The sequence below is a fragment of the Sapajus apella genome, unplaced genomic scaffold (assembly GCF_009761245.1).
Source record: "Sapajus apella isolate SASKATOON/1434 unplaced genomic scaffold, GSC_monkey_1.0 scaffold102, whole genome shotgun sequence".
Lineage (NCBI taxonomy): Eukaryota > Metazoa > Chordata > Mammalia > Primates > Cebidae > Sapajus > Sapajus apella.
Genome location: NW_022437042.1, coordinates 456,033 through 600,211, shown reverse-complemented (window position 1 = coordinate 600,211; position 144,179 = coordinate 456,033). Strand labels below are relative to the sequence as shown.

The 144,179-nt window shown below is 35.8% G+C and overlaps 1 protein-coding gene, 1 long non-coding RNA gene and 1 pseudogene across 2 annotated transcripts; 1 reads left to right on the top strand and 2 right to left on the bottom strand.

Moving 5' to 3' along the window:
- Nucleotides 1–2,154: 2,154 nt before the first annotated feature.
- Nucleotides 2,155–21,296, bottom strand: LOC116536587. The gene is made up of 3 exons (XR_004262716.1): nt 21,106–21,296; nt 9,784–9,933; nt 2,155–4,019 (listed from the first exon to the last, which is right to left on the bottom strand). It is a non-coding gene; the product is annotated as an uncharacterized LOC116536587 (long non-coding RNA).
- Nucleotides 21,297–48,561: 27,265 nt separating this feature from the next.
- Nucleotides 48,562–49,961, top strand: CT83 (cancer/testis antigen 83). Its single transcript, XM_032258311.1, has 2 exons — nt 48,562–48,791; nt 49,605–49,961. The coding sequence occupies exons 1-2, from the start codon at nt 48,717–48,719 to the stop codon at nt 49,902–49,904; spliced, it is 375 nt and encodes a 124-aa protein (XP_032114202.1). The 5' UTR covers nt 48,562–48,716; the 3' UTR covers nt 49,905–49,961.
- Nucleotides 49,962–52,312: 2,351 nt separating this feature from the next.
- On the bottom strand, nt 52,313–126,653 carry LOC116536571 (annotated as a pseudogene).
- Nucleotides 126,654–144,179: the final 17,526 nt, after the last annotated feature.

Here is a 144,179-nt window from a genome sequence, read left to right as displayed (position 1 = left end):
AAAAAACAAAACAAAACCTGCTTCTTTCAGAAGTTTAGCAAAATAGACAAGCTTCTATCAAGATTCAGCCTCTTAAGAACAAATGGCATTTCTTATTTGTGATACTGTTGTTGACGTTTTCCATTGATCTATGCCTAGAAAACTTAGTACAGGTTTTGAAATATATTGTTTCTTGATTAATGCTTGTTAATACATGTTGTATTAGATGTGATGAAGCAACATCTACATGGATGGGAAACAGGATGAAGTGGAAGCAAACTAACACCTATCTGAGAACCAAGACCTCCACAAAAGTCTAATATTGGCTGTGTGTATTAGTCAAGGTTTTCTAGAGGGACAGGACTAATAGAATAGACGTATATATTAAAGGGAGTTTATTAAGGAGTATTGACTCACATGATCACATGGTGAAGTCCCACAATAGGCCACCTACAAGCTGAAGAGAAGGGAGCCAGTACAGGTCTCAAAACCTTGAAAAGTAGAGAAGCCGAAAGTGCAGCCTTCAGTCTGCGGACAAAGGCCTGAGAGCCCCTGACAAACCACTGGTGTAAGCCTAAGTCCAAAAGCTGAAGAACTTGAAGTCCAGGGTTTGAGGGCAGGAAGCATGCAGCATGGGAGAAAGATGGAGGCCAGGAGACTTAGATAGTCTAGTCCTTTCATGTTCCTCTGCCTGTGTTTTGTCCTAGCCATGCTGGTGGCTGATTAAATGGTGCCCACCCAGATTGAGGGTTGGTCTGCCTCTCCCAGTCCACTGATTCAAATGGTAATCTCCTTTGGCAACACTCTCACAGACACACCCAGGAACAATATTTTGCATCCTTCAATTTAATCAAGTTCACACTCAAGAATAACCATCACACTGTAGTGTAGGGAAAGTAACTCATCTTCTTTATTTTGAAACTTTAAAATAGAAAATAGAAAGTCTTGAATTTGCTCACATCTCTTCTGGCTGTGAGAATCTAAATTTGTAGTTTTCTTATTTATAAATTGTACCTTTATTGATTCTTTTTTCTACTTGTTCTGCATCTCTCCCCACTAAACTACATTGAGTAACATTTTCTGTTTCACTTCCAATGTATACCTAAGATCTAACACTGATTAGTGCTTGATAAATGTTTGTTGGCTTACTGAATACACATTATAAGGGAACACATTTAAGACAGACATTGAAGAGAGCCTGATAGATCATGAGCAGTCAAACACACATATACATGATTTGGGTGAAAAGACCAGAGGAAGTTTCAGTTTCAGGAAGCATCAGAATAGAGGTGTTAGCTAAAACTGTGAGGAAAATAAGTTATTAAAGAAAACAAAATGTGGATCTCTAATTTACTTTAATTGTATAAAATTTTCTACTTAAAAAGTAGTGCAGAGTCATTGTATAGAATTTGGAAAATAGGAAAATGTACAATTGGAAAAACAACAGTTTTAAAATATGTTTGAAAATGCTTTCAATTCTCTGAAAACTCTAGTTTCAACAACAAGTTATATCAATTGTCTGTTCTGTGTAAGGCTGTGTGTGGGTGGTTGGTAAAGTATTGGAAGTTGTTATTAAGCAAGCAAGAAATGTGCCCCTGCCCTAAAAAGCTTGCAATTAAATTGAAAGGACAACACAAGCCCATGGAATAATAAAGACTAATTTTAAAGTACCATATGATTAAGGGCACAAATGCATACATAAAATTAAAACTTTAATGTTCTGCTGAGAGTCAGAAGTATAAATCTGCACTAAGTGTGGGCTGGAGAGTGGAGTTAGTCAAGTTTCACAAAAGAAGTAAATTTTTGCAACATGATGGGTGGTGTGGATGACATATAGTAAAGTAGAGAAACAGAGAAATATGAGGGCAAGAATACATGTTGTTTGAAAACAGTTGAAGGCTTCCTTTGCTTTGTAGTTTCACAGAATCAGCTCTCATATAGTGCAATGGCCTGGGAGCAATATAACCTGGGGTCTAGTTTCATTATTGTCACTGATTCAGTGTGGGCTCTTAGAGAATGTGCTTCAAGCTCTCTATCTTAGAAGGACTAGAATTTCTTCTAGCTCTGATATTAAAGGCAATATACAGAAAATCTGTGATTTAAATGCATCAGTCACCCATTTTGCCTTCTTTAACTTTCATACAAAGCCTGCAATTAATGGAGAATGCAGGTTGATTTGAGAGAAAGAGCATTTATTTAAACAAAAATATTACTTTTCCAACTATAATAATTTTTACGGAATTTAGAATATTTTAAATCTGAGGTAAATCCAAAGGCAGATTTGCATAATGATTGATATAAAAGCTATGTCACTTCCCACTCGACTATTCAGCTTGCACCCAGAATGAAACAAGGCTCTGAAACACGAATTTATGTAATGCGAAACTTTCCCCAAGAAGTAACAAACTGCATAGTTAAGTACTTGTTGCCAGGGATATGTTCAGTGTTTTATAAGTACTCCGCAATTTTGAGAACCCAAAGCAATTTGCCTCCTGTGGCAAAATCCTTCTCACTGACTAGTGTATACTGCTTCTGAAAGCAAAAAAAATCCTCCAGTTTTATGGTCAGTATCTTTTCCCTTTTCCTCCTGATATTTCTAACTGTTTTAAATTTCATTGCTTTACTTCCTTCCCTTCTTCACTTCTCTCTTTCTCCCCTCCTTCTCTTTTTCTGAATACCTCTCATTTTTCATATGTAAAGCAGCTTTATTCTCTCTATGCTCCAATTACACATTAAGGTTAAGTTTACCTTTATAACCTCTGTTGACAAGGTTTTTATGAGAATGTACATTGAGACACTTGAAGTTTTCCTTGTCAGCTTGAATTCAAGGAAAAAGAACTAAAGGTGTGTTTAGGTTGCATAATAAAAAGAACAATAAAAATTCATGTCAACATTTCAGTGAAAAGAACCATGAAAGTGAGACTACAGAATATTGTTTATTAATACACCAGTTTAGTAAAAATCTAAAATCTGTCAGCTAGAGCAGCAGAAAATATCGTCTCGTTTAGTATTTGGAGTAAACTTCATTGAGTCAATTAATTCTTGCACTTCATTCTGGAAATGCAGGAGTTTGACTTTTGACAAGTCTTTTTCTATTCTGCAGTTATGAAACACATCCCCCTTATGTTGTTTCAGAAATAAATTTGGTATGAGATGTCACAGTGGATATCTCTTGAACTTTGACTCTCCTCTCTCCTTATCACTTTTTCTTTCTTTCATACAGCCCCAAACTTCAGTCTGTGGCATCCATACCAATCAAAACACATTTTTTCTTTTTTATATTGAGAGCTGCCTAGAGATGGTATTACCAATGACAGCATTTTTAACGCTTTCGAGAACAATAAGATTCTTAAGAACCGAAGTAGGGGCATTCGTTTTCTTATTTACCATCAGTTAATTTCAACAAAATTATCACCTAATGTAAGGCTGAAAAAACTGAACATACAGTAATTACAAAGTCCTGTTATTTTCTCCAGGATGGTTTTTAAGATTGACAAATCATATACACCAACTAAAACAACCATCAAAACAACATTGAATGCCCAATAAATTTCTAAGTATTTGAACGTTTTTCTTTCTTGAGATTTACTGACTCTAGATTTATCACCACTGGATTCTATTGGGTTAAGTAGGTAGTTCTGGTTATTTAAAGCACTTGTTTGTTCTCCTAGTATAGACAGGGTAGTTGTAACACATTAATTCATTTATATATTTTGATCATTTTAGATGTACCTGTAGATACTGTATCCATCATAGGGCGAATAATTATTCTTTCTGTGATAGCTTTGGATTATGTGTGTTAAGTTCAAAGCAGAAAATGCCAGACACGTCTTCCTCCTTGCTAGCCCTTCTTTATAAATACAGAACACTTAGATCAATCAGTTTGTTGAGCTTTTATGCTCCGTGCTCTGAAGTGTTCTTCACAAAACAAAACAAAATTCAGAAGGAAGGCCCTTGCATGGTCTTTGCAAGGATCCAAAGCAAAGTCTCAAAAGTTGTTTTTGTCTTTGGCCTGTTCTCTTGGAGTTGACCCATGAAATCTGGAACATGCATTCATTATACTTATAAATTATCTACAGTATTAGAGAAATTTTTAACATTTAATCATTCTTTCAGGAATAATTACTAAACCTCAAGATTGAGCAAGCTTGTTATTACGCTATTGGTTAAAAATGCAGCTTCTATCTTCAAAGTATTCATTGGGTTCTAGTTTTTAATCTATTAGCCATGTTCAGAAGAGTCACAGTTGAGGCTCTAAAGCTGAAATAACAATGCATGAATGAATTTCTGTTCCCTTTTTCTGTTTCTTATAACATAAACTTTGAGTAGACAAAAATAAGGCTTCCTCCAAATAGCTGTAATATATAAAGCCAGACTCATTTGGGCATTCTCCTTAACATAGAAACAGTTTTATCTCCAGAGAAAGTTTATGAAGCATTATTTTTGAGGTAAAACTGGAAAAACATACAAAAGAATCTTTATTCTTACTGGCATTGCCTTATGTCAGGTACTCATTACTTCAAACTGGTACTAGTTTAATATCTCTTAATTGGTCTTATCCTCTTAAATCAATTATTTACCTACAGAGGGATTTGTTTAAAATATAAATTATATTAATTATTATAATTCCTCTGAGCCACAAAAATGTGGATTGCTAAACATAGTAATTCACATTTGATTCTAAAGACAGCATTTATTTATGTATTATTTTACCTCTACTAAATATTTTCAGTTATTTTTAATTGACAAATAATAATTGTATATATTCATTGGATACACCATGATGTTTTGATATATGTAATAGTGATTGGATTAGGGTAATTACCATTGATAAATAAAAATTAAATTCTAAGCCCCCTCCACTCCTCATCTGTTGGCCAAGGGGATGCCAGGGAAAAATTGAAAACTGAGTGCTTGCCATAATGGAATGGGAGGTCAGACAGGTCTCGTTATACGCCCTACCCCCCATAATTACCATTGACTTTTTTCCTAAGGGTTAAACAGAAAGCAGCCCTTTTATAAAACTAGCTGCACTGCTGATTTCAACCAAACACCTGATGCTGGTCCTTCCTGTTGTGGCTTTGACAAAACAACTGACAGCATTCCTTCCTGATAAGAGATTACCAATCATGGAGAGGTTCTTCTGTCTACAGATAAGGTGCGCTAAGGGGATATTGAGTCCCCTGCTTCACCTTCTGAAGTCAGAGGACTGAAAACTCTAACTTTGGGTCATGCTAACACAGCCATTTTTTGAACATGATTCCCATGGAGAAAAGTGAAGCTCAATTAGACATACGTATGTTTTTTCTTTTATGGCTCCTTCTATATTGAATATATATATATATATGTATATTTATATTTATAACAAATATATATTATATTATATTTATTATATATGTATATGTGTGTATATATACATATATATATATATATATAGCCGGCTCTTTTAGCATAAATCTCTGTCTTATTCTTCCCACCCTCAAAGCGTCTGTTTCCAAATTCTGGCCAGAGGCTATGCTTCGCAGCCTGTTGGAATGGCCACCCTGCAGGCTGAAACCCTTTAAGAGAAAAAATGTTACCCTTTCCAAATTTATGAAACTTTCATTCTTCAGTTGACACCATATCCAGTATCTTAAACATTTATTATTTATTTCTGTTGGAAACTTTCATTATCCTCCTTCTAGCTATTTGAAACTATACATTATTAACTATAGTTATTAACTACAGTGCTATAGAATGCTAGAACTTACTGCTCTTATCTAGCTGTAATTTTGTATCCTATAACAAATATTTCTTTATCCCTCCTTGCCTTTTTTCTTTCCCAGCCTCTAGTATCCTCTGTGCTGCTTTTTACATCTATAAGGTCAGATTTTTTTTTAGCTTTCACACATGAATGAGAATATCCAGTGTTTAGCTTTCTGTGCCTGACTTCTTTCACTTAACCTATCCTCCAGTTTTATCCATGTTGTCACAAATAAGAGGATTACATTACTTATGGCCGAATAGCATTCCATTGTAAATATATACTCCATTTTTTATACATTCTTCTGTTAATGAACACTTAGGTTGATTCCATAGCTTGGGTATTGTGAATACTGCTACAAATAAACATGGAGTGCAGATGAACCTTCAATATAATGATTTTTTTCTCCTTCGGATACATGCCCAGTACTGAGATTGCAAATAGTTATATTTTATGGTAGTTATATTTATGGTAGTTATATTTTATTTTTTTAAAGAACTTAATTTCTTCATAGTGACTGTACTAGTTTATATTCCCACCAACAGTGTATGAATTCCTTTTTCTCTGGATTCTTATCACCATTTCCTAATTTTGTCTTATTGATGATAGTCATCTTAACTAAGTGAAATGATATGCAATTATGGTTTTGATTTGCATTTCCTTGATGATTAGTGAGGCTGAGCATTTTTTTCATATATTTGTTACCATTTGTATGCCTGCTTTGAGAAATGTCTGGTCAGATCATTTCTTCATTTTTAATAAGGTATTTTCTTGTTGTTGCTGTTCACATGTTTGAGTTCCTTGTAAATTCTAGGTATTAATCCTCTATCAGATGAGTAGTTTGCAAATATTTTTTTCCATCCTGTAGGTTGCCATTTCATTCTGTTGATTGTTTACTTTGCTGCGCAGATATTTTTGATTTGTTTTGCTCTATATATTTTTGCTTTAGTTGCCTCCATTTTAAAGGTCTTATTCACAATTTTTCCACATGCCAATTTCCTGAAGCATTTTTCTTTATGTTTTGTTCTTAAGCAAGATTTATTGAAGAGATAATCCTTTCTTCAATGAATGTCCTTGGCACTTTCATCAAAAATCAGTTGGTGTTGGAAAAACTGGTTAACCATGTGCAGAAAGCTGAAACTGGACCCCTTCCTGACACCTTATACAAAAATTAACTTCAGAGAGATTAAAGATTTAAACAGATGACCTAACACCATAAAAACCCTAGAAGAAAACATAGGCCATACCATTCAGGACATAGGCATAGGCAAGGATTTCATGACTAAAACACGAAAAGCAATGGCAACAAAAGCCAAAATAGGCAAATGGGATCTAATTAAACTTAAAAGCTTCTGCACAGCAAAAGAAACAATCATTAGAGTGAACTGGCAACCAACAGAATGGGAAAAAAATTTTGTAAGCTACCCATTTGACAAAGGGTTAATACCCAGAATCTACAAAGAATGAAAACAAATATACAAGAAAAGAGCAACCCCATCAAAAAGTGTGCAAAGGATGTGAACAGACACTTTTCAAAAGAAGACATTTATGTGGCCAACAAACATGAAAAAATGCTCACCATCACTAGTCATTAGAGAAATGCAAATCAAAACCACATTCAGATACCATCTCACGCCAGTTAGAATGGTGATCATTAAAAAAATCTGGAGACAACAGGTGCTGGAGAGGATGTGGAGAAATAGGAAGACTTTTACACTGTTGGTGGGAGTGTAATCTAGTTCAATCATTGTGGAAGACAGTGTGGTGATTCTTCAAGGATCTAGAAATAGAAATACCATTTGACTCAGCAATCTCATTACTGGGTATATACCCAAACGATTATAAATTGTTCTATTATAAAGACACATGCACACGCATGTTCACTGCAGCACTGTTTACAATAGCAAAGACCTGGAACCAACCCAAATGCCCATCAAGGATAGACTAGATAAAGAAAATGTGGCACATATACACCATGTAATACTATGCAGACATAAAAAAGGATGAGTTCATGTCCTTTGCAGGGACGTGGATGAATCTGGAAACCATCATTCTCAGCAAACAGACAGAAGAACAGAAAACCAAACACCACATGTTCTCACTCATAAGTGGGTGTTGAACAATGAGAACACATGGACACAGACAGGGAACATCACACACTGGGGTCTGTTGAGGGAGCTAGGGGAGCGATAGCAGGGGGTGAGAAGGTTCAGGATGCATAACATTAGGAGAAATACCTAATGTAGGTGAAGGGGGTATGGAGGCAGCAAACCATCATGGCATGTGTATACAAATGTAGCAGTCCTGCAAGGTCTGCACATGTACCCTACAACTTAAAGTATAATAAAAAAAAAATCAGTTAGCTGTAGATATGTGATTTAATTTCTATGTTATCTACTCTGCTCCATTACCATATGTGTTTCTTTTTATGCTAGTATTATGCTGTTTTGGTTACTACAGCTTTGTAGTATATTTTGAACTCTTATAATGTGATATCTCCAGCTTTGTTCTTTTTGCTCAGAATTACATTGGCTATTTTTTGTGGTTCCAACATATTTTAGAATTTTCTTTTCTAATTTTGTGAGGAAACTTATTGGTATTTTGATAAAGATTGCATTGGATCTGTGAATTCCTTTAGGTAATATTGTCATTTTAACAGCAATTCTTCTAATCCACAAACATGAGATGTTTTTCTATTTGTTTTGTATCCTCTTCAATTTCTTGAAACAGCGTTTTGTAGTTTTCCTTTAAAAAGTCTTTTACCTTTTTGATTACATTTATTACTAGGTATTTTTGTTGCTATTATAAAAGGCATTGCCTTCTTGATTTCTTTTTCAGCTAGACTCTTGTTTGTGTATGGAAAGCTACTAATTTTTGTTTATTAATTTTATCCTACAACTTTTCTGAATTCATTTAGCAGTTCTAACTGGGGTTTTTTTGTTTGTTTGTTTGTTTTTTTGATAGACTCTTGTTTTTCTAGATATAAGATGATGAAATCTGCCAACAGGGACAATTTGACTTCTTCTTTCCAATTTGGATGTGCTTTATTTCTTTCTCTTGCCTAATTGCTCTGGCAAATTTCATAATTGAGTAACCCAATTTGCCTTTTAAATATCTAATCTTTAACTAGAGCCCTCCATACACAAAGGCTCCAGACACATTGCCCCCAATGTTACCAACCAAGCAATATATGTTCTGATGGCCATGCCTTCATTTGTGTCTCCTTGAACCTTTTGAAATAAATTCGCTATCTAACAAAATTTATTTTTATTTATGCCACTTACTTTAGCTCTGCCTTTATTAAACTCACACTGATTCTCTCAGTTGAAATTAATTAATTTTGTGTTAAGTACACTATAACACTTTACTTGAACTCTTTTTTTTAATGTTAATTTTTTTATTGCATTTTAGGTTTTGGGGTACACGTGAAGAACATGCAAGATTGTTGCATAGGTACACATATGGCAGTGTGATTTGCTGCCTTCCTCCTTGAACTCTTATTATAACATGCTGTTTATTTCAGAATGAGCAGGTTGAGGAAGCATCTTATATCTTGAGTGAATTTAAGTAGTTCATGTCTTTCTAAGGATTGGACTATTTCTTCCAATTTATTTAATTTGTTGGCATGTAGTATTTCTAAAAATTCTTTTTTTATTTTTGTATTTTTGTAAGATTAGATTACTACCATTAGTCCCCTATTCATCTGATTTCAGTAGTTTAGTAGTCAACCAGTCTAACTAAAGGTTGAGGTAAACACTTAAATATTCTTTTGTCTTCATATACGTATGATTAGTAATGTCTAGCATATATACTAACTTAAAATGACAACTCTAATAATGTATGTGCAGTCTACAAAATTTGCCATTCATCAATACTGCATATAAAAATATCAGACTTTAAAAAGACTGAATTTAAAACCTTTTGATATTATCACAGCAATTTACAACATTAAATTTGTCAGTGAATGAACAAAAACAGCTATTAGAGTAAAATTAATAATTTCAATGTTTGCAAAAATTTGAAAAGTAGTAAGAAAGGGTTTAATAAAAAATATAACTTACTTATGCAAATCAGTTTTCTCTCATTGATGGTGATTATTAATGATTTGAACAGAGCATAGTAAATCATCTTAAGTAGAAGTATATGTGATCACTTCGAGCATAAAATATGGGGCTATAACCAGCATAGACCAGTCTACCCAACTAGAACATCTATAAAAACCAAAAGGAAGGAAAGGAAACTGAGGCATTCAGGAATTGAGTGGGCAACATCACAGAGAAGAAGAAAATCAATCAGATATTGCTTCCCTTTCCAGCCACTTTTCTCTGATGTCATTTGCCAATTTACCACTCTGGGCTTGTAGGTCAAAAAAATAAATATGGTTTACAGCTTGTAACTATCTCACTTCACTATAGAAACAAACTTCGTAGTTCAAGATTATTAAGACTGTCAGGACTGGAGAGGTCAAGATAATAGAGAATAGAGAAACACAGAAAGAAAAGCACAGTATTCTGTATGCAATTTTGCAATATTCCCTCAAAGAAGTTTCTGGTTCCTAAGCTACAAATAATTAAAACCAGAAAAGAAACTAGTCAGAAAACAGCTTTAAAAAGAAAAAAAATGTAAAGTATACAACATTAGGCAATTTCATGAATTGGAAAGAGAAAATCTCAAATTCATGGCAACCATGGAAGAAAGACCCTTGCAAATGCCACAAGCCTTAGTCTTGTGAAATGGCTATGTTCTAAGAATAAGATCAAATTCAAAATGGACCAGGATAACCTGTATTAAGGCAATTTTCATTACTGCCTTTCTTCTAAAATAAAATAAAATCCTTTTTAGAATAGGTTAATACCATCTGAAATTTTTACTATATTTATATACAAAATGCGGTATTAAAAATATATCAAGCATGCTAGGAACAGAACAAAATGATCAAATTACAGGAATAAAACAGATAATGGGAACAAATGCATAGTTGGCATAGATATTGCATTTAGCAGTAGTGGGATTTAAAATAACTATCATTTTAAAATTAAAGAAAATTAATAAAAAGAATTTCACTAGAAAATTAGATAAAATTCAAGTGAATAAATTGTAACTTTTGTAATTGAAAAATGGAATATGAAATTAACTCATATATGCTCTTCTCAGTAGATTAGACAGAGTAGAAGCCAAGATTTTTAACTACAATAATGAAACTAAAGTACAGAGATAAATTATCAAGACAAATGTATATAAAAATTATGACAAAGTAGGTTTAACTTAGAAATGCAAAGTCAATTTAACATTTGATAATCAATCTGTAATTTACCATATTAGATAAATAAAGATGAAAAATATATTTTTTCTCAACATATGCAGAAAAAGCATTTTTAAAAATCAATATCAACTCATAATAAAATTATAAGAAAACTAAGCATAGTAGGTAAACTCCTCAAAGAGAAAGAGCACCCATGAAAAATCTACAAATAGCATCACACTTAATGGTGTGTTAGTGAATACTTCCCCTGTAATGTCAACAATACAAGGACTCTCCTCCCACCATTTTTATTAATCATATATGGTAGGTCATAGCCAGTGAAATACTCCAAAAAATGAAATAAAATTAAAAATAAATAAAAGACAATAATAACAAAAAACATATGACATAAGTGTTAACATAGAAAATCCCAAATAATTTTTTTAAAAACTAAAAAACTAATATGTTAATTTATTAAAATTAAAGGAAAATTGAAACATTTTTATATTTGCTTAGCAACTATTAAAAATAAAATTTAAGCTTTAAGACTTATTATAGTATCCTAGAAACAAGCGAAATAATTAGGAATAATTTTATTAAAGGATTTGAAAAACTTTTTTTTCTTTTTTTGAAACAGTCTTGCTCCGTCGCCAGGCACCAGGCTGGAGTGCAGTGGTACAATCTTGGCTCACTGAAGCCTCTGCCTCCCAGGTTCAAGCAATTCCCCTGTCTCAGCCTCCTGAGTAGCTGGGACTACAGGCACGCACCACCACGCTCAGCTAATTTTTGTATTTTTAGTAGAGATGGGGTTTCACCATGTTGGCCAGGATGGTCTCGATCTCTTGACCTCGTGATCTGCTCGCCTCGGCCTCCCAAGTGCTGGGATTACAGGCATGAGCCACCGCTCCTGGCCAAGACTTCTATTTTTATTAGTATTATACTTTAAGTTCTAGGGTACATGTGCAGGTCTTGCAGAATTTTTACATAGATACACACATGCCATAGTGGTTTGCTACCTACCTCCCCCTATCACCTACATTAGGTATTTTTCACAATGTTATCCCTCCCCCAGCTCCCCAGCCCCCAACATACCCCAGTGTGTGATGTTCCCTGTCTGTGTCCATGTCTCCTCATTGTTCAACACCCACTTATAAGTGAGAACATGTGGTGTTTGGTTTTCTGTTCTTCTGTCTGTTTGCTGAGAATGATGGTTTCCAGATTCACCCATGTCCCTGCAAAGGACATGAACTCATCCTTTTTAATGTCTGCATAGTATTACATGGTGCATATGTGCCACATGTTCTTTATCTAGTCTATCCTTGATGGGCATTTGGGTTGATTCCAGGTCTTTGCTATTGTAAACAGTGCTGCAGTGAACATGCGTGTGCATGTGTCTTTATAATAGAACAATTTATAATCGTTTGGGTATATACCCAGTAATGGGATTGCTGAGTCAAATGGTATTTCTATTTCTAGATCCTTGAAGAATCACCACACTGTCTTCCACAATGGTTGAACTAGATTACACTCCCACCAACAGTGTAAAAGTCTTCCTATTTCTCCACATCCTCTCCAGCACCTGTTGTCTCCAGACTTTTTAATGATCACCATTCTAACTGGCATGAGATGGTATCTGAATGTGGTTTTGATTTGCATTTCTCTAATGACTAGTGATGATAAGCATTTTTTCATGTTTGTTGGCTGCATAAATGTCTATGAGGGCTAACCCAGCACGGAGGAAGGCCTGAAACCTGAGGTGGCTTGCATCTGTCTGACACTGGGACTGGTCTGGAACTTGAGGTCACTGTGGTTGACTTCGTGATGGGGTGGGCCCAGAGCTGAGTCTATCATACAGGTTTAAAACTTGAAATCTGTTTAATAGGGGTTTCAAACGGAGCAGGCCTGATTGAGGTTCAAGGCAAAATTCAGTGTTCACTTCTCTCTCCTTCCTCCAAGTGGAAGGTATTGTTGTCCATGCTGTGCTTTCTGGATTAGAGAAGGGATGACACTGGTAATGTGAAACTGTCCTTCTTGCCTTCTTGAATGCATCGTTGTGTGTGCATGTGTCTTACACCCAGAGACTTTATAACCTAGTTTTCTTAGCTCTTGTGAAGGTGGTTTTACTTGTAGATAATTATTCAAATTGATGTTTCTATAGGAGAGCAACAGCTAGAGAGTCCAATTGCACCATCCTGCTGCTGTGCATTCTTCAAATATTCTATTATTCCACTTTCTCCTCTCCTTCAGATAATCCACCTCCACATGTATTAAGTAGTTTGAAGGTTTCTTATTTTTTACAGCATAGTTATATTCTACTTATTTTATCTTCGTGTGCTTCATTTCAAATAGTTTCCATTGTAACACTTACATTCACTAATTATGTATTCTGAAATGACATTTTAATCTCTAGGAATTCTTTTTGGGTCTATGTCTATCTTTCATTTAGGAAGGTAATATTTTAAATTTGTTCTCTCGCTTATTGAGAATATGGAATACTGTAATACAATTATTTTAGTGTCTTCGCATACTAAATTTATAATGTGTAAACTCTGGATACCTTATGATTGATTAATGTTTCTTATCATTATGTTATTATGTCCCCTATGTTTTCATGTGTGTTAATTTTGTTTTGGATAACAAACATTGTAAATTTTATCTTGCTGAGTGATGGATATATTTTCATTTCTAAAAATATTCTTGAGCTTCGTTGTGGAACATATTTAAGTTACATTGAAAAAATTTGATGCCTTGGGGTATTACATTTAACTTTATTAGATGATACCAATTCTGTGTTTAATCTAGCATTAAATATTCCCACTACTAAAGTTTAAAATAAAAAAAAAATTCCAATACTTCTACTTATTTCCCAGAATTATAAGATTATTCACTTTGAATGGTGAGAATACGTTTTATGCCCTGCCTTGTGTAAACTCTGAGGAATTTTTCATCTAATTCTTTTGTGTGGTTCTTTTCTTAGCCTCACATAAACACCTCACACATATGCACTGGTCAGCACTCAGCTAAATCAGTTAAATATGAGAGAGAATTTCTCTGCAGATGTCCAGAGTTCTCTCCGTGCAGCTTTCTATTTTCCACAATATTGGCCTTTGATATCTAGCTGATTTGACCTCTCCAGTCTCCCAGCTCTATCTCTTCAATTCAAAAATACTTCTCTATTCCACCTGAGTCCCACCATCCTATGCTGTGGCTTGAAAAGTTAGTCTGGGTACTACTAGGGCAATATTAGGGAACATATCATTTCTTCCCTGCTTCTTCGGGATCACTGTTCTTTATTGTCCAAGGTCCGGTATTTGTGAGACTAATTATATTATAGTTTTTGTGTGTGGTTTGTTTGTTACTTCAGGTGGAAGATTAATGATTGAAGGAATTCTTATATGTGCCCACATATTCTGCATGTTTATTGCTCTATATTATGTTATGTAGTTTTACATTTAAATCTGTTATGATTTTCTTTAATCTGAAAAACTTCCCTTTACATTTTTTTGTAATGCAGGATGACTTACACTGTGTTATCTCAGCCTAGTTTATGCAATTGGTTTCTTTAAAAACATTTGTCTTAACAAAATAATATTTTTGCTGGTATTGAATTCTAGACTAGTAATTTTTTTTCTATTTCTTTCAGAACTTACACTGAAAATTTCACTGTGTTTGGCATGTATTTTGTTTCTGATTATACATCTGCAATTATTTAAAAGCATTTTTCTTTTTATGTATTGTGCATCTTTTCTTTGCTTAATTAAATGATTTTACCTTTATTACTGGCTTTCAGCTATTTGATCATGAAATAATTTGATGTTTTTTATTTGTCCTACTTGAGATTTGCTGAGATTATTGAATCTGTGTTTATACTTTTGATCAAACTTGAAATTTTCAACTATGATTTTTTAGTAGTTTTTATGCCCTTCCCTATTTTTAATATTTCAGTCATACATATATTAGCCAGCTTGATGTTATTTAGGATTCCCTGATGGTTTGCTTACTTTAATTGATTGTTTTCCTTTGCTGTAGTTCATTTGAGATGGTTTATATTTCTGTGTCTGAATATGGTCTTTATTTTTTATTATTTAACTTTCACTTTTTTCTCCTACAGTACATTTTTCATTCTAAATAGTATATTGTTCGGTTCTAGAAGATCTGTGTGGTTCATTTTGTAACACTGATTTCTCTCCTCATTATATTTCTAGCCTTGGTTCTCCAATACATACACACACACACACATAGATATAGACAGACAGATTATGTAAAGATAGATACACAGATAAATTGCTATCTCTCTATATCTTTGTCTATATCTATCTCTAGTTATATATATTTATATCTGTTTATTGGTAAATACAGATAAACATATACATATAGATAGATTTCTAGCTATCAATCAATCTATCATCTATCTATGTAGAGTTATTACAAGGAATTGTTCATGCAATTGTGAAGGCTGAAAAGTTCAATACCTGCAGCTGGCAACCTAGAGTCTCAGGAGAGTCAATGGTAGTGTTCCAGTATGAGCCTAAGGGCCTGAGAACCAAGAGAGCTGATGGTTTAAGTTCCAGTCTGAATGTGAATGTGAAGGCAGGAGATAAATACCACAGCTCAAAGATGGGCAAGATTTTTTTTTATTATTTCTTAGTAGTCTTTTTTTCTAGTCAGGCCTTCAGTGGGTTGGATCAGGTCCATTCACATTGAGAAGGGCCATCTGCTTTACTCAATCTACCATTTCAAATATTAATCTCATTTACTCAGTCTACCATTTCAAATTTTAATCTCATTCAGAAAAACCTTCACAGAGTCACCCAGAAATACTGTTTAACTAAATATCTGGGTACCCCATGGCCTACTCAAGTTAAGTTGTCATATAAAACTAACCAACCCACATGTTTTTATTTAATTCCTGGGGCATATTTATAATAGCTATTTTAAAATATGTGTCTGAAAATTCTAACATATATCTAATTTCTGGGTCTGTTCCTATTTACTTGCATCTGCATTATAAGTTAAAATTTTCTGCTTCTTCAAATGTATATTAATAGCAGACTGAATGCTTCGACAGTGTGAAGTTTACCATTTACTATATTGGTAGTTGTTGTCTTGCTTTAGCCAGTGTTTTACTGTGTTCTGGGTGATATTCAATGAACTTTTAGATCAAATATATTTTAGAAGCCTATTTTTGGCTTTTTGGAATGGGTCTAGAGTGACATTGACCCTAGATCTAGTTTAGTCTTATCACTAAGGTGTGACTCTTACAGAATTTTCTACTTAATTATCTAGGTGCATAGCAATCCTCCATGATGGATGCTTAGAATTAAAACATCTCACATCTGTGGGAAAGCTCTGAGAATTGTTCATTTTAAAGCTACCTTATTTTTCTCTATTATAAATTTTCACCTTCCTCATGGGTGTCTTAGTATTCTACAACAGTCTCAAGGGTTCACCTATGAAAATTCCAAAGCTCTTTTTTAAAATAGCTCCCTCTTATTTACAAATTTGAAGGTTCTCAGCATTCTTACACACCAATAGCAATCACATCAAGTCAGTAAGATCCCTGTTTTTTGCTTGATTGTTCACTGTGTTGTGGTGGACTGAATGAGTTCTCCCAAAATTTATATGTTTAAGCCCTATCCTCCAATGTGATGATATTTGAGAGTGAATTCTCTGAGAGATAATTAAATCATGAGGCTAGAGCTCTAATGAATGGGATTAACGTCCATCATAAAGGAGAACCTAAAGAGCTCTCTTGCTGTTTTGTAGTCATGTAAAAATACAATGAGAAATCTGTAGTTTGCAACCTGGAAGAAAATGCTTAACAAAACCCCACCATGCTGTTTGGATCCCTGATCTCAGAATTTCAGCCTCCAAAATTGTTAGAAATCAATTTCTATTGTTTATAAGTCATTGCGTCTATGGTATAACGTTCTGACATCCCAAATTGACTAAGACAGAAACCAGATGGGTCAAAAGGGAAAATGTGTAGTTGGGAATGAGAAAGAAGTACATGTCAGTATCCCAGGTAAACACAAGCATGGAAATAGAATCAAGGTGAAAATAATAGAAAAGTTTCCAGAATTTTCACCAAGAATTGGAGCGTTTAGGATGTAATTAAGTTTAGATGGGATTATGAGGATGGAGCCCCCATATTGCATTAATGGACTTACAAGAAGAGGTAGAGACAATAGCCCTCTTTCTCTCCGTTAAGGACACACTGAGAAGGCAGCATCTTCAAGCCAAAAGGAGGACTTTCACCAAGAACCCAATCTGCTAACACCTTGATCTTAGACTCTGCAATCTCCAGAGCTGTGAGAAATAAGTATCTGTCATTTAAGTCAACTAGTTTATGCTATTTTGTTACAACAGTCCAAGCCGACTAAGATATCCTCTTTGGACTTTTGTGCCATAATGTGGCTCCAAGCATAAAGCCAAGGTTATTATAAAGCTCATCTCTTTTCTCTCTCTCTCTCTCTCTCTCTCTCTCTCTCTCCAGGATAACAGTCGTTTACTTTTTTGATGTCTAATGTTTGGTAACAATTTTAAATGCTTTTGTCCAGTTTTCTAGTTGTTTAGAAAGTACTAGTTCCAGATATTCTATAATAACCAGAAGATGAAAAAAAAAACCTAATTTAAAAATTATCTTTATAAATTATTTTATTTAAAATTAAGTTTTAAAATTTTGGATGTTGGTATATAGAAATAAAATTTATTTCTTCACATAACATCTATCTACCTTACTTTCCTAAAATAGTCATCAAAATTTACCTATAGTTACTTTTTTCAGTTTTCTACATAGACCATTTCATCATCTGTAAATAGTAAGTTTTCGTTTTATGATTTCAACAACTTGCAATATTTTTTTACTATTTCCTGCACTGCTAGAATCTCTGATCTGTGCTTGATAAGAGTACTGATAGTGAGCTATGCTGTCCTGTTTCTGATTTTCAAGCAATACTACCAACATTTCACCATCATGTCTGAGCTTTCATGAAAGATTTTTCTAAACACTCTGTTTAGATTGAGAAAATTTGCTTCTATTTCTTTGTATTTCTCAATTTTGAATGATATGGCTCCTCACATCACAAGGGGTCAGAAACAAGCTAAAGATAAATTGGTCAGAATGGAAAGACTCAGTTAAGAACTCCTAATTATACTTACGGTTTACCAATGCAGGAATGGTTCAAGAATAAATGGTTAAAAGTAGATGGGCCCAACAGCAGTGTTTTAAATTCATAAATGGGCTTGAATCTGATACTGAGTTTAGTTTCCAGCAGTTTGTTTTAAATACCTCAGCCTAGGTGGGAACTGTTTTCAGGAAGGAGGTGTAGCTAACTCCTACTAAGCATTCATTATTGGCTAAGACAGCAGTGCCCATGAGTTGTGATATCAAACATACTCTTCCTGTTAAATTGTCAGCTGGCCAAATTAAACTATTTTGACAATGTAAGAGATAGAGTTTGTTCACTATCCTATTAGAAAGCATTTGTTCTCCCAGATTCTATACTAGTAACTGAGAAACCATAGGATAATTCAACAAACATGGTCCCTGTCCTTACAGAGCTTGAACTCTAATGGCTTCATGGGAGTGTCTACGGTTTTCCTTTAGAGAAGTTTTATCTTCCTTTCTGTAATTTTCATCTTAATCAGCTACCCAGTTCTTTCATTATATACTGTCTGACTACCTGCCAGCTTAAATATAGGACTTTCTCTCTTTCTACTTGCTATGTACAAAATAAATATGTGAGATAATCTGTTTGCAGAGGTTCCCAAAATTCCTCTGTTTATGGATCTCTTCGTATGTCAGGAACATTGTGCACTTAGTATGTCACTTAGTATGTCAGGAACATTATGTACTTATTGTGCCCCAGGCCAAAATATTTCCAAGGATTACATTTATTAAGTAGTAATTTTCAAACAAATTAATAGTATTTATGACCTACCAACAGTGGCAACATGAAAAAATTGCAAAAAAATTATTTTATTGTCAAATAATCATAATTACTTACTAATGAGACATGTGCGCCTGAACAAGTTCTTAAATTTTTGGAACTAAATTGCAGATTACCATTTCTTGTTTCACAATGATTTTCACCTAATATTTTCCTTTTATTACATCAACTGCCAAAATTCAAGTTGATGTCACTGAAAATAATATAGCACAATTGAATGTTGAAACTATAAAATATTTTAAGCTAGTAGTCTATGTTGTGTCTGACAGATATCAAATATAATACTTTTCTGAAATTTCAAAATATTTCACAATACCCTGTGAGTTCTTTGCATCTTCCTGAGGCAACTTAGCGCACAATTTGGGAACTATATCCTGTTTGCCTTTTCTTATTCTCTGTGTTATGTGTACATCTTAATTTGGTGAACAAATTTGTTCAACATCCATCTGGGTAATGAGTGGCAATGACTTTATATATTACCATCCCTTAATAAAATTCTTGTTTTAAAGCAGCCTTACTAAATTTGTCCAAATTAGGAAACATGTATATTTCCCCGGCAGATGGTGACCCCGACATGATACTTCAGTGGTGGAGAGACAATTTTAAATGTGGAGGAAACATTTCTAAATTTCTTCATTCACACTAAATAGAAGATTATCTATTTCATTCTTCAGAAAACCCAATCATTTCAAGACTCCCATCAGCACTAGAGAATGTCCAATTACCTATAAGGATATGATGTGTCAGTTACTAGCTCTGTGTTCCTGGAAGTTACTTAACTTCCTTGTGCTTTACTTTTCTCATTTTTAACATGAAAAAGAAAATATCATTTATTTAATAATCTGGATAGCAAGATTAACATTTAGAACAATGTTTTTTACAGATTAATTGCTCAATAAGTGTTAATCATTATTATAGGTAGAAAGAATAGGGATCAGTGGCCTCCCAGAAATAAAAGACATGTGAATGAGTAGATCTATGTCCTCTCTGTCATTTATTTTGGTCAGTTACAAGGGTTATAGGACAATGGGGAAACTGTATCATTTTTAATTGTAATACAATGATCCCAGCAAGTGGCTCTAAATTTGTGGGTCATCCTGATTTTTCTGGCTTTATACAGTGACCAAATTTTTAACAATATCAATTAATTTGAGCCAAGGGGTCAGAACTGTAAGACATGAACACCAGGGCTTGAATATAAAGTATATTTGCTTTTGAATTTAAAAAGCGAAAGGGCTTATTAAAGACTAATACCATTCAGTTAAGTAAAGGTAGAGAAAAAGGTAAAAGTCCACTCATTTTTAAATCTTTGCAAAGGTTTTGATTGTAATTGCTCTATTTTTAGATCCTTGTCCCAGTTTACAGTAAGTAAACTAAAAATGCAAAGACAAAATAAAATAAAGAAACATTTAAACTTTAAAGTATTGAGTAATATAGTATTTCTATTTTATTATAGCCAAGAGTACAGAGAATCTTAAAAACTCCATGCATTGATACTGGTTTATTCAAAATATCACACTGCTCCAGACTACTAGTAATCTCCAGCTTCCGGGGTATTCCCCTTTGTTTTTAAATAATGTGCTTAAAATATAAGCAGTTGTGTCTTTTTCTCTAGGAGTCTCTAGAGAAGGCTTCACACCTCATGGAAAAAGAAAAAGACACTAGAAATAGAAGTTCTAAGAGAGAGTTTAATGAAGATTTTTTGTGGCTTTCCTGAGTAAATATTTAGTAAATTCATTTTGCTTTAAATAGATTCCATCTTATACAACTTGTTTTACACTTTTATGAATATACACAGTAATAACCATAGAACAAGACAATGGTTGAATAGGAGCAAAGTGAAGAGAAAAATAAATTAGGAATCAGATGTGTGGGAGAGAAACAACGAGTTAGGAAGGAGTAGGAAACCTGGGATAAAGTAAGTTAAACCGTCTTCAAAGCTTATTTGGAAATAAGTGGGATATAAATAAGAAAATAACACCAATTAAAGCTGGACACCAGGAGGAGGTCAGTTTAGCAACTGAGAGCTTGAAGCCTAAAAGAAGTTATTTTAATAAGTATTTTTGAGAAAGTGAAGAAAATTACTGCTCTGTTGTCAAGGGCTGACTCAGGCCTGACCTTGAGTACCTGTATTAGTCATGGTTCTCTAGAGAGACAGAACTAATGGAATATATAAAGTATTAACTTACACAATCACAAAGTTCCACAGTAGGCTGTCTGCAGACTGAGGAGCAAGAAGAGCCAGTCTGAGTTCCAAAACTGAAGAACTTGGAGTCTGAAATTTGAGGTCAAGAAGCATCCAGAATGAGAGAAACATGTAGGCTGGGAGGCTAGGCCAATCTCCTTCTTCAAATGTTTCTGCCTGCTTTATATTCAAGCTGGCAGCTGATTAGATTGTGCCCACCCAGATTCAGGGTATGTATGCCTTTCCTGGCCCACTGACTCAAATGTTAATCTTCTTTGGCAACATCCTCAAAGACACACCCAGGAACCATACTTTGTATCCTTCAATCCAATCAAGTTGACACTCAGTATTAACCATTGCAAGTTAATGGTTAATACTGGCAAGAATGGTTAAGAACTGGCTAGAAATAACTCGCTCTCATTATGGCCCTCTGGAACCTTGGCAGGAAGGGATATCTTGAACACTACAGACACTTAGGGTGGCAGGAACATCTGATTAGAGAAATGGTGGAGGCAGCAAGCCAGCTGATGTAGAGCCCAGAGAGTTTGGTGCAGGAGTATCTGTAGTGGATCATGACCTGGATTGGCCACCCTCCTAGGCTTGACTTGCTCCCATGAGGCTAAATTTAGCCCTAGGGAAATTGTCACATCTAAATACATCAGAAGTGGCTGGTCCAACTTTAGCACACCTTAACCCTGCTGGCCTCTTCTGTGACCCCATCATAGCCACGCCTGCTTACAGGGCAGTCTCAAGTGCCCTAAGGGCTCACAACAAAGATTCTACACTGGAGTACCATGCCTGAATGGTGGAATACTCCAGTTGAGGCAGTCCCTATAGCCATGTACAAGTCCACATACTTCCTCTCCACATTACAGCTTTTCCTTGGGCCCAGAACAACTCTTCACATCACTTAGTGGGTGCATGTCTGCTTTACCTGCTCCTCCAGCATGTGGGAGTGCAGTCTGCTCCCTCACCCTATGGACCACAAATGCAGAGCACAGAACCAGCAAGCCAGTGCCATGCCCCTGTGCCAACCCTGAACAAAGAACAGCAGATTCTCCCACACCCTGAGCAATCATTCCTGAGCAATCACTCCTGAAAGACCATTACCACCCAGGTCTGCATTACACTTGTACCCCAAACCCAAGACACCACCACCTATGGTGCAAAAGTGCACACAGTCACCAGCAGGGGCCTCCCCAATTTCCTACAGCAGTTTCATTTCTGCTGCTGTGGGGAAAACCTGCAGGGAGGCAGGCACCCTTGCATCCATTAGCACTATTCTGTAGCTGCTGCACCCCAGCTCACTCAGGGGAGGGGACTCCAAACCTTGAGGAACCAGGGAATCTTTCAATAGAATCTAACATCTCTTCATTATAAAAATCTTCAACAATCTAGACACCAAAGGAGCATATTTCAGAATAATAAAAGCTATGATGACAACCCACAGCCAATAGCATACTGAACAGACAAAACTGGAAGCATTTTTCTTAAAAACTGGAGGAAGATACAGTAATTCTCACTCACAGCACTTTTACTCAACATAGTACTGGCAGTCCTAGCCCATGCAATCAGGAAAAATAAAGAAATAAAATGAATCACAGTAGAAAGAGAAGCATAATTATTTATCTTCACTGACCATATTGTTTTATACCTAAGAAACACTAATGATCCTGCCAAAAGTCTTCTGAAACTGATAAATGACTGAGTAAACATTTAGAATACAAAAATCAATATATGAAAATGAGTAGAATTTCTATAAACACAAAGCATTTAAACTGAGAGGCAAATAAATAATGCAATTACATTTACAATAGCCACAAAAGGAATAAAATACCGAGAGACAGGTGTGATCAAAGAGGTAAAAGATCTCTACAGGAAGTACTATAAAACATGGTGGAAAGAAATTACAGATGACACACACACAAAAATAGACATTTCATGCTCATGGATTGGAAGAATCAGTATCATCAAAAAGCCTATAATGCCCAAAGCAATCTACAGATTGACTAGTATTTCTATCAAACTGCCAATGTCGTTCTTCACAGAATTAGAAAAAAAACAAAAAAAACTATTCTAAAATTAACATGGAACAAAAAAACAAACAAACAAACAAACAAAAAAATGAGTAGCCAAAGCAATGCTATGCAAAATTGGAAAGCTGAAGGCATCACATTACGTGATTTCAAACTATACTACAAGGCTACAGTAACCAAAACAGCATGATACTGGTATAAAAACAGATACATAGACCAATGAAACAAAATAAATAACCCTGAAACAAAGGCTGTACACCTACAAGTAACTGATCATCAACAAATTTAGCAAAAATAGGCAATGGGTAAAAGACTTTCTATTCAATAGGTGGTGCAATGATAACTGGCTAGCAACAGGCAGAAGAAAGAAATTTGGTCCATACATATAATCATGTTTAATAAAGATGAATTAAATATTTAAATATAAGAGCTAAAACTACTAAAATCTTAGTGGAAAACCTAAGCAATCACCTTTTGGAGACTGGCTTTTACAAAAAAACTTATTACTAAGTACTCAAGCAATTGCAACAAAAACAGTAATTGACAAGTGAGATCTAATCAAACTAAAGAGCTCCTGCACAGAAGGAGAAATTATCAATAGAACAGATAACACACACAATGAAAGAAAATACTTGCAAACTATTTAGTAGATAAAGGTCTATATGCAAATCTATAAGAAATCTAATCAAAACAGCAAGCCAAAAACAATTATCCACATTAAAAAGTGGGCAAAATACATGAATATACACTTCTTAAAAGCATAAATTGAAGTGGCCAGCTAACATGAAAAAATCCTCAACCTCACTAATGATCAGATAAATGCAAGTCAAAATCACAATGAGACTTTATCTCCCACCAGTCAGAATAGCTATTACTAAAAAGTCAAACAAATAACAGATGCTGGTGATGCCGTAAAAAAAAAAAGAAGACTTATACACTGTTTGTGCAAATGAAAATTATTTCAGCCACTGAGAAAAGCAGTCTGGAGATTTTTCAAATAACTGAAGATAGAACTACTACTTGAGCCAACAATCCCTTTACTTGGCATATACTCAAAATAAAATAAATTATTCTTCCAAAAAAAAAAAAGTTGCACTCACATCTTCATCACAGCACTATTCAAAATAGCAAAGAAATGTAGTCAACCTAGCTATTCCTCAATGGTGGATTGAATTTTAAAAATGTGGTGGATATAAACAGCCATAAAAATGAAAACATTTATTTTACAGCAAAATAGATGCAGCTGAAGGACATTTTCCAAAGTAAAATAACAGAGAAACAGAAAGCTAAGTGCCATATGGTCTAACTTATAAGTGAGAGCTAAATATTGGATACACATCAACATAAACATGGGAAAAATAGACACTGTGATCTACCAGAAAGGGAAGAAAGGAAGGGGCAAAGTTTGCAAAGCTACTCATTGGGTACCATACTCACCACCTGGATGATGTGTTAAATTATACCCCAACCCTTAGTATCACACAATATATGCATATAGAAAATCATCACATGTACCCCTGATATGGTTTGGCTCTGTGTCCTCACCCAAATCTCATCTAGAATTGCAATCCCCTGTGTTGAGTGAGGGACCTGGTAGGAGGTAATTAGATCATAAAGCAGCTTTCCCCATGCAGTTATCCTGATAATGCACGAGTTCTCACAAGATCTGATGGTTTAAAATTGTTTGGCAGTCTCCCTACCTCCTGTTACCATGTGAAGAAGGGTCCTGCATTCCCTTCACTTTATTCAATAATTGTAAATTTCCTGAGTTCTCCCCAGTCTTGAGAAACTGTGAGTCAATTAAATCTTTCTACTTCATTAATTACCCAACCTCAGGTAGTTCTTTATAACAATGTGATAATAAACTAATACTAAAAATTGGTACCAGCAGTGGGGTACTGCTATAAATATAACCTGAAAATGTGGAAGCAATTTGGAACTGGGTACTGGCAAGAGGTTGAAAGAGTTTTGAGGGCTCAGAAGAAGACAGGGAGATATGGAAATGTTTGAAACTTCCTGGAGACTTGCTACATAGTTTTGACTACAATGCTGAGAGTGATATTGACAGTGAAGTGCAGTCTGAGGTGGTCTCAGATGGATATGAGAAACTTCTTGGGAACTGAAGCGAAGGTTACTGTTATTATGTATTAGCAATGAGACTGGTGGCATTTTGTCCCTGCCCCAGAAATGTGTGGAACTCTGACCTTGAGAGAGGTTATTTAGGTTATCTTGTAGAAGAAATTTCTAAGCAACAAACCATACAAGATGTGACCTGCATTATTCTGAAAGCATTCAGTTTAATGTGTTCACAAAGAGACGGTTTGAAATTAGAACTATGTTTGAAAGAGAAGCAGAGTGTAAAAGTTTGAAAACTGTGCAGCCTGAAAGTGAGATAGAAAAGAAAAATCCATTTTCTGGAGAGAAATTTAAGCTATCAGCTGCAGAAATTTGCGTAAGTAAAGATAAGTCAAATGTTTGTATCCAAGATAATGGAGAAAATGTTTCTAGTGTATTTCAGAGATCTTTATAGCACCCTCTCCTGTCACAGGCCCAGGAACCCAGGAGGAAAAAAGCCTCGGTGGAGCCTTGGGACATAGTGCCCTGTATCCCAACCACTCTTGCTTCAGCTATGGCTGAAAAAGAGCAAGGTACAGCTCAGGCTATGGTTTTACAGGGTGCAAACTCCAAACCTTGGAGACTTCCACATGGTATTGGGCCTGCCAGTGAACAGAAGAGTTGAGTTTTGAGATCCTCCATCTAAACTTCAGATGATGTATGAAAATGCCTGGAAATTTAGGCAGAATTCTGCTGCAGGAATGGAGCCCTCCTTGGAGAACCTCTATTAGGGCAATGCAGAGGGGAAATGTGGAAATGAAGCCTGTACACAGAGTCCCCAGTGAGGCACTTCCTAGTGGAGCTTTGAGAAGAGATGACACCAAAATCATAGATCCGCTTACAACTTGCACCATGTACTTGAAGAAGATGCAGTCACTCAATACCAGTTGGTAAAAGTAGCTGCAGGGACTATACCCTGCAGAGCCACAGGGGCAGAGCTGCCCAAGTTCTTGGGAGCATACTCCTTGTGTCAACTTGCCCTGCATATGAGACATGAAGTAAAATAAGACCATTTTGGAGCTATGAAAGAAAAATATATTGGGCCTCCAAAATCACTAAGACATTTCAAGCTGAAAACTGCTTATGGCAAACCAGCCTTTCATTCTTTTCAAAGTTGTCCCTCTGCCTTGTAGCATAGCTTGAAGTCAGGTAGCATGATGCCTCCAGCTTTGTTCTTTTTGCTTAGGATATTCTTGACTATACGAGCTCTATTTTGGTTCCATATGAAATCTAAAGTAAATTTTTATAATTCTGCAAAGAAAGTCAATGGTAGCTTGATGGATAGCATTGAATATATAAATTATTTTGTGCAGTATGGCCATTTTCATGATATTGATTCTTCCTATGCCTGAGTATTAAATTTTTTTCCATTTGTTTGTGTTCTCTTTTATTTTCTTGAGCAGTCATTTGTAGTTCTCCTTGAAGAGGTTCTTCATGTCCTTTGTAAGTTGTATTCCTAGCTATTTTATTCTTGTTTTAGAAATTGTGAATGAAAGTTCAATCATGATTTGGCTTTCTGCTTGTCTATTGTTGGTGTGTAAAAATGCTTGTGATATTTAGACATTGATTTTGTAACCTAAGAGTCTGCTGAAGTTGCTTACCAGCTTAAGGAGTTTTTGGGCTGTGATGATGGAGTTTTCTAAATATAAAATAATGTCATCTTCAATGAGAGACAATTTGACTTTCTTTCTTCCTATTTCAATTCCCTTTATTACTTTTTCTTGCCTGATTGCCCTGGTTAGATCTTACAATACTATGTTGAGTAGGAGTGGCAAAAGAAATTATCCTTACCTTGTGTTGGTTTCCAAACGGAATGCTTCCAGGTTTTGTCCATTCTGTATGATATTGGCTATGAGTTTGTCATAAATAGCTCTTATTATGGTGAGATATGTTTCATCAATACCTAGTTTATTGAGAGCTTTTAGCATTAAGGGACGTTGAATTTTACTGAACACCTTTTCTGCATCTATTGAGATAATAATGTGGTTTTATTGTTGGTTCTGTTTATGTCATAGATTACAACCAAACCAGTATGGTACTGGTATCCAAACAGGTATATGGACCAATGAAACAATACAGAAGCCTAAGAAATATTACCACAAATCTACAACCATCTGGTCTTCAACAAACCTGACAAAAACAAGCAATGGAGAAATGATCTCCTATTCAATAAATGGTGCAGTAAACTGGATACCGATGGCAGAAAACTGAAACTGGACACCTACCTCACATCTTATACAAAAATTAACTCAAGATGAATTAAGATTTTAATGTAAAACCTAAAAAAAAAATCTCTAGAAGAAAACCTAGGCAATACCATTCAAAGCATAGGCATGGACAAAGACTTCATGGCTAAAATACCAAAAGCAATTGCAACAAAAGCCAAAATTGACAAATGGGATCAAATAAAACTAAAGAGCTTCTGCCCAGCAAAGAAAAACTCTCATCAGAGTGCATAGGCAACTTACAGAATGGGAGAAAAATTTTGCAATCTATCCATCTGAAAGAGAGCTGACATCCAGACTCTACAAGAAACTTAAACAAATTTACAAGAAAACAACAAATAATCCTTCGAAAATTGGACAAAGGATATGAACAGACACATCTCCAAAAAAGACATTTATGTGACCAACAACCATTGAAAAAAAGCTCATAATCACTAGTCATTAGATAAATGCAAATCAAAACCACAATGAGATACCATCACACACCAGTTAGAATGGTGATCATTAAATAGTCAGAAAACAAGAGATGCTGGAGAGGATGTGGAGAAATAGGAACGCTTTTACACTGTTGGTGGAAATGCCCATTAGATCAACCATTGTGCAAGACAAGATGGTGATTCCTTAAGGATCTAGAACCAGAAATACCATTTGACCCAGCAATCCCATCACTGAGTTTGTACCCAAAGGAATATAAATTATTCTACTATAAAGACACATGCATACGTATGTTTATTGCAGCACTATTTACAACAGCAAAACTTGTAACCCACCTAAATGCCAATCAATGATAGACTGGATAAATAAACTGGCATATATACACCATGGAATCCTATGCAGCCATAAAAAAGAACAAATTCATGTCATTCGCAGGGACATGGATGAAGCTGGAAACCATCATTCTCAGCAAACTAACATGGGAACAGAAAAACAAACACTGCATGTTCTCACTCATAAGTGGGAGTTGAACAATGAGAATGCATGGACACAGAAAGGTGAACATCACACACCGGGGCCTGTTGGGGGTTGGGAGACAAGAGGAGGGAGAGCATTAGGACAAATACTTAATGCATGCGGAGCTTAAAACCTAGGTGATGTGTTGACAGGAGCAGCCACCCACCATGGCACGTGTATACCTATGTAACAAACCTGCACGTTCTGCACGTATATCACAGAAATTAAACAGTTATTTAAAAAAAAAAAAAAGCAAAGTTATTCCTCTGCTCACTGAGAGAGAATGATATCTGATTGCCTCCTTTGTACAGGCTAATCAGAAATTTTTAAGAATGCAACCATTTGTTTCTCACCTATCTGTGACCTGTAAGCTCCCAGCGCACTTCAAGTCTTCCTGCCTTTGCTTCAAGTTGTCCGGCCTTTCCAGACTGAACCAATGTATTTGTTACACTTATTCATTAATGTCTTATGTCTCCCTAAAATGTATAAAACCAAGCTGTGCCCTGACAACCTTGGGGACATGTCATCAGGACTTCCTGAGGCTGTGTCACAGGCACGTCCTAAAACTTGGCAAAATAAGCTTACTAAATTAACTGAGACCGGTCTCAGATTTTCTGGGTTCACAGAGATTTAAAATTTACTGACTCTCTTACTGGGTTTCAGACTTGCATGGGACCTGTAGCCCCTTTGTTTTGACCAATTTTTCCAATTTGGAATTTACCCAATGCCTGTACCCCCATAGTATGTTGGAAGTAACTAACTTGTTTTTTATTTTATAAGCTCATAGGTGGAAGGAACTTGTCTCAGATGAGATTTTGGACTTGGACTTTTCAGTTAATGCTGGTATGAGTTAAGGCTTTGGGAGACAGTTGGAAAGGCATGATTTTGTTTTGAGATGTGAGAATGACATGAGATTTGGGAGGTGCCGGGGTGGAGAAATATGGTTTTGCTCTGTGTTCACATTCCAGTCTCATCTCAAATTGTAATCCCCATGTTTTGAGGGAGGTACCTGTTGGGAGGTGATTGGATCATGGGAGCAGTTTCTCCCATTCTGTCCCTGTGATAATGAGTGAGTTCTCACAAGATCTCATGGTTTAAAAGTGTTTGGCAGTCCCCCCCACAACCCCCTTGTAAAGAAGGTCCTTGCTTCCCCTTCACCTTCCATCATGATTGTAAGTTTCCTGAGGCCTTCCCAGCCACACAGAACTATGAGTCAATTAAACCTTTTTTCTTTATAAATTACCCAGTCTCAGGTAGCTCTTTGTAGTGGTGTAAAAGCAAACTACTGTATCGCCTTTATCTAAAATTAAAGTTCAAATTAAAAGAAAAAAATATTTTGTTTCTCTATACCTATCCTACAGGAAAAAATAAAATGTATGCCTAAGAAAAATTGACAAATATGTTTAGGGCAGCATTTATTGAACTGGAAAAAATGGAACCCATCTTTGTAACGAATAAAAATACAGACTATCAATATTGTGAAATAGTATGCAGTGGTTAAAAATAAGTAAGTTTCTATGCACAATATTGGTACATCTACAAGACATTTTATTAAGTGAGAAAAGCAAATTACAGTGATACAGTGTGATAACTGCTGTCTAATAAACACAATGAACAAAATTACCTGTCTTGTAAACAAAAAGTAAATACAGTATTATCAGCATTCTGAAGCCGCTCAAATTTTTATTTTATTTTTTTTTTTAGACAGAGTCTTGCTCCATTGCTCAGGCTGGAGTGCAGTGGTCTGGGTGCAACCTCACCTCACTGTAACTTCCACCTCCTGGGCTCAAGCAATTCCCCTGCCTTAGCCTCCCGAGTAGCTGTGACTACAGGTGCATGCCACCATGCCTGGCTAATTTTTGTATTTTTAGTAGAGATAGGGTTTCATCATTTTTTTTATAGATTGTACTTTAATTAATATAAAACAATCCTCTTTATAACATATAATATCTGTCCCTTGAAAGTTTACCATCATGTTTACCAGGATGGTCTTGAACTGTTGACTTCATCATCCATCTGCCTCGGCCTCCCAAAGTGCTGGGATGACAGATTAACCACCATGCCCAACCTAAAATTGTTTTTAAAAATTAATTTCTAAATATTGAAACATGATAAAAATGAGGTATCAAATTTTAAACATGCATGTAGTTACTAGTTATTCAAATACATTTTCAAAGTTTATAGAAGCCAAAATGACCTTGCAGAAGTCACTGTGAAAACCTGAAAACACTGAGCTACTTTATAAAGCCAATATCAAGGGTTGTTCTTAACTAAACCTAGCTTCCAAGTGACCTAAGACAGGTTCAAAGGAGTACCATACACTATCTAATTAAGTGAAACTACCAGTGGTACTTGGAAAAAAGTGATGTTTACTGCAAGCATGCTCCAGGCAAGAGTTAATGGAAGCAATATGGAGAACAACTATTATTTGCTGCCCACCTACTCTGTGCTAAACTCTCTTTGGTAGAGACTTCATGTATATAATTATGCAATATCTACAATATAATGTATATACATATATTCTATAACTTATAATTATTTATGCAATTATATACACATATAACAGTATATAGATATAGATAATTATAGATTATAATATATGAAATCTATATAATATTATATACATAATTACAGATTATATACCTATATAATGCAATATATAATTATATATAATTAATACATACATAATGTGATTTATTATATATTAATACATCTTGCAATATATATTAAATACATATATATCTTTATACATACATTTAAATTTTTATTGTAATATGTATAACATAAAACATGTCATTGTAATCACTTTTCAATATGTCATTGTGTGACATTAATTACATTAACACTGTTGTGTAACAATCACCACTAGCTGTTTCCAAAATTTTTTATCACTTGAAACAGAAATTTTATAACCATTAGTCAGTAATTCCAAATTTTCCCTTTCTCATTGCCACTAGCATCCTCTAATCTAACTGCTGTCTCTTTATTAATTGAGCATTCTATACATTTTGTGTTAAATAGTACATTATTTATCATTTTGCCTGGTTTATTTCATTTAGCATATAATATTTAAAAATTATACTTGCCATAGTACACACTGGAACTACATTTTAATATTCCATTGAAGTATGCCATATTTTGATTATCCATTTGACTTTTGATGGACACTTGTGTTGTTTCTACCTTTTAACTATTGTGAGTAGTGGTATACGGAAGATTGGTGCACAAGTATCTGTTTAATTTCCTGTTTTCATTTTTTTGGCTTTTTTTTTTTTTCAATTTAACTCAGTTTCAATTTTCAAATTCAATTTCAACTTTTCAAGTCCTAGGAGATATATTGCCGAGTCATATGACAATTTTATGTTTATTTTTTGTCTGCTGAACTATCAAACTAATTTCCACAGCAGTTGCGTAATTTTACATTTCCATCAACATTCCCACCTTGGCCCCCTAAAGTGCTGAAATTACAGGCATGAACCACTGTGCCATGTCCACTCTTTTCATTTCTGAAAAGAAGCTACTGGAATTTTATTGGGATTGTGTTGAATGTGTAGATTATTCTGGGTAGTATTGACATCTTAACAATTTTAAGCCTTTTTATTCATGAACATGAGATAAATTTTCATTTTCTGAAAGTCTTTTAAAATTTATTTTATAAACGTTTTGTAGTTTTTAGTTTACAAGCAGTGGGCTTCGTCCAGCTGCTGTGTAAACTTCCTTGCGGTTTTGTTTACACAGGTAAGGTTAGAACTGCCTCGGCAATGGTGGACGCCCTTCCCCTCACAGAGCTCAACTATCCCAGGTTGAGCTCAAACTGCTGTGCTGGGTGCAAAAGTCTCGAGCCAGAAGGTTTCAGTTTGCTGGTCTTTGTTGGTGTGGGATCCACTGAGCCAGTTCAGTTGGCTCCCTGCCTTCAGCTCCCCTTTTCTCAGGGTAATGGGCAGCTCTGTCTTGCACGCATTCCAGGTACCAGCCAAAACATCTACCTAGATTTGTGCTAGAAGCCTGTGGCGCCGGCTGAAAAGGCCACGCAGATTTGTGCTGGAAACCTGCAGCACTTGTTGGCCTGATGGGTATCTTCTGCTCTGTGGGGTGTAAAGACCATGGGAGAAGTGCAGTATCTAAACTGGAATGCTGGAGTGGCCAGAAATGTCCCTGAAGGCCTGCATTGTGTAGGAGGGGGGTCCTCTGGCCCCTTGCTCTTCCTGGCTGAGGCAACTCCCCACTCTGCCTCCATTTGCCCTCTTTGGACTACACCCACTTTCCAACCAGTCCCATTGAGATGAACCTGGTACCTCAGTTAGTTGGAAATGTGGAGATCACTTGCCTTCTGAGTCACTCTCACTGGGTCACTGATGATATAATCATATACCTAGAAACCCCTAAAAACTCTCCTAAAGACTGCTAGATTTGATAAACAAATTCAGAGAAGTCTCAGGTTAAATATCATTGTGCACAAATCAGCAGCACTATTATATACTAACAATAACGAAGCCAAGAACCAAATCAAGATCTTAATTCCTTTTACATCAGCTGCAAAATAAATAAAATACCTAGAAATATACTTGACCAAAGAAATAAACAAAAAAATAGTCTACCAGAAAAGCTGCCAAACATTGCTGCAAGAAATCATAGGTGAAACAAACAAATGAAAACACACCCCATGCTCATGGATTGGAGGAATCAGTATTATGAAAATAAAATAATTATGCTGCCCAAAGCAATCTATAGATTCAATGCAATTCCTAACAATGTGGAAACATCATTTTTCACAAAATTAGAAAAAAATCTGAAAATTTACATGGGACCCCCCCTCTCAAAAAAAGCCCAAATTGCTAAAGCAATCCTAAGCAAAAAGAACCAATCTGGATATATTACATTACCAGACTTCAAATTATACTACAAGGTTATAGTTAATGAAACAGCATGGTACTGACCTAAAAGTAAATACATAGACCAATGAAACAGAATAGAGAACTCAGAAATAAAGCCAAATATTTACAACTAACTGATCTTTGACAAATCACATAACAACATAAATTGGGTAAAGAACAACCTATGTCATAAATGTTGCTGGAAAAACTGAATAGCCACATGTAGAAAAATGAAGCTGGATTTCTATCTCTCACCGTGCACAAAAATAAACATAAAATGAATCAAAAGCCTTAAATCTAAGGCCCAAAACCATAAAAACTCCAGGAGATACCCGAGAAAAAATTTCTGGACACTGGCCTAGGCAAAGAATTCATGACTAAGACTCCAAAAGCAAATACGACAGAAATAAAAATAAAAATAAATGGGATCTAATTAAACTACAAACCTTCTATACACAAATAAATAAATAAATAGCCAGAGTAAACAGACAACCCACAGGATGGGAGCATATATTTGCAAACTACGTATCTGATAAAGGACTAATATCCAGAATCTACAAGAAACACAAATCAGCAGTAAAAATAGTAATCTTTTCAAAATGTGACAAATCTGAATAAACATTTATCAAAAGAAGATATACAAATGGCCCACGGGCATATGAAAAAAACTGCTCAACATCACTAATTATCAGGGAAATGAAAATTAAAATCACAATGAGATGCCACCTTACTCTTGCAAGAATGGCCACTATTAAAAAGTCAAAAATAATAAATGTTGGCATGGATGTGCTAAAAAGAATGATTTTACATTGCTGGTGGGAATGTAAATTAGCACATCTTCTATGAAACTAGTATGGAGATTCTTTAATGAACTGAAAGTATATGTACCATTCAATCCATTGATCTCAGTACTATCTACTCAAAGGAACATAAATTTTTTTGACATAATGATGTCAAAAAGACAACTGCATGTGTATATTTATTGCAGAGCAAATCACAACTGCAAAAATATAGAATCAGTCTAAGTGCCCATCGACCAATGAGTGAATTTAAAAAATAGTGCTATATGTACACCATAGAATATTACTCAAATGTAAGAAAGAATTAACTAATGTCTTTACAGCAACTTGGATGGAGCTGGAAGCTGATACTCTAAATGAAGTAATTCAGAAATGAAAAACCAAATACTATATATTCTATTCCCAGAAGTGGAAGCTAAGCTATGGGAATAGAAAGGCATACAGAGTGATATAATGGACCACAAAAACTCAGAGATGGTATGGTAGAGGAAGGGTGAGGAACAAAATACAATTGCATATTGGGTACAATATACAATACTTGAGTGCACTAAAATTACAGACTTTCCACTATAAAATTTATCCATGTAATGGAAAACCATTTGTAACCCCAAGAGCTATTGAAGTTTAAAATATATATTTAAAAGCAAATTAATATAGGTAGATATAGCTTGTTTAAAATGCAATTTTGTTGCTAAGGTCAGAAATTTTTGAAAGTGGCTTCCTATTCCTTTCAAATTGCAGTAAAACACCAAAACAACCTTTAGATTTTGAATCTGAAAATCTGTTATTGAGAGAAAGCACATATCATACCTAAGTTTAATTACCACAGAGATAAATATATTAGTAGATACAACTGAGAATAAGAAGGTGGAATTGAAATGGGGGTAAAAGGCAGAGAGATTAAGAGGACTGGAGAGACTGAGATGCCAAAAAAGACAAATAAACATACCAGAGCACCCAAGAAAAGTAAGAGTAGGAGAGAACAGTCATAAGGAAGTATGATTGGAATTTATATCATTGTTTCCAGCTAATTCCCTTTTGAAAGCAAAATGATTCACAAAGTTCTTATGTTTGGTTTTTGTTTGTTTGTTTAGTTTAACAAACAGGTAAGAAAATAAGGTTTATTTGGCACAAAAGGCATGCAGAATTGTTTTCTTCTTAAGTTGAACTTTACTGTCAAGAAAGAAGCAGCTCATACAGAGAATGGCAGTGCACAAACCTGCATAAAAGGAAACTTGATTGTCAAAAGTAGAAAGGATTTGATTCCACTGACTGTCAGAGAGGCAGGATGTGCGCTTTTTAAGTGAAAGTGAGGCCCTGACATGTTTGGTACAAGGGTAGCTAAAGAAAACAAACGTATTCATAAGAAAGATTTTGCCCCAAAACATGAAGAGTCAGCAGAAGAGAAGTCAGATTTTCTTTTTTTATTGTATTTTTCTCCTCTCCTAAGAATAACCTCTTCTCAGATAACCCATCTGCAAAATGTAATTTAAATAAATGGATCTGTCCTAAAATTACATGAATTCCAAAGAAAATAAACCATCTGAAACTTTTTTCCTATAATTCAACATCTGTTGTTTTTCTTTTCACTTTTTCTTGAACACAGGAAAAATTTTACTCTTGGGCTGCATGAAACATTTCATAACAATTTTTTATAGAAGGATTTTTAAATATTTGAATGATTATGCTATAAAATGAGAAATTCTAAATTAATTTGGGATAAAGCTAAAATGTATCACTTAATTCTTCCCATCTTTTTCTGGTAAATACCTTTGATCATCTTTGCCTTCACAATTCCATCTTTGCCTTCCACAATTCCTTCTGCCGTGTTCCAAAAATGTTTAACTTGACTACTGAAAGGTGGGTTTAAATGTATGGGCTTTGCATGATTATTAATCTTAATTTGAAATGTAAATTTAAGTTTGATATGGTAGCTGGGGCCAGGAGGTTGGGAAGGATGCTAGGAAGGAAAAAAGAATGGAATATATGCTGGTTATAATATTATCTTTATTATACTCAAGCAGAATAGAAATTAGCAATTGTCTCAAGAATTCCTACTGCATTCATTTAATGTACAACTTACATATGATATTTTAAAACATATATTGTTTGGTATTGTAGCTAATTGCATATTTGGCTAATCTCTTACTAGACTGTAAACTACAAGTGTATAAAAAGAAGAATTTTATACACTCTTCCTACAATATTATCTGGCACATAAACATAAAAGAAGCTTCACAAATGTCTGTTAAATGAGGAAAGAAAGGATGGAAGAAGGGAGGAAGAAAGGAAAGGAACAAAGGAGATAGGGAGATTATAAAAGGAATTGGCAGCTACACCTACATGGAGATAATAATAGAAACATAATATTGTTGTCCTCCACATAAAAGAATTAACTAAAGATGCATCTTTTTTTCCCTTAAACTTGTTTTGTCTTCTCCTTCTGCCTCATTTGCCTGTCAACAAACAAGCAAAAAGCAATCAAATAATGCAATGAATGGATAATGGTGAACCACAATTAAAAAAAAATCAGTAACATTTTGCTATGGAATTACTTTTGATATAGTAATTCTCAGCTTAACTTGCAGTTTCCCTACTGTCTTCTTCAGTCCATGTTGAACTCTTCCTATTTCGAAAGTGCTAATGCTTTATGCCATATATTTATACTTACTGCATAAACTTTGTATTTCATTTTATGCCACATGTTCTGTCTAGCTAAATATATTGAAAATTTTTGCAGATATTGGACAGAATAACATTCTTGTATTCCTTTATATCATCAAGTATGATACATTGCAGTACCAGTCATTCAGTAAATGTAATTTCTAAATTAAAATAAAATAATATATAGTGGGGTTTCTATTTATGATAAAAACAAGACTTCCCCCATTATTCTCATTTCTTTTACTACTAAAAAATCCTGGACAAAGCACAATAGTAAAGTATAGGAAGACTCTGTGGGAAAAGGATGTGCTGCTTGGAGACACTGATCTTGAGAAATGATATGGTTGTCAGTTCCTTGGCTTTCCTTATTGCCTCCCAAATACCAAGGACAAAGTCCTCTGAAATTTTCCAGTCTGGAACTACTATTTGGCATAGACAAAAGAAAAAAAGCTACAAGAAAAATCTATTTCTCCTACAAAAGAAACAGGAAGAAAACATAACCAAATAACAGAAAAGTTCTGGGAATTCTCACACTACTTCAGTCAAACACCAACAAAAATACCACATGCTACTTTCCTGTGGTTTCTGCAGTGCTGAATAAGCAGTAGTTGATTTTCCATTCTATCCCTGACTCCAGCATAAGTAGATAGCAACTTTCTAACTTTCCAACCAGTGGTGTCTGCAGGACCAAGTAGGGAGGTAAACTTACAACTGCCACCTGGCAGAAGACAGCAGTTCTCTAATTCCCAGACCAGAGTAATGTAAATGGGATTCAGAAGCAAACAAAACTTTACTCCCACTAGGCAACAGAGAGACTCAGCAAGGGGATGTGAAGTGGGGCAGTTGCCACTATGCTCCATTTCCTCTTCTCTCTCACATCAGCAGAGCTCAGAGGCAATCTGAGTCTCTAACCCACACATGGAATCAATAAGAGTGAACAAAACTGTTTGATCAGGGGCTACAAGGGATTCAAATTTATCTTAACCCTTTTCTCCATGTCAAATAGGCCCAATGGAAATCTGCACCTCTATATCCACCAGGTGTCAACCAAGCAGAATGAAATGATGTCAGGCAGGTCAGTTGAAACCCCACCCTATACTACCTCTGATTTCATCAGAGCCCACTGGTGAGCTAAGATTACACTCATATTCTATGGCAGTAAGACTGCACAAGTTGATGTTTCACTTTGCTAGGGAAATGTCAAATGTGGTTGAATGGGTAGCTGAATTTTCACCTTAATCATTTTCAATCTAGAATTATAAGTCAGTAGTCCACTTTTGACAGGGTGATATTGGCAGAGCCAAGTGGGAAGCTCAATATGCAAACAAACCTGGTCCTTCTGCTACACCTCAACAAAGTAACTGCCCGCAATAACAGAAGATAAACTAAAATTCAGAATCTCATAATATAATATGTAAAATATCCATGACATAATTAATCACATATAATACCAAGAGCCAGTAAAATCACATTACGAATGAGAAAAGACAATGAATAGACACCAGAACCAAGATAAATTAAATGTCATAAATTTCTGAAAACAACTTTTAAAAAGCCATCATAACAACACTTCAATGAAAAATTATTAACATTCTTGAAAAAGAAAATCTCAGTAAAGAACTGGGTGTGATTAAAAAAAATAAAATGAAACTTTTTAAACAGAATAACACAATAACAAAAAAAAATTCTGGGAGTAAACGCAGTATTACAGTGGATATGACAAAGGATTAAATAAGTTCCCAGAGCACAGATCAATGAAATTCACTTAATCTGAAAACCAGAGAGAAGTAGACAGAAATAAGTGTCTCAATAATCTTTAAGACAATGACAAAGAAACCTATTATTTATATCATTAGTGTCCCAGAAAAAAATAAGAGTATGGAACTGAAATAATATATTTGAAGAAATAATAATTTAAAAATTTCCAAATATGGCAAAAGCCATTAACCTACAGATTCTAGAAGCTGAGCAAATTCCAAAAAAGATAAGCATAAAGAAATCCACACAAAGGCACATTATAATTAAAATTCAGAATGGACAAAGAAAAAATCCTGTAAGCAGGCAGAAGTGATATATTACTTGTAGAATAATACCAATTACAATGACAACAGACTTCACTTCTGCAACCACAGAAGAAGGAAATGACACAAAATTATTTGACTGCTAAAAGAAAGGGACCATCAACTGAAATATCAAAGTTTTTATCTGGCAAATATATCATTCACAAGTGTGGGGGAAATAAAGGCATTCTCAGACAAAGAAAAACTGGAATAATTTGTCACTAGCAGACCTGCCTTTAAAGAACAGCAAAAGAAGGATCTTCAAATATGAAGAAAACTGAAACATTCAGATAACTGAAAAACAGCAAGAACAAATATATGAGTAAACACAGTGACTTCTCCATATAAGTTTTCTTAATCATATGGGGTAATTAAAAAAATACAAGGTCTGAAATATAGAACAATAATGTTTTAAATGGGGAAGATAAAGACATCTAAAATGAAGGAAGGTTTCTAAGCTTCTGTTGAACTCAAAATTGTTTATTTCAGTAAACTGTAGGTTACAAATGTGTATTTTAATAACCACAAAAAACAGTAAGAAAACTACACAAAGTGATACACTGCCAAAACAGTGTAAATAAATCAAGCTGCAATTCTAAAGTAAATGACCAAAAAGTTCACTGAAAGGGGGTAAAGTAAGATGATAAAACAAAACTCTACACTGTTCATCCCCACCTCCACCCACCGGAACATCAAATGTTAAAAAGTGTCTGCACACAGAAAAGTATCACCACAAAAACAAGAAATCAGGTCAACAAACACAGTATCTGGTTTTAACATCATATTGCTAAAAGAGACAATGAGGAGGGCAGGAGAGCCAGTCTTAAATTGTGTATGTCAACCATCCCACATATCCCCCAAAAGCAGCTGAGTAACACAGAGAGAAAATCTGTGCACATCGGGGAAAGAGCACAGTGACTTGGTGACTTTACATGGAATTCGGTGCTGCCCTGTTACAGCAGAGAAGAAAGTCATGCCAGCACTCATGCATGGAGGGAGCATTTGGATCAGCTCTAGCCAGAGGGGAGTTGCCGATCCCAGCGGGTTGGTACTGAGTTTGTTAACAAGCCTCACCACAATGGGATGAAGTGATCTGGGGTCCTAGGTAAACTTGAAAGGCAGTCTAAGACACAAAGACTGCAATTCCTAGCAATTGTAGTCCTAATTGAATACTATACTAAATGCCTAGCAATAGTCCTGATTGAATATTATAATAAATGCCTAGCAATTCCTTCTAGTGCTAAGTTGGACTGAGAGTTAGTGGACTAGGGTGGCATATGACCTAGGGAGAGACCAAGTGTTTGTGCTCCCCCTCCCCCAACCCCAGGTAGTGCAGCTCACAGCAATGAAAGTGGCTTCTTTTTCCTGCTTAAGAAGAGAAGACAGCAAATGGTAAAAGGGACTTTGTCTTGCATCTTAGATACCAGCTCAACCACAGTAGAATAGGGCATCACCCAGAGTCACAAGAAGCCCATTTTAGGATTTAGCTCACAGATGATATTTCTAGACACACCCTGGTTCAAAAGGGAACCCATTACCTTGAAGAGAAGGACTCAGCCCTGGCAGGATTTATCACCTCCTGATTAAAGTACACTTGGGCCATGAATGAATAACCAGCCGTGGTTCCTAGGTAGTACATTGTGGGTCTTGGATGAATCTCAAACTTAGTGGCTTTAGGTGTGACCCAGCATATTCCAAGCTTTGGTGGCTATGAGGAAAGTCTGCTTCTGTTAGGCAAAAGCAGAGGAAGTAAAAAAGTAAAGTGGACTGGTCATGCAGCTCAGCCACAGTGGGGTAGAGCAAAAAGCAGGCTCTTGGGGTCCCCAGACCCTAACTTAGGTTCTAGGAAAGCATTTCTAGACCTGCGCTAGGCCAGACAGGAGCACACTGCCTGGAAGGGTGAGTCCCTTCACCCCACAGCTCAACTGTGTTTGAGCTTGTATCTAAGATGCATTCACCGCAAGTAGATAGAAGAGCCCTTGGGCTTTAAGTGAATATGAGCAGGTGCCTAGCTGAATCCCCCATGGAACAGTGGTGACGGTGGACACAAACAGAGGTTTCTAACCCTGTGTAAAGAGGAGAAAAGGAAAACAAAAACTTTGTGTTGTAGTTTGAGAGCCAGCTTAGTCACGGTAGAATAGAACATCAGGAAAACTGTTAAGTATTTTGAACCCAATCCTTGACTCACAGACAGCATCACTAGACATGCCAGGGTCCTGGGAGAACTAGTAGCCCTGAAAGGAAGGGCCTTCGACAAGAACCAGTGCATTGCTGGCTTCAGGTCTGGCTCAGTATAGGTCAGCAATGGTGGCCACAGAGGGGTCTGCATCACCACACCCCCGCTTCCAAGTGTCTTAGCACAGAAAAAGAGATTTTATTTGTTTGGAAAAAATTTTTAAAAGCAAGAGTTTTTTCCTGGTAATCCAGAGAACTCTTCTGAATCTTATCCAAGACCACCAAAGTGGTACCTCTATGACTCTAAAGAAACCACAGCGTTATTGGGTTGGGGACAAAGTGCCTTTAAATACTTGGAAAGCCTTCCTGAGAAGGACAGTCATAAATTAGTTCTGAGTGAATATTATAATAAATGCCCAACTCTTCAATGCCCAGACACTGATGAACATCTACAAGCATCAACACAATACAGGAAAATATGACCTCACCAAATGCACTAAATAAGGCCCCAGAAACAAATTCTTAAAAAAAAAAAAGGAGATATATGGCCTTGTAGATAACACAGAGAAGGAGTTTAGAATTTTATCAGATAAATTTAACAAAGGGATTGTAATTATTGAAAAGAATCATGCAGAATTTAGAGATGAATGAGACAATTGACATATGGAAGAATGAATCAGAATCTTTTAACAGCAGAAATTTTGAGGCAAAAGAAAGAGTAGGCTTGAAGACAGGCTATTTGAAAATACATGGTCAGAAAAGAAAAAAAAAATAAGCATTCCTACAGGATCTAGAAAATAGCCTCAAAAGAGCAAAGCTAAGAGTTATTGGCCTTAAAGAAGGGGTGGAGAAAGTGATAGGGATAGAGAGTTTATTCAAGAAGATAAAAACACAGAAAACTGCAAATCTACAAAATGATATCAGTATTAAAATATAGCAAGGTTATAGAACACCAAGCAGATTTAATTAAAAGAAAAATATCTTAAGGCATTGAATATCCAAACTTCCAAAGGTCAAGGATAAAGAAAGGATCCTAGAAGCAGCAAGTAAAAAGAAACAAACAACTTACAATGCAGTCCCAATATGTCTGGAAGTCTTTTCAGAAGAGACCTTACAGGTCAGGTAAAAGAGGCATGACATAATTAAAGTGCTGAAGGAAAAAAAAAAAAAAAGGACAAAACACTTTTGCCCAAGAATACTGTAGCCAGTAGAAATATCCTTCAAGCATTAAACACAAACAAAGACCTTCCCAAGAAGAGAAAAACTAAAGGCTTTCATCTACAGCAGACCTACCCTACAAGAAATACTAAAGTGAGTTATTCAATTTGAAAGAAAATGATGGTAATGAGGCAGAGAAAATCATCTGAAGGTACAAAAATTACTAGTAATAGTAAGCACACAGAAAAGCAGAATAATATAACACTATAATGGTGGTGTGTAAACTACTCTTAAGTAGGAAGACTACAATAAAACAATCAAAATTAATAACTACAACAACTTTTCAAAACATACACAGTAAATTAAGACATAAGGATTAACAACAAAATGTTAAAAAGTGGGGGTACAAAGCTAAAACATAAACATTTATTATTTTTTATTTTATGTTTTCATTTATGCAATCAGTGTTGTCATCAGTTTAATACAATGGATTATAAGATAGTATGTGCAAGAATCATGATTACTTCAAATCAAAAAATACAAGAGATACACAAAAAACTAGAAAGAAAGAAATTAAAAAATTAAAGTATACCACTAGAGAAAATTATGTTCACTAAAATCAAGACAGGAAATAAGGAAAAAAGGAAGAGAAGACCATAAAACATTCAGAAAACAAATAGTAAAAACGGAAGAGTAAGTTCTTACTTAATAATATCATTGAATGTAAATGGACTAAACACTCCAATCAAAAGACACAGAGTGGCTGAATGGATGGCAAAACAGGAACGAATTATCTGCTGCTTACAGGAAGCATACTTTATGTATAAAGATACATGTAGATGGAATTATACATCCTAACCAAGTAGGACTTATTCCCGGAAAGCAAGGATAATGCAATGTATAAAAATCAATCAGCATAATACATCACATTAATAGAGTAAAAAGGAAATAAGCACATGATTATCTCAATTGATGCAGAAAAGTATTTGACAAAATTCAACAGACTTCAAGATGAAAACACTCAAAAACTAGAAATTGAAATTCCTCTATGGTAAAAGGTTGACAGCCTTTCTTCTAAGTCATGCAACAGGGCAAGGATACCCTCTTTTGCCACTTCTACTAAACATGGTACTAAAAGTTCTAGCCAGAGCCATTAAAAAAGAAAAAACAAAAGGTCCCCAAATAGAAAAGGAAGAAGTAAAATTATCTTTGTTTGCAAAAAACATAGTCTTATATTTAGTGAGCCCAAAACATTAAACACACACACACACACACAGACACAACACACACTCGCAATTAGAACTAATAAAAAGATTTAGCAAAGTTGTAGAATGTAAAATCCAAACACTCAAAACTCACTTACATTTCTGCCCACTAACAATAAAATCTGAAAAAAAAAATCAGAAAACAGGTCTATTTTCTATAGTCTCAAAAAAGAATAAAACACAGAAATTCACTTAATGAAGAAGGCAAAACATTTGTACACTAAAAATGAGAAAATGCTGCTGAAATAATTTAGTGAAGATACAAATAAATAAAAATATAGGCTATAATATTGGAGCAAAATACTTAACAATCTCAAAATGTCAATGTTACCTAAAGGGATCTACAAAGTCAATGTGAACCCTATGGAAACATCCCAATATGTTTTTTGCAGAAATATCAAAATCCATCCTAAAATTTATTTGGAAACACAAGAGACATCAAATAGCCAAAACTGTTTTGAGAAGTAAGAATGAAGTTAGAGAACTCATATTTATTGATTTAAAAACTTACCACAAAACTATGGTAGTCAAAACAATTTGCTACTGACATAAAGACACACGTGGTAATTGAACAGAACAGAGAACACAGAAATAAACCCTTGAATATATGGTCAATTAATTTTTAACAAGGGTGCCCAGACTGTTCAATGAGGAATAATTAGTCTTTTCCATAAACGGTGCTGGGAAAACTGGGTCTACAGATGTTAATAAAGTTGGACCCTTTACACTATATACAAAAATTAACTCAAAAGCAATCAAGAAACAAAACTTAAGGGGTAAGGCTATAATACTCTTCGAGAAAACATTTGAGAAAATCTTCATGTTAGACTTGGCAGTGATTTCCTGGACATGACAACAAAATTACAGGTAACAAAGAAAAAAAATAGGTAAAGTGGACTTCATTTAAATTAAAAATTTTTGTGCATTAAGGAACACCATTAAAAGAGTGAAAAAGCAACACACAGGAACAAAGAAAATATTTCCAAGTCATATATCTAATAAGAGATTAGTATCCAGAACATATAAAGAACGTCTACAACTCAACAACAGGAAACAAACAAATTAAAAACCGGGCAAACAACTTGAGTAGAGGTTTCTCCAAAAATACAAGCACATGATAAGACACTCAACATCGCTAATCATAAATGTAAATCAAAGTCACAATGAAACCCCTTGATAAACATTAGGATATCTACTTTATACACAAAAGAAAGAAAAAAGAAAATAATGTGTGGAGGAGGATATGGAGATACTAGAAACCTTGTGCACTGTTAGTGAAAATATAAAATGGTGTGCCTGCTGTGGAAAACACTATGAAGTTCCTGAAAAAATTAAAAATAGAATTACTGTATTATCCAGCAATTTCACATCTGGGTATATACCCAAATAAAAAAAAAGCAGGGTCTTGAAGATATATTTGTACATTCATGTTCAAAGCAGCATTAATTATAATACTAAAACATGAAAACAACACAAAAGTTTATCAACAGAAGAATGGCTAAGCCAAACATGGTGTACAGATACAGTGGAATGTTATGCAGCCCTCCCTTCATGAAAGAAAGAAAATTCTGCCACATGCTACAACATGGATGAACCTTGAGTATATATATTATGCTCATTGAAATAAGTCATTCAGAACAGGACAAATATTGCATAATTCCCCTTGTATGAGGTATCTAATGTAGTCAAATTAATAGAGACAGAAAATAGAATGGTGGTTGTTAAGAACTAGGGAAAGAGGAAAATGGGAAGTTAATGTTTCATAAATACAGAGTTTCAGTTTGAGAAGTTGAAAAAGCTCCGGCAATGGATTGTTGTGTTGGTTGCACAACCATGTGAATGTAGCTATTGCCACAAAACTATACACTTAAAATTGATTAAAATGTTAAATTCTATGTTATATATGTATTACAATTAAAAATAAAATTAAGAAATCAATGATTAGCAACAGTACTCTAATGTGTTTGATGAGAGTATTTTCCAAGATTTCTGTAGTTTTCACTTAAATACCAGTAGGATCAAAATTCAAAATCCCATTGTTAGAAATAAGGTTAATGGGCTTCACTGACTTTTATTCAATGAAACAGGAAATTTAGATATCAGAAAACTCACAAACTAATAGAAATATCATTGCCCAGCCACTAAATATTAACATCCTTCAATGCTCTATTCAAACTTCTCTTCATTTGTACTCCGTACACTGACATGAAGAAATTTCTTTTATATCTGGAGTTTCAATTATCATTTACATGCAGATGACTCACAAATTTATGTCTTCACTTATCTCCATTTATTTCCTGTCTCAAAGTCACCTCAAATTTGATGTGCCCAAGACTAAATTAATGATCAGCAACTCGATACTTGGTCATTTTTCTATCCATCCCATTGAGTAAGCCATAAAGCCAGGTACTTCACTCCCCTTTAGATCCTATATCCTATTATGAGCTCCCACACCACTACATACTCCTTGGTACTATTTATCTCAGCACTTTCACATGCATTTCTGTATTTGATTAATATCTGTCTCTTACACTAGCATGCACATTCCAGGTGGAGAAAGACTTTATTTTTGCTCATAATCAAATTCTTAAAATACAACACAGTGTCTAGTATGTGTTAAATAAATATTATTTGAATCAATAAAATGTTAAGCTTTGTACTCATAACTAGGAAATGGTGTGATATAAGAAAAATAAAAATATAATTACTCCCCTTCCCATATATATGAAGATGAGGGTTGTTTATCTAGCAGAGTTATGGGGTTGCAGTTGGATGATCACCTTGAGATTACAGTGGCTATTGTTTTTAAGTTCTGGATGTTAGGTCAGTGTCATAGTGAATGGAGAAAAGTTCCCTTGTCCTCCTTACAGGGTGTGTGTGACAGGGGTATGGCTCGCTTCTCTGGTGGCTTGTTGCACAAAACCCCTAGGCGGAGCAAGCAGATGGGCAAGTTGGGGGGCTCAACCTCATGGCAGCATCTAGGGGTGAATGTTTACAGCTCCTGAGGCCCCAGAGAGCGCATGTTACCATATGCTCTTTTAGTTTTGGTATCTTTAGGTGGCTTGCGTTAAACAGCTCAATTAGACCCTCTGCCTTATTGCAAGGACAGAGAATTTCCTGTATCCAGAGTTCTTGCCTTTGTATACCAGAAAAACTGGATCATACATGGGCTTGGAGAATGAGCGAAAGGTTTTATTGAGTGGAAGTAGTTCTCAGCAGATGGGGGAGCCAAAGGGAGATTGAGTGGAAAGGTGGTTTTCCCCTAAAGTTGGGCCACTCAGCATCTGGGCTCCCCTCCAAACACCCCGAACAAATTCTGCATTGTTCCACCAGTCAACGGTCTGCCAGTTTTCCTATCAGTGCCTGTCAGTATGCTCTCACCCATCAACATCCTCTCAACATGAAGTGTCTTGTGGGTTCTGCTGGTGTGCTCCTCTGGACATCCAGCCACTTGTGTCTGTGCCTGCTAGGGTGTCCAGTTTTTTTTTTTTATAGGCACAGCATGGGGACATGGAAGGCCAGGGTTGTCTTGGGAAATGAACCATTTGACAAGAAAACAGAAATGCCTGTAAGAACCTACGTCCATGGGCACAGGCCTGAGCGGGTGGAGCCCTAGCCAGGGACCACACCCTTCCCCTTTCCAGCATTTCTCTGCCCGTTTCCTGTATCTATAGTCTACATTTAACTAAATTTCTTGAACATTTCTAACTTGTCTAGTGCAATGATTCCTGTACGTGCTACCTCCCATTAATACAAATTCAACTACACTGTTCAATTCCTTCATTGGAGAATATTAAATACTTGATACTCACAAATCAGAGTGGAGGTGAAGATCATGCGGATAAAGATGGCATGGTGGAGTTTATCTCAGGGCCCAACCTCCAGAGAGTCAAGTCCTGCTTTTGCTAATAGTTTTAAATGAGTTTAACACATGGATCTGTTTCCACATTTGCAAAAATAGACACAGTAGTAAAAATATCTTGGCTCTGGAGAACCAAACACCACATGTTCTCACTCGTAAGTGTGAGCTGAATGATGAGAACGCATGGACACATGGTAGAGGGTAACAAAACACACCATGACCTGTGAGGGGCGGGCAGGAATGAGTGAGGGGAGAACATCAGGAAGAGCTGCTAATGGGTGCTGGGGTTAATACCTGGGTGATCTGTGCAGGAAACCACCATGGCACATGATTACCTGTGTAACAAACCTGCACATCCTGCACGTATATCCCAGAAGTTAAAATGAAAGATGATAAATAAATTTTTTTAAAAAGTCATGGTATAAATGTGAAATTAAAAAACTAATACCTTTAATATAAATTTGTTGTGAGGCTTATGTGTGAAAATGTCTCCAAAATTATTTCTTAAACTGTAAAATGACGCAAACGTACATAATTATGCTAATGTGACTAGGGTTGGAGTAAATTCTAAAATAGCAATGTGAGTGTGGAGTAAGTGGTTTCTGGCAAAGATAATTTGTGGGTAACTACTTTTTACAGTGCATTTCTGTCTTGTTTTTGAAGTGAATAAAGGAGTGTTTGCAGCAAAGACATATTTTTAGGAGCAGCATCAGGGTTTTTTTGTTTTGTTTTGTTTTGTTTTGTTTTGTTTTAGGAGTCCCGCTCTGTCGCCAAGCTGGAGTGCAGTGATGCCATCTCAGGCTCACTGCAACCTCTGCCTCCTGGGTTCAAGCGATTTTCCTACATCAGCCTCCCTAGTAGCTGGGACTAGAGGTGTGCGCCACCATGCCTGGCTAATTTTTTGTGTTTTTTTAGTAGAGACAGGGTTTCACCATATTGGCCAGGCTTATCTTGAACTGCTGACCTCGTGATCCACCCGCCTTGGCCTCACAATGGGCTTGGATTACAGGCGTGAGTCACCGCGCCTGGTCAATTTTTTATATACTCTATTTAACCAATAAATATGGAGCCTCTACTTCTACCACGTTTCAGCTTCCCAGAAATCCCAAACTTCCTCATTGTCTTTCACTCTCCTCTGTAAGGACCTAACACTAACCAGGTGGGCAGTTGCTAAGTGCTGCCTGGTTTCCAGCAGGGGCGATTGTTATGTCATCTTATTGTGACGCAGCACCACCACGTGTGTGCCCAACTGTGACGTCTCGCACCCTCTTCAGTATATAAAGCAGGACAACACAGACCATCCCAGTTGCACCAGGCAGTCCACCACGCCTAGCATCCTGGCCCGAAGTTTCCCAAATTCGGGCAGCTTAGTGGCCCAGTAATTCCCAACTACCAGCTGAGAAGAACAGAGAAGAGGTCAAAGAGGAGCCATGTACGTCTTTTTACTTCTAGCGAGCGGCATTCTGTGTGCCTTGATGTTCGTCTTCTGGAAAAATCGCTTTCAGGTAATGGTGAATGTAAGAGAGATTTGAATTAGATGAAGGTAGATGAATATATGGACTGGGGAGTGTGTATGTAAGAGAGTAAAATATAGTAAAGTGAGAGGTAAGAGAAGATTACCTCATTCCTCTTTTTCGTTGGAAGGAGCCCCAGACTTTTACCCCTTACTCCCGCAATTCCTATATTCTGACCAGTGACTCGACAGTAGTGGTAGAATGCGTGTAACATAATGTGGATTAAAATTAAGGAAATGTATTTCTAAATTTCTCTTCTAAAAAGCCCCAGGTCCCTAAGTTATGTGGTCAGCTTTTCACTCATTGGAGAGTAATGTGCAATTGTAAGTGCCCATTCCCAACCACCATTTCCCACTTTAAGAATCTGTACCTTCTCTCTTCTCTTGCTTCTCCTCCCCCACGTGTCTGTTTGCTACTCTCACCATCTTTATTTTATGCGCACTTTCTGGGCATTCACAAATAATTAAAGTATGAATGTGGATTTCTTGATGTTAAAGTCACAAGTAAAGTGCTTTTAGGTAAGAGTCAAAGACAGGGTTTATAAATTTACCTGCTGGAGTGCTCAGGAAATGTAAGGAAAGATATGAAACGTTAACACTAAAGGCAACTTTCATATATATTTTTTCTCAGTCTGGTTTCGGAAGAATATATTTTTGAATTAATGTAGTAATTCAATATATTTTTAATTTCCACCTCTTAGGGGAAATCAGTTTATTTTGGTAACCAAAATTAGCCAAGTTGTTCTATAGTTTGGAAATTGCTTAATCCGATAAACTACATATGTATAATTCCCTTCCTTTACAGAGAAACATTGACAAAATATCAACTGCTGAAATGTCAACTGGCGAAATGTCATCAAATTCAACTGCTCTTGCATTAGTAAGACCCTCTTCTACTAGGTTAATTAACAGCAACACAGGCAACCATCATCTTTTAGTCAACAACCTCCCTCGGGATATTTTAAACACTTTCCCGCACTCCATAGCCATGCAGAAACGAATATTGGTAAACCTCAGTATGGTAGAATACAAACTGGCTGAACTGGAACATATCCTAGTTTCCAGGGGTGTAAGAGGTGCATCAGCTCACCGGAAATCCACCTAAAAGCATACAAGATGTAATGCATGTGGTGGAAATCATTAAAGACACTGAGTAGACTCATTCGATTGTGTGTTGTTACTAAATGACTTATTTTTTAAGAGAGAGGGGATGCCATGTCAGATACGAAAAATCCAGATACTTACCAAGTTTCTTACTTATACTTTAATTGATTACATATGGCTAAAATAGATTTATTGGGGAAGGAATAAAAGCACAATAGAGAAACAAAAACAGTTCAAAAGTTTCTTAACAAGAAATAAGCTACAGTAAACAGACTCTAGTTGAGATATAGTGATTTTACCTTCACTCAACTGTGAAAAACAGTTGTCATTAATGGTTTACAATACAATATCATAAATTGCCTCCAAGTTTGCATTAAAGTAAGTGGGATTTGATGGAAATGTTTTCCATTATGTAGAATGGTGTTTCTTGCCATTGTTGAACCTGGGTATAATAATAAAAACTATCATTGAGCACCCTACAATATGCCAAGCACTCTGTTAATATCTGTGCTTTACACATTTGTGAAGATAGTTACAAAAACTTTTAAGTATTCTTTGTGGTCAGCTTTTGAAAGGGATTTCTTTCCTTAACACTTTTCCCAATTATATATTCTTTCATTTAAAATGCCCAGATTGTCCCTGAATTGCAAGTCACCTATGGAAAATTGCACACCTTAAATAGTACCAAAATGTGGTTGTAGAATGCATGAAAGATAATGTGGATTAAAGTTAAGGAAAAGTATTTCTAACCTCTAGTTAGCCATCTATTTAAAATATTATTTTATAAAATCTGGTATAACTAAGAAATTAATAATCTCTTAAGGTTTACTAAGCAGCATTTGACCTGCCTTCAAAGGAAACCTTCAGAATGAGCAACTTCATCTTATACATATGTACATAACTTGCTGAGGTAATTCAATTAGAGGCCTACCTATTAACCTACTTTCATGTCCCCTCCCCTTAGATAAATTACCGGTATAAATTAAAGAAACCCATTAATTTATTACTCCTTTAATCTTTGATTACAAGAAAGAGAAAACAATTTAAAATATGTAAGAAAAATTCTTCCTTCTGTCGTCACTCACTTTCCAAGCACAAAATGTCAGCAGTAGTGCATATGGTACTTAAACTTCTTTAGGTCACAGGTTTCTTTGATATTCTGAAGAAAACCATGGACTCTATCCCTAGAAAAATGCATGTAGAAGTACACACAGAAAATATTCCATATAGTTTCAGTTCCCTGAACCCTTTTTTAAGAAACTTAAGAATTGATGAAAGTTCTCTATATATGTAGGCAGTGTTTATCATCACAGGTTGTGATGCTTAAACCAGTTGTCGTCAGTATATAATATATAAAAAATATATAAAACTCTTAGTAATATATTTAATTATCTTTTGTAAGGAAACTAGGACATAGGACTTTCTAATTTGACTTTTCTCATTCTTGACAAGTTTGACAAGTTTATCTTCTAATAGTATGTAAGCAAGTTATCACCTGTAAGTAATAACTTATTCATCTAAGACAAAATCACTCTGTCAGTCAGGTATCACAATCATGAAATGCTAGATTTGATTAAAGCCATTTTCTCATTAATATTTCAGTCCATATGCTGTTTGAAATAAAACGTGTATTTCAGAGGGTGTAATGAACAACTCTTAATTGTGTGAAACACAATAGAAATTAAATGGGTCATAGTTTTGTTCCAAATAACCCACAGAAGGAAGATTGTATATGGGAGAAGAAGTACTAAAAATTTCATTTTCTAAATTTCTTACTGGCCATGGGATCCTTATTTTTCTCTTACATCACTCTTCATAAAGCACATTAGCTGCTAAGTTCACACAGAAAACATGAACTGTAACAAATGCATGACATTTTTAAACATATTTGGATAAAAATATTAAGCTACAGTCCTCTTATAATATTCATAATACGTTTGTCCATATGTTTATCACATTTCTAATTAAGTGGGGCCTTAAGTTTTAACGATTTCTTTCAAGTGTACTTATTTATATTCCCCACAGATTTGTGGAAAAGAAAGATTGTAGATTAAGAAAATACAAGTAAATAATATTTTGAAAACTTGTGTAATGGAAAAAGTAACTTTTCTAAGTAATTAGCTCAAAAAAGCCTTCAATGTATTAGACATGATAATATTTATAAAAATATAATTATGATATAGAGACTGTTATTTGTGTCTGTTTTACAGATAGATAATCCAAAAATAAATATACTAAGCACATGACTGAGCACTATGAAATTCACATTTTTATATTGCATTCCTGATTAAATATGAAAAGAATCATACTATCATGGATATAGTATGTACATTTCCCTACTCAGTTAACATACAAATAAAAAAGTTTCCCCCATTCTTAAAAAGATCACATTTTTTTTTCAATGAGATCTCATTCTGGTTTTCTGCTGCCACTAACAGTAGGTATTTCATTGTCAGACTCTTTTTGGGGATTTGTCATGCCTTTATATCTCTCCCCACAATGTTGTTACAGATATGGACCCCAGTTAGAAGCTGCTCTGCAGCAACTTACAAGGCACCAAAATGCCAAAAAAAAAAAGAAAGAAAGAAAAGAAAACTTCTTGTGTTAGAATTTAAGTGCTATAGTCTGTAAACAAGTAAATATTGAACTGTATTTTTAATTTTTTTTCTTTACTAACAATAAGAACCATAGAAAGGTAAAAAGTACTCATCTGAATTCTTAATAATGAACAGTTTACCACGAAAAAAAATATAATCAAATGTAACTAGTTGTTAATAGAAGTATATTAACTGCTAAACAAAAATAACTGAGTATGTAAATGAATTCAAAACAAGATATGTAAACCCATTAGAGTAACAGTGTGACTACTCTGTACCTTCACTGACTTCTCAGACATTTCCATGCTGGCCTTAGGATGAGTGTGAGGTAAGGATCTAAATCAGTGTGTACCTGGGATATGTTTCAAGAACAAAGGAAAAAAATTTCCAGGATGAAACCATTGATTTGGATCCATTGTTGTAAGGACTTGCTAATTTATTTAAATCTCAGACTCCTGAACCTACTTTCTCATTTTCATACTGAGATATCATAATAAACTTTATCCGCCTAGACCTCCATGGAAGAAAGATGACTCAGGGTCTAGAGTCGGTTCCAGATATTTACCAGGCTTATTCCAGCATAAAAACACTAGTAGCATGTATATTATAACCAGATAAGGTTTCAAAAGTAGTGACTATGGATATAAAGCAAACAGGTCATTTGCTTTGTGACATCTTCAGGGACAATTCAGCACAGGTATAGATGTCATAGCTGTCATATGCTAAGCACTGTAGTAAGGCTTGAGGATACAGCAACAAGTATGACCAGACTTATTCCACAAGTAGCTTATAGTCTAGTATAGAGAAACACAGAAAATATATAAAGAATATGATAGGAAAGAACAAGTAGCATGTGTCTTTATTCTTGATATAACACCACCTCAGTGCTTACAACCTGGAACAGAACCATACAATGAGAGAGAGAGGGGGAAGAAATCTATGCGCTTAACCTACAAAATCTCTGGTGATGACAGTTATATTGTTGCTATTACATGGCATAATGGTCTATTATGTGGTAGGAAAATATAGCCTGCTAAATCCTACTTAAGTTGATCCACTTTAAACTGAGTAACTGTATAAAATGTCTATTGAAAATTCTTTCCCTTTTGACTTAGATTCTGCCTTATATCAGTTTTTGCATTTTTGGTAACAAACCTACTACATATGACTCTAACCTGATAAATAGTTGCTCTCTAATGGCTCTTAATACACCCTTGAAATGGCCTATTTTAGTTTTTATCAGACTCTTACTAGAGCAAAACTTCCTTCTGTAGCAGGCCTCTCATTATTATGAGGTCTGTTTTTAAATACTTAATTTGAACAGCTCTAACATATTGGCAGTTAGTTCATATAAAAGCTTTTAGAGATTTGAACATAAGTTCATTTCTTGATAAAGACAGTCCATAAGTTGGCAAAAGAGATTGGGAGAGACAAGTGGAAGGCTTGATATTCAGGACATTATTAAGGTTGATAGGTTGAGAGAATGATAAAAACTTAAAACCAGGACCTCCATTCTGTTATGACCTCCATGGTAGTCTATCAGCTTGACCAGAGGGGAGTCATTCATTTAGTACAAGCGGCTGGAGATTTAAACTGCCAGTATTATATATTTGGTATATAATACAAGGAAGAAATTTTATCCTTGAATTTGAGGGTGATGGGGTGGCTCAGGAAAGTGTGGCGCCAGATTTCTACATGATAATGAACTAAAAAATGTTACTTTTCAGAAGAAGATAAACACTCTTCTTTTGAGAGGGGGTTATCTCCTATGTAAAAGAAAGAACTAGCTACTGTCTCTTAAAAAACACATACAAAACAAAACAAGTCTTAGTTTTCAGTGCAACATTCAAAAAATATATATGCTGCCATCTAATAATTAAAAGGAATTTTAACTCTATTATGAAACACATTACATTTTTTAAGTTAGATAATCAGTTTCAAAAGGACTATTCGGGTTATTTGACTTTGTTTTTAAATAGCTGCTTCAGAAAAGAATGTCTTTTTTAAATTAAAATGTTTCATCACTTGTTAAAATGTATTTTGGATCTGAGTTTTGTAAAGTATTATTTTGCCTGCTGTTGTACTACCACATGCCATTGACTTTTAGTTTCTTAAAGAGAAAAAATTGCCTTTTTACTAGAAAGCCTTTGTGTATCACAATTTTTCTGTTTGGGAAAATCTAAGGATTTACTGTGGTTAGTCTTACAGAAGAAACGTGGATCTGATAAACTAGTGCCTATGATTTTAACTTATGTTTGATACACAGTAGTAAGGGCTTTATGAATGTCGATTATTTTGTGCCAACAGCCCAGATTTGTCACTTTATGTAAGCAGAAAACAATGAGCTCTGCTTCCAAAGTTATTTTATTTTCTCAGTGTTTGAATGTTGTTTTTTTAGTGTGTTAATAAAAGTATAAAGGATTGGAAAAATATAAATATTCTTAACTAAAGCATTTGCTAGATCATCTTTCTATAAATTTTGTTTGTATAATATAAAACACTCTGAAGAGTTGTCTGTTTTTCAGTTTCTTATCCTGGAAATCACATTTTGTAAAACTGGTACCATTCATAATTGTCAGATATTTTTTAAAATTATCTCAATACATCACTTTTATAAAAAAAAGTTTTTTGAAAGAAAATTAGATACATATATGGCCCTAGATGTTTGTATCCCTCTAGAATGATCTAGACTATGTATGTTTAAATTAACTTTTTTATATTTTGAGAGAGTCTCATTCCATCACCAGGCACCAGGCACCAGGCTGGAGTGCAGTGGCGAGATCTCAGCTCACTGCAGCCTCCGCCTCCTGAGTTCAAGCAATTCTCCTGCCTCAGCCTACGGAGTAGCTGGGACTACAGGTACATGCCACCACGCCCAGCTAATTTCTGTATTTTTTGTAGATACAGAGTTTCACCATGTTGGCCAGGATGGTCTCGATCTCTTGACCTCGTGATTCACCCGCCTCGGCCTCCCAAAGTGCTGGGATTACAGACGTGAGCCACCGCCCTCGGCCTATTTAAATTAACTTTTTATTGAATGCACAGGTGTCCATTTTTGATGTTATGCATGGTCCTTTTAGATCACATGATGTTTGATTTGCAAACATTTCTATAGCCTAACTTGTATATGTGGTTGCCTCCTTAATAAACAGCCTGACCATAAAAATAAAAAGAATATAATGCCATGTATACCATGTTATGCACTATTAACAGATGGTTGTCAGGTATAGAAGAAGCAAAGAAGGAGTAATTAATTTCATCTCATATATTCTCATATGATATCATGTGAGTAAATTAGTCTTCACTTTAATCATATGTACTTTGTATAAAGTATAAAAAATTTTAATGCACTTACTTGAAAGATGTTTCTTTAGCCTGAATTATTTTTATGATAGCCATAATTGGAATGCAAATAATGCAGAAAATAATTATGCGCCAGCCTAGAGCAACTCCCCAATCAGGGCATGGAATTGTGCCATAATCAGGTCTATGAAATTGCATTAATTACCAAACAAATATTACCTGTGAAAGTAAAGTATACAAAGACAAAGCTAAAAATTCTAATTTATTGCACTAATGATTATCAATTTGATTCTGTTCCTTAGATGTGATTTATCAAAAATAATTAAAATTAAAACACATTCAAGCAATTGAGATAATCAGGTAACAAGCCAGAAGATAAACAATATGAAAAGAACTTAAATAAATAAATTTTATTTTTACATTGAATACATTTTTCCAAAATTAATACCATCATATATTTATAAATCCAAATACTTGTTCAACATGTATTTCAATAAAATACTAGACCCTATATCAGATTGAAAGCAAAATAATATCCGAAATATCCTGTTATTGAGTTTTCTCTTTGATTTATAATAGCATGATTTTATTCTATGCCATAAGCTAACCAGCATATAGATTAATACAATGAGAATGTGAAGTATGTTTTAATGGCCATGCTTTTCTCCTTGCTTAGGAACTGCTTCTATTCTTTCCCACTGCATGAAGCTCCCCTTTTAGCACATCAAATACGCACATGCATTTCACACACTAATGGTGTGTATTTACCAAAGCACATTTCACTTTCAGCCTCTTACAGAGGGAAAAAGAAAAAACCTCAATATATGTTTAGGTAATACAGTAAAATCTGAATCTTAAAGTTCAAAACACTTTAAGGCCAAGTTAAAATAGACCTACTAGAAATGTTGAAATATTAAAACTATTTAGAAATTGGTAAAGCAAAACTAAATAAAACCCAAAAATTATCTAGGAGTTTCCTTAAATTTAGCTGTTTTGTTTTACTAAAATCAATGAGAAAACAATAGATTGTAAGAATCCTTATATATAGATCTATGTTTAATTTTAAAATTATTTTAATCCGTTTTCATGCTTCTGGTAAAGACATATCTGAGACTGGGAAGTAAAGAGGCTTAATTGGACTTACAGTTCCATAAGGCTGTGGAGGCCTCAGAATCATGGCAGGACGTGAAAGGCACTTCTTACATGGCAGTGGCAAGAGAAAATGAGGAACATGCAAATACAGAAACCCCTGATAAAACCATCAGATCTCATGAGACTTATTCACTACCACAAGAACAGTATGTGGGAAACTGCACCCATGATTCAAACTGTCTCCTACTGGGTCCCTCCCACAAATGGGAATTATAGGAGTACAATTCAAGATGAGATTTGGGTGGGGTCAAAGAGCCAAGCAATATCATTCCTCCCGTGTCCCCTCCAAATCTCACGTCCTCACATTTCAAAACTAATCATGCCTTCCCAACAGTCCGCCAAAGTCTTAACTCATTTGAGCATTAACTCAAAAGACCACAGTCCAAAGCCTCATCTGAGACAAGGCAAGTCCCTTCGCCTATGAGCCTGTAAAATCAAAAGCAAGCTAATTACTTCCTAGATACAATGGAGGTACAGATTCTGGGTAAACACAGCCATTCCAAATGGGAGAAATTGGCCAAACAGGGATACAGGGCCCATGTAAGTCCAAAATCCAATGGGGCAGTCAAATTCTAAAGCTTCAAAATGATCTCCTTTGACCCCATGTCTCACCTCCAGGTCATGGTGATGCAAGAGGTAGGTTCCCATAGTCTTGGGCAGCTCTGCCCCTGTGGCTTTGCAGTATATAGCCCCCTTTCTGGCTGCTTTCACTGGCTGGTGTTGAGAGTTTGTGGCTTTTTCAGGCACAGCGCAAGCTGTTGGTGGATCTACCATTCTGGGGTCTGGAGTACTGTGGCCCTCTTCTCACAGTTCCACTAGGTGGTGCCCCAGTAAGGACTCCGTATGGAGGCTCCAACACCACATTCCCCTTCCATATTGCCCTAGCGGAGGTTCTCCATGAGGGCTCTGACCTTGCAGCAAACATTTGCCTGGCCATGCAGGCATTTCCATACTTCTCCTGAAACGTAGGTGGAGGTTCTCAAAACTCAATTCTTAACTTCTCTGCACCTGCAAGCTCAACACCGTGTGGAAGCTGCCAAGGTTTGGGGCTTGGACCTCTGAAACCATGGGCTGAAGTATATGTTGACCCCTTTTAGCAATGGCTAGAGCAGGTGGGACACAGGGCACCAACTCCCAAGCTGCACATAACACGGGGAGCCTGGGCCCAGCCCATGAAACCAGTTTTTGTTTTGCCTTAGGCTTCCAGGTCTGTGGTGGGAGGGGCTGCCATGAAGACCTATGACATGCCTTATAGACATTTTCCCCATTTTCTTGTGGATTAACATTAGGATCCTTGTTACTTATGCAAATTTCTGCAGCCAGGTTGAAATGGGTTTTTATTTTCTACTGCATCATCAGGCTGCAAATTTTCTGAATTTTTTTGCTGTTTCTATTTTAAAATGGAATGCTTTTTAACAGTACCCAAATCACTTTTTGAATACTTTGCTGCTTAGAAGTTTCTTCTGCCAGGTACTCTAAATTATCTCTCTCAAGTTCAAAGTTCAACAAATCTCTAGGGCAGAGGCAAAATGCTACCATTCTCTTTGCTAAAACATAACAAGAGCCACCTTTGCTCCAGTTCCCAAAAAGGTCCTCATCTACATCTGAGACCACCTCATCCTGGACCTTATTATTTATATTACTGACAGCATTTTTGTCAAAGCCATTCAACAATTCTCTAGGAGGTTTCAAACTTTCCCACATTTTCCTGTCTTCTTCTGAGCCTTCCAACCTGTTCCAATCACTGCCTGATACCCAGATCTAAAGTCATGTCCACATTTTCAGGTATCGTTTCAGCAATGCTGAAATTGATACCAGAGTGGGTCGACTGGTATCAATTTAGTGTATTAGTCCATTTTCACACTGTGGATAAAGACATACATGAGACTAATATGAAAATGAGGTTTAATTGGACTTACAGTTCCACATGGCTGTGGAGGCCTCAGAATCATGGTGGGAGGTGAAAGGCACTTCTTACATGACAGCGGCAAGAGAAAAGGAGGAAGATGATAAAATCATAATATCTCATGAGACGTATTCACTACCATAAGAATGGTATGGGGGAAACTGCCCCCATGATTCAAATTATTTACTACCAGGTCTCTCCCACAACACATGGGAATTATGGGAGTACAGTTTAAGATGAGATTTGGGAGGGGACAGAGAGCCAAACCATATCAAAAATTAAATGACTTACCTCCATTAATTTAATTCAGAAATTTAAATGTATTTTATAATTACTATAAATGTACATAACTACAAGAGAATGGATAAGGGATGGGGGAGTCATACACATGACTTTATAGAAAATAGATTGCAATGTAAATCGTTTTAATGTAACATTTTTGCATTTAAATTAAATTCAGGTGTCAAACCTATATAATCATTGAGTATTAGCTTGTTAAGAGGTCCAGCTAGACCTTCTAAGTTGACAAAGGGGGAAAATTTTATTATGGAGACTTGTCAAATAAAAATATTTAACAGCATTTTCAAAGTCATTTAGCAAAAATATGAAGTATCCAAATATTTAATGTCAGCATATCTAGTTTCAAGCTGCTCACTTTTTGAAATTGATCTCATAATGTTAAAAAATGTAATCCTCTCTACAAACGTGACATTTTAGATTTGAGGCAAATCCTGGATAGAATTACTTAATGGCCTTTTGTAGGAAAGCCTTTGAAGCATGAAGGCAATGAGAACCAAAACACATCTATGAAGCTTTGACATTACCCCACCCTACAACCATTATTTCTAGTCCATAATCATTCTCCATCCAGTGTAGTGTTTATTTTGGTGCTCAGCCATCTACTGTCCTAAAATATTATTTGAAGATTTTAAGTCTATATGTTATTTCTCTTGAGTAAGACAACTTTTGCTTTACCTCAGCTCCTAAATAGTACTAGTTGTTGAATTTATTAACATAAATCATTGTCCCTATTGACACAGGTAAGTTTCTTTTACTACTTTCAGAGCCAGATACCTTCCTCATTAAGAAATAAAATAATTTAAATATGACTGTTGTTTCTCAGCATTCAGTATATTTAAACTAAATTCCTTGAAGGCAGGATCTGGGCCTTATGCATCTTTGTGTCAGAGAGGTTAGGAACATTATTGATGGCTCAACATATTTTTTAGGGAATGAAAAAATTCATGATTTATTTTCAATTATTCTATGGATAAGTTTGAAATTATTGATAACTTTTAAATCTGTATGGATGTGTTTATTTTCTCAAATGGAAATGTTTAAACTGATGGTCTCAAAATAATACTGCAAAGGCATTTTAATTTAGGCAACTTGGAGACATCAGCCATAAATACTACAAAACTTGAAAATCATTCATTTTAAAAGTTACTTTGCCTTCAGTGTGAATTACTGTTTATTTTAGAATATATGTATTATTGATACCAAGTTCATGGTATATTATTACTTATAATCAAAAGGATAGGTGTAGTGACAAACCAGCAAGCTCTCCACCATAGCCAGAATATCCACCTCTTTGCTCCCATGATCATTTCTAGATTCTCAATGGATCTATTCCCTGCTAAAGAAAACAAACAGTACATTGAGTGTTTGCTAATATTTTCTTCCAATAACCATTGTGACATCAATAATCTTTCTGCATCTAAACATTTTTCTGTAGCACAACAATGAAGCATACTTTTTCTTCATAATGTATTTTTTCCAGTATATTGTACTTTACTATTATAATAGTATAAAAAGTAATAGTATAATTATGTAAATATAATGAATATGAGTCAAACTAAACTACTTTAATAAAACTTGAAAATAATTTTATAGTTACTATTTACCATAAATTCAGATGATTCCTACTAGCTCCAGTATAGCTGCAATTAAAATGTCCCATCCAGCACAGCAGTGGTCAATCAGATGAACCCAGTAAATTCTAGCCTACCAAAAATATATTAATTACTTCTAAGTATAATTTGATTTTTTTGATTAATGAGGTATTCAAATTGAATCTATTAATTTGATCTTGACATATGTTCCTTAGTTTCACTTCTGCTAAAATGTGTAAAGGAATTTTTCAGAAGTAAACCCAAATATGGCTTTAAATGTATCAAAAATCTTTCAATCTATACTGAGTCACTGGAAAAAAAAAAGCACTTAGAATAGTTGATTATCAGAATGATATGCAACATCTGTATGTTCTGTAGTGGTTGCCAAGAAATGTAGCATGTATTTAAAGTCTGTAATCTTTTTGTAACTGAGATAACTGTTCATTATTGGGCCTCCTCATCTGCAAAGTAGACTTACTATAAAAGTAATAATGGAGAACAATGGGCTAAAACACACAGAAAATCTCGATCCAAATTAGACTTGGACTTGTCAGTAAGCATCCTCTTAAACCTTCATTTCTTTCGTTAGGTTATAAAGTATGTTCCAGCTAACAATTTGTCTATGAAAAAAAATGTTGTAGTATACCGGAGTCTCACAGATGAGACCAAGGAGAAAAGAAACAAAGCGGCAGCCCAAAGTTATGGAAACCCTCATTTTCTTCATCACTTTGGGAGATAAATCTTGAATCGTTGTTGTGATCATTTCTTCAGAGGGGGAAAAATGGCATGTTATATATCAACTTATTTGTCATTACTGTTAATCACAGAATTCCACGTCTGTTAATCAAATTTACAAATGTATGTTGAGAAGAGACTCTGAGCCCTGCTCCTTGATTTTAAAAACCCATAGGGTTATTTCTTTTGGCAGTCACCACTTGTTCTGATGAAAATCAAATGCAGCTCTATTTGTTGTTTTTAGTCTGCTTTATATGATTTTTCACTGATAGCAATCGTAAGGTAACAGTCCCCTGTGAGCTGAATTAGTCTAAAAGGAAGGATTCTAATAGGACTTTTAAATAAGGTAAATATTTGAATCAGCAGTATGGGGACAGAAAGAATTTTAGGTTTAGAAATAAATATGTCCATGAAATAGGGAACTGGCCAAGAGTAGAAAGATGTGTGAATGAAAATATCAGAAAAGATGTTTGTGATTTTCAAGGACTTTAAAAGTCAATCAGAAAACTCTGGGTTTTATCCTATAAACAGAGTTAACTATGAAAATGTTTTATGTGAGAGAGGGGTAGGATGAAATTGTTTTTCAGAATTTCTCTAGTCATGTAACCTAGGTAAATCCCTATATGTCCACAGAACCATGTGCAAGTATGATCATTGCAGCAATGTGTATAATTTGTTTTTTTAAATTAAATAATTCTAATGCCCATTATTATGGTAACAAAGAGATTGTTATTTAATTTGATCTACATGCCTATGTATCAACTGGATTCATAGTTAATGGAAAAACAACTTTCAGAGTAATACGTATGCTATGAAACTTCACATTTATGTGAAATCTTAAAAATATTTATTTATGAATACATGTAAAATGGATATAAACATGGACAGAATAACATACACAATCCATGGTAACAGTTGCTTCTAGAGAAAAATGTGAACTGTATAAGGGAGATAAGACAGAGGACTTCAAATTCACCTTTAACAGTTTATTTTTTAAAATATCTGAAACAAATATGATAAAATATTAATGTGTATTCCTTTTGAGTGTCAAGTACTTTTCTGTGTTTAAATTTAAGTTGAAACATCTTTCAGAAAGGTCATTCCAAAATTAACAGCTAGGAGGACAATATGGGTCATAAAAGCCTGTTTTCAGGTAGAGGAAACACAAATGAAATATAAGATGAAAATGGTAACACTGGCAATATTACCAACTGAGAATCGAGACCCAAATTTAAAAGCTTGAAAAAAAAATCCAAAACGGACCTCCTGGTAGTTTGACTAGAGCTTCTGGATAGGCAATGAATGCCAAATCAAAACGTACAAAAAATGTATGATATGTTAAATTAGTTACCAAGAATGTCCATGTATTTAAACATTTAAAAAATAAGACATTAGAAAAATGTCATCTTATTTGGCAACACAATCCATGACATAAATTATTTACGAACTATTTCACTTTCCTTTTTAAAAACATTTGATTTGGTTAATTTGTGCTTTAAAGTTAGGGAGTTCACTAAGATTTATTTAAAGCTGTACACTCAAAGTCACTTGACTCTCTTACCTTTATGATGTTCATGTGTTTTAAATATTCAGACTCAATACTGTAACTGTATATAAAGAATTTGTATATACATTGTCTTTCTCTTATAATGCATGGGAAGTGCCTAGCATGATGCCTGAACCTTGTAGTTGTACAGTAAGTGGTTTATATTAAGGACTAAACAAAATCTGGGAGAACATTCTATTTTCGTAAGCAATGTTTTCCTAATATGCTCCTGTTTACATGGATAATCTAAGAATTATTATATTATTAAATTAAAGCAACCAAATTATATAAAACTATGATGGTTAACACTGAGTGTCAACTTGACAGATTTGAAGGATGTAAAGTATTGATCCTGGGTATGTCTGAGGGTGTTGCCAAAGGAGATTAACATTTGAGTCAGTGGGCTGTGGAAGGCAGACCCACCCTTCGTCTGATGGGCACAATCTAATCAGCTGTCAGTGAATGTAAAGCAGACAGAAAAACGTGAAAAGGTGAGACTAACCTAGCCTCCCAGCCTACATCTTTCCCTTGTGTTGGATGTTTCCTGCCCTCAAACATTGGACTCTTTTAGTTTTGAAACTTGGACTGGCTCTCCTTGCACCTCAAACTTGCAGACAGTCTATTGTGGGACCTTGTGATCATGTAAGTTAATACTTAAGAAACTCCCCTGTATATACATATATATATATATACACACACACACACACACACACACACACACACACACACACACATATACACATATATATGTGTGTATATATACTTTTTTATGCTTTATACACACACACACACACACGCACATATACTATTAGTTCTGTCCCTCTAGAGAACCCTAATGCAAAGACAAAATGAAAAAGAAAATGCAATACTCTAAATTATAACTGTTTTAAGTAAATTTCTGTCAACTATATTAGAGTTTCATAAGTGAGATACATTGAATTAATGAAAGTTGATAATACATGGTATGATATACCTGATTTTACAACTTAAGAAAATTCCTTTCTAGATATATGAACCATTTGGCCCAATATAGAAAAAACAGCAAATCCAGCTAACACACTAGTGAGACAGTTTGTAAAAAAAAAAAAAAAAAACTACCATGATATCAGAGAAGCGGTTTAGAATACAGATGGTGAGGAATAAAAAAAATCTAAAAGAAACAATTCTCAATGCCAACAAACCCAAAAAAGAAGTTCTGTTGTGCTGTGTTGGAGAGTAGAGGGGTGAGAAGATTAAATTGTATGTTTCACAAGGAGCTTTAGGTTTCACTCTGATTTTTTAAAGGTATTAGAGACACTGAAACAGTCCAATATAAAAGCATCATATAAATTTTTCAGAATGATTTCAAGGAAGTAAAAAACCCATATATGTTGGCTTTTAAAATCCACTAAAGGAATATCAAACGTGCTTTCCAACTATGCTCAAAATCATGAGTTTTAAAGAAAATGGTGAATCTGTTTCTTAGGGAAAATGTTGCAACTATAACAAGATAGTTTAATATAACAGAAATAACTGAAACAATTGTACATTAGTTCATATTTATTAAAAAGTTTACTATTTCCAACTGCATTAACATATTTTATCTTGTTCAATAACCAAACATAGAAGAGGTGATGAATCCCAACTTCCATTTTATTTTTTATTCACCATCCAAAATGGTCTTCAAATGGGGAAGAGATTAACCAACAGCGATACAAAGATTGAGGGTCAAGATAAATGAAGAAACATATTAAGATGGCCTATGGACACATCAAAGTATATTAAGCTACAAGACTATAATAATAAAATTCCGTAGATCTAAAATGATTTTGGCAATGGAATGCTTAATCCATGTCATATTTATGTTTTAACTTTACAATTCACTAGGAAAAATATGACAAACTTTGGGGATATTAAATTTTGAGGAAAATTAAAATGTATACTAAACCACTAACCTTTCAACAGTAATCTCTAAAGCTACTATGAGTTTATCCGATAAATCACATAGTCCTAGTCATCAACTTGCAGGTATTTTTGAATGAAATATTATTTTTCAGATTAGTAAGTCCAAAATTTTGTTGGTCAAATAGAATTCATTTACATGAATAAAAAATGACTTTTAAAATTCTATTTCTGGCCTGGCGCAGTAGCTCGGCCTATAATCCCAGCACTTTGAGAGACTGAGGAGGGTGGATAACCTGAGGTCAAGAGTTCCGGACCAGCCTGGCCAACATGATGAAACCCCGTCTCTACTAAAAATACAAAAATTATCCAGGCATGGTGGTGAGCCTGTAATTCCAGCTACTTGGGAGGCTGAGGTGGGAGAATTGTTGAATCTGGAAGGCAGAAGCTGCAGTGAACTGAGATCATGCCACTGCACTCCACCCTAGGCAACAGAGAGAAACCTTGTCTCAAAAAAAAAAAAAAAAAATTCTATTTCTAAAAATTATCTCACTATCAATAAAAGAGCATTAATGGCATGTTAAATATTAGCTAAATCAGACATCCTAGTGGATCGAAACTAATAAGTTTAGCTGTATTTTTTAATGGAAGCTACTACATTACGCTATTCATATGGAACCAAAGACTTTTGGCATTTGCTTTTAAGATTTACCTACTCAAATAACTTGAAATTCAAATTAAGACTCACCTCAGCTTCCGTAAGTTTTGTAAAGTTTGTCTGTGCTCCAATATAGCATGAAATGTCTATTGAAGCACCCTCCGGACTTGCACCTAGTACTAACAGGATGTGTAGAACCACATAAGGAAAAAGAGTTTTAAAATATATTACCTACCAAGAAAAGTAACCAAAAATTAAAAGTTATTTTAAAAATCATGATATATAATTGTATGCAAGTAAAATTATTAGGAAGTTGAGATCATTTAAATAAAGTACTGGGATTTCATAGGATCTGATGATATACCAAAGTTAGCACAATTTCTTATTTGTGTTCTCACCACTCTCAAATGATCCATTTAAAAAGCACTTTGATGTGTTAATCAGCATTTCCCAGGTTTAGGTTGTAAATAAATAATACATCAGCAGTGATAACATGGGATCTAAACGGAATACTTTCCTAAATATATCCTTATACGTGTCTGAGGAGACTGAATGTCTTCTCTCAGTAAATTACTGCACTGAGATGAGGAGGCAAATGATTATAAACCCTGCAATGGTTAATATATATTCAGTCTTCAAGATGAAGGAAAATATTTTCCAAATCCCAGAAAAGCATATTGAAGTGAATACTGGACACTTGTTACTGTTATCCTTACAGCTACCATTAACAGAGTTTGATAGCACACACGCAAGTGCACTGCTTCTGTGCTAGATAACACCTGGTTTTCGATGAGCAGATTGCCTTTGAGACCAGCTTTGCCTTAATATGGATGTTTTCTTTGATCCATAGATGTCCTATGTTTTATAACACACCCAAGGAGACAATGTTAAAAAGTCATTCAGAGACCAATAAAAATTAATTGCCTGGGTAAATGGTCTTTAATGGACTCTTCCAATATTAACATCAAAAGGAAACCAAGGATTTAAAAAATGTGCAACTAAAACATTTTAGAAAGTTTAACTGGATTTGTGATATCACAGTATTTTTGTTATGTAACAGCATGTCTCATTACAACTTAACATTAACTTAATGTGCTGGATATTGTACTAAGAATACAAAGACAAGATCCCCAGTTATTCCTGTCCTCCACCTTTAAGGACATTTCCATTGACCAGTTAAAAAACACAGACATGTTTTTTCTAGGTATTGTGCAATTGTTCACAGAGAAAATTTTACGTTGTTCTTAATTAACCATTATTCTCCCTGAAAGTTTATAAAAGTGAACAATTAAGTGGAAAAATATAACAGTATGTTTTTCAAAAGAGGCCCTTTCCCCGTGTCCATTTTAGCAATCTTTAAGACAATGAATACATAATGTATGTGTATACACACAGACACACACACACACACACACACACACACACACACACTTCTCTCTCTCCAACTTGGGGATTCCTGATACTATTACTCTATAGAACAAGGATCTAGACTTTTCAAACCAAACATTGCAATATATTATTCCATTCAAAATACTTCTTTATATGGTAGGATAGAAAATTTTATAATATTCTTTCAAGCCTCAGGATGCTGTATCAGCTAAAAGAGTCTAATTTTTGAGTAATTGTACAACTCTAGTGGTAGTTATTATTTTGTTTGTTTGTTTTGTATTTAGCAAAACAGAGATCCTATATATTTACTTACAGCTTAAGATGACTACTTAGAAAGCTTTTCATACATTTGAATGCTTCCATTATAGAAAGAAAACTGCTTTGATAATGCTTGACACTGAACTACAATGAAATTGGAAAGCTGGTATATCACTATTTAATGCGTTTTTCAAATTACGTTGGGAGGAGACTTGATTCCTTTAAATAGCGCTGCTCCAACTATGAGCCAAACCAGAAGACAACACAGTGCTAAATACCACACAATCACTGCAATCTCATCCATTCGATTTGACTGTTGGAGCACGACTTTGCTGAAGCACATAAGCCATTTTCTGATCACAGAATCACTTGTGTTAAAGAAAATACATTGAATTTTGTAACATAATTTATCCAGGGGGAAGCTTCATGAATATTGTGTCATTAATATATCAATTTCTGATGAGCCTTTTTTGATAGATAATATCAATATGCAGGGGCAAGAACATTTCATTAAAAGGCCTAGGCTCTGAACTTTTGAAAGTCTAGATTCCTCCGAACTTCAGAGTAATCAAAACTTCAGTCAATCCAGAGTTTCAAAACCCTAGTATTCTCTACTTTGGTTAATGGGTGTGCAGTTAGATGTAAATTCTCTGATTTTATACAACTTTTTCCCAATTTCTGTTTATCCACTGATTCCTGCATTTTTACATTTTTGTAGCTGACTGTAACCTCCTATCTAGGAATACTCTAGGTCTTTGCTACATCAGTCCCAGAATAATCAAACTTACTGAACGTGTACATATTCCCCATTTCCTCCAGTCTAATCCTTCTATAAATGAGATCTTATTTGCATACTATAAAATGCATCATTTTAAAGTATACAACTTAGTGTTTTTTAGCATGTTCACAACCATGACCACTTTCAAATCTCAAAATATTTTTACCACCCCAAAAGGAACCCTATTCCCAGTGTTACTACCCAATCTTTCTTTTTGTCAGCCCTGGTAACCACAAATCCACTTTCTGTCTCTGTTAAATTTGCCCATTCCTGTCATAAAAAAGTAATCATATAACATTTGGCTTTTTATCTTTGGCTTCTTTCACATAGCATAATGTTTTAAAGGTTCATCTATGTTTTAGCACAAGTCAGTACTTCATTCCTTTTTGTGGCTTAATAATATTTAATTATGTAGATATATTTTGCCTATACATTTATCAGCTGATGACATTTGGCTTGATTCTACCTTTTGGCTATTATGAATATTGCTGCTAGGGACATTTGTGTATGCCTTTTTGTGTAGACTTACTTTTTTAATTATCTTGGATATATAACTAGGAAAGAGATTGCTGAGTCACAAGGTAACTCTGTTTAAAATTTGAGGACCTGCCAGGCTCCCTTTCAAAATATCTACACCTTTTTACATTTACACAAGCAAAGTATGGGTTTCTTGTGTAAATGAAAAAAGGTGTAGATACTTTGAAAAAGAGTCTGGCAGCTCCTCAAACTTTAAACAGAGTTACCATGTGACCCAGCAATTTCTCTCCAAGATATATACCCAAGATAATTGAAAATGTAAGTGTACCATTAGAGTTAACAGACAACCTACAAAATAGGAGAAAATTTTTGCAATCTATCCATCTGACAAAGGGCTAATATCCAGAATCTATCAGGAACCTAAACTAATTTACAAGGAAAGAACAAACAACCCCATCAAAAAGTAGGTGAAGGATATGAACGGACACTTCTCAAAAGAAGACATTTATGTGGCCAACAAACATATGAAAAAAAAGCTCATCATCACTGGTCATTAGAGAAATGCAAATCAAAACCACAATCAGATACCATCTCATACCAGTTAGAATGGTGATCATTAAAAAGTCAGGAAACAATAGGATGTGGATAAACAGGAATGCTTTTACACTGTTGGTAGGAGTGTAAATTATTTCAGCCATTGTGGAAGATAGTGTGGCAATTCCTCAGGTATCTAGAACCAGAAATACCATTTGATCCAGCAATCTCATTACTGGGTATATACCCAAAGGATTATAAATCATTTTATTATAAAGAAACATACACATGTATGTTTACTGCAGCACTGTTCACAATAGCAAAGACTTGGAACCAAGCCAAATGCCCATTAATGATAGACTGGATAAAGAAAATGGGGCACATATACACCATGGAATACCATGTAGCCATAAAAAAGGATGACTTCATGTCCTTTGCAGGGACATAGATGAAGCTGGAAACCATCATTATCAGCAAACTAACATAGGAACAGAAAACCAAACACGGCATGTTCTCATTCATAAGTGGGAGTCAAACAATGAGAACACAGGGAGACAGGGAGGGGAAGATTATATGTCAGGGTGTGTCAAGGGGTGGTGGGCTAGGGAAGGGATAGCATTAGGAGAAATACATAATGTAGATGATGGGCTGATGGGTGCAGCAAACCACCATGGCACATGTATCCCTATGTAACAAACCTGCACGTCTGCCCATATATCTCACAACTTAAAGTGTAATAATAAATTTTTTGTTAAAAAAGTATGTGGTTTTAATTTCTCCACATTCTTGCCATCATTTGTTATTGTCAGTTTTTTCGACAGACAATCCTAGTGGGTGTGAAGTGGCATCCCACTGTGGGATTAATTTGCATACATCTGATGACTAATGATGAGCATTCTTTCATGTGTATATTGGCCATTTGTATATCTGCTTTAGAGAAATGTCTTTTTATAACTTTTGTTTTAAATTTAAGGGTACAAGTAGAGGTTTGTTATATAGGTAAACTTATGTTATTGGAGTATAAATTATTTAATTATCCAGATATTAAGCTGAGTATCCATTAGTTATTTTTTTCTGATCCTCTCCTTCCTCCCACCTAATGTGCATTGTTCCCCTCTATGTGTCCATGTGTTCTCATTGTTTAGCTCCCACTTATAAGTGAGAACATACAGTATTTGGTTTTCTGTTTCTCTGTAAGTTTGCTAAGGATAATGGCCTCCAGCTCCATCCACATCCCTGCAAAGGACATGATTTTGTTCATTTTTGTGGCTGCATAGTATTCCATGGTGTATTTGTACTACATATTCTTTATCCAGTCTATCATTGATGGGCATTTAGGTTGATTCCATGTCTTTACTATTATGAATAGTGCTGCAGTGAACATACACATCCATATGTCTTTATAAAGAAGACATAAGTGTGGCCAACAATCATATGAAGAAAAGCTATATGGCATTTATAATTTTAGGTTTTACATTTAAGTTTTTAATTCATTTTGAGAAATTGGACCCCTTCCTTATATCGTATACAAAAATTAACTCAAGAAATGTCTTTTAAAATTCTATGCTGAATCCTTTGTCTTTTCATTATTGAATTCCAAAAGTTCTTTATATGCTCTCAATACTAGACTCTTATATATGATGTGTAAACATCTTTACCCATTCAGTAGGTTGTCTTTTTACTTTTGATAATGCCCTTTGAAACACAAAATATTTTAATTTTGATGAAATAAAATTTCTCTATTTTTTTTTCCTGGTGACTTATGCTTTTGGCATTACATTTTGAAAAGCATTGCCAAATCCAGGGTCATGAAGATTTATGCCTGTCTTTTAAAGAGTTTTAGAGTTTAACTCTTAAATGTGAATATTTGCTCCTGTTTGAATTAAATTTTATATATTGTGTATAATATTTAGAACTCATTTTTTGTATGTGGGTAACCAGTTGTCCAGAAACCATTTGTTGAAAAGACAATACTTTTTTGTGAGTCAAATAAATTTCTGTTTATTATCAATTAACCAGTCCATGGTATTCCACTATAGTAGCATAAAATGGACTATGACATTACCTTAGGCACTGAATTTTAGAAACTTGGTCATTTCATTATGTTAAAACTGTATTAGTTAGGAAATATTATTGTAAACTCCACAAGAAATGTTGTTAATTGAGAAAGCAGGTATGTGTCAGCAAATGCATATGCTTTTTTATTTGATTATTTTTCTAATTTAGAAAGAGTCCTGCCTAAATTCACTGTGCAAGTATCCCTGATCATAAAAAAAAAAAAAAAAAAAAAGTGCGCTAGACAAGGATGCCCTCTCTCACCACTACTATTCAATATAGTATTGGAAGTTCTAGCCAGAGCAATCAGGCAAGAAAAAGAAATGAAGGGTATTCAATTAGGAAAGGAGGAAGTCAAACTGTCTCTATTTGCAGGTGACATGATTGTATATCTAGAAGACCCCATTATCTCAGCCCAAATCTTCTCAAACTGATAAGCAACTTCAGCAAAGAATGGGAAAAAATTTTTGCAATCTACCCATCTGACAAAGGGCTAATATCCAGAACCTACAAAGAACTAAAACAAATATACAAGAAAAAAACAAACAACCCTATTCAAAAGTGGGCGAAGGATATGAACAGACACTTTTCAAAAGAGGACATATATGAGGCCAACAAACATATGAAAAAATGCTCACTGTCACCGGTCATTAGAGAAATGCAAATCAAAACCACACTGAGATATCATCTCACGCCAGTTAGAATGGCGATCATTAAAAAATCTGGAGACAACAGATGCTGGAGAAGATGTGGAGAAATAGGAACACTCTTACACAGTTGGTGGGAGTGTAAATTAGTTCAACCATTGTGGAAAACAGTGTGGTGATTTCTCAAGGATTTAGAAATAGAAATTCCATTTGACCCAGCAATCCCACTATTGAGTATATACCCAAAGAACTATAAATCATTCTACTATAAAGACACATGCACACATATGTTTATTGCAGCCCTGTGTACAATAGCAAAGACCTGGAACCAACACAAATGCCCATCACTGATAGACTGGACAAAGAAAATGTGGTACATATACACCATGGAATACTACGCAGCCATAAAAAATGATAAGTTTATGTCCTTTGTAGGGACTTAGATGAATCTGGAAACCATCATTCTCAGCAAACTGACCCAAGAACAGAAAGCCAAGCACCGTATGTCTCACTCATAGGTGGGTGTTGGACAATGAGAACATGTGGACTCAGGGAGAGGAGCATCACACACAGAGGACAGTTGGGGGGGTAGGGGAGAGATAATGGGGGGTGGGGAGGGATAACATGGGGAGAAATGCCACATATACTATAAGAGTATGCACCTAAAGTAAAATAAATAAATTTTAAAAATATTTTTTGAAAATTGGGAAAAATACGTTAAGAATCTACTATGTGAAAATTACTGTAAAAGCATGTAAGCAGTACAGAGATATGTAAAATATAGGCTTCTCCTTTAAGAATAATACAAAATTATTTTATCATTAGCATATGCACACAAAGCATAATTAAAATAAGAAACAGTGTTTAAAATTACATTCATATATTTATTTAGCACTTAGTTACTGATCAGCTGCTTTTTTGCACTGTGTAAGAATCCAATGGTGAACACTAACACTGAAGTTTATGCCTTCATAGTGTTTACAGATTTGGGGATAATTAGATAGATCAGTATAAAATAATAGGACAAATGTTGTAACAACTGACACAGAAAGAGATGTAATTTTCTCTTGCCATAGTTCAAGGCTGAATTTATTCTTCATATTAGATGCTGTTTAGAATAAATAAGTTGGTTAGAATAAGTGTTGACAGGAAGAGAAAACAATTGAGGGAGGTAATTAGCATAAGCCTAGACCCTCCTCTAAAAGTTACAGCATTGAAGAGTTACTATCTCAACAACTTGAGTTTAAGCATTTTGAGTTTAAAATTTAAATATATTTATGATTTTAAAATGCCTTTCAAATTCTACCTCACCCAGTACCAGAAATACCAGAAACTGCTATTTGGACATAGAAAGGGCTCAATAGAGTTCTATCAATTTATTAATTTATACTCATATATCCATTTATTTGCTTTTCCAAATTCTTTATTTTTTTTTCTTCCAACATTTATTTAAGTTTCGGGGGGTTACACGTGCAGGTTTGTTACATGGGTAAATTGTGTGTCATTGGAATTTGGTATACAGATTATTTCATCACTCAGATAATGAACACAGTACCCAATAGGTAGTTTTTCCATCCTCACCATCTGTTAGGGACAAGCTGCTTCAGAAATCCCCCTCCACCCAAGCTGACCCCTTCCCACTACTCTGATTGCTCTGCAGTTGCATTTCTGAACTCCCACCTAGGCACCACATCAAGGCTGTCAGACCTGCTACAATTAAGCAAGGCCTGATTACAGCCATCCAGGTAGCTTCGGGGAGGACAGGAAAAACAAATGTTTGTTATCCATACTTGTAAATTTCTGTTTGACACATACCTGTAAAATCCTGGCTTAAAAAAAAAAAAAAACTGCTACCACATAAGCCACAGGATGATGTATTGTAAGTCTGTCACATGTTAACAAACTATCTCTGTGCCTATTAGAAGCTGATAGATTGTCTTAGTCCTGAAACTCCCTTATGCACCTCTCACCCCGTAAAAACCCCCCCTCGTTTCGTAAGCATAAGCTCGGGTCTGTCTCCTCTGACTATTATGGGGCAGCCCGGCGGGTTAATAAAACATGCCTACCTGACTTTGGGTCTTTTCTCCTTTCTCTCTGCTACCCTTACACCCTCCTCCCAAACTCCACCTTCAAGTAGGCCCCAGTGTCTACTGTTTCCTTCTTTGTGTCCTTGTGTACCAATGTTTGGCTCCCTCTTTTATGTGAGAACATGTGGTATTTGGTTTTCTGCTCCTTTGTTTATACACAAAGGATAACGAACTCCAGCTCCATCCATGTTGGAAAAAGTGGGTGTAAGTCGATTTGCCTTATAATAGAAGCTTTAGCATCATATATATTCTATAGGTGTGTGGGGTCATTTTTTGGCTGTATTTAGACTTCTAATGTGCTCTACAATTACTTATTGGTTTATTTTCAGAATATTCCTGGGGTATTAATGGTTTGTGGCAGAAGATGAATAGCTAGATATAGAATCAAACACAGTATAAGACATTAGAGGGAAAATGAAAATGATTCATCATAAGAAATGATACCTCTGGGCTGCATGCTAAGGCTCATGCCTGTAATCTCACCCCTTTGGGAGTCCAAGAAGCCAGATCACTTGAGGTCAGGAGTTTGAGACCAGCCTGGCCAACATGGTGAAACCCTGTCTCTACTAAAAATACAAATATTAGCCAGGCATGGTGGGGCATGCCTGTAATCCCAGCATCTTAGGAGGCAGAGGTGGGAGGGTCACTTCTGCCTCCGGGGAAGCAGAAGTTTCAGTGATCCAAGATCATGCCACTGCACTCAGTTGTTGGTGACCTAGTGAGACCTTGCCTCAAAAAAAAAAAAACAAACCTATTTCAACTTAACTTCGTAGAATTTCAGGTGGTGAGGAAGAAAAAGCTCTAGCTGTGGTGCCAGATAGATTTGGGTTTCACCTGTGGCTTTACAATTTTCTAGTCATTGTGTAACAGAAAAATTTTCTTAACCACCCTCACAGGGCATGTGACGGGTGTGGCTCACTTCTTTGGTGCCCCACTGCTGAAACCCTAAGGGGGAGCATACAGATAAGCAGGTCATGGGGATCATTTTTGGGCTCCAACCCCATAGCAGTGTCTAGGGTTTAGTGTTTACAGCTCCTGAAGCCTCAGTGAGTATGTATTACAGTGTGCTCTTGCAATTTTGCCATCTGCAGGCAGCTTGTGTTAATTAGCTTAATTAGACCCTCTGCCTTACTGAGGACTTTCTGTATCCTGCGTTCTTGCCCTAATGTGCTAGAAAAACCAGATTATATGTGGGCCCTGAGAATGAGAGCAAAGTTTTGAGTGGAGGAAGTACCTTCACTTAGGTCTTTAGACAGTCTCCGGGGTGGAGTCCTCACCAAAGACCCTGTCCTTCTCTACCAGTACTTCCCTGCCCCTCTCCCATATCATTTTCCCCCTGTGAAGAGGTACATCTAACTGCTCTTAGAATATGGATGAGAACCACCATCAGCTACTTACTGCTGCCAGTGCACATTGTTTTTGGGAGAACAGCAGTCATATTCTTTCCAGAGGTCTATCTAAGTGTTACTGGCAAAGGGGAACCATTGTCTGAGGCTCCAGTTGCCTGACTGGAGTTAGATGGCTTCTAGGTGAGAAAGAAAAAAAAAAAAAAAGAAGTTTTATAAGGTTAAATATGTATGGATTAAATATGCATATTATACAAGAAAAGAATTTAGTACCAGAGATTAGAGACGAGAAGTAAAATATACTAACAACAACCTTGTACCTCAAGCTGTTTCACCCTGGTGAAAGAAATTAGACCTTGTATAAGAGTGGCTAAACTTAAGAAGTGAGAGAACTTTTCTTGCCATATCTTTAGCAGTTAACAGATGTAACCTGGGAATTCTGGGGTTTGTGGGCGTTCCTCGTGGCCATTAAGGCCTCTGTCTCTTTCCTGTATTTCCTCTCTCTCTTCTGGGCCTCCTTATTTCTATTACAAAAAAATGAGGTGGCTACTTTCAGGAGGCTCTCTGAAGTACTATCTGGTCCTAGGGCCTGTTTGTAGCTTCCTCCTGGTGTCAGGAGCTGCCTGAGTAATAAATTTATCCTTTGGGATTGGCTGTCTCTCGATTGAGTCAGGAGATAGAGAGGTGTGTTTACCAGGGCCTCTCTTAGCCTTTCCAGAAAGGCAGTGGGATTTTTATCAAATCCTTGGTCAATCATGGACAACTTACTATAATTGAGAGGCTTGGTCCTAGTTCTACATAAGCCCTCCATTATGCACACCTGAAAGTGTCTCCTCTTCCAGTCTCTCATTTCATCACTGGGATTCCATTTAGGGTCATTTACTGGTCCTGCCTCTTTTCCAGTTGAATAATGTCCACTCCCTTTCCTGATGCTATATGGGATACAAAGCTCATCCCCAAATCTCTCTGCTGCTTGCAGAGTGGCCTGCTACTCAGTGTTCGTCAGGGTCTAATTCAAATATTTGGGTGAAATTCTGGAAAGCCTCTATATATCTATCAGGGTCATCTGAAAATTTTCCAGAATCCCCTTTAATTTAAATCTTGTAGGGAGAAGGGGACCTGGACTTTACTTGACCCAAATTCACTGGGCACCTGTTGCAAGGGCAAGAGTGAAACTGGGGCTGGTTTAGAATGAGGATTTCTTGGAGGGGGAAAATGAGAGGCTGAAGCTGGATAGGGAGGTCAGGATGGACTCAGAGGAGCAGGGTTGGAGGGAGCTGGTGCTTCTGCTGGGGGTGAATCTGGGACTCTTTAATTCCCTGGGCTTGCCCCTTGCAGCCTTCTCTGAGATGGTAAACAGGAGGGCTGGATCAAACCTACACTGCCAGCAAAGGTGTGGATTGCCTTGGAAGATATAGAAAGCCTGCACATGTTGAGACAGACAGGTAGGAAGGGCTTCCTGGTAAAAATTCCATCTGGCCTTTGCACTAGGAGGAGTGCACACTGGGGTGAAGCCACAGAAGATTGCACCATTTGCAGCTGTGTGGCAGTGAACACATCGTAAGTTGATCTAAGAAATAGTCTTGCAACATTTTTGGCACGAAACATGGGGACTTGTTGAGAAAATGTTAAGTTTATGAATATTGATGTTGAGAAATGTTAAGTTTATGAATATTGAGAAATACTGAGTGTATGATAAAATATATTGTTTTCTAGGAAGAATTATGGCTAGGAAAACCTAGCCGTGCCACCCCGCCCCCCATAGAAAGCTACTTGGGGCATTCCAAAGTGGCAGGACAATGAATAAACATCATACGCCATACACCAGTCAAAACAATTATTTAAGTTATCAGACCCTGCCCCCGTGGCTCCCTCGTGGAGAATGCTTTTTAGCTTGTCTGTGATCAGTGGTAAGCAGGCACCAGCTGCCTACTTGGCATAGTTTGTGTTATTAGAACATACAGAACATCTGTTTGTTAATAATGATCACCTGTTCGGAGAGAATAAATGAATGGGTCAGCGTCTACTCGGAGCCCTTCAGCCTGGAATACCATCAGCTCGGAAGGCTATTGCCCGCCCCAACCCCGCTCCCCGCCATAAACCCAGTTTGCTGTTTTATCTGGGTGTCTGCCTGTCAGTTCCTTCAGCGCAGCCTGGGTGGGGGTCTCTACAGCAAAGCTGGCTCTCGGTAGGGGCTCAAGAAGCGGTGAGTGAAATGAGGACTCAAAACCTCTCACTGTCATTTCTAAGCCTTTTCATCCTGGGACTTCTGAGCATGGGGGAGACACCGTACTCCCAACCCCATTGCTCCTGGGGGTTGGGAATGTCAGCCTCTGTCTTCATGGCCTTTTCCTTCTTTTTTCTGGATGGACCAGCGAACTGCAGCACTTTTCTCCCCTTGCCACTCCCCGCTCCCTGCCAGGACTGGGACACATGGCCAGAGGGCCCTCCACTGCCATTCCTGCCAGGCACCTTCCCCTTCCCTAGCCAAGGGGTTTACCTCATCAGACAGTAATTAAGCTTTTCTCCAGGTGGAAGAACCAGAGGCACAAGAGTAAGAGGTTCTTTCCTTGGCGTTTTTAAACTGTTTATTTTTCCCTCCCCTGCTCCACTCCATCAGCAGTTAAGTTTTAAGCTAGGGTTTTTTTGTTTTCTTTTTAGAAGACATTTTACTAGGTCAGGCCCCCCAACTATCACTGATTGTATCTCTGTAAAGTTTTGGTTGTGAAAAAGGATCTTTTGGGGACTGGTTTTTCTTCTGCCTGTGTGCGTGTTGTTTGTAGTGTCTGTGAAAAGAGATCTAATTAATTTGGCCTAAAGAAAGACAAGCACTTGGATCAAATATTTCTTTAAGGGAAGCTAAAAGCTGTGGTATCTTTTAGTTCACATGTCTTTAATCTTTGAGAAAGAAAAACAGCCTTGGAGATTGGTAAGGGGCAGGTGTCTTTAAAATGTAAATAGTTAACTAAATTATTCACTTCAGATGCAAAGTTTGCTAAGTGTTTTCAGGTTACAAACTGATTTATGGGTTTTAAGAACTATTTGACTTGCCTGCTTCACAATGGGTAAGGCCTGAGGACGTAGGGAACTAACAACACCCTTAATTATACTGGAAAGCAAAACCTTGGCTGCACTTAGCACACAATTAAAGCAACTTATCAGATTTTACCTTAAAGTTAAAAATTACTTAAAAATTTAAAGGTGTTACCATTATAGCATGTAATCGAAACTACTTACAACCCTTAATAATTGAGCATACTCCTATCATCAAAATTTAGATCATGTTTTTTTTTTCTCTCTGCCTGGTTCCTCTAGAATTTGGGAACTATCTATAAGTATTCTTATGGCCATATAGTTGTTTGCATCAGCACAATAAGAACCACTTTCTTTTGCAACAGGATGCAATAAGAAAAACTGGGTATTTCACCAAGACTTTGACTGGAAGTGTATGCTTCACTTTAAGGAGTAAATCTTAACTTGCAGAGCCAGTAAAAGCCCCATGAGAGACTGGTCTTATACCCTCATTTACACAGTCCCTATAAAGGATTCCTGACCTGTGATCAGTAAAGAATGTCACTTTCTAACAAGTCCAGGAGCTCCAAGTATATCTTTGGACATTAAGAGGAGAGGGTCACCTAACTCACAAGTATTTGAGGATACAAACCCATGGCTGGCCTTTAAAGGCCTTATCTGAGGTTCCTTGTGGAACAGACTCCCATCGAAGCCAATCCAAAAGGTCTTTGTAGAAAGAGTTATTCTTGCTGTACTTTATGCAAATAATTAGGCCAAGTATAAAACTAAAGTCTATTTTGCAAATTGTTCAGTCTATGGTGATTTTTTTTAAATGAGAACTGGAGAGAGAAATTGTTTTAAAACTTATCATACATTTGTCGTTAAATTCTAAGCTGTTTTTAAGTTTTTGCCTACATGTTTAGACTAACCCTACTTGTTCCTGTGAAACAATTGGCAATATCCAGCTCAAGTCATAAATAATGAAAGGGATGGGTAATATAGAAATCTGGGTCAATATTCTAGTTCTGAGCAATTTAATCCTGCAAAACCTGCCAGGTGATAGGATGCCCATCACTCAGAGGTTTTGTTTTGGGAAGGTAAGACCAAGGGAGCCAACCAAAACTGAGAGCCAGTCAAAGTCAGGCACCATGCACCCAAATCCTAGCAAGCATAACTATACCTACTAGTTATCTGGGTGTGTCACAAGACATCCTTTTCTCTTTCTTGCTGGAGGAGGAATCGGTTCCACAGCTTTACCAGAGTATTTGGCTTATGATAAGGGGTCTGTGCAACTCCCCCCACACACATTTTTTTTTCCCAAACTCAATTTCAAGTTTTGAGTCAAATCCCTAGCAAATAAAACTTTAAGGGATCCAGAGGCAGATGACAACAGAGGTAAAAAGGCACAGTGCAGGTAAACATGGCTAACTCCTGCCGATCAAGTCAAGCTCAAGCTTCCCATGTCATGGATAAAGGCCAAGCTAATATCCATGGCATAGTGAGTTTTAGGGAATTCAAGGCTACTGATAGCAGGGGAGATAGTGTAACAGGGTTGCTGGATGGGATGGGGCTCAGCTCCTCCCCAATTTGAGGTGTCTGAGTTTCTTGGCCTCTCTTTGCTCCAAGAATGGGGGAAAGGGCCCTGGCAGCATGATGAGCTTACCATTTAAGTAAATATTGGACCCAAAGAGTTTAGCAGAAAGCTATTTATTAGGCAGAGAGACAGAGTGAAAGAGAGAAAACAAGAAAGCTCCTACACTGCTGTAGGAGGGGAATCCCCAGGGGATATCCACACAGGTAGAGAGGGAAAGACAGCTCCCAAGTTGTTGTGGGAGAGGATCCCAGAGAGAGAAATCTGCACAGGTAATGGGCAATGGGGTTTTAACTTTGAAGTTATTCCCACCCCATTCGTGTTCTTGTCCAATGAGAGGAGTTCTTTTAAACTTCGTCTGGAGTGATTGATCTTTGACTGATTCTAGATTGGTTGCTTGGGCCCACAATGGCGCCCCTCCTTTCAGGGCTTTTGATGGGCATTCTGAACAAAGGAACCTCCCCTGGAATTTCTACCTACCCCACACACAGAAAAGTTAGAGAAAGAACTCTAGGTTCCCGGATGGGGACGTGGATGGAGGCATGGCACTGGGAAGTTCTTGCCTTTGAAACCATGCCCCTTGTGGACTCATGAAGACAGGTTTTCTCCTTGACACAGTCCCTCAGTAGGGCATACATTGGTAAGAGCAGATGATTCCCACCCCCTAGGCTCCCTTGCTCCATGTGTGCAAGCCACTTTGGCATTCATGGCAATACCTGCCAAGGTCACCAGGACTCAGGGATGCAAGGATGAAAGAGGGAAAGAGGATGCTCTTTCTTCTTTCCTTCACATACCTAGTGTATCTGCTCAGAATAAAAGAGAAGAGAACCAGAGATGCCTGCTCTCTTCTTTCTAGAGGGGTATTCATTCATCTTCAGTTTGTACCCCTTTTGAATACATTCTGAACCTCTGGGACTCCTTTGAAAAAAAGCAGCAGCATTATTTTTTCTCCCTGATTCTCTTCACAGATAGGTAATTGTGTCTTCTTACTATGGGACACTACCCATGCATCTTCCAAACTGGAGTGAATTTCCCAATCCTTAAACTGGTTGGCTTAGGATTGAGCTCAGGGGAAGGGAACCTGGAAGTCCAACATGCTGGCAAAAGGATAAAGTTTTTCTTACCAGTAGGGCTTTTGGCCTCCCTCTCCCTGTGTGAACTGGAAAAAGGCCTTAGGATTTCTCAGCTGCCCTTACCCCTCCCCTTGTTTCATTTTGATTCATGTTTTCTAATAACCTGGTTTGTCTCTTGACTTCAGGCCATCAAATTACAAACGGTCAAAACAGAGTTTTGGGTGATGAGCATTTCTGCTGGGAACCCTTAGATATACCTCTGAGGGAGCTCTGACTGCTGCTTCTCCCAAAACAGTGCCCCCATCAGCAGGAAGCAGTTAAGACTGGTCTTCGATCTTATCCATACTTTTTAATTCTAATGTCAGTTAGATGTACTTATTTAGAGGGGGAAATGAGACAGGTGAGAAGGGCTGCCTAGCAAAACTCCAGCAGACCTGCACGCTGAGAGGAGGGCTCACTGGAGTGGAGCCACAGAAGTTTGTACAGTTTGCAGCATGGAGGATCCTGGGCCCTCCTCTTTCTGTGTAAAACCTGGGGTTCAAACTGCGAGGCAGGAAGTGCACAAGCAGGGACTCTGGCTTTGCAAAGAATCCCTTTTTCCCCCTTTTCACCCTATAACACCCTGCCTTACCCTTCAAATTGTGAGCCTAAATTTTCATGGCCCTGTGGCAAGGACCCCATCGTTGGTTGAACTAGGAAAAGTTCTGCAACAATATGGTGCCTCAGACCATCTGTCCTCACATCTACAGAAAAGTTCCAAATAATGGACAGTATTAAAATGAATAATCACTTCCTGCGGCAAACCCAGTCTTTCAAAATTTTGCCAAACTTTTGTGCAGAGGGCTAGGAGGCATTTTTCCTCCAGATTCTGAGTATCAAAGCAGGATACAATCCATAGGTGTATAAGCTGGGGGTGGTGAAGAGAGCTGGTTGCCCATTCTGAAAGAGAAAATAGAGATGTCTTTCATTTCCCTTCTTTCAGTAAAAACTCAGGATGTGATGGAGAGAGAAAGTGATTGACCTCCCTTTCTCTTCCATCTTTGTATCCCTGAGTCCTGGTGAACTTTGCAGGTGCTGGCCATAGGTATCAACATGGTATGCACCCATGTAGCCAGGAAAACCTAGATAATAGGAATTAACCTCCCTCACCTATCCCTCTATTTTCTTCTGCTGTCAACAACCGTCGCATTTCCTGGGCCCATTTATGCCATGGAGCATGACCTCCTTCCATGGGTTGGGGGTGGTTCCGTGGGCAGGAATTGGTCCTGCTCATTTACATTGTGCCTTTTGTTCATCTTTGGATCCCTCAGACCTTTTTTTCCTTTCCAGGGCCTCAGCCAGCAACTTAGAGTTAAGTTTGGAACTGAAAAGATATTTCTGGGGCTGTTTGTCTCAAATGGACCCTACCAAATTTGCAGTTATCAGCTGGCAGTGATCGTTCCTCCATTAACTTCCCTATCAAAAACAGAGTGCAGGGGAGGGGGAGCCCACTCAGAAAAGGGGGGGGGGAAGAAAAGAGAATTTAGGGAACAATATGGGGAGGTCCAAGGGAAAGAACCCCTTTCTCAATGCAAATGGGTCCCTTTAATCCTTGTATTCCTCCCCTGGTTCAGACTGAGTTGAATTCCGTGGCCAGGGAGAAAAAGTTTCATTGGCATGGTGCATGAGAGGCATCCACCTGTCAGCCTTGTGGGGTCCCAGCAATAGCCACTTTTTTTTTTTTTTTTTTTTTTTTTTTTTGCGCACCTAGGCTGGAAAAGGAGAGGATAAGGGGATGTTCCCTGAGCTGTGCATGCCTGCAGCTGTCGAGGTGGAGGTGGAGATGGTATGCACACGTGTTCTGGCAAACCATTGGGGGTTTCTGTGGGCCAGTTCATGTTGGCAAGGTGGTGGGCAAAGGTTATGGGCAAGTGCATACTGGTGGGGGCCCATCTGAAAAAACTCTCTGCTCTGTAGGCAGGGTCTGCCAGTGAAAGAGCTATGACAGTGATTGCTGCCAAGCTATCCAGTGGAGCTTCTGAGGTTGCACTGCAGGCAGCTGGGGCCAGGCAGGAAGCCCAGGAGAGACTAGAAGACAGGGAGGTGCTGAGATCAGATTGGCTCTTTTTCTGTCTGTCCAGGCCTGGCAGTCAACAAAGGCCAAAGCCACATAGAGAAGCGTGGCAAGCTTTGGGTGGTGGGTATCCCTAGCTGTGTTCCACTGAAGCTGTTCCTGTGTCAGACCCTGTGGACTCTGTGCAGGCTCTAGTATCATCCCTTTCAACTCTCCAAGCAGCAATCCCTGACAGCTTGAATGTGTTGGGGAGTTGTGTGGTCTCTTGCAGCAAGGACGTTGTAGGTTTCTGGTGCTAATAGGACACTCCACACTTATTTAACTCACCTCCTCCCTAGAGCCACTCAGGACCAGGAAAGAGTTCTTGTGTTCAGCAACCCTATGGTTCCCAGCTTCTTCAGCCCAGGGTCTGCATCCTCCTTCCACTCACTCTCAATGCCTTTCTTTGGAAGAAAGATCTTTGGAAGATCTTTCTTCCAAAGATCTCAGAGTTGGCTGGTCCTCTTGATGGTCTTGTCTCTTGGTGGCAGAAATTCTTCTTGGCTGCATATAGTCAGCCATCTTGGCTCCCAATAAGCATATGTATTCTTAAAACTGTTTTCATCCTCAGATAGAACTGATTTTAAAACACAGATTTGAATGAGTGAAATACCCTTGAGCCTGATTTTGACTTACATAGGCTTGAATTTGCATATCAACAAAGTGAAACATGAGCCCTGTGCCCTTTTCTCCTCTACTGACTTTCTTACTTACAGTCAAAAAGACTATTCTTTTTTCATTGAATTATTTTGGCATTCTTATCAGAAAGCAATTGACCATAAATGTGTGGGTTTATTTCTACACTTTCAATTATATTTCTTTAACATATATAGCTATCTGTATGTCACTACCACACAATCTTGATTACAGGAGCTTATGTTTTGATATTAAGAAAGTGTCAGTCCTCCAACTTGGTTCTTTTTTTTTGAAACTGTTTTGGGTAGTCTAGGTACCTTATATTTCCATATGAACTTTAAGATCAGCTTCTCATTTCTACAAAAAAAGGAACTGAGATTTTGACAAAATTTGTAGTAAATATGTAGATCAATTTTGAGAGTATTGCCATTTTAACAATATTGGTTTTCCAGTCCATAACATGGGTTGCTTTTATATTTGCATGCATCTTTACTATATTTAAATGTTTTTGTAATCTTCAGGGTATTAAGTCTTGTACCTCCTTGATTAAATTTTTTTTCTACATATTTTATTATTTTTATATTAAATGGAATTTTTCATAATTTGATTTTTATATTCATTGCTAGTGTATAGAAATATATTTGTGTATATTAGTCTCGTATCATGAAAATGTGCTCAATTTATTTATAATAGTTTTTGTGGAATCCTTAAGAGTTTCTGTGTACATAAGGTCGTGTCATCTGTGAGGAGATCTATTTTACTTTATAATTTGATGACATATATTTTTTGTTACATATTCTGGCTAGAACCTTACTACAATATTGAATAGAAATGGAGAGAGCAAGCAGCTTAGTCTTGTTCCTGACCTTAGTGAGAAAGCTTTCATTGTTTTAACCATTAAGTATGATATTAGTTCTAGGTTCGCATACTTGATCTTTATTAGGTTAAAGACATTTTAACCTATTACTTATTTGTTGATTGTTTCATGGCAAAATGATGCTGAAATTTGTCATATACTTTTTCTGCATCTATTGATAAGATAATGGGATTTTTGTGCTTAATGCTATTAATATGGTATATCACATTGATTTCCTTATGTATGTTGAATCACCCTTGTATTTTTGGGATAAATCCCATGTCGTTGTGCTACATATTTCTTTTTGCATATTGCTGGATTTTTGTTTTTCCTGGCAGTTGTTTAGAATTTTATGTCTATATTTATAAAATATATTGGTGTATAGTTCTTTTAATATTTTTCTGGTTTAGGTATACCCATTTTCTTTTCATCTCCTGCAGTTAGGTATACAGCTAGTGCTTGACTTACCACCACGATTGGGACCGGCAGACCGGCCGTAACACGATTTGGTCGTAAGTTGAGTAGGCTATATGAACAGTTGAAATGGTGCACGCGGAGATGGTAGTGCTGCTGGAAGCTGGTCCGCACTGTTGTATGCCCAGCTGGGCAATGTTTGCGCTGCCAGACGCGGAGCAGTCGTGGCTAGCGATTGTGGTCGTAAAGTCGAATGGTCATAAGTTGCATAGGTCGTAAGTCGATCAACACCTGTACAAGTTCACACTTCTGTTGAAACTATTCTAGCAAAGGTTAGAAAAATTGATGTTCATGTCTTCTTTATCACTATCTCTGAATAATTTATCATTAATTTCTGACTTTTAAAAATCCTCTATTTTGTCAGCATTTATCCTTTGAACAACTAAGTTAGGAGATATCACCTATTTGTTTTGTGCCTCAAGAATAGAAGGGGGTAAAGTTGGTATTTGTGTTCAAAAAGGATTTTTACAGTGCAGTGACCAAATTAGATAATTGCTATCATTGTTCTGATTATCATAACAGTAACAACATGTGTATTACTGAATTCTGCTTTTTCTATGCTAGGCACTGCATAGAAAAACAAAACTTTAAGGAGCTTTCCCTCTGCATGGTCAATGAAAACAGTGTGATTTAGATGTTAAGCCATTGGCTGCTTCTCCATCTCTGATTACCTTCCATTCTCCTTGGCTAGTCTTTTTTGTATCTGAGTATGGAAAGACTGCCTGCCTGAATGTGATCAAAGTAACATTTATTCACTCGTTAATCAACTGGTCTTTACTGAGCTTCAATTATGTACCAGACATTGTTTAAGGGGAAAGGAATACAGCAACAAATAGATATAGTGCATGTTACCATGAAACTTGTAGTGGCGTGGAAATTACATTCTATTGTGGGGTCAACAAACTTTTGGTGTAAAGGAAAATATTTTCAGCTTTATAGACCAGATGATCTCTGTCACACATATCAAGCCCTGTGGTTGTGGTACAAAAGCAGTTATAGAGAATGGATAAATGAATGAGTGTGGATATGTTCCAATAAAACTTTATTTACATAAACAGGTGGTGGGCCAGATTTTTCCATGGGATGTAATTTTTCAACACTGGTCTAAATGCATAATCGTGAATACAGGAAATGGGAGCAAAATAGGGGATTTTTTTTTTTCTCACTATAAAGGCAGGCAAAATCAGAATGAGCCTGTGAATCCCAGTTTCCTAAGACCTATAAATTATGCACAGGAATGGTGAATATAAAACTGCACTATCTTGCAATAAATGGGGAATTATTGTGATTAAGTTGTACAAGACTTGTCATTGAACATTCTTAAATCACTTTGTGTTATGATCAAACAATTTAGTTTCAAACTTTTGGTATTCTGAGTCACAATTTTGGTTGCTTTTCAAGTATGCCTCAATGAAGCACAACTTTATAATGTCTACTCTTTACACTAAAACCTCACCTCTGACATTTTGTTCCTGTGTGGGCCAGAGTAGACAAAACACATGTAATATCTAGCGTTGGTTCCAAGGGTAGATAAAGTTTGCTTTGATTTTTCTTTTTTAATGGATTGTAAAATTCATAACTTGAGCAATGCCAGGAACACATCAGCTACTTGGCATTTCTGAGACAGTTTTGAAATGCTGGAGGTTATTCTTTGCGCAGAACTGTCATGGGAGATATGGAACCTCTGAAAAGGGTCATTTTAAACAGGAGATTGTAATAGTAATTACAGAATAATTTCTCCTTAAAAAAAAAAAATCTTTTCCTTTTAGATGCAGCTATTTTGAAGCAACATGCTTTATGCTCTGGCAGCTTGTTTTGATTCACAAGTGCTATTAGCATGCAGGAGTTTTGAAGCATTTTAGTTCATTCTTTGATAAAGTAAAAAAGTTAGCTTTTAAGACATGATCTCTTTTGTTTATATGTTCTTCTGATTCTTGTTAAAGGTCTGGTTATGCACCTGTATGATGAGACTTGATTCCTATTTTTCTTTTTGTTGTCATCTTTGAGATGAGCATAAATCTTGAATTCTCTTGCTTAATATATTCTGTGAGGTGAAGTGGTTTTCCATGGTGGTTTAACCTTTGTAGTATTATGCATGTTGGCAAGATGGACATGCCTTTCTGTGAGGGTCCCGTAAAATTAGTTTATAGAAAGGATGCCACCTTCAGTTAATTGGAGAGAACAGGAAGGAAGCCTTTATATAATAACACCACATTATGGGAAATTTATTTCTGCAACAAACTTCTGTATGCCTTAAATTTTTCTTTTAAACAATTGAATTGTGACCCAATTCATTCTTCTCTGAACTGTGATAAGAACTTTTCTATTATTAAGTAAAGATTAATTATTCAGTTAATAGGTATTTGTGACTGTGATCTACACTTAATATAAATTGAGAAAAGTATAGGCAGTTACACCCACCTGCACACACATGTAAGTTTGAATAGTTAACCATCAAATTTTTCACTCTGTCCTCATTGAGAAGAAGAATCCATAAACTGATCTTGGATAGTTTCTCCCAGCTCTCTTAATATCTACCCTCAAAATAATCTTATTTTTAATTTTTTTGAGACCAATAATCAGCAGATAGATTTCTAAGAAGGCATGTAAAATTTGCCTAATGAGCCAAAGGTCATATTGCATAAAAGATGTGGCAGAAAAACATTAGAAAGTTTTCGGAAAAATGTTTGTGGGGAAATACTTCTTCTCTCTAACTAAACATTTCTACAACTGGCTGATTGTCCATCCACTGTATCATGCCATAAAAACAAAGAAGGCAAGTGAATAGTGCAAAAAGGGACCAGAAATTAAAGACATAGTGTAGGTCATGGAGCCAAATGGATAGCCCTCAGGGCACTCTGGAAAAAATATGTATGTAAGAAGGAGTAGTTTCTCTTATTTTCACTTTATTTCCACTATAATTTCATTTCCACTATGGCCCTTACTGTAAACAGTTGTAAACAAAATGGAATTTCCTTTTTAACAACCTGTCCTCACTTTTTCTTTATAAATTGGAAGGATTGTAAAAGTGGGAAAACAATTCTCCTTTATGTTAAAATTGTCCAAATACAAAGAAAGCTGTTTCTAAAGGTGGTAAGTTTTCTATTATTAGTAGGTTCAACTGTAGGTTGATTAGAAGCCACATGGGGGTAGTAAGAGCACATGGTCCAATCAGGCTCACAACTAGACCTAGTATCACCAAAAACAGGGAGAAGGAACTAATAGTCTGCAATATAAAAATCTATTGAATTGTTTTCCCAGTAGACATAGGCGCCAAGTAAATTTATGACTGAATTATGTTGGTCTGTCCCAAGTAGTAAACCCTCTATATTTTTTAAGATGGATCATTAAAGACAAAGAATCATATTCTGTTACAGTGTCCTCCTGGGCTAAAAATAAATTTGACTTAGGTTATCCATTTTGTTCTGTTTTGTTTTGTTTTGTTTTGTAAATTAAATTTACAATAATATTTAATGTACTTTCTAGTTCAAAATTCTAAAAATAGTGCTTTTTGTGTAAGACGACATAAAGAGGTCTCAACATCAACAGACTAATATAATTAGAAATGTAAAATGAAAAGATATTCTAATGGTTTCACATAGTATCTCTAATAAGGTTGGATCAATATACAAAGAACTGCAGAATGCAATAAAAAGAGCAAGATGTGACACACTAAGGATTTTGTTTTTAAATTGTTTTCCAAATATCCTTTCATACCTGGCTACTGACAATCAATGCCATAAATTTTAAAAATTATAATCTGTTGAATTGAATAGACATTTATTCAGAAATATATACATATAGCCAAGAAGCACATAAAAAGATATTCAATATTATTGGTTATCAGGTAAATACAAATCAAAACTATAATGTGATACTACTTCACACCCACTAGGATGGCTAGAATCAGAAAGAAAATAAAAAGAGTTTAAAACATGGGAAATGGTGGATAGGAGGCAGAACCAACTTGCAGCTCCACTCCGATGGACATAGCACCATCCAGAGACTCAACTTGGTAAATTTTGCTCCAAGAACTAAGGCAGGAACACATCAGGAAAGCCAAGGGAATTCACAGACCCTTTGAAGGAGGTGGATTGCTGCTGCAGGCTCTGTAGGACAGCCAAGGAACTGAATCTGCTTGCTTAGCCCTGAGATGTGTAACCTGGGGCAAGTTTTCAGCCCTGCTCACAAGCTGCCTAAATATAAACTCTGTGCTGTTGGTGGGGGAGAGCACGGTAGGAGTGAGACAGGCCTTTCAGGCTGCAGGCTGAATGGGAGCTGGGTGGGGCCTGTGGCTGCCGGTTTCACCAACTTCCATGGCTATCTGTGCAATGCAGCAGAAGGAGCGGGTTACATAGCTGTGCGATGCAGTTATCCCCCTGGGAACATAAAATCCATTGGCTTGAAAACCACACCCTGTTCCCCACAGCAGTTGCAGCAAGCCCCACCCAAGGAGAGTGTGTGCTCAGACACATCTAATGGTGCCCCCACCTAATTGTTTTTCTCTACCTGCCCTGGTAGCCAAAGGCAAAAGACATAATATCTTGGGAGGTCTATGACTCTGCCTGACCCTAGGGCAAGCTTGTATTCTCCCTGTACTACTGTAGGTGAGGTATTCTTGAAAATGGTTGCAGGCCAACAAACACAAAAGTTAACACACTAAACAAAAATACAACCAAAGACTCTCACAGAGTCCAATTCACTCCCCTGTTACCTCCACTGGAGTAGGTGCTATTATCCAAAACTGAGAGACTTAAAGATGGATAACATCATAGGACTTTTTGCAAACACTCTCCAGTACCAGCCCATAGCCTGGTAGCTCTGCTGGAGGTGGGGGCTAGATCAACAAGAGAAAAATCACTGCAGTTTGGCTCTCAGAAAGCGCCATCACTAAGGGAAGAGGGGAACACTAAATCAAGGGAGCATCCTGCAGGACAAAAGAATCAGAACATCAGTCCTTGAATCCCAGATCTTTCCTCTGATATGGTCTATGCAAATGAGAAGGAACCAGAAACACAATTCTGGTAATATGACAAAACAAGGTTCTTTAACGCCCCCAAAAGATCATACTAGCTAATCGGCAATGTATCCAAAACCAAGAAGAAATCTCTGAATTGGCAGAAAAAGAATGCAGAACATTGATTATGAAGCTAATCAAGGAGGCATGAGAGAATGGTAAAGTCCAACTTAAAAAAAAAAAAAAGCTACACGATATGAATGGAAAAATCTCCACTGAAATAGATAGCATAAGCAAAAAACAATCACAACATCTGGAAATCAAAGACATATTTAGAGAAATGTAAAATTCACTGGAAAGTCTCAGCAATAGAATGCAACAAGCAGAAGAACTTCAGAACTCAAAAGGCTTTTGAATTAATCCAACAAAGACAAAAAGAATTTTCAAACATGAGCAAAGCCTCCAAGAAGTTTGGATTATGTTAAATGATCAAATCTAACAATAATTGGTATTCTCGAGGAAGAAGAAAAATCAAAATTTTGGAAAATGTAATTGAAGGAATAATTAAGGAAAACTTATGTGTCCTTGGTCAAGATCTAGACATCAAAATACAGGAAGCTCAAAGAACACCTGGGAAATTCATTGCAAAAAGATAATCACCTAGACACATAGTCATGAGGTTATCTAAAGTCAGGATGAAGGAAAGAATCTTAAGAGCTGTGAGGCAAAAGCATCAGGTAACCTCTAAAAGAAAACCTATCGGATTCACAGCAGATTTCTCAGTAAAAACTTTACAAGATAGAAGAGATTGGAGTCCGATTGTTAGCCTCCTTAAACAAAACAATTAGCAGCCAAGAATTTTGTATCCCACAAAACTAAGTTTCATAAATGAAGGAAAGTTAGTCTTTTTCAGAGAAACAAATGCTGAGAGAATTTGCCACTACTAAGCCAGCACTACAAGAACTGAAAAAAGGAGCTCTAATTCTTGAAACAAATCCTCAAAATACACCAAATTATAATCTCCTTAAAGCATACATTTCACAGGACCTATAAAACAATAACAATTTTTTTAAAAAGGTATTCAGGCAATGAATAGCATAATGGATAAAATAGTACCTCATGTCTCAATACTAACAATAAATGTAAATGGCCTAAATGCTCCATTTAAAAGATACAAAATGCATAAGAATTCTCCAACCAAGTATCTACTGTCTTTAAGAGACACACTTAACACATAAGGACCCACATAAACTTACTTAAGGTAAAATGGTGGAAAAGAAATTTCTATGAAAATGGACACCAAAAGCAAGCCAGAGTAGCTATGCTTTTTTTGATAGAGTCTCGCTCTGTTGCTCAGGCTGTAGTGCAATGGTGTGATCTCGGATCACTGCAACCTCTGCCCCCGAGATTCAAGTGATTCTCCTGCCTCAGTCTTCCAAATAGCTGGGATTACATGCACCTACCACTATGCCTGGCTAAGTTTTGTATTTTTTGGTGAGACGAAGTTTCACCATGTTGGCCTGGCTGGTCTTGAACTCCTGATGTCAGGTGATTCAACCACCTTGGTCTCCCAAAGTGCTAGGATTACAGGCATGAGCCACTGTGCCCAGCCGAGTAGCTATTCTTAGACAAAACAAACTTTAAAGCAACAGCAGTTTAAAAATATAAAGAGGGACATTGTATAATAATAAAAGTACTAGGCCAACAGGAAAATAGAACAATCCTATTTATATGTGCACCTAACAATGAAGGTCCAAAATTTATAAAACAATTACTACTAAACCTAAGAAATGAGACAGACAGTGACACAATAATAGTGTGGGATTTTATACTCAATTGACAGTCCTAGACAGGTCATCAAGACAAAGTCAACAAAGAAGCAATGGACTTAAATTATACCTTAGAACAAATGTGCTTAACAGATATTTACCGAACATTCTGCCCAACAACTGCAGAATATAGGTTCTATTCATCACCACATGGAACAGTCCTCAAGGTAGATTATATTATAGGCCACAAAACAAGTCTCAACAAATTTAAAACAAACGTAAACTGTATCAACTACTCTCTGACCACAGTGGAATAAAACTGGAAATCAACTCAAAAAGGAACCCTGTAAACCATGCAAATACATATAAATTAAATAACCTGTTCCTGAATGATCTTTGGGTCAACAATGAAATCAGGAGGGAAATTAAAAATTTATTTGAACTAAATAATAGTAACAAAACCTATCAAAACATCTGGGATACATCAACATTGTGCTAAGAGGAAAGTTCACAGCATTAAATGTCTACATTAAAAAGTCTGAAAGATCAGAAATAGAAAATTAAGATTATACCTCAATGAACAAGAAAAACTAAACACAAATCTAGTAGAATAAAAGAAATAACAAAGATCAGAGCAGAACTAAATGAAATTGAAACAAAAAATACAAAAGATAATTGAAACAAAAAGCTGGTTCTGTAAAATTTATATGTAAAATTGATAGACCATTAGTGAGATTAACCAAAAAAGAGAGAAGATGCAAAGAATCTCAATAAAAAACAAAACAGGAGATATTATAATAAATACCATAGAAATACAAAAGATAATTTAAGGTTACTATGAACACTTTTATGTGTATAAACTGGAAAACTTAGATAGATAAATTCCCAGTAATATGCAACTCTCCTAGATTAAACCAGGAAGAAATAGAAACACATGAATAACAAGCAACAAGGTTGAAATGGTAATAAGAAAATTGCCAACAAAAAATAGTTTAGGACCAGACGGATTCACAGCTGAATTCTTTCAGATACTCAAAGAAGATTTGGTACCAATCTTATTGGCACTATTCAAAAAGACAGATAAAGAGGGATTTTTTTTTGTATTTTTAGTTGAGACGTTTTAAATCATTCTATGAAGCCAGTATAACCCTAATATCAAAACCAGAGAAGGACATAACAAAAAAAAAATGACAGACCAACATCCTCGATTAACATAGATGCAAAAATCCTCAACAAATTACAGAATCCAACAGCATATCAAAAAGATAATCGACCATGATGAAGTGGGTTTTATACCAGGGATGCAGGGACAATTTAACATATGCAAGTCAATAAATATGATACACCACATAAACAGAATTAAAAACAAAAATATGATTATCTAAATAGATGCAAAGAAAGCATTTGAGAAATTCAGCATCCCTTTATAATGAAAACCATCAGCAAAATTGCCATAGAAGGCACATACCTTAAGGTAAAAACGGCCGTCTATGACAAACCCACAGCCGACATTACACTAAACAGGGAAAAGTTGAAAGCATTCCACCTGAGAACTGGAACAAGACAAAGAGACCCACTTTCACCACATCAATTCAACATAGTACTGAAAGTCCTAGCCATGGCAATCAGAGAAGAGAAAGAAAAAAGGCCATCCAAATCAGTAAAGAGGAAGTCAAACTGTTGCTATTCACAGATGCCATGATCATATACCTAGAAAACCCTAAAGACACATCCAAAATACTCCTAGAACTGGTAAATGAATTCAGCAAACCTTCATGATACAAAATTAATGTACGTAAATCAGTAGTTCTGCTGTACAGCAACCAAGCTGAGAATGAAACCAAGAATTCAACCCCTTTTACAATAGCTGAAAAAAAAATTATTTAGGATTGTACCTAACCATGGAGGTGAAAGAGCTCTACATGGAAAACTACAAAACACTGCTGAAAGAAATCATAGACAATACAAACAAATGGAAACATCCCGTGCTTATGAATGGGTAGAGTCAATGTTGTGAATCATATTGCCATGAGAAATTTACAAAATACCATCATTTTTCACAGAAGTAGAAAACAATTCTAAAATTCATATAGAACCAGAAAAAGAGCCCACACAGCCAAAGAAAGACCAAAGTAAAAGACCAAATCTAGAGATACCACATTACCCGACTTTATAAGGCCATAGTAACAAACATAGCATGGTACTGGTATAAAAATGGGTACATAGACCACTAATACAGAATGGAGAACCCAGAAATAAAGACAAATACTTACATCCAACTGATCTTTAACAAAGCACATAAAAACATAAAGTAGACAAAGAACACCCTATTCAACAAATAGTTCTGGGATGATTGGCAAGCCACATGTAGAAGAATGAAACTGGATCCTAATCTCTCATCTTATACAAAATCAACTCCAGTTGGATCAAAGACATAAATCTATGACTGGAAACCATAAAAATTCTAGAAGATAACATGGAAAAAACCCTTGTAGACATTTGGCTTAGGCAAAGACTTCATGATCAGGAACTCAAAAACAAATGCACCATAAACAATGATAAATAGATGGGACTTAATTAAACTCAAAAGCTCCTGCACAGCAAAAGAAATCAGCAGAATTAACAGACAACTCACAGAGTGGGAGAAAGTCTTCACAATCTATACATGCAACAAAGCACTAATGTCTAGAATCTACAAGGAACTCAAATCAGCAAGAAAAAAAAACAGTCCCATCAAAAAGTTGGCTAAGAATATGAATAGATGATTCTCAAAAGAAGATATACACATGGTCAACAAACATGAAAAAATGCTCAACATCACTAATAATTGGGGAAATGCAAATAAAAACCACAATGCAATAACACCTTATTCGTGCAAGAATGGTCATAATTAAAGAATAATAATAGATGTTGTCATGGATTGCTGAAAAGAGAACACCTTTGCACTGTCGATTAAAATGTAAACCATTACAACCACTATGGAAAATAGTGTGGAGATTCCCTAAATAAATAAAAGTAGATCTACCATTTAATATAGCAATACCTCTACTGGGTATCTACCCAGAGGCAAAGAAATTAATATACAAAAAATAATAATTGCACACACTGTTTATAGCAGCATAATTAGCAATTGCAAAAATATGAAACCGGCCTAAATGTCCATCAATTAATGAGTGGATAAAGAAAATTATATGGATGTGTGTGTGTGTACACACACATACATATATATATGAATACTCAGCCATAAAAAAATAATGGCATTCACAGCAACCTGGATGGAACTGGAGACCGTTATTCTAAGGGAAATAACCAAGAATTGGAAAACCAAACAAATGTTCTCAATCTTAAGTGAGAGCTAAGCTATGAGGATGCAAATGCATAAGAATGATATAATGCGGCCGGGCGTGGTGGCTCACGCCTGTAATCCCTGCACTTTCAGAGACTGAGTGGGGCGGATAACAAGGCCAGGATTTCGGGACCAGCCTGGCCAACATGGTGAAACCCTGTCTCTACTAAAAAAAAATAAAAATAAAAATAAAATATATATATATATATATATATACACACAAAAAAAAAAAAAATTAGCTGGGCATGGTGGCAGGTGCCTGTAATCCCAGCTACTTGGGAGGCTGAAGCAGGAGAATGGCCTGAACCCAGAAGGCAGAGGTTGCAGCGAGCCGATATCAGGCCATTGCACTCCAGCCTGGGCAACAAGAATGAAACTCTGTCTCAAAAAAAAAAAAAAAAAAAAAAAAAAAGGAATGATATAATGCACTTTGGAGACTTGGGGGAAAGGGTGGGAGGGGTTGAGGAATAAAAGACTACACATTGGGTATAGTGTACACTGCACAGGTGATGGTTGCACCAAAATCTCAGAAATCACCACTAAAGAACTTTTTCATTTACAAAAATAATTGATAAATATAAATAAAATATTAAAATATTGTGTGAAATTATCTTTATGCTATGTATATTAGAAGTATATGAAACAAAAATAAATTTCGTGTTTATACTTGGGTTTTATTCCCAAGGCATCTCATTATGTCTAGGCACATATTCCAAAATCTGAAAATGTTTGAGATTGTAAAACACATCTGGTCCCAAGCATTTCAGATCAGGGACAATTTACCTATAGGACTTGAGAAATTTTTAATGTTACTGTTCAATAGCAGGAGTTCTGCAATATTGCTCAATCTCATCTCATATATTTCAAATATATTAGAAAATTACATTTTTACAATGTATTATAGGATAGTATTTAAAGTTAACAATTACTGGCAGGGAGCAGTGTAATCACTGCTCACACCTGTAATCCCAACACTTTGGGAGGCCAAGGGTGGGGGGTGGATCACATGAGGTCAGGAGTTTGAGATCAGTCTGGCCAATATGGTGAAACCCCGACTCCTCAAAAAGTACGAAAATTAGCCAGGCATGGTGATGTGAGCCTGTAATCCCAGCTACTTGGGAGGATGAGGCCTGAGAATCACTTGAACCCAGGAGACAGAGGTTGCAGTGAGCCAAGATTGCACCACTGCACTCTAACCTGGGTAACAGAGTGAGGTCGTGTCTTAATAAATAAATAAACAAACAACATTTACTGAGAACTCAATATGCAACAGTCACTATAAAAACTGCACATCCATTGTCAGGTTAAAATCTCATAATGATGATTTCCATAATTTTCATTGCATCAGTTGCACAGTGACAGAAGCACTGAGAACCTGTGCTCCTAACAGCTATGCTACATTTCTTAGAAAAAAGAGAAAGAAAAAAAAAGTGTTGATAAGTATTTGGAGAAACGGCAAGCTTCCTACATAGCTGATGAGAATGTAAATTTGTGCAACCACTTTGAGAAAGTTTGGCAGTTCTTAAACATTTAAATAAAGAGTTACCATATGATCCAGCAATTCTATTTTGAGGTATATATCAAGGAGAAATAAAAACATATGTCCAAAAAATATGAATATTCATAGTATCATTCATAACAGCCAAAAAGTAGATACAACCCAAATGTCTATCAGTTGTTTAATAATTTGTGTTTGATGATCAATAATATAATAAAGCATTATTTGGCAGTAAAAAGAAGTATAGATTCATCCCATAACAGAGATGAACTTTGAAAACATGCTAAATGAAATAAGTCATACACAAAAGACCAATTGTTGTATGTTTTTATTTATATGAAGTCTAGAATCAGCAAATCATAAAGACCTTGTATTAGTGGTTTCCTGGGACAACAACCAAGGGTTGGGAGGACATGGGGTGGGGGTAGGGGGTTACTTTTAACAGGCACACAGTTTCCTTTCTGTGGTGATGAAAATTTTCTGGAATCAGATAGTGGTGATGGTTACATAACTGTGCGAATATATTTTAAATTAATTGTAGAGTTTAAACAGGTGAATTGTATGATACATGAATGTAGGTATATATCTCAATAGAGTAGTTTTAAAAATTATACTACATTTTCTCCAAAAAGATTTTATGCATAACAATTGCACCATAATTATATCTTCCTCTGTAAGTTTAAAAGTTCTTTCACAATCAAGAAAAAGATCAATAGTTCACAATTTTAAAATTAAAATGCATAGCAAATTCTGATTCAGCCTCTCTCTGTCTCCCTACCAAATACTTATGAGGACATTAAAAAGATAAGAGCTAAAGCAAAATCCTGGACTGGCAGTGTATTACCAAAAACCTTGACTTATCAGCAACAATTAGATTAAGAACACCAAACAGTAAAAATATAGGAAATGCTTTATCTCTTTGTGGTTGTGTGTACCCTGAGTTTTATACTCAAGTGTCAGACCAGTGACAGAAATGATTAGACTTCTCTCTGCTTTAAGGAAGCTGCTTACTTTTGGAAACAAGGCTAACGCTCTTCTACTATGTCACCTGTCTCCACTTGTTCCAAATTTATATAGAAATTTCAACTGTGAGAATACAACATATCAAGAAGCCTAAGATAGATATTATCCTGGGAAGTACAGTTACGTAATTAAAGTCTATGGGTGGAGAGAGAAAAAGAAAGGGCTTGCTGTATCTGAAAAAAGGTTTTTGTCGTTATTTTGAACAAAGCGTGGGACAAGAATAATCTTTTTCATTTGATAGCAACAACCAATTTTGAATTGTTGCTTTGTTCAAGGATCGGTAAATATATGTATCAACTATATTAATATACAATAGTTGATATATATTAATATAATTTCATAAATATAAATATGTATAGTAAATCTGTATACTAAATATTTATGTATAAATGTATATAAATATTAAATATAGGTACATATTAAATATAAATATACAGTATATATACAAATATATATTTTGTGTATGTATATATACACTTACATTATTAGTAAAATGTTATATAAATATATGTATGTATATATGTTATGTATATATACATATGTGTTTGTACATATATACAGGTATATGCCATATTCAATAGTTTATCATAAAGCATTTTGGGCCTATTTGATACAGAAGCAATTTCTTAAGTATTTAAGTTTAAATATCTTTGATTGCTAACAATATAATAAGCAAATGTATTCAATTTTTAATAGAATTTGTTTTCATGGGTTTACCTTTTGTATTCTTTATGAATTTCCTGTTTTTGTCCTTAAAATATTTTTTACTAGGATGTTTGCTGTTGTCTCATTTATTTGTTGGAACTCTACATAGCAAGGCTTTGCACTCTCACTGTACGTTGCAAATGTTACCTAGATTTTACTCACCTTTCATTTTATGGTTGGGGAGTCGGGGAGAGAGAGCATAGGGAGAAATGCCAGATATGGTGATGGGGAGGAAGGCAGCAAATCACACTGCCATGTGTGTACCTATACAACAATCTTGCATGTTCTTCACATGTACTCCAAAACCTAAAATGCAACAAAAAAATAAAATTGTAGTTGATTCTCTTAGTCTTATCCTATGAAGTTTTTCAATTGTCCATCACTATTTTCTAATTTGAAATACCACCTTTATGATTTATAAAGTTTATCAATATATATCAAGATGTAGATTACATAAAGTTTTTTTTGCTATTCTTGCACCAATCCTATATTAATTTATTTTAGCTTTATACTGCATCAATATTTTTAATCTAATAGTGCAAGGTCTCTTATTATTTTCAAAGTTATCTTGGCTGTATCACCACATCAGCACTTAGGGATGATATTTAGATCAATTTGTCTAATTTTCCTCCTGACAAATAATATGGCATGTCTTGTTCATATTATGGATCTTCTCTTTTATTTATTACAGTAAAATTTTGAAGTTTACTTGAAAAAGATCCAACATATTTTCCAAAATTATTCTAAGAGATTTTTTATCATTTTTGTTGCTGGCATAGAACATTTTTAAATATAATATTTCTTTTTCTAATGATATTTAATATTTGAACAGAATATGTCTCTGGTACAGTACAGTATATTTTAGAACAAGATAATTAAATTATTTAAATTCATAAAATTTCTATGCATTTTCGGTTACCTTGGTTTGTTAAATTCTGTGACAAAAAAATCATGCCAATGTGGATTTGTCTGCTGTTTCTCTTTGCACATTCACCAGTGTTTCCTTTTTTGTAATATAAAACATTTTCTATCTGGAATATCTGTTTTATTAACATGAATATTACTTTTATCCAAGCTTACAACCCAGTGACTTTTTTTCAGATATTAACATCACAATACCAACTTTCTTTATATTAGCCCTCAATGTGTTGATACTTTTCTCATCCCTTTTTTACAAAACTTTTTATTTCATTATGCTTTAAGTATTTTTCTTTATGAAGTAGGAGAAATAGATGTATTTGCTATGTCAGTAAAGGGAAATATATTTATAAAAAATCACTCCTTTGTTTTTTCAGACTGAGTAACTAGGTGGATTATGGTACCATTTACTGAGTTAAGGGATACTTTGGGAATCGTAGGTTTTGGAGAGTTGGAAGTAAATCTGTTTCAGATTTATTTAGTTGGATACAAAGATAATTAGTAGACAATTAAACATACAAGTCTAGATTTCAAAGTTAGTGTTTAGGAGATTTAATTTTGGGAGTGGCCAGCTGATAGATGATATTTAAATTCATGAGACTTGATATGATCACCTAGAGTGAGGGTACAAGAGTGAAAGCAATAGAAGTCTGTGGACCTCTAGGGCACTAAACTCTAGGGCACTTTAACATTTTTATTTTCACTTTTTTATTTTAATTTTTTGGGTACATAGAAGATGTATATATGGGGTACATGAGATGTTTTGATGTAGGCATACAATGTGTAATAATCACAAAATGGAAAATGGGGTATAAATTCTCTCAAGCTTTTATACTTTGTGTTGCAAAAACAAACATCACAGGTTCTCACTTATTTGTGGAATCTAAAAATCAAAACCTTTGAACTCATGAAGATAGAAAGTAGAAGGATGGTTACCAGAGAGTGGAAAGCATAGTGAATGGCTGGTGGCAGGGAGATGGGGATGGTTAATGGGTACAAAATAAAAAAATAGTTACGTATGATGAATGAGATCTAGGATTTGATAGCACAACAAGGAGATGACAGTCAATAACATTTTAACATTTTTAGATGGAAGGAAGAGGATTAGCAAACGAGAACAAGAAGAGGCATCAGTAAAGTAAGTTGAAAACCAGGAGAATATGTTTTCACAGAAGCAGAAGGGAAACTTTCCTGAGAGGCAAGAGGTAGACAATTCTGTCAAAAGTTGCTGAACCATCCAAATGAAGTTTATGTGGTGACAGAAATATTTTATATCTGTGCTGTGCAACACAGTAGCTGCTATCTATAAGTGGCTAAGCGCTTGAAGGATGGCTACTGCAACTGAGGAACTGAATTTTTTGTTTTACCTTAATCTTAATAGCCAAATGTGGCTAGTTACTGTTACATGAAATAGTGCAGTCTGAGTTTTGGAAAGACGAACACAGAAAAGTGTCCATTTGCTACCTCAAGAAAAATACTAGTTTTCTTGAAATGGAGGGGGGAAAAGTTGGATTAGAGTGGGCTGAAGCATAATACAGAACAAACAATTTCAATAATATCATATTAAGGGAAAAGTCAGGTTGCAAAGTTATATGTAGAATGAGATTCCTATATTATTATATAAAGACATAGAAAAACTGAAAAGAATGTACATTAAAATAACAATGGATTATCTCCAAGTAGTGAGATAATGCTGCTTTTCACCTGATTTTTAAATTTTACAATTTTACGATAGTTACATGTTCTTTATATAGTTCTAAAAATGCAATTAACATTAAGTCCAAATTTCAGCCATTGAACAATCAAAAATAATTATTTCATATTTGATGAAATTGGGAGTATTTGAATGTGATTACCTCAGTGATGTCAAATCTATTAGATCTATATATTTTACTTTTAGAAAACAGAGCTGGAATTTGATAATTCAAGGAAATTATAAGATCTTTGGCCTGCCATTAAGTCATTGACATGAATATAATATGAATCTTTCTGAAGTTAAATGGCTATAAATGGGCATTTTTGTACATTATCTCAGTAAAATTGTACAATTCCTTCAACACTTGTTATTCTAGATCTAACTTTTGTTTTTAAAAATATGATGGCTGGGAACTTAATCCACATCAAATTTAAATATAATTAAACTTTGAATTCCTGAGAGTTATTGAACAGTCTTGAATATTAAATAAAATTAATATTGTCATTAATTTTGCAATAATGCATCTGATTAGTAACTATCATTAGATATTAAAATTTCTAAATTGTTACAACTTTGATATTCCATGCACATACATCATTGTTGATAAACTAGAATCTATTTTCTAATAGATAATTTTCAGGTTGATATTTACCTCCATTTCTCTGAGCACTGTTATACTTTTCTATATAGGGTAATGTTGCTCTCTTGCCTAATTTATTTTAAAAAATAAGCTTTGATTAAAATCCATGGCCTTCTATTCTGTGACTCTCCACAGGTTTTCTTTGAGATTCTGAGCAAAAGGAGACAGGTGTTTGGTTTATGAGTATCCAAGATGATTTTGGTTCCAAAACCATTGATTGTATTATTTGCTTATAATGATTTTAAACAGAAATGAGAAAATGGTATCAATTGGAATCTAATGAAAAATAATTTTTCCATTGTGCTTTGCACAGCATCACAATCATGTTAACTCCTTTTCATTCCTCAAATTATCTCAAACTCCACAATTTTTGTTATTACTCTGGCAGAAAGCATAAACCCAATGTCCAGGTAATTCCTAAAGTGCACAGAAAAGATGACTATTGTCCATGTCTTCCCAGGATAATTCTCCTAACATATCGATAGTTAGGTGTAGCATAGAAGAAAGAGCACTGGACTAGGAGTAAGAAAACCCAGATTACCTTCTTTGGCTTCTGTTTGCATCCCAGCCAGTGTATGTGATACCGGGAATATTATTAAAACTCTTTGTTCATTGTTAAAAAATAAAATGGAGGTCATAATGGTTTTTACTTAATAGGGCTATCTATGGTGATTAAATTCTGAAACAACTTTTTAATGTACCTAGCAGAGTTCCTAACCTCCAATAAATGTCACATAAACATTATCTCCTGTCTTCAATGGGATTCATCAAATCCAAGTTCTACTTTCATTCTGCCTTTTTAGTCATGTGATTGAGGGCACAATATTAACTTCTTTGGCTTTAGCAATCTGTACAAAGAAGATACTATTACCTCTATCCTATGAGATTTTCATGAAGATTATAGCATAGTATGGAATTACATATGTGTTTTTTCTCACAAGACAGTAAGTAAAAAAAATACTAGTGGTCAATCTAAAATTTGCTTCAAAAATGTACCAATACTAATACATGCAGGATGTAAGCAACACAATTCTTATCATTCTTCTCTTCCTTTCTTCAGCAAACATTGTGAAGCTACTTATTTCTCAAATAACTGAAACCTTTATAAAAGGCACAATGTATCTCTCACAATATATTAATGTGGGCTAAACTGAGAAAATATCTTGCAAATTACTGTAGTCAAAGAGAAGATACGGGATAGAACTTCAACAGGTTTGTAGCAGGAAAATCAGTGTTTTTCAAAATACTTTCTGTTCTTTTTAAAGATCACTTAAACTCCAATTTTGGTCTATTATAATGTGATAAAGTTGTCAGCTGCCAGGCTTATTCATATTATATGACAAAATATTTCTCATGGAAGGCAAGAGATTCAAATCCATATTTGTGAATGCCATCACATATACAGCCAAGTGAAATGCTGAAGCACTTACCTGGAGAATTCTTGCTCAATGCCTTATTTCATTACAAAAAGAAAGGTATTATTTTAAAGGGTAAATTTTTCAACTTGAATATTATTAAAGTTACAATTTTTAATTTGCACGTTCAGATACATCACAAGTAAAAAAATAGATTAAAAATAATTATATGATATAGTTTGGATTTGTGTTCCCACCCAAATCTCATGTTGAATTGTAATCCCCAATGTCGAAGGAGGGGCCTGGTGGGACGTGATTGGGTCATGGAGGCAAATTTCTCCCTTGTTGTTCCCATGATAGTGAATAAGTTACCACAAGCTCCAGTTGTGGCTAGCAGGGTGCCAGATACATGTAAGGCCACTGCTCTGTAGGGTGCAATCCATAAACCTTGGTGGCTTTTACATGGTGTTAAGCCTGCAAGTGTATAGAGGGAAGGAGTTCAGGCTTGGGAACCCTCACCTAGATTGCAGAGGATGCATGAAAATGCCTGGACGTGCAGGCAGAAGTCTGTTGCCAAGGTGGAGACCTCATGGAGAACCTCTTCTAGGATAGTGCAGAGGGGAAACGCAGGGTTGGAGTCCCTATACAGACACAGAGTCCCCACTGGGGCACTGCCATGTAGATCTGTGAGAAGAGGGCCACCATTCTCCAGATCCCAGAATGGTAGATTCACTGACAGCTTGCACCATGTGCCTGGAGAAGCTGGAGACAGTGCCAGCTCATGAAAGCAGTTGATGTGGCTGTACCTTGCAGAGCCACAGGTCCAGAGATGCCCAAGACCGTGGGAACCCACCCCTTGCATCAGTGTGGCCTGTATGTGAGACACGGACTCAAAGGGCTTTATTTTGGAGGTTTAAGATTTAATGGCTGCCCTCCTGGGTTTTGGACTTGCATGAGGCCTATAGTCTCCTGTTTTTTGGCCGATTTCTCCCTTTTGAAATGTGTATATTTACCCAATGCCTGTAACTCTATTGTATCTTGGAAGTACCTAACTTGTTTTTGATTTTACAAGCTCATGGAAGGAACTTGCCTTGTCTCAGATGAGACTTTGGACTGTGAACTTAAGAGTTAATGCTGAAATAAGTTAATACTCAAGAGACTGTGGAGAAGGGAAGATAATATTTTGCAATGTGAGAAGAATATGAGATTTTGGAGGGGCCAGGGGCAAAATGATATGCTTTGGATTTGTGTCTCCACCCAAATCTTATGCTTAATTGTAATTCCCAATGTTGAAGCAGGGGTCTGATGAAAGGTGATTGGATAATGGGGTCAGATTTCCTCCTGCTGTTCTCATGATAGTGACTGAGTTCTCATGAGATCTGATTGTTTAAAAGTGTGTAACACCTCCTCTTCACTATCTTCCTCCTGGTCCAGCCATGTAAGAAGTACCTCCATCCTCTTCACCTTCTGTCATGATTGCAAGTTTTCTGAGGCCTCCGCAACCATGCTTCCTGTACATTCTGCAGAACTGTGAGTCATTTAAACCTCTTTTTTATTAAATAAATTACCTGAATTCAGGTAGTTCTTTACGCCAATGCAAGAATGGACTAATATACTATGTAATAATATAAATATTGTGATTAGTTTGAGGGCAAAATGAAAATAAACAATGTGAAATAATATTTCTTTATTTTACATATAATACACAGGGTTAAAACAAAGAAATGAAAAGTGTAAAGGGAAAAGGTCACCTACAACTCAGAGATACCTACTATTAACATGAAATATATTTTAAAATGAAAACATTACTGTCTTTATTATATTTATTATATTACATTATATATAATTATATTGGATGAAAAGGCAACTATATAATTGTATCAACCGATGATTTGGCAGATTATTACACAAACTAACTCAGTAAGCAGCAGTTTTGCCATTTTGTGGCAATGGTTTTATATAACTGCACTAGAAAAAAATTCATTCTGAAGTAAAAAAAAATATGCCCATTAATAAGTCAATAAAAATATTGACTCCTGATACCATTTAATACTTCATACGTTTTCAAAAATTAACCAACAGATGAAAGCTTATGTTCACACAGAAACTTATACACACATTTATAGAAGCTTTACTTTTAATCATCTAAAGCTTAAAAAAACTCAAATTGTTGATCAACAAATGGAAGAATAAACAAATTGTGGTAGCATATGCAATAGAAAGAATTAATTATTGACATACATAACACATAAGTACCTCAAAATACAGACAATCCCCAACTTGCATTGGTTCTACTTAACAATTTTTTAGCTTTAGAGTAGGAAAGTGATATGTACCTAGTAAAAATTGTACTTTGAATTTTGAATTTTGATCTTTTTCAAGGCTACTCATATGTAAGAAAGATAATCTCTTGCAATGTTGTGCAGTTGCAGCCAGCCAGAGCTCCCACTTAGCCATGGCACCATGAGGGTAAACAACTTATACTGTACTATGCAGTGTACTGTAATAAATTACATGAGAAATTTAACACTTTATTATAAAGCAGGCTTTGTGCTAAATGATTTCATCTAATGGTGGGCTACTGTAAGTGTTCTGAGCATGTTTAAGTTAAGCTAAGCTAAGCTATGATATTCCATAGGTTAGGTACATCAAATGCATTTTGACTTGCAATATATTAAACTTGTGATGGGCTTGTTGGAATATAGCCTGTCTCAAGTCGAGGTACATCTATAATGTGATCAGTAAAAGAAGCAAGAAAAGAGCACATTCTGTAAAGATTCATTAACACAAAGCTCTATAAAATGAAAACCTGTAGTGACAGAAAGCGGATTAGCAGCTGTCGCACACAGGGGAAGGGAGGGTTGTCATGGAGGTAGGTGGAGATATATTGTGGTGTGTGGGGAGAGATGGAAAGAATAAATTCTTAAGGAGCACTAGAAAATTTCTGGCAATGTTAGATTTGATACTTTCAAGATTATGGTGATGGCTTCCCAGGTGGGAACGTGTGTCAAAACCACCCAATTATACACTTGAGACACAATGCAGTTTATTACACATCAATTATTCCTCAGTAAAGCTATTAAGAAAATAATATATCCTACATCCTATTTACCTCTGATAAAAAGAAAAAGAAAATGATAAGCCATTAGTACTTATGACACTTTTTGATATTCTTTGTCTTTGTTCTATAATGCTCAACAATCAAGATCTTTGGAAACATTACAGGTTCCTCCAGAAAAGTAGAAATGAATATTTAAGCTACTTGGACATTAGTTATTTGCAACTCTTGCAAGTTACCTTTCTAAACTATCCTCTGACTCTTGTATCTTTAGCATAAAGGCCTTTGCTTTTGTAATCGTGCGGACGCGAAACATCATAAAGCCAGCTGATTGACATTGTATTGAAATTTCCATTTTGAGCTAAATGAATACTGAAGTATCCAATGATTGTTGCTGCAAGCTATGTTACCAGACTCAACCACTTTAACACTGTTGGAACCTTGTAACACAAGAAGTTAGAAAGTAAGCTCGATTTTCCCACGTCTGCTCATGACAAAATATTCCAAATTTCTGTATAGATAAAGCTTCTCACTTTCATTTAAGTTTCCACAAGTGCTGAGTTTGTTTTCCTTGGCAATGTGTAATATGTTAGGAGATGTGTGCTTGTGTGTGTGTGTATACATATTTTATTTGGAACAAATGAGTAAAATTAGAAACTTACAAATGGTTAGGAAGTAGAAATATTTATGAAAATTTTGAAAAAACTCTGAATGCATTATATTTTCTATCAAAGTTCACACAGAATCATCATGTTCATAATAACAGCTTTGGCCAGGCATAGTGGCTCAAGCCTGTAATCCCAGCACTTTGGGAGGCTAAAGCAGGCAGATCACAAGGTCAAGAGATCAAGACCATCCTGGCCAACATGGTGAAACCCCGCCTCTACTAAAAATACAAAAATTAGCTGGGTGTGGTGGCGCACGCCTGTAGTCCCAGCTACTCAGGAGTCTGAGGCAGGAGAATTGCTTGAACCCAGGAGGCGGAGGTTGCAGTGAGCCGAGATTGTGCCACTGTACTCCAGCCTGGCGACAGAGAAATACTCTGTCTCAAAAAAAAAAAAAAAAAAAAAAAAAAAAACAGCTTTATTGAGATATAATTTACACAATATGAAATTCAGACTTTCAAAGTATATAATGATTTATAGTATATTCACAAAGTTGTGCAAAAAATCACTATGTTTATTTTCAGATATCTTAAACAGCCACAATATAAACTCCGTATGCAATGGCAGTCACTCCTTATTCTCCCTTTCCATCCAGCCCCTGTCAAACACTAATCTGCTTCCTATTTCTATGGATTTATCTATTCTGGACATTTAATATAAGTGGAATTATATAATAAATGGGTATTTGTGACTGTTTTCTTTCACTTACGTTGTTTTCCATTTTTAAAATTCTATCCACGCTAGTGGATGTGAAGTAGGATTTCATGGTGGTTTTAATTTGTATTTGCCTAGTCACTAATGAGGTTTAACATTTTTCATGTGTTTGTTACTCATTTTATATCATAATTGGAGAACATTTTATTCAATTTTTTTGTTCATGTTTTAATCAGATTATTTGTCCTTTAATTGTTGAATTGTAAGATTTTTAAATTATATTTTGGATACTAGCCCCTTATCAGTTATATGATTTGCAAATGTTTTATCCTATTCTGTGCATTATATTTTCACTTTATTTATAGTGTTTTTTAAGGTACAATTGTTTATATGTGTGTGTGTGTGTGTGTGTGTGTGTGTGTGTGTGTGTGTGTGTGTTATGTACCTATGTATAGGGTTTTTTTGAATTTTTGTGGCTACACAGTATATTTATGGGGTACCTAAGATGTTTTGATACAGGCATGAATGTGTGATAATCACATCATGGAAAATGGGGTATCCATTTCCTCAAGCATTTATTGTTTGTATTACAAACAATCCAATTAAATTCTATTAGTTATTTTAAAATGTAAAATTAAGTTATTATTGGCTATACTCACCCTGTTGAGTTATAAAATAGCAGGTCTTACTCATTCTTTTTAGTTTTTTGTACCCTTTAACTATCTCCACATTCCTTCCAGACCCCCTACTACCCTTCCCAGCCTCTGATAACCACCTTTCTTCTCTTTATCTTCATGAGTTCAATTGTTTTGATTTTTAGACTCCACAAATGAGAACATACAATGTTTTTCTTTCCTTGCCTGGCTTATTTCACATAGCATATTGACCTCCACTTCCACCCATGTTGTTACACATGACAAAATGTCATTCTTTTTATGGCTGAATAGTGTTCCATTATGTATATGTACCACATTTTCTTTATATATTTATCTGTTGGTGGACACTTAGCTTACTTCCAAATCTGAGTTATTGTAAACAGTGCTGCATAAAACATAGGAGTATAAATATCTCTTTGAGAGATATACTGATTTTCTTTCTTTGGGGTATATATACAAGAGTGGAATTTCTTGATCATATGGAAGCTCTCTTTTTAGTTCTTTGAGAAACCTCAGAACTGTTCTCCATAGTGCTTGTACTAAGTTACATTCCCACCAACAGTCTACTAGCGTTCCATTTTCTCCACGTCCTTGCCACTATTTGTTATTGCCTATGTTTTGGATATAAGCCATTTTAACTGGGGTGAGATGACATCTCATTGTAGTTTTTTTTTCAAGTTTCCATTATTTATTAATCAGTGTAATCTCAAATAGATTACTTCAACATGATTTCATGCATTTAGAGGAGAAATATTTCCTAGTTAAGTGGAAAATTGTGCAGATGACTTCTGGAAGACCTTCATTTTAAAGCAGCTTTATAGTGAAATATTTCCTTTAGAAATCCAGACATTCTTTCTTCAGTTTGTTGTAATCTACATTCACTGAGTAGAACTTGTATTTATCATTGGGACACAGTTTGTTCCAGGGTTCTGGGTTATTTTTTCTATCCCAACAAACATCTGGATTGAACAATGCCAGATGCAAGAGATACAGGGCTGCTCCAATACCTCCAGCTCTAATAAATAGAAAAAGGGAGGATCTGGTGGAGCAGGTTTGCAGCATCGGCCTCCGATTGGAAAAGAGAGAACCAGTCTAGCCACCAGGCCCTGGCCTCAGTAGTATCTGCACTGACACAGTGGACTTCCCTCATTGTAGCTTTGATGTGCTTTTCTCTGGTGATCAATGATGTTGAGTACCTATTCACATGTTTGGGATCTGTTTTTCTATCAAAACAGAAGACAAACAAGTGTTTGTTCACTATAGTTGTGTTTCGCCATTTGTGAGTTCACTGTAGGTGTGTTTGCTTGACATTTATTGGAATAGACAAATAAAAATATGTCTATTCAAATATTTTGCCCATTTTTAATTACATTATTAGATTTTTTTCCTGTAGAGATGTTTGAGCTCCTTATATATTCTGGTTATTAATCTCTTGTCAGATAGGTAGTTTACAAATATTTTGCCCATTTTGTAGGTTGTCTTTTCACTTTGCTGATAGTTTCCTTTGCTGTGCAAAAGCTTTTTAACTTGATGTGAATCCATTTGTCCATTTTTGTTTTGGTTGCCTGTGCTTGTGGTATATTGCTCAAGAAATTTTTGCCCAGACCAATGTCTTGAAGGTTTCACCCAAAATTTCCTTATACTAGTTCATAGTTTGAGGTATTAAATTTGAGTTTTCAGTTTACTTTTTTTTTTATTTTTGTATATCGTGGGATATAGGGGTCTAGTTTCACTCTTCTGCATATGCTTATCCAGTTTTCCCAGCACCATTTATTGAAGAGACTATCTTTCCCCAGTGTATGTTCTAGGCACTTTTGTAAAAAATGAGTTTACTATAAGTATGTGTGTTTGTCTCTATATTCTGCATTCTGTTCCATAGGTCTATGTTTCTGTTTTTATGCCAGTAGCAAGTTTTTTAAGATAGCTCTGTAATATAATTTGCAGTCAGGCAATGTGATTCCTCCAGTTTTGTTCTTTTTTCTTAGAATACATTTGACTACTCTGGCTCTTTTGTGGTTCCATATAAATTTTAGCATTATTTTTATTTCTGTGAAGACAGTCCTTGGCATTTTGATAGGGATTGCGTTAAATCTGTAGATTGCTTTAGGTAGTATGGACATTTTAATAATACTCCAATCTGTGATTAATTTGATTTGCGAATATGATAAATGAAATTACTTGTTAGATTTCTTTTTCAGATTGTTTTCTCTTGGCATTTAGAAATGCTACTGCCTTCTGTATGTTAATGTTGTATCCTGCAGCTTTACTGAATGTTTTTATCAGTTCCAATAGTTTTTCTTTTAAATTTTATTTACTTATTTATTTTTAATTTTACTTTATCTTCTGGGATACATGTGCAGAATGTGAGGTTTGCTACATAGGTATAAATTTGCCATGGTGGTTTGCTGCACCTATCAACCCTTAATCTAGGTTTTAAGCCCCACATGCATTAGGTATTTGTCCTAATGCTCTACCTACCCTTGCCCCCCACCCCCTGATAGGCCCCAGCGTGTGATATTCCTCCATCCCCATGTTCATACCTTAAGGAATCGCCACACTGTCCTCTGCAATGGTTGAACTAATTTAGACTACCACCAATGTTATAAAAGCATTCCTATTTCTCCACAGCCTAGGTAGCATCTGTTGTTTACCGACTTTTTTATAATCGCCCTTCTGACTGGCGTGAGATGGTATCTCATTGTAGTTTTGATTTGCATTTCTCTAAAGACCAGTGATGATGAGCTTTCTTTCATATGTTTTTTGGCCACATAAATGTCTTCTTTAGAGAAGTGTCTGTTCGTAGCCTTCACCCACTTTTTGGTGGGGTTGTTTTGTTTTGTTTTGTAAATTTAAGTTTCTTTTAGAGTCTGGATATTGGAGAGTTGTCAGATGGGTAGATTGCAAAAATTTTCTCTCATTCTGTAGGCTGCCTGTTCACTCTGATGATAGTTTATTTTGCTGTGTAGAAACTCTTTAGTTTAATTAGATCCCATTTGTCAATTTTGGCTTTTGTTGCAGTTGCTTTTGGTATTTTAGTCATGAAGTCTTTGTCCATGCCTATGTCCTGAATGGTATTGCCTAGGTTTTCTTCTAGGTTTTTTATGGTTTTGCATTTAACATTTTAGTCTTTAATCCACCTTGAGTTAAATTTTGTACAAGGTGTAAGAAATAGGTCCAATTTCAGTTTTCTGCACACGGCTAGCCAGTTTTCCCAGACGCAACAAAAACAGAAAACTTCAGGCCAATATTCCTGATGTACATCAATGGAAATATCCTCAATGTAATACTGGCAAGGTGAAACCAGCAGTTCATCAAAAAACTTATCCACCACAATCGTCAGCTTCATCCCAGGGATGCAAACCTGTTCAACATATGCAAATCAATAAATGTAATCCATCACATAGACAGAACCAATGACAAATGATTATCTCAATAGGTACAGGAAAGGCCCTTGATAAAATTCAACATACCTGCATGTTAAAAACTCTCAGTAAACTATGTATTGATGGAACATATCTCAAAATAAAAAGAGCTATTTACGACAAATGCACAGTCAATATCATATTGAATGGGCAAAAGCTGGAAGCATTCCATTTGAAAACCAGCACAAGACACGGATGCCCTCTCTCACCACTCCTATTCAACATAATATTGGAAGTTCTAGTCAGGGCAATCAGGCAAGAGAAATAAATAATGGATATTCAATAGGAAGACAGGAACTCAAGCTGTCTTTGTTTGCAGGTGACACAATTTTATACTAAGAAAACCCAATCATCTCAGCCCCAAAACTTACTGATAATCACCTTCAGTAAAGTCTCAGGATACAAAATCAATGTTCAGAAATCACAAGCATTCCTTTACACCAACAATAGGCAAGCAGAGAGCCAAATCATGAGTGAACTCCCATTTACAATCGCTACAAGGAAATAAAATACCTCAGAATACAGCTAATAAGAAATGTGAAGGACCTCTTAAAGTTGAACAAACCACTGCTCAAGGAATTAAGAGAGGATGTAATTTTCTTGTCATGAACATTAAAATATGCCTTGGACCTTGCTTCCTGAAGATTCAATATACAAAGATAAATACCGTTATACCTGTGAGCATTCTTAGATTTACTTTAGAGTATAGAAGCTTAGTCAGTGCCCCTCTTTTCTCTATTCTAACTTCTCCAGCTCCCCACAGTTCAGCTTACTAATTGACTATAACTGTAAGAATATCCCATATAATTCCTGAGCCAATATTGACATAAACAAGTTATACACAAATAGTGTTTAATAGCTTAGCTTGTCCTCCAGTTCTCAGTTTGCATTTTGTGAAGCTGAGAATGTAGTCAAAATTTAAATTTGTGTTCTTGTGGTCCTGCCACAACCAATAATTTCATATGTTGCCTCTTAAGTGGACCTTTAACTTTCTGCTTCTATTAAATTTTAGGATCTCATGATTCATAATAAATCCTGGCTTCTGTGTACCACTTGGAATACAGAGGTTTCTTTGGAAATGATAAGTAAGATTATGACTCTTCTCACAAGGAGCTCATAATCTCGTTCTCTCAAAGAAAAGCAATGGCTTTGAGTTCCAGTCTACTGGACCAGAACCTGATATCTTATCCAGCTTTTGATGGGCTTCTTTTCTGGGATACAAAGTGCCTGAGTCCTTTATAACAAGTGGCCAGGTGAGAAGGGAGTCACAAAGCTGGAACAGAGCAATATTTGAGACAAACACCTAGTGGAAGAGGTAGGTGGGAATTAACTCAGCCACTAATGTTTGCACTGAAGAGGTCAGCCAGACAATTTTGATGCAATTCTGACTCGAGTCTTTTTGTAGGCAAATGTCTAATTCTATGGGCAACCTATAGTAACATGGACTTCAGACAGTGTGGTTCACACTCATGAGTTAGGATCTCTTTAATGTTTCTTATAGTAAAGCAACAGATTTCTATTTTCAAGAAAGCACTGTTTCAGTTCAGTAACTCCCCCATTTATCAACAGAGTCTAGGACTCATAAGATATAAAAAGCAAAGGTAAAATTTATAGGTTGTGACTTGAAAATCTATTATTAGTGACAATCTATGTATAAGAAATTTGTACATGTGATAGAGAGGAATAAACATTACTAGGAGTAAATGGAACCATTGGTTAAAAGTAAATCCAAATCTTAGTCATTCATTTGTTACTGATTCAACAATATTTTTTCAGGATTTACTGTGTGTGGGCTATTCAAGCACTGGGGATTCAGCATTACAAGAAATAGGCTTAAAAATTTTGAACAAACTTATTTTCTCTGGAATTTTACTCTTGGATAGAAAATAATAAATGAACTTAATAAAAAGGCAAAGTTTTAAGAGTAATCAAAAAAGCAAGGTTGCAGAGCCAGAAAAACCTGACCTTGAAATTTGCCTCTATCACATACTATCTGAATAACTATGGGCAGATTAATTAATTAACCAGTTTATCTAAGCATCCATTTACATACATGATAATCAGAAGTAATAACAACTACTTTTGAAGATTTTTGTGAACATGTAAGGAGACAATATATGTAAGCCTACTAGTACAAGAACTTGATGCACATCTTAGCTTTTCCTTATGAGAATAAAAGAGGCATCCATACTTTGGACCTACTGGCACATGACACTTGTTTCTATTATCTTTGTCTACTCTGGATTGAAAAACTCTTTCTCTTTTATTTCATAAACTAATTATAATATTGTTCTTTTAGTACTCCAAATTTAGTTCAGTTTAATCTGTATTTAATTTGTGCCAGAAAAGATGCTGAATTTTGAAAATACAAAAATAACAGAATTCTTCCCTTGTTTTTCTCATAGCCTAGTGGGAGAAATAGGCAAAAATAAATAAATTATATGAAACGTGGTAACTGCTATTACAGATCTAATCCCAGAGTGCTATGAAAGGACATAGGAAGGGTATCTAAGCCAGACTGGAGGGATGGAGGTTCAGTGATGGCTTCCTGAAGCACATTTTACATTTAACAATTAATAATTCCCTTAAAATATGGAGATTCATGAATCCATGATTCTCTCAATCTTAAACTGAAGGCTAAATGTCTGGGACAACAGGTCAACATTCCTTTATAAGCATGCCATTTGTGTAGTACATTCTTTAATACACTCCATCAAGTGAAGCTCTTATTAGATTCATTAAGGAGAATGGACATCTCCATTCATGTAGCTTCAAAGGGAGTGATTTATGTCCAAAATGTTAGAAAGACAGCATAATCTAGTTTGGTAGTTCTCATTCTTCGTAGATAGCTGAAGCAGGTGACGGGGTAGTGGCTTAAGAAATACAGATGACTTGACCCCATTCCCAATGAATTGAATCAAAATCCTTGGAGATGAGGCCCAGACATCTGTATTTTTAAGAGCTTTCCAATCAATTCAAATGCACAATGAGTGTTAAAAATTAGTAATATAGTGGTTTAAACAGCTTATGTAGAACATGTGTTCTCTTCATGGCTCAGTAATGAACATGTCCTGTTACTTGAGTGAGTCATTTCATCTTTCTTGTCCTTAATTTCCTTGTCTACAAGATGAGATGATCTCCAAGTTCTGCCATTCTTATACCATGGCTCAGTTTCTTTATTCCTGGACAATATTTCTCCTGCTCATTTACTGCAGAAGACACTTTGGTATTTTCATTTGCGTACTATTCACTTTATTCAAGCACATGGTGATTCTCAAACTGATTTATACTGTGAAAGAAAATTAACATTCTCAAGGAAAAGATTAAGCCAAAGCAAATTTTTTGAAGTGTTATGTAATTAAATAAAATATAACAACAGTTGAGTACATATTTTCATGTAATGAAATAATCCAGATTGTGATGTATTGGAAGGAGTTACTCTCCAAGGGACAGTACAATAATAGATGGAGAAGAGTTAGAACAGCCAAACTTACTGCCTTTTTTAGAACTTAGTCTAAATAAAAAATAAACTTTTCTTGTGCTAAATATACTTTATGTTTCTGGAAAGGCAATTTAATTGATATTGAGAGGACTTTTTAGGTTGGATCAATGAAGATTTCCTTTTCATAAAATATACAAGCATATATAAATTATTACATACAGGTCAATATGTCTACAGTTCTGTTAAATAAATTGGAATGATTTAAAAACTGGAACTTCTGTGGCCAATAAAGTGATGCTGGAGTTACGAATATTACTATCTGTGTTACAAGTTTTGAAGTAAATCAAATTCCCTGAAATGGCCAGATTATCACTAACATATCCTAAAAGAAAGTATATAGTCTGTGAGTCTGAATGTTTGTCAATTGCTCCAGTCCATAAGGTCAATAGGCAATACTGTTCAAAGTACTTTATCTAGCGATAGCAGGAAGAAATGGTTGATAGGAAAAAAAAAGCATGTTTAGAAATAAAGCATAAATGTTTAACACAATAATGTGTGCTAGTTGACTCATTCAAGGTTATCCAAATTGGAAATAGTAGAATGAATGTAATAATAATAATAAAGGAACTGAAATGCAAGGTAAGTGAAAATGTGGAGTACCTGGCTCTTTGAAGAGAGTTCAGGTTTTCAGACCCAGATAAATTAATTCCAACCCTGAGAAGAATGGCTTATAGACTATAAAAGATGGGTTTAGATAACAAAAGCCTGAGAAATAGAAACTAAGTTTTCTCATTCTTGCTAATAAAAAGAATGCAAAGCTGTATACACATAGAACGAGGTTTTTTTAGTGGAATAAGCAGAGACTTTGGAATGATATTAATGTAGCTTCAAATCTCAACTCCATAATACTAGTCTTGAGGGCATCACTTTACACCTGAGCCTCAGTTTTCTCAATTGTTAAATAAAAATGGAATGTCAGTCTGGTACTATTGTTGTAAAAATTGAAGATAGTAGAGATGTTCTTTGATACATGATGTGGTCATGTCCTGATAAACCCTTTATAACATGAAAATGTTATCAGTTTAAAGTGCATTTAATGCACCAGTCTTGCAGAGCATCATAACTTAGCCTAGCCTACCTAAAAAATGCTTAAACACTTATACTAGCCTACAGTTGACCAAAACCATCTAGCAACACAGCACACTACAGAGTATCAGTTGTTTACTCTTATGAAAGCATGGTGGATTGGGTGCAGTGGCTGGCTGCTGCTACCCATCGTTGTGAAAGAGAATCATGCTGCATATAGTGAGCCTGAGAGAAGATAAAAAATCAAATTGTAAAGTGTGGTTTATATTGAATGTATATTACTTTCACACCTCCTGAAGTCAAATGATCATCAGTTGAACCATCTTAAGTCAATGACTTTTTTTACGCGAAAATGGCAAGAAAAAGATTGTTACACCACAGAAATTCAACTAATGATAGATCCTCTATTATTAAAAATAGTTTGTACCTTAGGTTTGCTTATTTTTATACCCATTCTTGAGTTTCTGGAAGCCCTGAATAACTTTTTGTGGTGATATATTATAAATAACGCTGATACCAATGTTCTCACATCTTGTGCATACGTTTAATGAACTTCTGAAGTTCCATAAAAATAAAGAGTGAAACTAGTTTCTCCCCTACTGGGAGAAAAGGTTTTAAAGCAGATATTTTTAAAATAATTTCCAATTTTCTTTTAGACTAAGGGAAAATGTGCAAGTTTGTTATTTGGGTGTATCGTGTGATGTAGAGGTTTGAAGTATGAATGAGCCTGTCACCATAACAGCAAGGATAGTACTTCATAGAAAGCTTTCAGTCCTTTCTTCCCTCCCTTTCTCCCTACCAGTAGTGTCCAATATATATTGCTCCCATTGTTAATGTCTATGCATACCCAATGTTTAACTTCCACTTATAAGTAAGAGCATGCAATATTTGGTTTTCTGTTCCTGTATTAATTTGTTTAGGATAATGGCCTCCAGCTGCATCCATGTTGCTATGGGAAATATAATTTTATTCCTTTTTAGGGCTGCATAGTATTCCATGGTATATATGTGCCACATTTTCTTCATCAAGTTCACCACTGATGGGCACCTAGGTTGATTCCATTTCTTTGCTATCATAAGTAGTGCTGTGATGAACATATGAGTGCATGTGACTTTTTGGTAGAATTATATAATTTCCTTGGCATATATACTCAGTAATAGGATTACTGGATCAAATGATAGTTCTGTTTTAAGTTCTTTGAGAAATTGCCAAACTGCTTTCCACAGTGGCTCAACTAATCTAATTTACATTGTCCACCAACAGTGTATAAGCATTACCTTTTTTTTTTCACAGCATTACCAGCATTTTCTTTTCTTTTTTTTTTTTTAGTGTGAGATGGTATCTCGTTGTGGTTTTTATTCGTGTTTCTCTGATGATTAGTGATATTCGTCATTTTTTCAAATTGGTTACTTATTTTTCTTCTTTTCAGAAGTGTTCATTTATGTTTTCTGCCCACTTTTTAATAGGGTTATTTCTTTTTGATTGTTATTTTTAACTATAGATTCTGGATATTAGACCTTTGCTGGATACGTAGTTTATAAATATTTTTTCCTATTCTGTTGGTTGTCTTTTTATTCTATTAATAGTTTATTTTGCTGTGTAGAAGCTGTTTAGTTTAATTAATTCCCTCTTATCAATTAATTAATTTTTTTTCATATGCTGCTGGATTCAGCTTGCAGTATTTCTAGTAGAGTATTTTTGCATCTGTGTTCATCGAGGATATTGGCCCATCACTTTCTTTTTTATTGTATTTTTGCCAGGTTTTGGTATTAGGATGATGCTGGCTTCACAGAATGAGTTAGGAAGAAAAATCTTCTCCTCTATTTTTTGAAATAGTTTCAGTAGAATTAGTACCAGCTCTTTGTACATGTGGTAAAATTTGGCTTTGAATTTATGTAATTCAAGGCTGTTTGGTTGGCAGGCTTACTACCAATTCAGTTTTAGAACTTGAATCTGTTCAGGGTTTCAGTTTCCTTCTGATACAACCTTGGGAAGTTGTCTGTTTCCAGGAATTTATCCATTTTCTCTAGGTTTTCAAATTTGTGTCCATAGAGATATTCATAATAGTCTTCAAGAAACTTTTATATTTCAGTGGGATTAGTTGCAGTGTTCCTGTTGTCATTTCTGATTGCACTTATTTAGGTCCTTTCTTTTTTTTTTCTTTGTTAATCTTGCTTGTGGCCTATCAATCTTCTTTAGCTTTTCAAAGAAACAATTTTTGGTTTTGTTGATTCTTTGTGTGGATTTTGGGATGTCAATTTTTTTTCAGTTCTGTTTAAATGAGGTATTTTTAAAAATCATGCTAAATGATTTAATTTTTTGAATTCTCTCTGTAGGTAAAAAGTCTCCTAGGGTGGTTTGTTTAAAAGAAGACAAGAGTTAGTGTTTGTTTTGTTACATATTGTTTTGTTTTCTAGATGACCTATCATTCTGTTTTCTATCTAATCTTTTTGTGTGTTGGACAAAAGTATTACATCTGTGTATTTTCTATCCCATGAGTTAGTTACCAACAGTGATGATATATGTGTGTAGTTTGGAAAGTGACTTGATAGAAAATACAAAACATAAATGTAAAATATTGCTTGCAATAAGCTTCTTTGAAGCTATAAAGTGCAGAGATCTTAATGACATAGTACAAGAAGAAGAGTTGTCATAGCATAAAAATGGATGTGATTGGAAAAATACTGTTTTTCTCTCTAAACTATAGTTTAAAGGCCCAGTGTTGGAAAGTTTCTTGGTTCTGTATTATATGTATCTTTTTTCTTTGCACAAAGCAGGTGCTCAAAATAAATGTGCATTTAGTATACGAATGAATGAAGAATATATTTCACAACCAGTGCATACATGTGCAGTGTGTAAAATTATGTGCAAATAGATCATCACTGCCTCAATGTGAAGCACTGGTGACCAAAATTTGTAAATTCTCAGCATAACTTGAAATAAGGCTATTGGTAATGTACATAGGTTGTCCCTGAATTGGGATATGCAAATCAAACTATTCAGAAATTTTATATAAATACATTTGAATTCAAACATTCATATCTTGGAAAAGACAACCTAATCTTGGAGTTGCCGTCTTACCAACAACTGGTAAGACTTAGTACCTATGAATCTATGATTCCCTGTGTCTTAGTCCATGTGGGCTGCTATTAAAAATGCTATAAACTGGGTGGCTTATAAGCAACAGAAATTTACTTCTTACAGTTTTGGAGGCTGAAAGTGCAAGTTCAGAATGTCATCATGGCCAGGTTCTGCTGAGGGTCCTCTTCCGGGTTGCAGACCGCCTTTTGTCTGTGTCCTCACATGGTAGAAGGAGTGAGAGAGATTTTTGTGGGTCTCTTTTATTAGAATCTAATCCCATATATGAGACTTCTGCCCTAATCATCTCACAAAGGCCTCACCACTAAATACCATCACATTGGGAGGTAGAATTTCAACATATGAATTTTTTTGGGAGAGATAAACATTCAGTCCATAATACTCTATAAAATTATGGATTTCCAATAAATAATCCTTAAATTTCCTTATACTACTCTTTACAAATATATGTGTGTGTGTGTGTGTGTGTGTGTGTGTATGAATGATATATATGTGTCTAGCTGTCTATCTCTCTATATGTAATGTTATAATTCTATAATACCACTAGGTAAGTGTTGTGTTTGTGTTATCTCTGATAACTTTGTCTTCCTGAAGAACTCTAGTGAGCCCAAGTAGCACACATTCATGACATGTGGTTGCTTTGGCTGCAGGAAACTGAATAAAGCCACGAAGTCTGTTCTTTCTGCTTCTCTCCAAAAAAAAAAAAAAAAAAAAAAAAGAAAAGAAAAGAAAAAAAGGTCAAACTAAATCTTCCATCATATAACTCTAATGGAAGAAAGCAAGAAGCAGAACTATATCCTGCTATTTGCCCCTTGACACTTGCCTAAGGAGGCAGACCAGAATTAAGAGATTTTAGAGCTCTGAACTGCTACTTTATATACGTTTGGACATGACACAAGTGAGCACTCTTCTCAGAGATGAGCTCACTAGTAAATATCAAGTTTTCCTCACAAAACAAGAGAGAGAGCACTTTTTAAAATTAGTCCATAGCAACATGCAAAATCTGATGAAAGAGGCTACAAATGATGTTGTTTCTGTAAAGCCATTTTATTTGCTAAATTAATTGAAAAATAGTTTTATCTTCTTTTTATGGAGTGTGGTCTTTCACAGCAGTACTGGGATCACAATGATAATGGAATCCTAATAAAATACTGAAAATATTTCTCTGCTATAGAATGTTTGTCTTTAAAAAATTAAGCCAAATAATCATTTATTGTGATAAAAAGTCTTAACATGAGATCTACTGTCTTGACAAATTTTTAAGTGCACAATACAGTATTGTTAACTATAGGACAATGTTGTCCAGCAGATATCTAGAATTTATTTATCTTATATAACCTAAATTTTATACCTATTGAACAGAAACTTCCCATTCCATCTCCCATAACCCATGGCAACCAACTGCCACTGTACCTCTGCTTCAATGAGTCTGCCTATTTTACATTCCTTATGTAAGTGGGGTCCTAAAGTATTTGTCTTTATGCAACTGGCTTATTTAACTTAGCATAATGTTCTCAAAGTTTATTCATGTTGCTAGCAAGGGCAAGATTTACTTCTATTAGGCTGAATAATATTACATTGTATGTATACCATATTTTCTTTATCCATTCATACATTTATGGGCATTTGGATTATCTTCTTATCTTGGCCATTGTAAATAATGCTGCAATCAACATAGGAATGCATATACCTCTTCCAGGTGCAGATATCAGTAGCTTATCATTGCCATATGATCTTTAGAATATATGGCAGTTCTATTTTTAATTTGGGGAGAACCTCAGTACTGTTTTTTTTTTTTTTAAGTTGCTGCACCATTTGTCATTCTCACCAATGGTGTACAAGGGTTTGCTGAGACTTGTTATTTGTTATTTTTTGATAATATCTATCCTAACAGGTATGAGGTGATATCTTGCTGTGATTTTTATTTGTATCTATTTATTTAATTTTTAAATTACACTTTAAGTTCTGGGATACATGTGCAGAACATGCAAGTTTCCTTCATAGGTATACATGTGCCATGGTGGATTGCTGCACGCATCAAACTGTCCCCAACATTAGATATTTCTTCTAATGCTATTCTTCTCCTAGCCCTCCAACTCTGACAGGCTCCAGTGTATGATGTTCCCATCCCTGTGTCTATGTATTCTCATTATTCAACTCCCATTTATGAGTGAGAACATGTGGTGTTTGGTTTTCTGTTCCTGTGTTAGTTTGCTGAGAATGATCGTTTTCAGCTTCATCCATGTCCCTGCAAAGGACACAAACTCATCCTTTTTAATGGCTGCACAGTATTCCATGGTGTATATGTGCCACATTTTCTTTATCCAATCTATCACTGATGGACATTTGGATTGGTTCCAAGTCTTTGCTATTGTGAACAGTGCTGCAGTAAACATACGTGTGCATGTGTCTTTATAATAGAATGATTTTATAATCCTTTGGGTATATACCCAGTACTAGGATTGCTGGGTCAAATGGTATTTCTAGCTCTAGATCCTTGAGGAATCACCACAGTGTCTTCCACAATGGATGAACTAATTTACACTCCCACCATCAGTGTAAAAGCATTCCTATTTCTCCACATCCTCTTCAGCACCTGTTGTTTCCCCACTTTTTATTGATCATCATTCTAACTGGCGTGAGATGGTAACTGATTGTGATTTTGATTTGCATTTCTGTAATGACCAGTGATGATGAGCTTTTTTTCATGTTTGTTGACTACATGAATGTCTTCTTTTGAGAAGCGTGTGTTCATATTTGTTTTTGTCAAGTTTTTCAAAGATCAGATGGCCGTAGATGTTTGGCATTATTTCCAAGGCCTCTCTTCTGTTTCATTGGTCTATATATCTGTTTTGGTTACTGTAGCTTTGTCATATAGTTTGAAGTCAGGTAGTGCAATGCCTCCAGCTTTGCCCACTTTTTGATGATATTGTTTGTTTTAGTCTTGAAATTTGTTTACTTTCTTTGTAGATTCTGAATATTAGCCCTTTGTCAGATAGATAGATTGCAAAAATTTTCTCTCATTCTGTAGGTTGACAGTTCACTCTGATGATGGTTTCTTTTGCTGTGCAGAAGTCCATTAGTTTAATCAGATTCCATTTGTCTATTTTGGCTTTTGTTGCCATTGCTTTTGATGTTTTCATCATGAAGTCTTTGCCTATGCCTATGTCCTGAATGGTATTGTTGAGGTTTTCTTCTAGGATTTTTATGGTTTTAGGTCTTATGTTTAAGTCTTTAATCCACCTTGAGTTCCTTTTTGTATAAGGTGTCAGGAAGGGATCTAGTTTGAGGTTTTTGTATATGGCTAGCCAGTTTTCCCAACGCTGTTTATTAAATATGAAATCCTTTCCCAGTTGCTTGTTTTTGTCAGGGTTTTCAAAGATCAGATGGTTGTAGATGTGTGGCATTATTTCTGAGGCCTCTGTTCTGTTTCATTGGTCTATATATCTGTTTTGGTACCAGTAGCATGCTGTTTTGGTTAGTGTAGCTTTGTTGTATAGTTTGAAGTTAGGTAGGGCAATGCCTCCAGCTTTGTTCTTTTTGCTTAAAATTGTCTTGGCTATATGGGCACTTTTTTGTTCCCAAATAAAATTTAAAGTAGCTTTTTAAAATTATGTGATGAAAGTCAATGGTAGCTTAATAGGGATAGCATTGAATTTGTAAATTAATTTGGGCAGTATGGCCATTTTTATGATACTGATTCTTCTCTCCATGAGCATGGAGTGTGTTTTCATTTGTTTGTGTTCTCTCTTTTTTTCTCGAGCAGCGCCTTGTAGTTCTTCTTGAAGAGGTTCTTCACATCCCTTGTAAATTGTATTCCTAGGTAATTTATTCTTTCTGTAGCAAATGTAAATGAGAGTTCTCTCATGATTTGGCTCTCTGTCTATTATTATTTGTGTACAGGAATACTTGTGATTTTTGCACATTGATTTTGTATTCTGAGACTTCGTTGAAGTTGCTTATCTGCTTAAGGAGATTTTGGGCTGAGATGATGGGGCTTTCTAAATATTCAATGTCATCTGCAAACAGAGATAATTTAACTTCTTCTGTTTCTATTCAAATACTCTTTATTTCTTTCTCTTGCCTGATTGCCCTGACCAGAACTTCCAATACTATGTTGAATAGGAGTGGTGAGAGAGGGCATCCTTGTCTTGTCCCAGTTTTCAAAAAGAATGCTTCCAGCTTTTGCTCATTCAGTATGATTTTGGCTATGGGTTTGTCATAAATAGCTCTTAGTATTTTGAGATACCTTCCATCAATATCTAGCTATTGAGGGTTTTTAGCATGAAGTGGTGTTGAATTTTATCAAAGGCCTTTTCTGCATCTATTGAGGTAATCATGTGTTTTTTGTCATTGGTTCTGTTTATGTGATGGATTGCGTTTATTGATTTGCATATGTTGAACCAGCCTTGCATTTCAGGGATGAAGCTGACTTGATTGTGGTAGATAAGCTTTTTGATGTGCTGCTAGATTTGGTTTGCCAGTATTTTATTGAGTATATTCACATTAATGTCCAGCAGGGATATTGGTCTGAAGTTTTCTTTGTTTTGTTTTGTTTCTGCCAGGTTTTGTTATCAGGATGATGGTAGCCTCATAAAATGAGTTAGAAGGGAGTTTCTGTTTTTCTATTGTTTGGAATAGTTTCAGAAGGAATGGTACTGGCTAATCCTTGTACCTCTGGTAGAATTCAGCTGTGAATCTGTCTGGTCATGGGCTTTCTTTTTGGTTGGTGAGCTATTAATTACTGCCTCATTTTCAAAAGTTCTTATTGGTCTATTCTGGGATTCAACTTTTTCCTGCTTTAGTCTTGGGAGGGTGTATGTGTCCAGAAATTTATCCATTTCTTCTAGATTTTCTAGTTTATTTGCATAGAGGTATTTATAGTATTCTGTGATGGTAGTTTCTATTTTTGTGAGATCAGTGGTGATATCCCCTTTGACATTTTTTATTATGTCTATTTAATTTTTCTCTCCATTCTCCTTTAATAGTCTGGTTAGCAGTCTATTTTGTTAATCTTTTCAAAAAAAACTGCTCCTGTATTCATTGATTTTTTAAAGGTTTTTTTGTGTGTCTCTATCTCCTTCAGTTCTGCTCTGATCTTAGTTATTTCTTGTCTTCTAGCTCTGAATTTCTTTGCTCTTGCTTCTCTAGTTCTTTTAATTGTGATGTTAGGGTATGGATTTTAGATCTTTACTGCTTTCTCCCATTGGCATTTAGTGCCATAACCTTCCCTGTTAACAGTGTTTAGTTGTATCCCAGAGATTCTGGTCTGTTGCATCTTTGTTCTCTTTGGTTTCAAAGAACTTTAGTGGTGTGGAGCATATCCAAATATACCTGTTGCCCATTTCTTGTTCTTCTTAGGAGAAATATCTATTCAAGTCCTTTGCCCACTTTCAAGTTATGTATTGATTTATTTATTCTTGCTATTGAGTTGTAGGAGTTTCTTATATATTTTGATATTAATTTCTCATTAGGTATAAGGTTTGCAATTATTTTTCTCCAATTCTGTATGTTGCCTTTACAGTCCATTTATTGTTACCTTTTCTGTACAAAAAATTTGTAGTTTTGTATAGTCCCACTTTATTTTTCTCTTTGATGCCTGTGCTTTGGTGTGTTATCCATGAAATCATTGCCTGTACCAATGTCAATAAACTTTTTTCCCTGTATTTTCTTCTAGGAGTGTAATAATTTTAAGTATTACATATGTCTTTAATCTATTCTGAATTTATGTTTGTGTAGAGTGTATGACAAGAGTCTAATTTATTTTATATGTGGATATCCAGTTTTCCCAGCACCATGTGTTGAAGAGACTAAATTTCCCCGTTGTGTCTTCTTGCCACCCTTGTCAAAGATCAATTGGCAATACATGTGTAGATAGTTCTGGGCTCTGTGGTCTGTTTTATTCATCTACGTGTCTGTCTCTGTGTTATTATCATTTGTTTTACTCACTCTAACTATGTAATATATTTTACATTCAGGAAGTATGATTTCCCTTACTTAGTTCCTCTTTCTTAAGATCACTTTGGCAATGAAGGGTCTTTTGTAATTTCATATAAATTTCAGAATTTTCTATTTCTGTGAGCAGTGTCGTCAGAATTTTGATAAGGATTGAACTAAATCTGTAGATTATTTTGGGTTGTATAGACATTTTAACAATATTAATTCATTCAATACATGAAGATGGAATGTCTTTTCATTTGTATATGTTAACTCTTTCAGTAATATTTTTCAGTTTTCAGTGTTCAAGTCTTTTATCTTCTTAGTTAAGTTTATCCCTAATATTTTATTTTTATTGGTGCTATTGTAAATGGATTTTTTTTCTAATTTATTTACAGGTTGTTAATGATTAGTGTTTACAAGCACAACTAATATTTATGTGTTGATTTTGTATCCTATAACTATATTGCATTTGTGTGTTAGTTCTAATCATTTTGTTGATGGAATCTTTCGGGTCTTCTATACATAAGATCCTGTCATTTGCAGAGAGAGACTATTTAACTCCTTCCTTTCTGATTAGGATAACTTTTATTTATTTTTTTCTTGACTAATTGCCCTGGCTTGTAATTCCAATTCAATATTAAATGCAAGTGGTGAGAGTGGACATCATTGTCTTTTTCTGATTTTAGAGGAAAGGTTTTCAACATTTTATTATTGACTATGATTTTAGCCGTGAGCTTGTCATATATGGCCTTTATTATGGCAAAATACTTCTGTATCTAATTTGGTAGAAGCCATCAGGTCCAGGGTTTTTTTGTTGATGGGATATTCTTTAGTACTGATTAAATCCTCCTACTTATTATTGATCTGTTCAGCTTTTAAATTTTTTTGTAATTCAATCTTGATAGTTTTCATGCATCTAAGAATCTATTGAATGTGATTTAATATGTTAATGTAATTGTTCATAGCAGTCTCTGTTCCTGAAAATGCTCTTTAATAATCAGTGAAATAATTTGAAAAATAAATGTAAACATATGGAAAACAAAAAGAGAAATGCGATATATGAGAAGCAGCAAAAGGAGTTCTAAAAGAAATGTTTATTGCAATAAGTACATACATCATAAAAAATAAAGATCTCAAATAAATAATCTAAACTTGTACTTAAAATAACTATTAAAAAAAAACAAAGCCTGAAGTTTTTAAAAGAAAGAAAAATAATAACTATCAAAGCAGAAATAAATTAGAGACTAAACAATAGAAAACATCAAAGAAACTAGGTTACTTTTTGAAAAGATAGACAAAATTGATAAACCCTTACCTAGACTAACTAGGAAAACAACAACAAAAAAAGACTCAAATAGATAAAATCAGAAATGAAATGGGTAACATTAGAACTGATACCACATGAATACAAAACATTATAAGTGGCCACTGAAAAAATATACATCAACTAATCAGATAGCTTAGAATAAATGGATTAATTTCTGAACATAGTACTTACCAAAACTGAATTATAAAGAAGTATAAAATTGGGATCCAGATCCAAGATGGTCATTTAGGAACAGCTCAGAATTGCAGCTCCCAGTGAAAGTGCAGAGGGTGACTGGACGCCACATTTCCAGACAGATATTTATTGCCCACAGACCAGGAGATTCTCTGGTGGAGGAGCCCCACAGGTTGCCAGTGTGACTGTTTTGGCTGGTGCGGCCATTTTGGTCCCTGTGGCTGTTTTGGCCCATGCGGCTGCTTTGCGGCACCCCAGCACAGCAGTTCCCCGTACAAAATACACTGGTCCGGGTGCCCTTTTAGCTGGTGATTGGAGCCCGGGAAGGCGCAGTCGCCCATTCATCTGACTAAAAAGGGGTCTGAAACAGGGAGCCAGGCCAGGAGATTCCCAGACAAAAAAAAAAAAAAAGCCCCATGAATCTCAGCGCCACTGTTTAAGCTGGCACAGTGAGTCACCACATGGGAAAGCACACAGATCCTGGCACATTTTCAATAGGCAACTAGAACACCTGGGAGAGAGTCGGCTGTTCAACTAAAAAACAAAAGGTTCTGAGGCAGGGAGCCAAGTGATCAGGCTCGGCTGGTCCCACCCCCACAAAAGAACAGCAATCAGAAACTCTTTGGATTGAAAATTTCACAGCAAGCACAGCTGAACCCGGGATGGCCCAGCTCTGGGGAGGGGCATCGGCAATTGCCGAGGCACTCCACCACTATGGAGGTAGTCCGCTGTTGCTGAGGAAGCCCGCCATTGCCAAGGCAATCCGCCATTGCCAAGGCAACCTACCATTCCAGTGAGAGTCTGCCATTACAGAGGTGGGCCACCAATGCTGAGACAGTTCTAACTACACCCATATAAACAGGACTGCAGGGAAGTTCACACAACAGCTGGGCGGAGCCTACAGTAGCTCAGCAAAGCCTCTGCAGACAGACAGTGAATAGGCTACCTCCTTGCTGCACAGGGCAGCCCTGAAAAAAGGCAGCAGCACAATGGAAACTCATAAAGCCCTAACTCCCTGGGACAGAGCACCTGGGGGGAAAAAAAAAAAAGGCGTTTATGAGTTCTGCTGCAGCAGACCTAAACGTACCTGCCCAGCAGCCCTGAATGAAAAACGGAGCTCACAACTCAGCACTTGAGCTTATATAAAGGACAGACCGTCTCCTGAAGCAGATCCAAGACCCCCGTATATCCAGAGTCACCTCATAAAGGAGAGATCAGACTGACATTTAGCGAGTAGCCTTCTGGGACAAACATAGCAGAAAAAGAAACTGGTAGCAACCGTTACTGTTCTGCAGCTGCTGCAGGTGACCCCAGGCAGGCAGAGCCTGGAGTGGACCTCAGCCGCCCTACAACAGAGGGGCCAGACTGTTAGAAGGAAAACTAAGAAACAGAAATAGTTTCATTATCAACAAATTGGACATCCGTTCAGAGACCCAAACTGAAAGTCAGCAACTACAAAGACAACAGGTGGATAAATCCACGAAGATGGGAAGAAACCAGTGCAAAAAGGATGAAAACACCCGAAACCAGAACACATCTCCTCCTACAAGGGATCACAACTCCTCACCAGCAAGGGAATAAGACTGGATGGAGAATGAGTGTGATGAAATGACAGAATCACACTTCAGAAGGTGGGCAGTAAGGAACTTCAGTGAGCTAAAAGAACATGTTCTAACCCAATGCAAAGAAACTAAGAACCTTGAAAAAAGATTTGATGAAATGCTAACAAGAATGGACAAATTGGAGAGAAATATAAGTAAACTGATGGAGCTGAAAAACACAACACAAGAACTTCGTGAATCATGCACAAGTTTCAACAGCCGAATGGACCAAGCAGAAGAAAGGATATCAGAGGTCAAAGATCAACTCAATGAAATAAAACGGGAAGGAAAGACTGGAGAAAAAAGGGTAAAAAGGAATGAACAAGTCTCCAAGAAATGTGGGACTATGTGAAAAGACCTAATCTACGTTTGATAGGTGTACCTGAATGCGACGAAGAGAATGCATCCAAGCTGGAAAATACTCTTCAGGATATTATCCAGGAAAACTTCCCCAACCTAGCAAGGCAGACCAATATTCAAGTCCAGGAAATACAGAGAACACCACAAAGATATTTGTCAAGAAGAGCAACCCCAAGGCACATAATTGTCAGATTCACCAGGGTTGAAATGAAGGAGAAAATACTAAGGACAGCCAGAGAGAAAGGTCGGGTTACCCACAAAGGGAAGCCCATCAGACTCACAGCAGATCTCCCGGCAGAAGCCCTACAAGCCAGAAGAGAGTGGGGGCCAATATTCAACATCCTTAAAGAAAAGAACTTTCAACCCAGAATTACATATCCAGCCAAACTAAGCTTCATAAGTGAAGGAAAAGTAAAATCCTTTGCGAACAAGCAAGTACTCAGACATTTCATCACCACCAGGCCTGCTTTACAGGAGCTTCTGAAAGAGGCTCTACACATAGAAAGGAACAACCAGTACCAGCCACTCCAAAAATAAACCAAATGGTAAGGAGCATCAATGAAGAATCTATGTCAACTAAAGGGCAAAACAGCCAGCTAGCATCAAAATGGCAGTATCAAATTCACACATAACAATATTAACCCTAAATGTAAATGGACTAAATGCCCCAATCAAAAGACACAGACTGGCAAATTCGATAAAGAGCCAAAACCCATCAGTGTGCTGTATCCAGGAAACCCATCTCACATGCAAGGATACACAAAGGCTCAAAATAAAGGGATGGAGGAAGATTTACCAAGCAAATGGAGAGCAAAAAAAAGCAGGAGTTGCAATTCTTGTCTCTGATAAAATAGACTTTAAAACAACAAAGATCAAGAGAGACAAAGAAGGACACTACATAATGGTAAAAGGATCAATGCACCAAGAAGAGCTAATGATCCTAAATATATATGCACCCAATACAGGAGCACCCAGATACATAAGGCAAGTTCTTAATGAATTACAAAGAGACTTAGACTCCCACACAATAATAGTGGGAGACTTTAACACCCCATTGTCAATATTGGACAGATCAACCAGACAGAAAATTAACAAGGATATCCAGGACTTGAACTCAGACCTGGAACAAACAAACCTAATAGACATTTAGAGAACTCTCCAACCCAAATCCACAGAATATACATTCTTCTCAGCACCACATCACACCTACTCTAAAATTGGCCACATAATTGGAAGCAAATCACTCCTCAGCAAATGCAAAAGAATAGAAACCATAACAAACAGTCTCTCAGACCACAGTGTAATCAAATTAGAACTCAGAATTCAGAACTGAACTCAGAACCGCACAGCCTCATTGAAACTGAACAACTTGCTCTTGAATGTTGACTGGAAAAACAATGAAATGAAGGCAGAAATAAAGATGTTCTTCGAAACCAATGATAATGAAGACACAACATACCAGAATCTCTGGAACACATTTAAAACAGTCTCTAGAGGAAAATATATAGCAGTGAGTGCCCACATGAGAAGAAAGGAGAGATCTAAAATTGACACCCTATCATCAAAGTTGAAAGAGCTAGAGGAGCAAGATCAAAAAAACTCAAAACCTAGCAGAAGACAGGAAATAGCTAAGATCAGAGCAAAACTGAAGGAGATAGAGACACAAAAATCCCTTCAAAAAATCAATAAATCCAGGAGCTGGTTTTTTGAAAAGATCAACAAAATAGACAGACCACTAGCCAGATTAATAAAAAAGAGAAGAGAGAATAACCAAATTGACGCAATAAAAAATGATAAAGGGGATATCACCAGAGATTCCACAGAAATTCAAACCATCATCAGAGATTATTACAAACAACTCTATGCACATAAACTAGTAAACCTGGAAGAAATGGATAAATTCCTGGACACTTGCCTCTTCCCAAACCTAAACCAGGAAGAAGTCGAAACCCTGAATAGACCCATAACAAGGTCTGAAGTTGAGGCAGCAATTAAGTGCCTACCACCCAAGAAAAGCCCAGGTCCAGACGGGTTCACAGCTGAGTTCTACCAGACATACAAAGAGGAGCTGGTACCATTCCTTCTGAAACGATTCCAAATAATCCAAAAAGAGAGAATCCTTCCCAAATCATTTTATGAGACCAACATCATCCTGATACCAAAACCCAGCAGAGACTCAACAAGAAACGAAAACTTCAGGCCATTATCCATAATGAACATAGATGCAAAAATCTTCCATAAAATACTGGCAAGCCGATTGCAACAGCACATCAAAAAGCTTATCCACCATGATCAAGTAGGATTCATCCCAGGGATGCAAGGCTGGTTCACCATATGCAAGTCCATAAACGTAATTCACCACATAAACAGAACCAAAGACAAAAACCACATGATTATCTCAATTGATGCAGAGAAGGCCTTTGACAAAATTCAACAGCTCTTTATGCGAAAAACCCGCAATAAGCTAGATGTTGACGGAATGTATCTCAAAATAATAAAAGCTATTTATGACAAACCAACAGCCAATATCACACTGAACTGGCAAAAACTGGAAGCCTTCCCTTTGAAATCTGACATTAGACAAGGACACCCTCTCTCACCACTCCTATTCAATATAGTACTGGAAGTTCTAGCTAGAGCAATCAGGCAAGAAAAAGAAATAAAGGGCATTCAGATAGGAAAGGAGTAAGTCAAATTGTCTCTATTTGCAGACGACATGATTGTATATCTAGAAGACCCCATCATCTCAGCCCAAAGTCTCCTGAAACTGATAAGTAAATTCAGCAAAGTCTCAGGATACAAAATCAATGTGCAAAAATCACAAGCATTCCTATATACCAATAACAGATTTAAAGAGAGCCAAATCAAGAATGAACTGCCATTCACAATTGCTACAAAGAGAATAAAATACCTAGGAATACAACTAACAAGAAATGTAAAGGACCTCTTCAAGGAGAACTACAAACCACTGCTCAATGAAATAAGAGAGGACCCAATCAGATGGAGAAACATTCCATGTTCACGGTTAGTAAGAATCAATATCGTGAAAATGGCCATACTGCCCAAAGTCATTTACAGATTCAACACTATCCCCATCAAGCTACCAATGACCTTCTTCACAGAACTGGAAAAAAAACACTTGAAACTTCATATGGAACCAAAAGAGAGCCCGCATAGCCAAGTCAATTCTAAGCAAAAAGGACAAAGAGGGAGGCATCACACTCCCGGACTTCAAACTATACTACAAGTCTACAGTAATCAAAACAGCATGGTACTGGTACCAAAACAGAGATATAGACCAATGGAACAGAACAGAGGCCTTGGAGGCAACACAACATATCTACAACCATCTGATCTTTGACAAACCAGACAAAAACAAGCAATGGGGAAAGGATTCCCTGTTTAATAAATGGTGTTGGGAAAGCTGGCTAGCCATGTGCAGAAAGCAGAAACTGGACCCCTTCCTGACACCTTACACTAAAATTAACTCCAGATGTATTGGAGACTTAAATATAAGACCTAACACCATAAAAATCCTAGAAGAAAATCTAGGCAAAACCATTCAGGACATAGATGTAGGCAAGGACTTCATGACCAAAACTCCAAAAGCATTGGCAACAAAAGCCAAAATAGACAAATGGGACCGAATCAAACTCCACAGCTTCTGCACAGCAAAAGAAACAGTCATTAGAGTGAATCGGCAACCAACAGAATGGGAAAAAATTTTTGCAGTTTACCCATCTGACAAAGGGCTGATATCCAGAATTTACAAAGAACTAAAACAGATTTACAAGAAAAAAACTAACAAGCCCATTCAAAAGTGGGCAAAGGATATGAACAGACACTTTACAAAAGAAGACATACATGAGGCCAACAAACATATGAAAAAATGCTCATTATCACTAGTTATTAGAGAAATGCAAATCAAAACTACATTGAGATACCATCTCATGCCAGTTAGAATGGCGATCATTAAAAAATCTGGAGACAACAGATGCTGGAGAGGATGTGGAGAAATAGGAACACTTTTACACTGTTGGTGGGAGTGTAAATTAGTTCAACCATTGTGGAAGACAGTGTGGTGATTCCTTGTGGACCTAGAAATAGAAATTCCATTTGACCCAGCAATCCCATTACTAGGTATATATCCAAAGGATTATATATCGTTCTACTATAAGGACACATGCACACGAATGTTCATTGCATCACAGTTTACAATAGCAAAGACCTGGAACCAACCGAAATGCCCATCGATGATAGACTGGACAGGGAAATGTGGCACATATACACCATGGAATATTACGCAGCCATCAAAAACGATGAGTTTGTGTCCTTTGTAGGGACATGGATGAACCTGGAAACCATCATTCTCAGCAAACTGACACAGGAGCAGAAAATCAAACACTGCATGTTCTCAACTCATAGGCGGGTGTTGAACAATGAGAACACATGGACACAGGGAGAGGAGCACTACACACTGGGTTCTGTTGGGGGGAAATAGGGGAGGGACAGTGGGCGGTGGGGGGTTGGGATGGCATGGGGAGAAATGTAAGATAGAGGTGAGGGGGAGGAAGGCAGCAAATCACATTGCCAAGTGTATACCTATGCAACAATCTTGCATGTTCTTCACATGTACCCCAAAACCTAAAATGCAATAAAAAAATTGAATATTCAACCAAAAAAAAAAGAAATATAAAATCTAAACAGATGAGGAATGAATTAAGAAATTGAATGAGTAAGAAAATGTATCTCATCAAAGAAAAGCCCAGGATCTAATGGCTTCACTGCAGAATTCTACAACTATTTAATGAACAATCCTTCACAAATTCTATCAATGTAATACAGGTGAATACTCCTAAACTCATTTAATGAGGCCAGCATTCCCCTGATACACAAGCTAGACTAGGGCAGCTTAAGAAAAAAAAAGATTACAGGCTAACATACCTGATACATATAAATACAATATTAATTTACAAGATAGTAACAAAGCAAATTCAGCAGCACATTAAAAATATTCAATGCAGTCAAGGGGGATTTACCACTGTGATGCAAGGATGGTTCAACATACACAAATAAATAAATGTGATACATCATATTAACAAAATTAGGGAAAAAACATATAAGATCATCTCAATAGAAGCAGAAAAGTCATTAAATAAAATTCTATATTCTTTCATGCCATATTCTCAATAAATCAGTTAGAAATATACCTCAACAAGATAAGGGCCACATATGACAAGCCCATCAATAGCATCTTATTCAATGGAGCGATGGTATAAAGTTAACTCCAAGATCAGATACGTGACAAAGATGCTCCCACTTACTACTTATATTCTACATAGTACTGAAAGTTCTGCCAGGGGAGTAAAGCAAGAGAAAAGAATAAAAGACATCCAATTCAGAAAGAAGTGAGTTGTCCTTTGTTTGCAGATGACATGATGTTATATACAGAAATCGCCAAAGACTCTAACAAAAAGTATTAGAACTAATAAACAGATACAGTAAAGTTGAAGGATACAAAATCAGCATACAAAAATTAGTAGTGTTTCTATACACTAAAAATGAACTGTTCAATAAAGAAGTTGGAAAAACTTTTCCCTTCACAACAACTATGAATAATAAAATACTAAGAAATAAATTTAACCAAGTAAATGAAAGATCTGTACCCTGAAAACTATAAAATATTGATAAAAGATGCTGAAGACACAAATAAAGAAGAAATGTCTCTTATTTATGAATTGGAATTAAATAATACTTTTTAAATATCCATACAATCCAAAACAATATACAGATTTAATACTATTGCTGTGAAAATTTCACTGTCATTTTTTAAAAAATAAAAATAAAAAAATCTGAAATTTGTATGGAACCTCAAAAGTTCCCAAATAGCCAAAATAATCTTGAGCAAAAATAACAAAGTTAGAGGCACTACACTAGTTGATTTGAAGATTTACTACAATCAACACAGCATGATATTGGCATAAAAACAGACACAGACCAATGGAAGAGAATAGAGAACCCAGAAACAAATTCATACATCTACAGGGAACTCATTTTTAACAACAGTGGCAAGAACACATGTTAGGGAAAGGACAGGCTCTTCAATAAATTGGTCCTGGGAAAAGTGGATATCCATACGCAGAATGAAATTAGACACTTACATCATTGACAAAAATCAACAAAGAATCGATGAAAGACTAAAATGGTACACTGAAAGTATAAAACTACTAGAAGTAAACACTGGAGGAAACGCTATAACATTTATCTGGGCAAGAACTTTTTAAATATAATCCCAAAGCACAAGAAACAAAAGCAAAATTTGACAATAAAATTACATTAAACTAAAAATCTTCTCAGTCTGGCGTAGTAGCTTACACCTGCAATCTCAGCAGTTTGGGACCCCGATACAGGCCAGTTACCTGAGGTCAGGAATTCAAGACAAGCCTGGCCAACATGTGAAATTTCATCTTTATTAATCACTCAAAAATTAGCCGAGTATGATGGTACATGCCTGTAATCCAAGCTACTCAGGAGGCTGAGGCAGGAGAACTGCTGGAAGCTGGGAGGTGGAAGTTGCAGTGAGTTGAGATTGTGCCACTGCACTCCAGCCTGGGTGACAGAGTGAGACTCTATCTCAAAAGGTAAAAAAATAAAAATAAAAATAAGCTTTTGCACAGAAAATAATCAACAACGTGAAAAGACAGACTACCGAATAAAAGAATACATTTTCAAACTATTTATCTGATAAGAAGTTAATATCCAAAATATAAAAAGTACTCAACTCAATAGCAAGAAAACAAATAATCTGATTGAAAAATGGGTAAAGAACCTGAATGGACATTTCTCAACAGAAAGCATACAAATACATGGCCAACAAATATATTTAAAAATGCTCAATATCACTAATTATTGAGGAAATGGAAATTAAAACCACTACAAAATACTATCTCATAGGTTAGAAGTCTATTATCAAAAGATTAATGCTAGCAAGTGTTGTGGAGGATGTGGAGAAAAGAAACCCTTGTACATTTTGATGAGAATGTAAAGTAGTACAGCCATTATGAAAATAGTATGGAGGTTTCTAAAATTTGTAAAAATAGAAGTACCATATGATCCAGTAATCCCACTATGGCATATGTATCTACAGGATATAAAATCAATGCATCGGAGAGATATTTGTACTCTCATGTTTATTGCAGCATTATTCACACAGGCAAAGATTTAGAATAAACCTAAGTCTTCATCAATAAATGAATGGGTAAGAAAAATGTGGTATATATACACAATGAATTACTACTAAGCTTTCCAAAAGGACAAAATCCTATCATTTGTGACAACATAGACAAACCTTAAGACATTAGGTTAAGTAACATTAACCAAGTACAGAAAGAAAAATACCAAGTGATCTCACTGATATGTTAAACCTAAAAAAGTTAAACTCATAGAAACAGAGAGCAAAATGATGGTTTCCAGCAGCTAGGGAGCTGGAAGATTGGAAAGATGTTGGTCAAAGGACACAAAATTTCAGTTAGGAAGAATAAGTTTAATAAATCTATTGTACATCTTTGTTACTAATTTATTGTATACTTGAAAATAGCTGAGAGTAGACTTTAAGCATTCTCACCAAAGATAAAGTGTATGCTTATGTTTAATAGCTTCATTGAATCATTTCACAGTATATATTAATATATTTCCAAAACCTCATGTTGTATGCCATAATGATACAAAATTTTTATTTGTCAGTTAAAAACATAAATAAGAAAACCAAATATTAATTTTATTGCTTTTTAAAATTGTTTTTTGATTCTCATTCTCTATTTTATTTATTACTGCCCTAATCTTTATTATTTTCTTCCTTCTGCTAATTTTTGAATGGATTTGGCCTTTATCTAGTTTATTGAGGTACAGACTTAGGTTGTTAATTGAAGACCTTTGTTCTTTTTTAATGTAGGCATTTACTATTATAGGCTTCCTTCTTAGCACTGCTTTTCTGCATTCCATAAATTTTGGTATAATGTGTTTTCATTTTTGTTTGTCTTGAGATATTTTCTAATTTCTTTTTTGATTTTTTGACCCATTTGTTGTTCAAGAGTGTGCTGTTTAATGTCCAGCTATTTGTGAATTTTCCAGTTTTCCTTCTGTTATTTATTTCTAGTTTCATTCCATTGTGATCAGAAAAGATACTTGGAATGATTTCAATCTTAAGTTTGTTAAGACTTATTTTGTGACCTAACGTGTGTCCACCCTGGATAATGTTTATTGTGTGCTTGAGAAGAATGTGTATTTTGCTGCTGCTGGGTGAAATGTTCTATGTATGTCTGCCCATTTGGTTTATTGTGTTATTCAAATCTGTTGTTCTTTTATTGATTTTCTGTTTGGATATTGTATTCATTATTCAAAGTAGAGTATTGAAGTCTCCTAATATTATTGTATTGCTTTCTATTCTCCCTTCAGACCTGTTTTCTTTATATATTTATATACTCTGATATTGTATATGTATATATTTGTAATTATTATATTTTCCTAATACATTTACCCTTTTACCACTATACAATGACCTTCCTTGTCTCTCATGACAGTTTTTGACTTGGAGTCTATTTTGTGTAAGTATAGCCATGCCTGCTTTCTTTGGGTTATCATTTACATAGAATATTTTTTCCTATTTCTTCACTTTTGCCTATATAAAATTATTATTTTAATAACTGGATCATCCAAGAGAATATGTTGAGACTCATCAAAGAAGCAGCATGACCCAAGGAAAGCAGAAAGGAGTGAAGCAGGGCAGCTGCCTACCCAGTAGTAGCATGGAGCCAAGAGAGGCTCCCCCATTCAGGGAACATGTAAGGGACCCAGAATAATGCTATGGACCTTTGCAATCCTGAACACAGGAGATTCCCCCTAATCTCACCTCTAACAGGGCCTCCAGACTGATACAGAAAGGTGTGTAAAGTCTGGGAAGAGCTACCACTCGGGCCCACGTGGTATCAGCCACCATAGCTCCCCAAACAAGGGAAAAAACTCTTCTTGTGCCCCCGGGAATAGGGGCCACATCCGTGACGCTGAGGAGCAAACTATAGGCCTCACCTACACTGCACCACACCAACCAAAGCCCGCTGGCCTGGGATCCCAGCACAGGTACTCTACCCCTACCTCAGCACCAGCCAGTTGCCTTTATCTATTTCTTTGGGACAAAGCTCCCAGAGATGACCTACAGGCCTGCCATAATTCCCACTACCACAGCTTCTACTCTATGGCCCTCCAGCTGGAGAGGAGGAACTGTAGAGCCCAAGAGCTAGAAGCCTCCAGCACACCACAGCTGCAGTACAGAAAAGCAGCCAGATTATTTTCCACATGCATCTTTGCCCCTACTACTCCCCACTGGGTAGGGCTTCCTGACCAGGGTCCACAATACAGTCACGCTACCCCCACCCCATCACTTCAGTGGGTGGTGGCTTTGTGTTTATCTGGGGTGGAATTTCCAGAGAAAACTGACAGGCACTCTACCATTGCTTCAGGAGTGGTAACTGCCTTGTTGCCTCAAATGAACAAAGATCTTGATTTCTTTCCTCACATCTCTTGTATACTGCAGCCCTCATATGGAGAGAAGGTTGGTATATCTTCCCTGTCAGCCCTTGATTTGCTACTCTTTACAAGGCAGGTCCCCTAGATGGCCCTAAATGCAGCCATCTAACCCCAGGCTAAACATTCCTATTTGCAGCAACTTTGTGTCTCTCTGGTGTGGAGTTCTCAGAGATAACTCTCAGCCCCTCTACCACCGCCACTGCAGTGGTACCTGCTCTTGCTGCCATCAGGCTAGAGAAGGAACAAAAGGCCTGAGTGTTTTACTTGCACCTCCAGCATGATAGAACCACCCTGTAAAGGGGCTAGACTGTCTTCTATGAGCCCCTTAAACCCCTCCTCTTCATTGGGCAGGGTCCCCAGCTCGGGCCTACAACAGACCTGATGCAACTCTGGCTGATCATTCCAATTGTCAGTGGCTCTGTGTTTCTCTGAGGTGGAACTGCCAGAGACAAGTGAAAGGCCCTCTGCCCTCTGCCACTGCCACTACTGGAGTCCTTGCCCCTGCTGCCCCCAAGCTGGGGAAAGAACAAAAAGCCTGAGCTATCCCCAGAGCTATGGTGCACTGCCTAACAGTGCCAAGCTGGGATCTGTGGCCAGCAATCAAGTGAGAGAGGAGCCCACTCTCTCAGAGCATTAAGAAGGAATATGGTTGCTAATGCAAGCAAATATAGAGAAGCCAGCAGCTAAGAGCCAATTTACTGGCCACTACGTTTAAGCGCCATCTACTGGATCACAGCCCAAATGTCAATATAAATATACTTTCCTAATAGAACACCCTATGAAACCAAGAGCAAAAATTCAGCCACAAATAAAGACCCTACACAATTCCTCAGCCCTCTGAAAACATGCAGAAATAAAGCCAACTGACTATACTCAAGTTGCACTACAGTTTTTTAAAAAATTAGCCACACAATGAAAAAGAATGAGTGCAAGATCTCTGGCAACTCTAAAAGTCAAGGGGGGTGTGTGTGTGTGTGTGTGTGTGTGTGTGTGTCTGTGTGTGTGTTTTCTTTCAAATGACTATAGTAACTCTCCAGCAATGTTTCTTAACCAGTCTAAAATAGCAGAAATAACAGATCAATAATTAAGAATCTGAATGGAAACAAAGGTCATTGAGATTCAGTGGAAAGTTGAAATCCAATCCAAGGAATCTAAGAAATCCACTAAAATGAGTCAAAGGCTAAAAGATTAAATATCCATTTAAAAAATCAAACTGATCTAACAGAGCTCAAAAATTCACTACAAAAATTTCCTAATACAATCAGAAGTATTAAAAACAGAGTAGACCAACCTGAGGACAAAAATCTCAGAGTTTGAAGACTAATTGTTTAGTTTTCCTAACAATTCAGTCAAATCAAAATTTTAAAAAGAAATATTAAAAAACAAACAAAAGTTCTGAGAACAATGGGATTGTGTAAAGAGTCCAAATCTATGACTGATTGGTGTCCCTGGAATAGAGAGAGAGCAAACAACTTGGAAAACACATATGAGAATATTGTCCAGGAAAAGTTCCTCAAGCCTACTCGAGAGGTTTACATTGAAATTCAAGAAATTCAGAGAATTTCTGTGACATACGATACAAGAAAACCATTCCCAAGGCACATAGTCAGACTGTTCAAGGTCTAAATGAAGAACAAATATTAAAAACAGCTAGAAAGAAGGAGCAGGTCACCTACAGAGAGCCCCATCAGGCTAACAGTGGCCCTTTAATCAGAAACAATAAAAGCCAGAAGACATTGGGGGCCTATATTCAGCATTTTTAAGGAAAAGAAATTTCAACCAATAATTTTACATCCAGCCAAACTATACTGCAAAAGCAAAAAGAGAAATACATTTTTAAGGCAAGCAAAACTTAAATAATTCATTATCACCACACTTGTCTTATAAGAGATCCCTGAGGGAGTGCTAAACATGAAAACTAAAGAATGTTTCCAGCCACTACAAAAACATACTTCAGTACTGTGATGTTATGTATTGGTTTTTATCCAGTTTCTGGATTATAATGCCCACAGACCTTGGTACAAAAGTAATTGCTGTTTGCATTGTTGAAATTTGCTGTTTGATATTGGAATATATTCTTTCTTTTTTCAGTGCCCATATACAAAGTTTTATTAGAGTGCAGATACATTCATTTGTTTACATATTGTTTATGGTTGCTTTCATGCTCCAACATCAGTTGTAACAAAGACTGTATGTCCCACAAAGCCTAAAATAATTACTAACTAGTCAGTTTCTTTTTTTTTTTAATTTTTCTGGAATATATTCTTATACAAATGTGGTTACGTTATACATCATTTTAATGGGCATTTCTCGCTTTGTGTTTTTTTACTAATGACTTATTACTTGCTGTTTATGTTTAGACTATGGAAATGATGTTAGACAAAAAGCAAATCTGAGTGATTTTTCTTATTCGAGTTAAAAATGGGTGGTAAAACAGCAGAGACAACTCACAACATCAACATTGCAATTGGCCCAGGAACTGCTAATGAACATACAGTGTAGTAGTGGCTCAAGAAGTTCTGCAAAGGAGAAGAAAGCTTTGAAGATCAGGAGTGTAGTGGCCCAACATAGGAAGTTGACAACAACCAATTGAGAGCAATTTGTCCTCTTACAACGACATGAGAAGTTGCTGAAAAACTCAAAGTCTACCATTCTATGGTTATTCACCATTTGAAGCAAATTGGGAAAGTGAAAAATCTCAATAAGTAGGTGCCTCATGACCTAACAAAAAAAAGTCATCATTTAGGTGTCATCTTATGCAACAATGAACCATTTTTTGATTGGATTGTGATGTGTGATGAAAAGTAGATTTTATATGACAAATGGTGATGATTAGATCAGTGACTGGACCTAGAAGCAGCTCCAAAGCACTTCCCAAAGCCAAACTTGCACACACGAGAAAGGTCATAGTTAGTATTCCTTGGTCTGCTGCTGGTCTGATTCACTACAGCTTTCTGAATCCCAGTGAAACCATTACATCTGAGAAGTATGGCCAGTAAATCGATGACATGCACTGAATACTGCAATGCCTGCAGCTGGCACTGGGCAACAGAAAGGACTCAGTTCTTCTCTCCAAGAATGCTTGACCACACGTTGCACAACTGACGCCTCAAAAGTTGAATGAATTGGGGTATGAAGTTTTGTTTCATCTGCCATATTCGCCTGACTTCTTGCCAACCAACAACTACCAGTTCTTCAAGCATCTCAACAGCTTTTTGCAAAGAAAACTCTTCCACAACTGTGAAATAAAGATGTGTTTAAGACTAGTTACAAGGATTTAAAATTCATGGTCTAAAACCACAATTACTTTTACACTAACCTAATATGTATATATGTGGATTTGATCCTGCCATCATTTTGTCAGCTGGTTATTATACAGAGCTGATTGTGTAGTTTCTTTGTGTCAGTGGTCTATGTTGTTAAGGTGTGTTTTTATGATGGCTAGTGATGGTCTTTTCTTTCTTTACCTCTACTCTGGTAGGGGACTCTGGTAAGGCAAATCTGGTAGTAATGAATTCCGTTAACATTTGCTTTTCTGAAAAAGAAGTGTATTTCTCCTTCACTTATGAAGCCTAGTTTGACTAGATAGGAAATTCTTGGTTGGAATATATTTTCTTAAAAAATTCTCAATATAGGCCCCATATCTCTTGTGGTTTGTATGGTTTCTGCTTAAAGGTCCACTATTAGCCCTTTTTAGATGACCTGCTTCTCTCTTCTCTCTATCTACCTTTAACATTTTTTTTTTCTTTCGTGTCATCCTTAGAGAATCTGACGACTATGTGTCTTGGGGATGATAATTCTGTATAGTATCTCACATGGTTTCTCTTTATTTCCTGAATTTGAATGTTGGCAATCTAGTGAGGTTGCAGAAATTTTCATGGATGATATCCTTAAATATGTTTTCCATGTTACTTGCTTTCTCTCCCTCTCTTTCAAGGATGCCAGCAGGTCATAGATTTGGTATTTTTACATAACTCCATATTTCTTAGAGGTTTTGTTCATTCTTCTTATATTTTTCTTTTTTGTTTTTGTTAGACTGAGTCATTTCAGAGAAGTGGTCTTCAAGCTTTGAGATTCTTTCCTCTGCTTGTTCAATTCTGCTGTTAATATTTACGATTGTATTATGCAATTTTTGAGTGAGTTTTTTAGCTATATCATATCAGTTTGGTTCTGTCTTAAAATGGTTATTTCATCTTTCAGCTCATCTATCTTTTGTGTATTCCTTAGATTCTCTAGAATGGATTTCAATTCTCTCCTGAAACTTGATGATCTTCATTCCTATCCCTATTTAGAATTCTATGTCTGTCATTTCAGCCATTTCAGCTTGGTTAGAAACCAGTGCTGAGGACCTACCGCAGTCATTTGGAGGTAACACCACATTGTGGCTTTTTGCATTGCCAGTTTTTTCACTGGTTCTTTCTGATCTGTGTAGGCTGGTGTTCCTTTAGTCTTTGAAGCTGCTATTCTTTCAATGAGGATTTAATGATTTTATCTTCTTTGGTGCACTTGAAGGTTTAATTGTGGTATAAGTTGGGTTCAGTTGACTGGCTTCATATCTGGAAGATTTTAGGGGGGCAAAGTTTCAACTCACTACTTCTGGCCTGCCTGATCTAACTTTGGGGTGCTAGTATTACACACCAAGTTTGTCACCTGTACCTTAAGGTTAGGAATGTGCTGCACTAGAGGGACCAATGTGCTCCCAGTCTGCTGGCCACAAGACTCTACATGGGCATGCCAGACACAGCATTTCATCAAGGCAGTGGCAGAAGGATTTGGGCTCACTACCATGTGCCACCAGCTTGTGTCAGCTGGGGCAGGGCATCACTGTAAAGTAATAATTGATACATGAGGAGTTACAATTGTCAGTTTGTTAATTGCTTTCTGTCTGTCTTTTAGGTCTTCGGTCTATCTTTTTATCTTTTGCTGTCTTATCTTGTTATTCATGGACAAAATCATATACTTTTCAACATGAAGGTAGATTGAGGAAATAGTTTTCATTTCACAAAGGAGAAGACTGAGGCCTGTATCATTTTTACATATTGCTGAGATTATATGGGCAAATATTTTTTTCTATGGTAATTAGAAATTTAAAAATCATAGATATAATAAATATAACTTTCTTTCAAGGAAGCCTGTCATCATTCACCATATGTTCGTTAACATTCTTAAAAGTCTTTACATTGTAATTTAACATGCAAATGCATTAATTATATGTATGTTCTAAAGTCTTCCATTTGTTCATATTCTAATATATTTATTATGTACAGTTTTTCCACTGTCTGTGAATTGATAGTTGTTACAAAAATTCAAGCTTACAGTTTACTTAAGTCATATTTCTCCATATAATGAGATCAATATGATAGATTATGGGGTGAGATTTTCTAATCCTTGATTTATTTAAAATATTTAATCAGATACATAATGGATTGATTAGAGTGTTGACTGCTCTTAACATTTATAAGTATACTTTCAGATATAAAATACTTTTAAAATTGACATAATTTACATGTTTTACTTAACTCTTTACCTTTTACTATCCAGCTTCTATAATTTTCTCCACATGAAAAAAACCAACAATAAAAACTGCTATTTTGAGGATGCATTTTTCTATCTCATTTATAGTACTTATTTTTAACTAAAGTTATGGGTACATGCATTAGTCTTACATGTTACCAATAACAGAACTATGCTCATTGAGATGGTTTGTAAAGAGAGAGCTTTTCCCCTGAAATATACTTATGAAATATTCAGTCCTCTCTGATTTTTCTTTTAGAATTGCATCAAAAAGTATTTTAGGAGAAGAAAAATAGCTCAGGTACTGAGAATGAGCACCTCATTAAAATGTTCCTGGGTAATAAGCATGCAGAAATGCCTAAAGTATAAGTAGGCGGTGCAGATGGGTAATTTGAATATACACATATTCCTGTCTTTATGTTCCTTTGCCCTACTTAAACTACCAGTCATTTGAGTTAATGCCATAGTATTTCTATCCTTCTCTACATTGCATTCAGAGTTTGGACTAAAATTATTTCTCTGTGCTGTATTATAGAGGCAAGATTTGAGCAGGATTTTTTTTTTTTTGAGTGCCAGGCTTAAGAACGTGAAACTGAAGCATCCATACTCACTATTACACCCAGGAAGTGTGGGTGTTCTCACTTAGATAATCTCACTCAACACTGCTCTCATATCTCTTTTTAGCCAATAAAACATCTGGTCTGTCTGTTGATTCTCATGGTTCTAAGCTCACAAAAAAAAAACCTAATGAATTCTCTGGATACTAGATCATGTTAAACTTCAGTAAATTATCATCTTGGAACGTGTAGTTATT

What these genes read in the sequence shown, in the direction of transcription:
- CT83 (XM_032258311.1), top strand. Translation starts at nt 48,717, where the DNA reads ATGTACGTCTTTTTACTTCTAGCGAGCGGCATTCTGTGTGCCTTGATG. An exon ending in TCTGGAAAAATCGCTTTCAG is followed by an intron (nt 48,792 to 49,604) that starts GTAATGGTGAAT and finishes CTTCCTTTACAG; the next exon opens with AGAAACATTGACAAAATATC.